This window comes from Vulpes lagopus, chromosome 1 (genome assembly GCF_018345385.1).
Source record: "Vulpes lagopus strain Blue_001 chromosome 1, ASM1834538v1, whole genome shotgun sequence".
Taxonomy (NCBI): domain Eukaryota; kingdom Metazoa; phylum Chordata; class Mammalia; order Carnivora; family Canidae; genus Vulpes; species Vulpes lagopus.
In genome coordinates, this window is record NC_054824.1 from 127,991,213 (window position 1) to 128,135,391 (window position 144,179).

General features: G+C 35.4%; 2 protein-coding genes across 7 annotated transcripts; both read left to right on the top strand.

The window, feature by feature from the left end:
- Positions 1-3,845: 3,845 nt before the first annotated feature.
- Positions 3,846-81,248, top strand: DSG1 (desmoglein 1). Of its 6 annotated transcripts, XM_041773975.1 has the most exons (18): positions 3,846-4,058; positions 19,797-19,955; positions 48,622-48,750; positions 49,135-49,474; positions 58,041-58,076; positions 58,343-58,474; positions 59,673-59,828; positions 61,648-61,792; positions 64,140-64,306; positions 66,053-66,187; positions 66,494-66,679; positions 68,793-69,052; positions 70,113-70,252; positions 71,896-72,237; positions 73,638-73,771; positions 74,102-74,174; positions 76,196-76,404; positions 78,858-81,248. In XM_041773975.1, exons 4-18 carry the CDS (start codon positions 49,427-49,429, stop codon positions 79,902-79,904), a joined length of 3,210 nt encoding a protein of 1,069 aa, XP_041629909.1. In that variant the 5' UTR covers positions 3,846-4,058; positions 19,797-19,955; positions 48,622-48,750; positions 49,135-49,426; the 3' UTR covers positions 79,905-81,248. The 6 variants fall into 6 exon arrangements, with proteins under 6 accessions (XP_041629909.1, XP_041629924.1, XP_041629928.1 ...); XM_041773990.1 differs by lacking the exon at positions 48,622-48,750; XM_041773994.1 differs by lacking the exon at positions 48,622-48,750 and having other exon boundaries at positions 49,281-49,474.
- A 23,511-nt stretch (positions 81,249-104,759) lies between these two features.
- DSG4 (desmoglein 4) lies at positions 104,760-139,690 on the top strand. Its single transcript, XM_041749212.1, has 16 exons — positions 104,760-104,867; positions 112,189-112,224; positions 113,609-113,740; positions 115,265-115,420; positions 115,731-115,875; positions 117,824-117,990; positions 118,240-118,374; positions 119,385-119,570; positions 125,253-125,524; positions 126,857-126,996; positions 129,361-129,588; positions 131,665-131,970; positions 134,440-134,579; positions 134,732-134,795; positions 136,089-136,297; positions 138,858-139,690. Exons 1-16 carry the CDS (start codon positions 104,760-104,762, stop codon positions 139,623-139,625), a joined length of 3,192 nt encoding a protein of 1,063 aa, XP_041605146.1. The 3' UTR covers positions 139,626-139,690.
- The last annotated feature ends 4,489 nt before the right edge of the window (positions 139,691-144,179 follow it).

The window sequence follows — 144,179 nt, forward strand, 5'->3', positions numbered from 1 at the left end:
TATAGTATTCACAGATAATGTACAAAACTATTTCCCTTCTTTACCCAGAGTTGTATAAATCATGAATATCTCCAAATACAGAGAGGAGGGGCACACAAGGCAGATTACCTGCCATGGATAGAAATCCTAAGAGACTGTGAACTGACATTGACCCTAGAGTATACTTTTCACCTTTTAATGGAGTTAGTAATCATGCTTATTTGGATTTGCTCACTCAGGTGTGAGGGAACATCTTCAGAGCTTGCACTTCAGATTCTGAGATTCCTCCAGGAGAAGAAAATAATTTATTTCATTAGTCATCCTGAGTTCTACTGCACAAAAGACCATTCTTTTAAAAAATATTTTATTTGTTCATTTGAGATAGAGAACAAGAGAAAGCAAGTATGAGCTGAGGGTGAAGAGCAGAGGAAAAGGGAGAGGCAGACTCCCTGTTGAGCAGAGAGCCCAATGTGGGCCTTGATCTCAGGACCCTGGAATCATGACCTCAGCTGAAGGCAGCTGCTTAACCAACTGAGCCACCCAAGTGCCCCCAAATGACTATTCTTTATTTGTGTGAAGCCCCCAAAGGTTTCAAAACAATTATTTTTATCAAAGATTTTAAGAGAAATCTCATCATTGATTTCATTTATTCATTCACTTATTCTCCCACAAGTTTCTGGAATATATTTACCAATAGACATTTGGTGAGAGGTTGAAGATACAATGGTCAACAAGATATTCTCTGCTTCCATGAAGCTTACCAGGCATGGACTTACTCATTCCATGGTTTTGGTTTTTGTTGTTGTTGTTGTTGTTGTTTTTGAGCACCTCCTACATGCCAGACAATGTTCTAACTTCTGGGAAACAGCAGAGAACCAGATAGAAAATAAACAATTTTTAAAATAGCATAAAATAAAATAAAAAGCATAATTTCAGAAATTGGTATTTCTGATGAAGAAAATAAACCAGAGGAAGTTAATTCACAGTGATGGTAGGTGCTATTTTTTGTAGACTGGTCAGAGACTGACGTTTCAGCAAAGACCTGCATGATTAGAACAATCAGCCAATCAAACATCTTAAGGATGACCAACTCAAGCAGAAAGAACTCAGAACATAAGGCCCAAGCAAAGGAAAACCATGGACTGTTTCCTTGAAAGCTTGACTACACTTTTATGCACATCTGAACAATTTCCAACTATCCTATGTTCAAATTTAAACCAACTTACCATTAGGTACATTATACACAGTGAACACTAATACATGTTTTGTACACTAAGTTTGAAGTTTCTGCCACTTGACACCTCATGTTTTGCTCTGCTTGCTTATTTGCCTGCCTAGATTTCTATGCACATATCATGCCCAAAGTCTCTAGGAAAAATGCAAATCTTTCAAATATATCAGCAGTCTATGATTCTTAGAGAAGAGTCTCCTAGAGTCTTTGTCCTCCTTCTGATCTGTATGGTTGCTCTCCAGGCTGGACTCAGTTATCATACTGGGTCTTCCTTTCCCCAGCATCCTGAGCATTTTCTTCTTTACTGTGTTGGATTTCCTGATTTCTGATCCATGTCATCCTCTTTCTTAGATTAGTTTTCATTTTCACAAATAATACCCTCTACTAGCTTACTATGAAAGGACATATTAGAGAAAAAGCTGGAGGTCGGATATGTGAATATTTCTATATTCTACTTTTATACTAAATAGACAATTTGGCTAGGAATAGGACTCCAAGTTTATATTTATTTTCCCTAAGAATTGAAAGGCTATTCTCTTCTGTTTTCTAGCTTTCGGGCTGGCTAAGTTTGATGCCATTCATATTTAAGAACAAGACAATGAAAATCTGAATAGAAGGTCGGTGTACATGGATAGATAGTACTTATCAATTTACAGACATTGTCACAGAGTAATCTATTTAGGAAATGAAGTTTGAATTCTGACTCTCAATGTCTGTAAGTCTTTAAAAAGGGGATAGGGCTGGTAAATTTTTTTTCCAGAAGGAATCTTCTTCCATTTTCCTACCTTGAAGAAATAATCCAGCCAGTCAACATCTCTGAGCTAAGGGAGGAAGGGGATTAGGGTCTTACCATTCAGAATGTAGAAGTTATTTAAGCCCCATTTAGGCATGGGTGTGGCTGTAAGTCCAGAGTCTCTCTACTTGACCTCTCCAGAGAGTAATCTTCTGGTCTTCTCAAGTAAAGGAGCGACATCCATCAGCTGTGCAGGATTTGGAAGAAGGAGTGTCAATTACTTCAAATATTGACTCATAATCTTGTTTTCCTCTCCATCTGCCTCTATCTCCAATCCTTGAGGCTTTTGGCATTGAGGCATCAATCCATCTAATTCTAGTTTCAACTCTCAAAGAACTACTGATTCAAATTCCACGTATCCATCTGCTGTCTGTTTTAAAAGCATAGTTGCAATTATCTACTTACTCTCTATCCTTATCCCCCTATACATTAATAGTTATTATAATTCCACTAGATTGATAAAACAGTTGTTTTAATCATTTGGGTTTGATTTTTGGTGTATTTAACCTACAGTATCTAACTAGAAACTCTCCTGAATCATTTTTCCCCACAATCCAAATACTTTTTCACAAAGGATGTGTTAAAAATAGAATTTTATTCATCTCATATCATTGTGCAAAGGTAAGTGAAAGTTATGAAAGGAAAAATGCTAATACTAGAGATAAGAAGGCTAGGTTTCATAAACTTAATACATTAAAGATGGAAATCACTAGGCCTACTAGAAGCTGTATCTCTTTAAGTTCAATCTGATACTTATTGGCTTTAAGCCAGTTGAACACATGACTAGGTATAAAGTATAAGGATAAACTTAAAAGATATGTCTTAAATGCCAAAAAGGTGTTTCTGAAAATGGTGTTTCATGGATAAAATGTAATTCAGGAATTTACAATGGAAATCTTTCTATAGTAATAAGTCTATCCCTAGGCTTTAGGGATTTTGAATTCTAGAAAAATCCAGTAACATAGGCACAAACCTATAGAAGTCTCCAAACAATTTTTGGGCCACCCTTTTAAATTTAAGAGCCATAAAGAAATAGCTATTTGATTAGAAAGGCTATAAAGTCTTTAGTAACCTCAGAGTTCTCTGATATTTTCTGGAACTCTTTTGGCCTATTCACTTTCTTTTCCAACTGTACTATGACTCCTTTTTATCAAAGCTTGTTTTTACTTAAAAAAAAATTATTATTCATGTCATATGACACTGAAAGCATGAATCAATGCTCTATCTCCTGCCCTTTCTGAAAAACAATCAGGTGTGCTTGAACAGAGAAAATATTTGAGGAAACAAGAAATCAATGTGGCATAAGAGAGTTAAATATCAGAGGTTGAAAATAATAATTCTCCTTGCCAAAATCCCACTAAATAACAAAACACAAATCACAGTGATCTTGGAAGCCAGAAGATGATGGAGCAATATATTTAAAATTCTAAGGGAAATTAATTTCTAACTTAGAATTCTATACCTAGTCATATAATCAATTAAGTGTGAGAGTTAAATAGAGGTATTTTCACATATATCAAGTCTCAGAATAGTTACTTCCAATGCACCCTTTCTCAGAAGTTGCTCTCTGAAAACAAGGGAATAAATCAGGAAAGCAGAAATCATGGAACATGAAAAAAAAATCCAAAAACAGAGAAAAGGAGCAGAAATTTCTAAGAATGAGAGGAGAGGGAAGTCCTAAAACTAATCTAACAAGGAGACAGGCAGATCAAATCAGAGCTAAGAAAGAGAACACTCCAGGAGGGAAGCTAAAAGACAAAGTCAAACAAACTAACAAATGAGCACGTTAAAAATCTGAGTGAATGATTATCGAAATTTTCAAAGTTCAGTGAAAGTGTTTGGAATGACTACATGAAAGGTGCATAGAAACCTAAGCAACAAAATAATTGTCGACTATCTCCAAGGGAAATGGAAAATTACGTTTTCATGTAATTTGAAGTATACATGAACTTTGAAAATGTCATTTCAAATGTAATTTGAAAATGAAAAAAAGAAATATGATCAGAGAGTACTATGCAGTTCAGCTGTGAATGATACATCCATCGTCAGGACAAGGTAAGCGCTGAATTTTCATCCTATCAAAAATTGTGTGAGAGCTGAATTGGGAGGAAGAGTTGAGAGAGAAATGTGTGAAAATGTGCGAGACAGGGTTTTTCCATTTGATGTTTTAAAGAGAAATAAAAGATAGTCTCATCTTCCACAAAAGAAACTTAATAGATTATGCTTCAATGTTTAAACTGAAGAGTACTTTATAAAATTTGGAAGACATCTCAGAAGAAACAGAATTGAAAGTGAGTTGCCCTGGTAGATAGGAACCAGGGACGAGGTAGCTAGCATTGGGCATGAGATCGCTAACTTCTCTCATATATGCTTTGTCATTTGATTTTACATTTTAAAGCACATTGCTGATATTTTTTCGATGAATAGGGACCAGGAGTTGAGACACCTAGATGTAAATCTTTGCCCTGGCCTGGTTATTCAGTAGCAGAAACAGGTTCCCTGGATCTCCTGAACTATACTCCTAAAATTCCAGGGCAGTTTTTAGAACAAAATAATCTCCAAATATTCCCTCCAATATACACTTTGGCACTGTGACAGGTCTTGAGCATATTTTCTGAACCCAGAAAACCCCCAAATTCTTGACAAGTCACAGCATGACTGCATCTTCTCCACATTCCAAGGACTCTAAAGATTTGTGCTTAGCTGGACTCCCACCCCGTAGGCCTTTAAATGGATTCTGCAGAGGCTGAGTAGTGCCTAAAGTATCCTATAACCTTTAGGAGATTTCCCAGATAAGAAGGGGGAATTTCCAAGGGAGCTATAGATTTCCTAGGATTTTAGAGACTCAAGTCTCAAGTTTCAGTATAAATGTCCTGTGACAATTCTGAGTGACTAAGAGAAGAGATGGCTGTACATGCCCAAACCCAGGAGGATGAGAGGTCACACTCCCTCCTGGCATAGTGTATCTATTGGAATAAGGACAGAAGAGTGTGATTTTCTTCTTAACCGGGGTTTATATCTATGTATCTAACGATTGTTTTTACAAAAAATTAAAACCTTTTTACACACTTTAAAAGATTGAATATATTTGTCTAATTATTTTTAAAGCTAACACTTTTGGAAATTTATATATAAATTAAATAGAAATAGAAGATTGTTTAAAGCAAATGGTGTCTGGCATTGTGTGTTAGCACATCTCTGTTTTTCTGTGTCTCATCACAGTTGCTATTTACAAAGCAAACTGCACCTCCTTAACATTTCTCACTCTGAAAGCCAGATCCACATTCTTTTCTTATCAGAGGCTAGTCCCCTGCACTCAACTTAATGTTCAACTAAAGTAACTCAGACTCATTTTACTTATTTAAAATGCTTTCCTTCTCTGAGAAAAGAATTTGTACATTGAGCTGTGCTGAAAACACATTTTATTTAGCTGTGTATAGATGTTTTATGTTTATAAACACACATAATTACAATCGCCAGCCTATTTGAGCTACTTACAAATGGATACAGCAACTACCTGCAAAACTACCTTCCAGTTTGAAAGTAAGTAATCTCCTATTAACTCAAATTACCAAAAGAGATGTGATCATATATATGTCAATTTATATCCATATATAATGAATCCTAGAATTTAAAAATATTAGTTGAATCTTAGGGCGAGATTTCAGATTAAGAGTTCATTCCTAGTTATTCCAATGGAGGTGATCATTTTCCCTCTTCAGCTATTTACTGGGTTTTTAATTATTTAGAATCTTAGTATAACCTTTTTAAAAAAAAAAAAATAAATAACCTTTAACCATAGCAGCCTACATGGAGTTTCGTGGTTTAGATTTTGGGCTGGTATTCCTGGTCCATCAAGGATAGAATCCTGAGCCAAAATGGAACTATGTGGAGGCTTCTGATATCATCTTTAGACATTAACTCCATTATTTCCCCACACCAAAATAAAATAAGATAAAATAAAATAAAAATAAGTAAAATAAAATAAAAATAAATATTTTTGTTTTGAGGCAGAATTTACATTGAAAACAATGTACAGGGGATCCCTGGGTGGCGCAGCGGTTTGGCGCCTGCCTTTGGCCCAGGGCGCGATCCTGGAGACCCGGGATCGAATCCCACGTCGGGCTCCTGGTGCATGGTGCCTGCTTCTCCCTCTGCCTGTGTCTCTGTCTCTCTCTGTGACTATCATAAATAAATAAAAATTAAAAAAAAAAACAATGTATAAATCTCAGTTGTATAGCCCAATGAATTTTTGACATATGTATATACCCCTGTAACCAGTATCTGTGTCAAGGTATAGAACATATCTATCCCACTAGAAAATTTCTCCATGCCCCTTTCCAAGCAATAGCCCTCTTTTACCCCAGAGTCAACTTTCCTGATTTCTATCACCATATATTAGTTTTGCATACTCTGTACATGAACTCCATACAAATAAAATTATAAAGTCCATACTCTTTGATGTCTGGCTTGTTTTGATCAATATAACATTTCTGAGAGAAACATAAGAAAGACCTGACACTTGGCAAAAGCGAAATAAAAATGGCCTTTCTTTAAAGATGGTATAATTCTGTGTGTAAAAATCTTGAGGCATCAGGTAAAAATGCCTATAACTATTATGAGGCTTGGCAAGTTCAAGGGATTCCAGGCCACTTTGTAAAAATCATTGTATCTTAAAAAAACAAACAAACAACAACAACAACAACAAAATCCCCAGCATTTCATTTTATTTTATTTTTAAAAGTAATCTCTCTTCCCCATATGGGGTTAGAACTCATGACTCCCAAGATCCAGTGTCACATGCTTACTGAGCCAGCCAGGGGCCCCCTAAAAATCATTGTATCTTAAATGCCTTTTGAATAACTTTATAGTTGATTAATTAAGAAATTATTTCTAGAATAGAAGTATCCTTGAGCAAATATAGGTCCAGAGATACCTCACTCCAAAATGGACATAATTAATGAGACCTAAAATATCCCTAAAACCTATCAACCAATCAAAACGTTTTTAAAAAAGAAACTACTAGGTAATACATAGGAGAAAACTGTTAACTCTGATATTTATCATTTGTCCTCCTCTTGAGAAATTTCTCACTTATATAAATCCTTATTTCTCTGTGAATATAATTTTTTGGGAAGATTTTATTTATTTAGTAAGTTAGACTGCGAGTGGGAGGAGGGGCAGAGAGAGGAGAGAAAATCCCTAGCAGACTTCACTCTCATCACAGAGGCCTACACGGGGCTTGATCTCATGACCTGAGTTGAAATCAAGAGTCAATCGGAAAAAAAAAAAAAAAAAGAGTCAATCGGAGAAGGACAAACATATGGTTTCATTCATTCGGGGAATATAAAAAATAGTGAAAGGGATTAAAGGGGAAAGGAGAGAAAATGAGTGGGAAAAATCAGAGAGGGAGACAGAACATGAGAGACTCCTAACTCTGGGAAACGATCAAGGGGTAGTGGAAGGGGAGGTGGGCAGAGGGGATGGGGTGACTGGGTAACAGGCACTGAGAGGGGCACTTGACAGGATGAGCACTGGGTGTTATACTATATGTTGGCAAACCGATCTTCAATAAAAAAATACACATAAAAAAAAAAGTCAGACATTTAAATGACTGAGCTACCTGGGTGCCCCTGTGAATATAAACTTTTAAAAATTTTCTTGCAAAGTATTTTATAAAGTATGAGCAATTGTAAATGGGACTTTGTGTTTCTATTCTGTGGTTATATATATATAAGGAAAGATTATTTATGAATAAAGAATTAAATAAAAACATTTAAGGGCACCTGACTAGCTCTGTCAGAAAAGCATGACTTTTGATATTTGGGTCATGAGTTAAAGCCCCAAGTTGATTGTAGAAATTGCATAAATAAATAAAAAGCTTTAAGGAAAATTTAAAAAAATAAATGAAAACATTTAAATTATCTTAAAAACTGAACTACCTCTGCATACTCAGCATGCGTGTGTGCATGCATATATGCAAATGTTCTACATCTTTAGAAAACAGTAACACTTACAGACAATAACTGGCCAAATAAAACAAAGACAAGCTTTAAACAGATGTAATCAATTAAGTAAAGTCGAAAGGCTGATTGTGAACTATGCACCAAACAAGGTTACCAGACAATTTGCTCATCTACACCTAATTGAATGAATGTAGAAGATGATTGTAGATATATTTGAGATTTCCATATTCTAGACACTATGCTAAAGACTTCACATTCCTTATCTCATTAAACTCCACAAAAACTGAAGTAGGTATATTGTCCCCATTTTATAGATGAGAAATCAAGGCTTAGAGAGTTTAGGTAACATCCCCAATGTTACACAATAAGTAAAAAAAAAAAAAAACAAGATTCAAACCAAGAGCTCAGGCTCATGCCCTGACACACCGACACCCCCGTGCTTCTTCCTACATATAAGCCAATATTTTCTACTTTCTTTTTGATCAACCCTTAAGTGCAGAGAAAAATTGTTATATATAAGAAAATTTCTTAAGTGTCTTAATAGCAATGAAATAAGTACTCAAACTATGTAAGAGCAATGTGATGTACAGATTAAATTCTCTCAAACAATGTATATGTGCATGTGTACATAGTGTGTGTGTGCATGAATGCACATGTGAGTAGCTGTGTATATTCTGTTTCTAAAGGTACCATTGTCCAGAAAAATACTTTAAAGAGAGGTGTTTAGCAGTAGAGTGGAAAACAATGATTAACTCTTTGTAACTATTGCATAATTTCAGTGAGTGCAGTAAACATTTGTTCTTCTTGTTTAAAAAAAATCTAATACGTTAATACCTCTTAACATAGGCATATATGTTTTGGAAGAATGTTATTTCTGTAGAAATACATAAATATTTAATTCTTTCTACACACAGAAAGATGTTTAAAGAAACGTCTTTTAATTATTATTCATCTGTGATTTTAGTCTTGAGGACATGATGACAATTGAGGAAATTTGAGGAGTTTAATTGCAGAGTTCTATAAATCCTTAGCTTTAGGTAGATTCACATTTCTAGTGAAATATGACCTGAGGTGAACTTCAAAATAATTAGTAATATTTCAACCCAATATTGAGTAAAAGATGATTTTTTAAATAAAAGCATACTTTTCTTCAGCATATTTTATAGAATCAATGAAGCATAGTTACATTAAAAGTCACACAATTAAAAGGCCTAAGAAACTAAGTAAATTGCTTTATCACTTAATCCCTTTTAAGTAGGAATGATATTTAGTTATTTATCCAATCAGTCATAGTGATGTATGTATTTTGTTAAGTCAGGGATAATATTTTAAAGTACATAAAATTCACATATCTTTATTAATAAAAATATTTTTTTTTCTGAATGGAACAACATAGCCCATTTTAAATGCTTTCCAAAACAGAACTTTAAAAATATCAACAGCACCAACTGTTATCAGGCAAGAGAAAATAATAATTTGAGTACAGGGAATTTTAATGCCCCTAAACAGAAATGAATTCTCCAATACAACAGATACAAATTATCATAAGTTAAAATTTCCTGAAGGTGGCAGCATGCTAAGCAAATCTGTCCTCAATCTTTGCAGCCGGTTGTACTTATTTGTGAATAATTACATTTGCTAGTTAAAATGGCTAGTAAAATTATAAACCATTATTAATTATGAAAACAACATAGTTATCATCATCATCATCATCATCATCATCATCATAATGACTTGATCTCTGAAGGATTCCTACTTAAAGTATAGCCTGTGCTTTCAAATATATTTTATCTCAATATAAAAATCTTCGTGAAGACTTTTTATATCCATGAAGATTTCTGTTTCCTGATTCATTATATTGAGTTTATTACTAATACATATCAGCAAAGTGATGAAGTGACAGAGATACATTTCAAAATTCTGATTTCCAACTTTGAGTCATTTTCTTATCAGAAAGTTTTAAATTATTTTTAATGCCAATTCTTTCTTCACATTTCTTGAAATTGGAGCAAAATAATCATGATGAATATTAAGACTGATTCTTGAAACATACATTGGACCCATAAATCAAGAGGGAAATTCTAATTTAAACATTGAATTTTAAAGTACTTATTCTATTCAATTTATTTTAAAATAAGAACCCATAAAGGTTTTTTACCTGCCAATAAAATACTATTCGTTGACATACTTTTGAAGCTATAATGCTCTCTCTATATACAGATGGTTATGGCTGTTATCATTATTTTTAAAAGGCAAGTTTCCTGACCTATACTTTGTGAGTAGGGACTCTTATAGGAAGAAAGAGTTCATTATCATGCCAATCATGCCATCGCTGATCAAATACTCCATCAAAGATCAAAGTCCCCTCAAGGGAAATGTTAGTCTGTAGGAATAACTGAAACATAGAGTTCATTAATAAGAATCACATAATCTCCAGATCTTTCCATTTATCCCCAGTCAGGTGTACCTAAATTCTTCCACACTCCTACAATTCCTGAAGAGGGAACAAACATATTCTCAGTAATAACAGTCATTAATCTTATACCATCTCATTCATCAACAGAGCCCCTCTAGGTGTAGGTATTTTTCTTTTAAAATGAGATGTGTTTTTCCATCCTTCAACATTTATTGGTTGATTTCTAGTCACTTGTTCGTTATTCCATATCTAAACACGTGGATAAATTCTTTTTTTTTAAGATTTTATTTATTCATGAGACACACACACACACAGAGAGAGAGAGAGAGAGAGAGAATGGCAGAGAGGGACAGAGGGAGAAGCAGGCCCCACACAGGGAGCCCTACACGGGACTCGATACCGGGACTCTAGGATCACGCCCCAGGTGAACGCAGGGGCTAAAACCACTGAGCCTCCCAGGGATCCCCTACATGTCTAAATTCTAAAGTGTTTGTCAGTAATCTCCTATCTAAAATTCAATATCAGCTTATTATGTTTACTAAATTAGATTGCCATGTAATCAAATGTTATTTTATAAAACCAATGACGCCTTTTGTGTCAAAGGCACAAAGTCCTGGTGTTTCTTTGCAGATGGTAATGTGCAAGCCAACTAATCCATATACAACCATGTGATTTAGCAAAGCGAAAGCCCCTGGAAGTCCCATCCAATGTCTGCAACTTTCTTTCTCTAGACTTTCCCCAACCAGAGTCTCCCCATCTCTATTGCATTTTTATATCTTCCTTCATTCTGTTTCTTTCCTTTACTCTTCTGCATATCATTTTTCTTTCTTCCACTTATTTATTTTTTCTTTCTTCACCTTTGTTCCTTCCCTTTTCAGTCTCTGAGTATTTGAGCCTACTGTATGTTAGGGATTTTCCTGGGGTGTTTTCCAAAGGCTGAGGAAAAGTACCAGGACTGGACTTGAAGTCACAGAAGCAACAACAGCAAGACCCTGGGTGGTGATGGGCAATGGCTGGAGTGATGATTTATCTAGATGTTATTGAGTATGGGCAAAATAGAACACAGGGACAAGGAAAGGTCTATGTAATCTACTGATAAATTGAAAACCAAAAATTTCCAACATATTCATCCCATACAGCTTGGGTTTTTTTGTATATTTGGGACCAGCAAGTTAAAAATTCCTAGAAGATTTGGTCTAAATTCTTCAGCTAGTATTGCAGACTAGCTATTACACCCAGCAAGCACATTACAGATATAGATGAAGAAGTATGTCTGTATACTGTATATCTGGGCTCCTTTATTTTACACTTTGCTAAATAGGGCTTGAAAAGAGAAAATTTATGAAAAAGAATGGGAAAGCTATTTTAACTGAAACTGGATCACTTAAGGATGAGTGATATAATAGAAAGAAGTATAAAAAAGAAAAAAGTGTGATTGTAGCATGGGGAACTTGAAAGAAATAAGATAGAAACAGAAGTTGAAATATAAGAAACAATGGAAATGTTCATATAAGCAATTAACAACTGCCTTGGAAAACAGAGGGCATAGGCAAGAAAAAATAATAATTGGGATTATAATGTTTGGGAATGACAAGAAGAAAGAGAAATGTGTAGAGGCCAAAAAAAAAAAAAAAAATCTTAGTGATCAAAGTCTTAAGGGGAAAATCAATTTGGAAAGTAACATGGAGGAAGAAGCAGTAAGATTTTGCCACCAATTAAAAAAAAAAAAAAAGGTCTGGTCACATCATCTGCCAAATGAATCCACATTTGGACATTTGAGGACAAAAGAAATTCAGTAACTGTCGAGCAAGGAGTCAGTTTTGCCATAAACCAAGTAGAGTGAAAAACACTGATTCTAATCAACAAGCTGATTTCACACCAAGCATAAAAGGGCAACAGATACGCAATTTAATGATCACTAAAAGCAGAGATGACACTAATTGTATTTTAAACTCTCCCTAATCTCATGGAATGTGACAATAAGTGAATTGTGGACAGCATCAAGCTCATTTCTGGTGTTCAACTGAAGTCACACAATAAAAAAACAAAGTTAGCAGGAAAGAATGTGTGTTATTATTCCATACTAGCTACCTAGAAATTTTAGGTGCTCTGCATTTGAGACATATTTGCTTCCTGATCCCTCCTGCAAAATAAAGTTATATATGCAATTCTTTGCCAAAGTGAACAGGGAAAGAGAGACAGGGCATAGTCACCCTCAGTGCGCCTCCCTCCTCCTTTGCCCCTGGCACAACATGGCTAGTCACACCAAAGACGCAGTGCCCAGAGTCTCCACCCACTATCAAATTTCCCATTAGAAACTGACTCTCCTCTATGGACTTCCAGTACAAGGAAATGAGGACACAAGAATGTAATGTAAACTCTTAGTTTCTACAATTGGTGAATAATAGTTGATGTTAATTATTACTTGTGCAGCCCATGATGCTTGACCTCTTCAGGTATAGCTGTGGCGTCAAAGGAATTCCATTCACATAAAGGCCTCCAGGTTTTTGGATAGGGTGGGTAAACATTGGAGCTTATTGCCAGGTTTCCCTGTGGCTGAGTCAGAAGACCAGAGATAGGGCTGGTTTTGTTTTTTTGTTTTGTTTTTCTTTTCCTTCAAATCTTATGAAAAGAGCCTTAAAATGATCTTTCTAGACAGAGAAGAGTAAGTATAGATGCCTTTGGACAACACAAAAACAGAAACTTGAGTGTAGGAGAAGGACTTCACAGTGTATTTTGCTCACCTGCTTCCTTTAGGCAGTTCTAAAGGGATTTAAATAGTTCTTTATAAAAGCAAAACTGTAAGAATCTCTGTTCAGACTCATAGGGAAAGTTTAATTACTTTTTAAATGAACATATAATATAAATATGGTGTAGCTATGATGCCTATGAAAAGTACACCTATCACAGGCATATGGCTTAATGAATTTTTATCAGGTATCTATATCTTGTGTAACTAGCTCTCTGATCATGATCTAGAACATCAGGGCCCTCCATCACTGACTTCAACTGTGACTACTAGGGACACCTGGAGAGCTCAGTGGTTGAGCACCTGCCTTTGGCTCAGGGCATGATCCGCCATCCAGAACCGAGTTCCGCATCAGGCTCCTTGCAGGGAACTTCTCCTCCTGCCTATGTCTCCTCCTCTCTCTCTCTGTGCCCCTCATGAATAAATAAAAATCTTAAAAAAAAAAAAAAAAAAACCTGACTACTAGCTTGAATTCTAACAGCATAGTTTTGTCTCCTTTTTGTTTTTAAGCTTTTGTCTATTTACTTTAAATAAATGAAATAATGCTGTATGTTCTTTTCTGTATCTGGCTCCTTCCACCCAATATTATGTTTCTATGATTCATTCATGTGTTTGGGGGTATTATTGATTAGTTATTCTCTTTGCTGTATAGTATTTCACTATATGAATACACTGTAATATATTATCCATTCTGTTATTGATGGACATTTGAGCCATTTCTATTTTGGGGATATTATGCATAGTAGTTCCTCCACAAACATTCCCATATTTCTTTCAGTGCATATATTCATTCATTTATGACAGATATATATCAAAGAGGTGGAATTCATAAACTATAGGGTAGGTACATGTTCATTTGTTTTAGTAGATAGCACCCAACAATTTTCCAAAGTGTTTCTACCAATTTACTTTCCAACTGTAATGTGTGAGAGTTCCAATTGCTCTACATTTTTGACAACTCTCATTATTTCCTGTCTTTTTATTTTATCCTTTCTGATGGATGACCATGGGGTTTAGAGCTGTACTCTAATGCTTGTTGAGGAGTCTTGGACACAGTTCTCACTAATTCTAGCTATAAATGATGTATTTGGGTCCCATATCCCACCTTGGTATATAGCATCTTCTTGGTAATTAAAAATAAATAGATTTTTAAAGGAATCTACCCAACAAACCAACTTTACCAATCAACGAAGTCTCTGAGAAATAATTGAGGGGTCAATTCTTCAATCACACTGAATAAAACTGCACTTTCAAGGACATATTTTTTTCAAGTGATTTTATTTTTCTACCTAATTGTTTTACTTTTAATCAGTCTAATTCTCTGTTCTTTTAGAGATTTATCCAGGATGCTTTGATGATTTCCAAAGCTGAAAAAGGACTCGTTAAGAAACTTGTTCTAATTAAAATACTATTCATTATTACTACCTGATATTTACCGTGATAATTATCAATGATGCAAAATTAATAAAATAGAGTCCTTTTTTCAGCAATTCACTAAAGAGAAAGATAGTGAAGATAATAATAGCTAACATCCTTTGAGTGTATGCATTTCCCACATATTGTCATTTAATCCTTACAGCAAACATTGGAGTAGATTCTCTTACTGTTGTAGATGAGGAACATGTAGCCAGCAATGTGAAGAAACTTTCTGAGTAGCAGTGACATAGAAATGGAGTCAAACCCAGGAAATCTGCTTCCAGAGTATGCTTTTTAATCCTTATACCATCTTATAACTGTAACAAAAGACAGAATAGGATATGTGCTTAAAAATAGGGCTAACAAAAGTTACAGGAGAGGTACAAGTGGGAGAGATCAATTCTGAAAAGTAGGGAATTTCATGAAAATGGCATCAAATGAGCTGGGTTTTTAAGATTAGGTAGTACTTTTATTTTATTTTTTTTTTAATTTTATTTATTTATGATAGTCATACAGAGAGAAAGAGAGAGAGGCAGAGACACAGGCAGAGGGAGAAGCAGGATCCATGCGCCAGGAGCCTGATGTGGGATTCGATCCCGGGTCTCCAGGATCACGCCCTGGGCCAAAGGCAGGCGCCAAACCGCTGCGCCACCCAGGGATCCCAGATTAGGTAGTACTTTTAAGGGAAAAAAATGAGAAAAAATAGGACTTTATGCAGTGAGAACAACACAGACTCTAAATTCCTTGGGGGAAGGCAATGTGTTTTGTTACTGTAAACCTAAGAGACTAGATAAAGGTCTGTAAGTTAGCTGATATTGAATGAGTGCTGAAATTTAGGGCATGCTGGGTCCTGGATACATCCCATAGACCCATTTAAGTGGTCAGTGGCCAGTGAATGAATAAATAAAGGGGTGAAGAGCATATTCAGGAAAGCAGTATTTGGGGTCAGTGTAACCAAAGTAGAGCAACTCAGCCTAAGATTTAAAATTTATCATTCCAGGGGCATCTAGGTAGCTTAGTAGATTAAGCATTGAACTCTTGGTTTTGGTTCAGGTCTTGATCTCAGCTGGTGGGATAGAGCCCCACATCAATGCTCATCCTCAGTGTGGAGTCTGCTATAGATTCTCTCTCGCTCTCTTTACCCCTCTCCCCACTCACACTTGCTGTCTTTCTCTCTCTCTCTCAATAAATAAATAAAATCTTTAAAAAATATGTATCATTCCTTATAATTTATTTTCTACTTTAAGGTCAGATCTTTAATTGAAGCAACTTGTTTCAAAATTCTGGGAGTAGCTTTGTTAAAGCATCATTAAACTTAATTGCATATAAACTAGATCAAATTTTAAATCCCTTTCAGTAGCGTAATTGTCACTATTTAGGAAAAGTTATTTTCCTAAAACTGATTAAGAAATCAGTGACCTAAAATATTACTTTAGGTTTAAGGAAAAGAAACAAATGTAACATATGCTTCAAAAATAAATATTGAATGGGTGTTAAATAAGATGAATAATTAAGCAAATAATGGCTAAGTAAAGATATTTTAAAATTAGTACTCCATAACTATTTGAAAAATATTTATCTTTGCTCACAAAGAATCATAACTTGTAACAAGCTTGAGATGACATGTTACATCCATAGGAATGCCAAAAATATTTTCAGTTATGGTGACAGCTATGTCATGGTGAAATGGGCGCAAGAAAACACTGTTAGTAGCTTTTTATAAATCATGCAATGCTTTGGGGAACAATGTATTTTAAGAATCATACAGAAATTCGTATCACAGTTACTCCATTTCTGAAAAGTTATTAATTTATTCCTTCAGCAAATTTTTATTGGATATCCATGCTAGGAGCCTAAAACATGGATATTATCAATATATATTCCCTTCCTTCAAAAAGCTAATATATCAACTAAGGGCAGACTTGGAAAAAACAATAAAGTATTACCTTTTAGTTTAATAATGGCTTCTATAAGGTATATTACAGGGGGAAAGAGAAAACTAAGAACAGATTATCCTAAGGAAGCCATTTGAAACAGCAAAGAGAAATTCAAGGAGCTGTTAATGAGATACTTGTAATAACAAAAAATTAAAGGGGGAAAAAAACGTCAAAAACCCGAAATATATTTGGTTTAATGAGATAGTTTAAAGAATTCTGATAAGGATAAACTATGACAATACCTTTAAAAATAAAATAAATAAATAAATAAATATCATATTTACTAAAAATATCACGTAAAAGATTTATACAATATGATTACGATATGTAAAAATACATAGATAAAGATAACGGATGAAAATTGATAAGTTCAACTAAGGAGCATTTTAATTAAGAAATAGCATTTGATATCACTGCTTTTCTCTCCAATAAAAGGAATACTACTTATTCGATAGTTTCTGGAAAATTGAAAAGAAAACCTAATCAGATTATAGAATTAAAGAGAGTCTGTCTAAATATTAAGGTAAAACTGATGTGTTAAATTGCAGAATGTCAAGGCAACTTAAAATTGTCTTTGTACCATATCTTCCAAATTCAAAATTCTTCTCAATTATTACCATTATAAACAAAGTACTCCTGTTAAATAAGTGAGTGTTGATTGGTAGCTATCTCCAAATTTTTCAGGTGAGAAAAAGGAAACCAATTACTTCAGTGATATATCATTTGCAGAATACAGGAGCAAAGGCCTCTTTATCTCAAGTCAATAATGATTTCCAGTGGGTTCACTCGTCTCAATCAAAACTGTTAAATGTAACTTTTTCTTTATCTGCTCAACTCTAAATATGAAGCACCGTGTTTTGTCTGCCAGTGATTATTTTTATAGCACTGTAAGTCACTCTGGAAGCCTAACTATGACTCTGCTTTGTATAAAGTGGAAAGACACAAAATTCCAAAACTAAATTTGAGCTGGTAAAACTTCTCAAGAAGATAATATTCCACGAGATTTTATTTTCTATCTATATGCACACAAACAACCCATTTTCACGATCAAAGCAAGGTAACTCTCAGAATTACAGTATAATCAGATCAACTTTTCACCAATGACCTCTGCTGTTATTAGCTGGAATAATACTGTAAGACTTCACAAAATTATGGCTGAAAATGCTTGTAACTAATTGCACTTGTGAATTAAATAATGATGTTTGGGTGGTGCCTTTTTTTTCTCCAAAGGTATTTGTAGTTGTACCAATACACCCAATGGGTAGAATTTGACCTCTTACTCATAACTTTGAAAACAAATGTCCCATGTACTTGTTAAGCAACTATAACAATTATTTTGGCCTCTGCTTTTAAGCAAATATTGTATAAAAGAAAGTTGTTACATACTTTAATGTTTCCATTAAAAAAACTCTTTAACTCTGTAAAAGTTAGAAAAGAAAGTTATATTTTCAAATAAAATTGATTTTTAATTTCTCAAAGAAAACTACCTTACATGGTTAATAATTTGACTTTGCATAGTCTAATCAGGAAACTGAAACAAACTTCTTTATTTAGAAAGAATTATGAATTCTAAGTTTTGAGATTATCCAATTTTCAAGTATTATATGTATCTATGCTATTATAAAGCCAAATTTGTGAGACAGAAATCATAACATTAATACTTTTCTTATTATTTAAAAATAATGACTACTAAGAAAAGTAATAATGATACTAATGTTATATTTCATATTAATGTTCATCCTTATGATCTCAGAATGTTTATATATCCAGTATCTCATGATTGTCTTTTTCTCTGTTAACTTGTGTACCCACTCCCAAGTCTATATTTTAATTAGTTTTAATTAGGGCAGATTAATAAATCCCAGCTTGTTCATGGGAACCAACTGATTCAGAATGAATCTTTCCTAATTGTTTTGTGTTCACATGGGTGTTCACCTTGGCTCCTCTCCAAGCTTCCAGCCAAGGGAAAAAAATTACCTTTCCACGCCCAACTAAAAACAGAGTCAAAGAATAATTCCTTTGGTGAGCAGCGTCACTGAATAAGCAGTTTTAGCGTGGTGTGTGTGTATTTTTTCAAATGAAGATCTGTGTGTAGATTAATTCGACAAAGTAATCTTCACCTAGAATACCAGATCCTGCTGTTGCTTTTTTTTTTTCTCACATTCTGAAATATATAATGTTTATTACCAAGTTCTTTAATATCCCAAAGGACATGTTTTTTTCCTGGATGAAACAGTTTTCTTAAAAAGCAAACTGGAATCGTTTCCCAGCCTGTGTTCTGCGTCATTCACCTCTAACCCTCCAAAATAACATCTTTTGATACCATCATCTTTGTTGCTGTTCTAAATGAGAGTGTTTTTGCGTCCTTTTTTTTTTTTTTCCAGAAGATAAATATTAGTGCTCCACTTAAAAAAAAAAAAAAAAAAAAATCCTGGGAAGCCTGGGTGGCTCAGCGGTTGAGCATCTGCCTTTGGCTCAGGGCGTGATCCAGGTCCCAGGATTGAGTCTCCCATAGGACTTCCTGCAGGGAGCCTGCTTTTCCCTCTGCCTCTGTCTCTGCTTCTCTCTCTCTGTTTCTTATGAATAAATAAAATATTTTTTAAAAAAAATATTGACTGCATTATGACACAGAACTTACATAATATCTTGCCTTTCTGATAATAAAAGTCCAGAATCTGTACTTGTTTGGTTTGACCTGGAGAAGTATCCAAGCCCTCCAGAGGGGATGGGTCCAAGCTTCCTATGCCCAAGATTGCTTTGCTTGCTTTAGGAAAGCAACATATATTGAGTGGCCACAGAAAAGAGAAAAATCTCTATGAGCTGAGTTGGTATGTTAGAGGGTGATGAAGCAGCTTTCATAGAATAATGAGGACTCGTTGGTGAGGTATTAGAGCCTCCTGTTTTTCTCGAAACCCACCTCCAGAAGTAACAACCCCTCCTTCTCTCCAATGTGATGAATCAGACAATACTCTCATCTCAGGAGTAGCTTCCAGAGTAGTGGCTGCCAAAGCACTCCACTTGAGGGCTGATAAACACTTCTTGAAAATGGTGATGATGACAGACTGGGTGGGTTTTTGTGATAGAGCTTTTGAGAGAAGGATTCCAGATGTAGGATTTGTGAAAAGAGCTGAAGAAAATAATATGCGTGGATACAGGAACACAAACAGAAATTTTAAAACAGTTCTGTCTTCCACAAAGCCGTAAAATTTAGTTTTGACCCAGAAAATAAATTATTTCCTCTCATGTTAAGGTATTCTGACTTAAGAGAAACATAAATAGCAAGTAACTATGCCATTTGTATTCTTTCAGAGTTTGGTGGAGCTGCATAATCTTGCAACAAAAATGTGGTGGTTTTTATCAACTAGTCTCCAGTTTCTGAGAATTTCCCCGTTTTATAATGTCTGCCAGCTAAGAAAACTAGGTCTCTTTAACTTTCTTTAGGCTACACCAAGATCTCAATCAAACTGGGTAAGCTTCTGTTTTATTTTTCACAGATACAGTAAGTGCAAGCTTGCATATGTAAGGTCACAAAATTCACACCCTATTATGAATGAATCTCAGGGAACATTTTAAAAAGCAGAGTACTTCTATCCATTTTCCTTAACCACATTTTTCTTCCCTTATTTAATGTCTTTTTACAGTAAATTCTTTATTAGAAAGAGAGACAGATAAATCTTCTAATACCCCACTTTAAGGGTATATAAATGATGCTTTCTAACTGCATTTCTTAATATAAAGTAAACTTTGTACCCAAACACCTGTTTCTTCCTTCCTTCCTTCCTTCCTTCCTTCCTTCCTTCCTTCCTTCCTTCCTTCCTTCTTTTCTTCCTTCCATGCTTTCTTTCTTTTACACACTGTTTTCCTTTATTTAGGAAAACAATCCACAAGTATTAATTAAGCACTTTCCATGCATTTATTCTCTGATAATAATTTCTTCCTTCTTTGAAAACATATTAAGTTACAACATGAAAAACTCTGTGAAAGACAAGTAAGCCCAATCTTTTTCTTCTAGGAGCTTTACATTTGAGTATGTGTATCTGTGTGCACACTGAACACACATGTTTAAGAGCTTGTGTAAGAGAGAGGTGAATACTTAGGGGGAAATATGTAAACAATCAATTGCAATTCAAGTCAGAATGAAAATAGCCATTGAGGTATCTCAGATGTGTTCCTTCTGATTGTAAGACATACCCAAAAGATCAATGAAGGGAGGCAGTCTCTGGGCCTGAAGATGGAAGCCAGATGCTAAAGTGATGGGCAGACAATGAGGTGGAGGCAGCAGCTCTAGGGAATGCTGGAGGATGGTGACGGCCCTGGGGAGGATGCAGAGTTGCCTCACAGTAATTTAGCACATTTCCATTTGCTTTTATCAATGGGAATTGAATGTCTCCAAGAGATGACCTTGATGACCACACATAATACCAAGTTAATCCAAGTGCACATTAGGCTTGAATGAGTTGGATTTCATTTCTCTCAGAAAGTAGCCTCTCATCTATGACTGGCTCCTTTTGTAGCTTAGAGTTTTGCATTTAGTTTAGACTTTGGGAAGATAATATTTTGGACGTGGTTTGAGCATTTAATTTTATGTACTTTTAAATCTTCATTAAGGGAAGCTTAGGTGGCTTAGTTGGTCAAGCACTTGCTTTTGGCTCAGGTCATGATCTCAGGGTCCTGGGATCAAGCCCTACATTGGGCTCCTTGCTCAGTGGGGAGTCTGCTTCTCCCTCTCCCTTAGCTTCTACTCTCTCTCTCAAATAAATAAATAAAATATTTTAAAAAATCAAAGCTAAAAATATTTAATCCAGAAATGTTTTTAAAGATGTTTATTTATTTTAGAAGGAGAGAGAATGTGCATGAGCTGGGGGAGGGCAGAAGGAGAAGGAGAGTCAGAGTGAGAAGCAGACTCATGGCTCAATGAAGAGCCAGACTTGGGACTGGATGCTAAGATCATCACTGGAGCTTAAAGCAAGAGTCAGAGGTTCAACCAACTAAACTACCCAGATGCTCCTCCAGAAATCTTCAAGTGGATTTCCCAGGATTGTTTTTTTGGGGCAGAATGTAAAAGAGATTTCCTTGAACTCTGTGGATTCTCAACATCACTTTCTCCATATTATCTTCCTTATTCTTTGATAACATTTTTTCTAAAAGGGCTAAAAATCATTTATTTCACTGATTCACTCACTTATACAGTACATATGATTGCATACTGTGTTCTGAACACTGTGTGAGAACTCAAGGAGTTTAAAGAATTTTGTTGTTTTGGTTTTTTGCTGTTGTTTTGTCTTGTCTTGCTTTTTAGGGAAAATTAATGCCTAAAACCTAAAAGGGACAAATGCTCTGTCAGAAGTCCAGAGCATTTCAGGAGCCTATAGAAAGAGTATTTACTGTCTGTCTAGAGAATCTGAAAGGATTCCAGAGTTCAGTCCAAGATGACTCTTTGAAGATACAAAGTAGTCAAGCAGAGGGAGGAAAATGTAAAAAGCATATGAACTTAAAAGAGAATATTAAAATCTGTGAGAAACTGAGTATGGTAGAAAAATGTAACCATTTTAAGATAATGTTTGCTGACTGAATAGATATGAAAATAACTATTCTTCCCAAGTTTCAACTTTCTAGATTGAATAATTAGATTTCATTATATTAAGCCTTCTTTCCCATATAAATAATCTTTATGATTCTATCTCTTTTTTCTCAATATTCTTAGAATATTTGTACATGTTATGTATTCAACAGAACTCAACACTGCAATAAAGCCCATACATAGTTTAAGAGTAGAATATTCACAATGAAATTCTCCAAATATTCTTCCATATTTATCATGGAGTTACTAATTGATTTCTGATGTTATTCTAAAAATTAGAAACAAATTTATCCTAGAAGAAACAATAAACCTGAGGTTCATTCAATGACTAATAAGCCTAATCTCTGATAACCATATGATCTGAATGGCAGATTATTTGCTCACTAGTATAACATTGTCCTGACCTGTCTATAGACTCTTTCCGCTATACTATGAAACCCTATGGTTTTATATACTATAAAACCTGAAGTAATTATCTACTGGCTTCATGTACCATTCCGTATTAGTAGAATCTATGGTTCAAAGAGGACAAGTGACTCTTTCTTTTGATCTTTTCTTGTAGCCAGCAATGGCTGGACTACTCGGGAAGATTCACAAGAATCTTATTTGTTATTTAAAGTAACTATAATCCAATGGTGTTAAGGAACTGAATGTGACCAAAGTTTAAGTTAATATGAACTAACAAAATAGAGTCTTGAATCTAGCATGACTTTTACCTTGATGTCATATTAATACCATTATCTATCAAAGTTTTTTAAAATATGTTTTTTTTATTTGGTGGACAGATGGGTAGAGTTGATGACAAGGTTTGTTTCTTATTTTGTTTTGGTGTTTATATATTATAGATCTTGGTGACTTAGCAACAGAAATTTGATGATAAATTCCTGTTTACCTGGTTTACGGTACATAGTAGTCTTCCCTGTCAAGATTTTACAAAAGATCTTTTCAGAGACAGCAGCTAGAGTACAACTTCTTTTACTCCATAGTCAGTTAGTTCTGTTCACACCCAAGCCTAGGACTCAATAGGTCATCCTGGAATCTACATGGGTTTTATAGTCATTTGGAATTTTATTTGAATACCATCTGCCTCATTTCATTCATTCAGCAAATATCTTGAGTATCCATTTTATGCCACTTCTCATTTGGATTCTGGATATAAATGGTTCAAAAAGAATACAAGTTTGTTGTTCTTATAGAGCTTAAGCCCTGCAATTTTAACCTCTTTGATTAAACTTCCTATAACTGTTATTAGGAGTTTAACTAAGATATGTTATGTAAAGTACTGAAACAACTTATGTCAAGTGTTCAGAAAGTACTTCAGTTTCTAGGGAGAATGGTATCCTCCCAAACATGGTGATGCCTAACCATGGTTACACAAAGCATTTCCAATCTGGTGTTCCACTCCTTGAGTCTCATCAAAGGCTAAGTTGATCAAATAAAGTATTGATCTTTATGACATCAGCTTCAAAGATTAGGGGCTTACACATGAGCTGGTTTGCCTATAAGATCCCTCATTATTAATTTGTCATTAATGAATTCATTTATTTATTTTTTTTAACAAGCTAGATGTCTAGCCACACATCAGCTCTTGGAGGTAATTTCCTTTTGAAGTGTTCTATTGTATAATGGATCACTCAGAAAAAGTAAGTCTGGCACTATCTCAAATTTGGGGGGAGAAAATGGGCTATTTTTGTCAATTGTCTGGGTCTGCTTCACAGAGAGGATGAGAGAGTAAGACTCTGATCTAACGACATTGAAGTTCCCTTATACTTTTTTGGTTCTATTTCCTTTAACTGCCTAACACATACTCTTTAAGTTGCAAAGAATATCCCTCATGTGGAATGCTGTGTTCATTCACGTTTGATAATTTTATAATATATTTTTTAAATTGACTGCTTCTAAATAAATGAACAAAAATGTACAAGGTTCTTTACTTTGGTTTCCCCTTGTCATAATTTCTCCCGTTTCTTTTATCTGTGCACATACACGTCAGTGTGTGTATAAATGTGTGGCAGTAAGTAATGGGCCAGTTGAAACATTTTAAAGAAAATTTATGTGGGAAAGGCACAAGTGATAAGAGCAAACTACCACTGTTCTTCTTTCTTGCTCTGTGTGTTGAGGAAAATTTCCATCTCTTCCTATAATGGCTATCAGGTTACAGACTAAGATTTATGGCTCTAATCTCAACCTTGAACACTTAAAACTAATAGGCAGGAAAATTTTGGTTATGATATTAGCTCAAATACAACTCAAATTACTTAAGGCAAATTTATTGGCTCATATAATACTAAAAAAATATAGAGGTTGATTTGTCTTGGATCCAGGGAATCCAGTGACCTGATCAGTAAGTATTCTGTCAACTTTTCTCTTTTCCTTTCCCTTCCGCTTCTTACCTTTCTTATCTCCTGCTCCCTACATACACCCCACCTTCTCCCACCACTCATTTTCTGTGCTGTCTTTGCTCTTAGCATTATTGTCTGAGCAGACACTCCCCATGTAGGCCTACACTGAACCAGGAAGAGTAGCCCCATCTGAACAACATGTTCAACAACTCAGAACTAGCGGATGTCTAGAAGAAAAAAAAAAAGGAGCTATTCATTATTCTAATTCCCTAAACCATTCACTCATAATCCATTTTTAGATGCATTTGATAAGACAAAGTAAAAAGTTAACTGAAGAGTCATGTCCTACTCTCTTAAGTGATAAATGTACCATTTCAGAAAAAAAAAAAATTAAGCATTTGGCCAAGAATCTATTTTCAATAGGCTGTTTCTCAAAGGTTCAGAATTACAAAGCAGAGAAGAAATCTTTTTCTTTAAAAAACAAAAATTACCATTTGAAATGAAAATGCCTAATCAGATTTTCCTGTCAAATCATCTCAGTCTTAAAATGAAATGTTATGAAAACAAAACAACAACAACAAACAGGCAGGATTTGAAGAATACAGAGCTTTAAATTATTTGTTATATTTCCTATTTCAGTTGATCAATCAGTCATTGAATATTCATGAGCCCTATTAACCTTTTCTCTGCTAGGCGTTTAGGAAATGTATGTGAATAGAACACAGACTTTACCTTTATGACTTAACAGTTTAACTTGGAAACAGGTTAAGAGGTAATCATGTAACAGAATGTGTTAGGTATTATAATAGATATGAATATTGGAACATTAGCTCTTCCTAGGAAGTTAGGAAAGCCTGCAAAGAGAAGCCATTTGAGACACATTTTATTTTATTTTTAATTAATTTATTTAATTCAATTTAATTAATATATTGTGTATTATTGGTTTCAGAGGTAGAAGTTAGTGATTCATCACTTGCATATAACATCCAGTGCCCATTCCATCAAGTGCCCTCCTTAATGCCCATCCTCATTTATGTCCCCCTGCCCACAGCAACCTTCAGTTTGTTTCCCAGAGTTAAGAGTCTCCTTCGGTTTGCCTCCCTCTCTGTTTTCATCTTATTTTTCCTTCCCTTCCCCTATATTCATCTGTTTTGTTTCTTAAATTCCACCTATGAGTGAAATCATATAATTGTTTTTCTCTGACTGACTTATTTCACTTAGAATAATATCCTCTACTTCCATGCATATCATCACAAATGGCAAAATTTCATTCTTTTTGATGGCTGAGAAATATTCCATCATATAGATAGATAGATAGATAGATGATAGATAGATAGATAGATAGATATAGATATATATCACATCTTTAACCATTCATCTGTTGATAGGCATCTGGGCTCTTTTCGTACTTTGGCTATTGTAGACATTGCAGCTATAAACATTGGGGTGCATGTGCCCCTTCAATCACTATGTTTGTATCCTTTGGCTAAATCCCAGTAGTACAATTGCTGGGTCATAGGGTAGGGTAGCTCTATTTTTAACTTTTTGAGGAACCTCTATACTATCTTCCAGAATGGCTGCACCAGTTTGCATTCCTACCAACAGTGTAAGAGGGTTCCCCATTCTCCACATCCTCACCAACATTTGTGGTTTCCTGAGTTGTTAATTTTAGTCATTCTGACAGGTATGAGGTGGTATCTCATTGTGGTTTTGACTTGTATTTCCCTGATGCTGAGTGATGTTGAGAATTTCTTCATGTCTTTGTTGGCCATTTGTATGTCTTTGAGATGCATTTTAAAGAATAAGAAAGAATTTGTCAAGCTAAGAAAGGAGACAGAGGCTAAGGGAAGACATCCCAAGAAGATAATACCATGAGAGCAAATTAACATGAGTGAAAGGGTTTTCTGGAGCATTTGGAGACAGGATAAGTAGTTCAGAGGAGTACATGCTGGATATTGGGCTAAAAGGAAAGTTTCAGTCAGATCTACAGACTTTTATTTTGAATTTTTAGTTTAATTCCAGTTAGTTAACATACAGCGTGATATTAGTTTCAGGTGTACAATATAGCAATTCAACACTTCCAGACAATACCCGGTGCTCATCACAACTGTCCTCCTTAATCTCTATTCCTGATTTCACCTCTGGTAACCAGCAGCTTGTTCTCTTTCAATAACAGTCTGATTCTTGCAGATCTGAACACTTTAGGCAGCAAGTAAAGAACAATATTCTTCTAGCTAGCAATCTTTCTCTGGTCACTAGTTTATAGAAATACAATCTCACTTAAGTATGCATATGGGCAGCACACTGGGCCACTATACATATGATTAAGATCCACAGTTGTCACTTTCATCTCATTTTTCTCAGGGCATAAGAGCAGGACAACATAGAAGGGGTTTGGTGCAGATTCAGTCACTAGCTCTGTTACATAGGGACCCTGTCTGTTTTCATAAAAGCCGCACTTCTAAGCCATCCTATATATTCTCTCTAAAAGATATTCTCTCTAAAAGTTTTAATTGGCCGAGAAAACATTCAAACTCCGTTTCAGCTAATCAACACCTTGAAATAACTATCTAGTGGGTACATGGCCTGAGCATCCCTCAACATGAATCTTTGTTATATTTGTTTTGTTGGTTCTTGTTTCCCAGCTGTTATGAGAGAACCTCTTGTCCCTACAAAATTTATCCTGTATGCCAGCTGTCTAGAACAATTATGTTCTAGTTAGAAACTACAGAATGCCTCTTGCATGCTCATGAACATGTTCACTCAAACATTCCATGACATCTACCATTTTCTTCCTCTCCACCCTTCTGGTGATATTTGTTCCAATGGGCACGGTGCTCAGAGATGAATGCTTATACAGAGTTATCATCATCTGCCACACACTACCATCTCCTCCTGGAATCCTCAAACTGTAGATGCTCTAATGGGTTCCACAAGAAGGGTTATCAGACCTTTTATTTTCAACTGGGAACCATGTATTGGTACTGCTGGTAGTCAGTGTTTGTAGGCTTTCATGAAAATATCATTTCTGTTTTACAAGAGCACTTCCTTTTCCATTGGAACCAGGCACACACTGAAGTCAAGAGACAAATCGATATGATGAACAACATAGTGTATTTATGATCATGCCTTCCCCTCTGACAACCAATGTTTTGTTTCCTGGATAAAGTTATCCTCCTGATTCTCAGTGACATTCTCTCCCAAGTCGTTCACCAATCCCTCATGCATACCTCAGTTTCTGGTAGGCTCATCTCATATATACCAAACTCAGAGGCACACAGGTGAGGAAGAGATGGAAGACTTTCCTGACCTTCAAGCCATGCTTTCTGCATGTTGTCAGCCGTTACCTTTTGGGAAGACCCACAGAAACAGAGGACACATTTTTAAAGACTTTATTTATTTATTTATTTATTTATTTATTTATTTATTTAAGAGAGAGAGAGAGAGCACGCGCACAAGAGAAAAAAGAGACAGCATGAGCAGGGGGGAGGGGGAGAGGGAGAGGGAAAAGCATTGTTTGATGTAGGGCTCAATCCTAAGACCCTGGGATCATGACTTGAGCCAAAGGCACACATTTAACCAACTGAGTCACCCAGGTGCCCATGAGGACACATTTTATGTACCTATGTATTTATTCACTGCAATTACCAAATGCTGTATGAAAAAAAAAATGCTCTAGAAGCTCTAAAATATTTCCCTTTATTATCCTGTGAAACTTAAAAAAATAATGGAGCAAAGTTATTTATAAAAGGTTACAATGATAATCATTATGTGGTGAGGAGGAGAGAGGTACAAACTTCATGTACAGGAGAGAGAAGCAGAAAGAAAAGAAGAAAGAAAGAAAGAAAGAAAGAAAGAAAGAAAGAAAGAAAGAAAGAAAGAAAGAAAGAAAGAAAGAGAAAGAAAGAAAGAAAGAAAGAAAGAAAGAAAGAAAAAGAAAAAAAGAAGAAAGAAAGAAAGAAAGAAAGAAAGAAAGAAAGAAAGAAAGAAAGAAAGAAAGAATGGAGATAAGAATAGTTTGGCCCAGGAACAAAGCCTTGGTTCTGGGAGAGTGAAACATGCACAACTGAGAACAGTATGGTGTGTGTCACTCAGAATTTGTCCTGGTTGCCTGTGCCTGAGATTTAGGAAGACAGTGATACAAAAATCTTCACCTTTGAAAGATACAATGCATAGTTAGTTTGATACACCTCCAAAGTAAAAGAGAATGACATTCTCTTTTCTTCTCCCTAGATAGCCATTTTGTGGGATCCAACTCTTTCCAGTGGGAGAGTGGGGGTTTTCTGTGGAAGGGCAGTGGCATACATGGCATCATCCAAACTGTTTATGGACACTTTGATGAAATCCTCCAAGAAATCTCAGAAACACTTGGAAGGGTGGTCTTTTTTGTGACCTAGGGGATTGAATTATGCAGTAGATTAATCACCATTAAAAACAACAACAACAACAACAACAAAAAAACAACAACAACAACAACAACAACAACTATTTATCCACCCTCTATTCCCCTAAACTGTCCTTCATTGCTTCTCTATAGTTTGTTTACCGATTTGGGTGCATAACTATAACCTCTGGCTCATTTCTTGGGTGGTTCACTACTTCCTTAGAAAAGCTTCTAAGTAGATCACACTGAGAACCAACCCATTACTCTTTGTGCATGTTCAATTTATTATGAACTCAACAATTAGACAAAAGCTCCTCATTGGCTGCAGAAACCAAACTTTGGACTTCACTAATGCAGCAACAGCTTTTTATTCTCACACACTGCATCCCTACAAACTTCGATTTCCCACTGTTGGATTTAGCTCTTAATTGGCCTAAGAGCACTAAGCCGCCACCTTGAGTCATAAGAAGTCAAGCATGTTGAGATTCTCACTGGACTGACTCCATCCTTACCTTACCCCTTCCCCTCAACTTCTTTCACCACCTTACCCCTCGCCCCATCTATTCCTCTATCTTTCTCCTGCCCAGTTTCCAACCATGTTGTTCTCAGAACAGCATCTCATGCCATGCAGCTGCGAGCATATTTAAACATCTTCTCTCTCTTCTCCCAACCTGCATTCTGTCCTTTCTAGGACCAACGTGTCTCATCTCAACGGAGCTCTCCACCCCTCTCAGCCCAACCCAGAGTCTGAGCACAGGTTGCTGCATGCTCTGGGGCTTCTCCACCTCCACCCTGTTTTACCTCTCCACCCACCACCCCTGTTCCCCCCTCCCAGTCTACACCTGGAGGCAATAGCCAGCTCTCCCAAACTACTTAGACCTTTATCTTCACTCTGCATCCAGAGAGCCAGTTTTACTGCTTATTGTTCACTGGAGGGGAAACAAAACAAAACAAAACTGAGGCAGCACTCACATAGCTTTTAGGAGGCAGTGACAGAGGAATTCAGATGCTCCAGAAGAGTGACTTTCAATTTCCCCCCTTTTTAAACCATAACCCATCATGAGAAATGCATTTTACACTCTGATCCAGTGCATACACATATCAACTGAAGAAAAAGCATTCAATTCATACAACACACTAGAGGAAAGAACAGGATGTACCCAACTGTGTAACACAGAGAATTAACTCAAGTGAACAAGTACATATTCACAAAAACTGTAAACTTTATGGCATGCATCAACTCTTTATTATGTACATTTCTATGTTGTAGTGATACTGTTATACTGACACTGATGCAGCACGTGCTCTGTACTTAGCACATATATTAAATCACTTAATTCCCCTAACACTGTAAGTAGGTCCTGTATCCTTATTTTATCAATAGTGAAACTGAGGCCTGGAGAGGTAAACTAACTTTTCCAAGGTCACATGGATAGGAAATGCCTGGACCGGAATTTAAATCCAGGCTGCCACACTCTGGGACAACTACTCTCCCCTGCTACATTTAGACATGTAACTTACATCACCACATAGGGTTCACAAATTAAAGTATATTCTGACTTAAGGGTCTTTATAGGTTATCATCATCAATGTGATTCTGCTTCCATTCACTTACTTTATAATCTTACTCCCTGTAAAATGAAATTGACAGACACATTTTTTTCAAGTTTTGAAGATGGCTATCTTAATGCAATAAATTAATGTCAAGAATTAATATAATATGTCTAGTTAAATATAAAACACTTTTAATAAGTTACATTTCTAGATTTCAGGACAGTCTGATATCATGAGCAGAATACAAAACATTCTCAGTAGTAATTTACTCATACATCTTTTCATTTTTCTTTTAAACTAAAAGGGGAAGATGTATACATTAATGCTATTACTAAGAATTAAATAAAAACTAGAAAATCTACTCCTACAAGACCATAACCATGTGCTAGTGACCAAGCAATCTTAAAATCACAAACACTGGAAAACTTAACACAAACTGATTTCTTTTACTTAAAAGAAAAAAATACCAAAATTTGGGACCTATATTTTAATTATTGATCCTATTTTTCAATTATTGGCTTAAGTTTCCATTCTTTTTATAATTGTGAAGACTATACAACTCTTTTTGGTCCGTTTAATTCTAGAAATGCTTGAATAATGTATATATCTACTATCCTGATTGTCATGTTAGTGTAGAGTAATTTCAATCTTATATATGAATGCTTTTTTTTTGTCAATTAAAATGGCTGTGTTTATGAAATCTCACATTGAGAAGCTAAGCCAATGTGGAAGAAAGCTCTACAGGAGGCAGAAGACCTGAGCTAACCTTAGACAAGTCTTTTTTTTTTTGCCAGATTTGATTATTCTAAAACATATTGAGTACATACTCCATGGTAAATTCTGGGGTATAAAAAGTAGTAATCTGCAATCATATTGCATAGAAAGGTTTACTACACAAAAGTCATCTGGGAATGAACTGACAAAAACTAATTCTGCAGCTTTATTTAATGCAATTCTAAAGTTTTCTTTCTTTTAAGTTTATAACAAAATGTATTTATTACAAAATACTTATTTCCCAGAATCACAAACTAGTAGAAGTAGGAGCATTATCTACCTACCAGAACATTTCTACTTTGTGGAGAAAAGCTTTGAGACCCAAAGATATGGCAACTTAGCTCAATGTAAAATTTATTTCAAAAGGTTTGGTAGGAAGGCTTTAAAAACATTAACTGCAACTTTCCTTGAATATTGCCAAGAAAAAAAAACATTTTTCATGTTACAAATTTTAAAATGGCACTTAAGAAAATCAGTTGATCTTCTAAATGTTTCCATGTCTTTGAAGTATTCAAAGTGCTTTGTCTTCAAACTAAGTTCTGTGTTAGACAGTACAGAGAAATAACAGGGCCACTGTAAAGTTACACTAATGGGTCACGCCTACTTTCTCTCTCTCTCTCTCTCTCTCTCACACACACACACACACACACACACACAAAACAAGTTTAACCAGTTCTTGCTGAGAACATACATTTACTAGACCTATTAATTTAGGAAAATAATAGTAATATTGTTATAAAGCAACTGTAGTAGGTGGTAAGATAATGAAATAGCAATGGACATGGGACAATGGTCAAATCTCTCCTGAATTTCATAAGTTATATTCCAACACAACATGTCCATGAGTGTGAGGTAGCATTTATGGTTTTGTTTCTATCTGGGAGGTATCTCTAAAAGAACAGATATGCCATTAGGCAGTAAAAGTCCATTGAGCTTCTAGGAGTGACTCGAATTTCAAATCCTTCTGAAATTAAGGGTTTACCATTTAAATCAAATATTCACGTCATCTTAGAGAATGTGGCAACCATATATCACCACTGATCCCACTGCTGCTTTCAGGTGGGGATCTGGGAAACTGCAGCATATATCAACCTCACAATTTATCAACTGTCAGAGTTCAGAAAGGTCATTACCTGGCTAGACTCTGCAAATTCTCTCTTGATGTGTTAATGGCCCCTAGTAAGCAATAGTCCCTTAATTAAGTCTATGTGAAGTTACTTTGAGAAGATGGATAAACCATCACAATCTACTCATCTGTTCATTGCTGGCAAATATTGGCTGGTTCAAGACATAACCCCAGACCACAGAAACATCCACTTATCTTTTAGCAAGTTTTGATAATCTTTAGTTTTAAGTGCTAAAATTTCCTGAAATTCAAGGACAATAAACTATATACAAGGTTCTTAAATACAAAAATGTTTCAAAAGATGGTGAATGATGCATTTTATAATGTCTGCAAAATGAATGTTTCATTTAAAATACACTAAATTTAGGAGTGAGGGAGGTTTTCAAGTACTTTCATTAACTTTGACATTCTCTGGTCTTCTACCTCTGCATATAGGGCAGATAACCACAGTAGCAGAATTTCTGATTTTATATTTGTTTTTATTTTTCAGTATTTGCTCTGTTACTAATCTTGAATATAAAACAATACTATTAGGTATTATTTCAATACATTTATCAATTTTTGAACTTTGGGAAGTTTAAAAGTATTTAACAATATCACATCAAACATCTGACGTAAAAGGGTAATTTAAGCATCAAGTCGAAGAGTCAATTAAAGGAAAGATCTTTCCAATTTTTGTAGTAAAAACATTTTTGCTACACCCATTTTTTTCCTGCATTCATACTTGAAGACCATATTATCTGTTGGAGCCAATAACATTTTATTTGAAGCATTAACAACTTTATGTAAAAATTAATGAGAAAGTAGTTTAATTGCACAGAAATATATTATCCATATATTTTATTAAATGATTGCTCTCACAAATATTTATCAGGTTTTAGTGCAATATTCTGTGGAATACACAGCATCTAGTTGTAGGTACTCAACATATACTAGTGGAATAAATGAAAAAATAATTTTAAATCTCAAAACTCTTTGAAAATTCCTTGTGGTTAAAAAAACCTAATATTAATGAATTACTTATGATTTGTTTCAAGATAAATATGTCAGGCTCATTCATGTTAATAGTTTAAATGGTCAGTGGTTCTCAGGTGATCTCTATTTTTAAAGCATTGGCTGTTCCTTTTAAATATTTAGGTGGTTTGTATTTATATAAAAACTTTTTATTAGATTATACTACTAGCTTATACTATTAATATCTGTCAAGAAAATACTCAATGATTAAAGTAACAAATAATTTAATTTATATTTTATTACTTTTATTTTACAAATAGAAGCATTTTTATAAATATCTGATAATTTGAATAAATATTACTAATTATTTAGTAAATAGATAATATATAAATTTGGATCTACCAATTAGTTTACAGACTATGATGGGTAATATAAGATATCAGAGGCTCCTTGCAATAATTTCAATTTGCCAAGTTCCTGGCTTACAGGTTGAGCTGCGCTGATCAGAGGAAAATAAATAATATAAATACAAATACAAAATAGTACTGTCATTTTCTCTACAAGGGCATCATGCTCTCTGAACTGTGACTTCCGTACAAATATCTTGGATCTCCAACCCCTAACATGGCACTTGACACATAATAAAAATTCAATCTGCATTTATTGCATGAAAAAAGAAGTTACTGAATTTCACTCTCAGGTTTCTATAAATTCATTATCCATCACTCTCTCAAAGTACACCACTGACAGGATCTTTTTATTTTAATAAATGATGGGTATTCTTAAACCAAATGAGGGTTTGCTAGGGTCTGAGTGTGGGTGGAGGAGGGGGCATTTTGAGGAATCCCTGATTCCTCAAGTGGAATCCCTGATGCAGCATGAATCATACCATGGGTCATACTGTGGATCATACTATGCTGGTACTGTACATCCTGCCTCAGAACAAAGCAGGTTTCTGGAAAATGTTTTCTTTAAAGAGTCATGAACTGCTAAAAGTGAAAATGCTTTTCACAAAGAACTTGGCTTGGAGGAACCCTGGCCCAAGCAGGGTTTTACATATAATGTCTTACTCAAAACCAAAGAGCCCTTATTTCTAGAATTAGTGAGAAAGGCTCCTAGACATTTTACACTGGGATATCTAGGTCCAATTCCAAAAGTCTTCATGGCAAGCAAAAGGCAATGAGAGGAAAATCTTTAGTATACTGTGAAGGGTCTGCAGAAAAGACATACACCGCAATACATACACATGAACCAACATGTGCACACACACACACACACACACACAGAGGGAATGAGGTCATCCTCTGGAAAGAAGATAAGCAACAAGAATAAATTGTTAGACAAATGTTTGGAAAGGAATACCTAGCATTTAAGACAGTTGTTTTGGATTCCATTACATACATAAAATGAACACGAAACTTTCCCATCAGAAGCCTCATTTTCAACTTGTGCTGAGGAGGAACAGCTTATTATGGGGCATCCTACAATGCTTTGCACATGAGTAATGTAAACTGACTGTTGAACAAATAGCAGGGAAGTAGCACTTGGCCTTCAGAAAAATACTTCTGATGAGGGCTGATCTAAACAAGCAAGTGATGGCTGCAAAGGCACCTGCTAGGGTGTGTCTTGAGGACGAAATGGTGGAGGAAAGAGAGAATGATAACCCTGCAGTATGACATCCTTGTAAGGCCCTTTGCAACCTACTCAACAGCAGGAAAAGGAAGTTCACCTGAATTTGCCCTTGGATTTAAATAAAACATGGTCGGTCACAGTAGAGCTATCTCCAAGAACAATCCTGCCAGATCCTACCTCTTTCAACTCTACAGGTTTAGGCTTATTGTGACTTTGGTACAAATTCCCTCTAGAACAATGACTTCCCTTGCCCACATCTTTCTGCATCTCCAGATATCCTCCATATCCCATTAAGATTCATCTCTATGAAGATTTTTCTCACTCTTTTTTTTAAGACGTATTTATCTTACAGAGAGAGAGAGTAAGAGCATGGAGGGGGAGGAGCAGAAGGAGAACAGAGAGTCTCAAGCAGACTCCACACTGAGCACAGGGCCTGATCCAGGGCTCCATCCCAACACCCTAAGATCCCGAAAACCAAGAGTTGGACACTCAACCTATGTAACACCCAGGAGCCCCAAGACTCCTCTCACTCTTTAAAGCAGATTAGTGTTTTCTCTCTAGAATTTTTTCTTTTTTTTAAACTTAAATTCAGTTAATTAACATATAGTGTATTATTAGTTTCAGAGGTAGAGTTCAGTGATTCATCAGTCTCATATAATACCCAGTGCTCATTATACAAACTGTAATCACAGAAGTTGTGGTACAAAATTTTAATTTATTTTTTTTACCTGCATATATAAAAAAAACACTGAGTGTTAGTTAACAGCACACATATCTCACTTATATTCATATCCTCAAATCCTAGCCCAATGGGCGCTCAATAATTCTTGTTAATGCTTCACTGCCCATGAGTGTAACTCTCCCTGAATTCCTGGAAGACTCCTCTGAGGGTGCCCAAGTTGTGACTGATCACCCTTCTTGCTGGTCAGGAGGTTACCACTATCTCTTTCTCCTCCATGTTCTCAAGGAATCTTGAAACAACATCCTTATCATCTTCTTTAGAATTCTTAGACAGTGAGGCTTGGGTTGAATGAGGCAGAAATTGTTCAGGGAGAGAGAAGAAGAGTTACTTAGGTATTTCTAATAAAATAAAGCCCATGAGACCATATGCTAGGATTTGCAAAACTATTATCACAGGCTCAAATGACTCCCTGAGGCTCAAAGGGACTCAGATGAGACCATTCATAACGTGGCTCCTGCTGATCCCCCTGGTTTTGTCTCTTAGACTTCCTTCCTTATACTTCATTGCTATCAAACTACTTGAAGACCCACCAATACATCATGATTTCTCATACCCTATTTTAATTCCCACAAACCCTTGCCTATTAAACAGACTTCGTTATCTTCATTTTTCAAATGAGGAAACTGAAACTCATAGGCATTGACTAATCTAGCCAAGGTCACACAATGGAAGGTCAGAATTTGATCTAAGTTTGTCCTTTAAGTCAAGCAATTTCTCTTATTTAACAGAAGCATTCGGCTGGTTCTTCATTGTGGATAATGTCAGAAACTGGCACTAACAGTTTAAGTAATAGGATACTTCCTAGATCTTTGTGTCTCTGTAATTTGTGATTCACACATCAAGACAACCTAGGAATAAAATCTTTCTTAGTAAGTTTCTATGTCTAAGGTTCTCAAACTTTAAGAGACATCCAATCTACTTTGGGTACTAACTAAATATATAGTTTTCTGGGCCACATAAAAAATATGGATTTAGTAAATGTAAGATAAGACCTAAGAATTAACATTAAGATACCTTTTGAAAAACAATTTTCCACCTATTTTTTATTGTGCAGGGCACTTATTACCATGAAATTTAATACCTCTGAATGCAAGTAAATATGTTTGATTGCAAAAACTTGCATTAAGAATCTGTAGTTACTCGATATTAGTCTGAGAGGAGTTGATAATATAATATTGACACAAGAATCCTGATAGAATTGGGTGTTTCTCTTATCTTTACTTCTTTATCAATATCTCTGAATATATTGCAGAGTTTTCTGCTCCCTGACTCTAAATCCACAATTCTGTGACTCACGATATACAAGTCTGACTGCTTGGATGTGCGTTTCCAGAGGTTAGTCATCAGCATTTCATAGTACTTACTAGATTATATCACAGAATTCTGATGATGTTTGCAATTGCTCGAGCTGAAAAACCCTCCCAAGAACCAGAAACATGTTTTAAAAACCTGTTCCTAAGTTTCTTGTGGTAACTCTGGCATAATTGCCAAAAAATATGCATTGCTCATGGACTGTAACTGAAAACTTATTCTTGAAATGCCCAACAGTAGAACATTTTTTTTAAATCACTGCTTGATTTTAAGTGATGAGGAAGTAGATACAACAAATACTGATTATTTTTCAAGAAGTTGCCACGAAGTCAAATTTACATAGAAGTAACTGTAAGACATCAAGTCTAAAAAATGCTGTAAAAATTAAGGTGTGGCAGGGCAGCCCGGGTGGCTCAGCGCTGGGTTTAGCACCGTCTTCTGCCCAGGGCGTGATCCTGGAGACCTGGAATCGAGTCCCACGTTGGGCTCCCTGCATGGAGCCTGCTTCTCCCTCTGCTTGTGTCTCTGCCTCTCTCTCTCTCTTTTCTTCTTCTTCTTCTTCTTCTTCTTCTTCTTCTTCTTCTTCTTCTTCTTCTTCTTCTTCTTCTCTCTCTCATGAATAAATAAATAAAATCTTTAAAAAAAATTAAGGTGGCAGAATTTCTAAAAAAAATGGGGCTTTAATTCAATTTAACTTAAAACATATATTAGGCATATATGGGTTCTCAGGAATCTCTAGGAGAGCAGAGGGCAGGCATGATCCCTAATTTTAAAGAGCTTTTTCTCAGGAAGCATGTACGTAATATCTGGAGTACAATTCATACCTTCCTAAGCACCAGTTTCTATGGTGACATCTAAGTTGCTATGGTCTCACTCTTTTGCTTCTAATACATATATCTTTGACCTTAATAGGATCCCTAGACTCCTATACCCTGCCTTTCTTCAGAACTAATCACTCAGGGGATCTGTTCCTCATTTCCCAGGACATACTCCATAGTCTATCTCTTTGGATAGTCTTGACAATATTCACCTTCATGTTATTCATAAATTCACCAGCAATAACCTGTTTCATCAAACCATCAAATTTGTCTACTTTTTACTATTTACCATCATCCTTTTAAATCTCTTAACAAAGTTTAAGACACACACTCTTTCTTCTTTTTTTTTTTTTCAAGATTTTATCTATTCATGAGAATACACAGTGAGGAGAGAGAGAGAAAGACAGAGAGAGAGAGAGAGAGAGGCAGAGACACAGGCAGAGGGAGAAGCAGGCTCCATGTAGGGAGCCTGATGTGGGACTCGATCTCGGGTCTCCAGAATCATGCCCTGGACGGAAGGCAGCACTTAACCCACTGAGCCACCCAGGCCGCCCTTGAAACTCCTTTGTGTTTTCATTCATTTATTAACTAAAAATATTTATTGATCACTATCATGTATTAGATTCCAGTAATATAATTTTGATGAAAAAACAGCATGGTTCCTACTCTCATGAACCTAACAGTAGAGTGGTGAGGACAGAGAGTAACAATCACACAAACACATAAACTTGTAACTATGATAGCTGCAAAGGAGATGTACAAGGTCCTCACTTTTGTTCCCCTTTACTCTAAAAGCCATTAAAAGCTTCTATAAGAGATTGATATGTTTAGGTTTGCTCATGGAAATATCTTTTTTCCAGCAATAGTGTAGTAGACATATTAGAGGCTAGCCAGAATGGGATACAGAGCTGTTAGGAAGTTACAACAGCCATCTCAGATAAAAGGCACCGTAATCACTTGGCTAAGACGGTGGTAGAGTCAAGATGGAGAGAAAGGAATTAATTTGAGAGATACTTTAGATGTAAAATCAGTAAAACTTGGTGATAAATTAGAAATGGAAGAATAAGAAGAAAAAGTTATTGATAATATCTCTTAGGCTTCTGTTTTGCACAACTAGATAGATGCTGGTCTTATGGCCTGGTCAAAGGGAAGGAACCCTGCAAACTGCTGTACCCACCGTGGAAAACACTGAGATCCCTCAAAAAAAATTTAAAATAGAACTACCGTATGATGCAGTAATTGCACTACTGGTATTTCAACCCTGCCCCTCCAAAATAGAAAAATACTAATTCAAAAGGATATATGCACCCTTATGTTCATTCAGCATTATTTATAATAGCCAAATATGGAAGCAAACCCAAGTGTCCATCGATAGATGAATGGATAAAGAGGTGGTATATATATATATGTATATATACACATACATATACATGTATATATATACATATATATATATATACATACACACAATGGAATGTTATTCAGCCATAAAAAGTCATGAAATCTTGCTATTTACAACAACATGGATGGATCTAGAGTATAAAGCTAAGTGAAATAAGACAGTCAGAGAAAGATAAATGCTAGATGATTTCACTCACATGTGGAATTTAGGAAATAAAACAAAAGAACAAAGGGGATAAAAAAGAGACAAACCAAAAATCAAACTCTTAACTACAGAAAACAGAGGGTTACCAGAGGGGAAGTAGGTGGTGGGATCAGTGAAATAGGTGAAGGGGATTAAGACTACACTTAATGAACTGAGTAATATATCAAATTGTTGAATCACTATATTGTACATCTGAAACTAATATAATAATTATGTTAACAATTGGGATGAAAATAAGTCAAAACAAAAGCAAAGTGAAAGGACCATTTCTGAGAAGGAGAACATGAGTTTTCAACACTTTGATCTATATTTGAAATTTCTAAGAGGAAATGCCAAGTAGGCATTTGGATATACAGGTCTAGAGTTGAATAATAAAGGCCTGGCCTGAATAAATCCATCTGCAGAGTGTTAGTTCATGAAACCAATCTAGGGGACGAGGATACAAAACCAAGCTTCATGAAACAATGCATCAAATGGACGGTTGAAGAATATACCTGCAAACAGAAAAGTAAGAGCCAGAGAGTTGGGAAATCAATCAAGAGACTGTTTGTGCTCTATTTTTCTCTTATCTTCAGGACTGTTCTGGAAATTACTCACTTTGAAATTCTTCCTCTGATTTCAATTACATGGGATTGAACCGGTTTGGCCACATCTTTAAAGCACCTTTTTGTATCTCTTTTGCAAACTCTTCTTCTTCCCCTTTACCAAGCAAACATAAACATGTAAGTTTTCTCTTCAGATATTTTCATGTCTTTCTCCTCACGTTCTAAGTGATTCTACCACTTACACAGTTTCATTGTTATCTTGAAACTGACAACTTTCACGTATATATCTCTAATCCTTGTTTCTCCATCTGTTTTTAAATGGACATTTAAGATTACCTCTCCTATTTCTAAAAGGTCAATTACAAAGCTTCAAATACCTTCACCTTTTATTATAAAATAAAAGGCTGCTAACAATAAAATATGGAAATGGATCAGAGGAATACAAAACTAAGCATACAATTTCTTTTCCAATAAGCAGATTTTTGTGAACAATCCCAGAAAATTTCCATGCAGGTATAAAAATGTGTATATACAACATATATTTTTGCATAGTGTTCTACATCTTGGTTTTTCAATTTACTGTAATTTAGATCTCTTTTCATATTAGAATATTTAGATTTGTCTCATTTTTTAAAACTTCCGCTTATAAATGTACCCTAATTCACTAAACAAATCATGCTCTGAGATATTTGAATTGTTACCAATTTTTCACTATTACAATAATGCAATGAATGTCCTTGTATGTGTATGTTTTATCAGTGTATCTGGGGCTAAATTCTGAGAATAACAATTGCTGCATAAAAGTGTATGTATAACTTTTTGTCAGTTATTTTCAAATTACTTTCCCAAAACATTCTACCAACTTGCCCTTTCACTTTCAGTCAAGAAGATGATTTCCTATTTTTCTACTTCACTCTCAACAATGGACATTAGATAATATTTTAGAAAATATGTTTTGGGATCCCTGGGTGGCGCAGCGGTTTAGCGCCTGCCTGTGGCCCAAAGCGCGATCCTGGAGACCCGGGATCGAATCCCACGTCGGGCTCCCGGTGCATGGAGCCTGCTTCTCCCTCTGCCTATGTCTCTGCCTCTCTCTCTCTGACTTTCATAAATAAATAAAATCTTTTAAAAAATTAGAAATAAAATATTTAAAACGATGAATTAAATAAAGCTTTGTAAAGCATCTGTGGAAGTTATTTTTTTAATTTGAGCTATTACAATGGTAAGACATTGATCTACCTAACATTCCTAGACTGACTTCAACGAGTCATAATGATTTTAATGTTCTCCCCATCCATACGTCAACACACTATTTCAAATTTTAGCAATTATATTAATTAATGAGATTGTTCCCTTTGGTTGTGTAATTGCTCCTTTTTGTTTCTGTTGTCTTTGTCTATTTTATTTTCAGAATCATATTTTTATGATCTGTCAATGAATAAACTTATAAATGAAAATCTCTTATTCCTATTTCCCTTGAACTTTTTGACTTGTAGCATGTTATTTTTTTTTGTTTTTTTTTTACTTCATGAAAAAACATATGCATGACAATTATTGAATATTCATGACAAATATTCCATGTGACATTTATTATTATTTTTTAAAATATTGCTTCAATTAAACTATATTTTACCAACAATTTATAATGCTATTCCTACTTTTGTTTTGTATACACTAGTGGTAAAAATATGTAGAAAAAATAGATATTAAAAACATGATATTTCCTAGAGCTAAAATGCCCCAAATCAAAAAAATTTAATTGTTTTATAGAAAGTTCTTTATTTCTGATTTTCACTGCCATTGAATGTTCGTTCTGTGATTTAAAACAAAGAATCAAACGTGATATCTAGTTTTAATGTCTCCTTAGTCTCCTTTAATCTGGTACAAACTGCCATTTTATTTTCTATATCATAACTGATATTTTTTAAGGATGCAGGACATTTTATTATAGGACATTCCCAAATTGATATTTTTCTAATTGTTTTCTCATTTAATGATTCAGGTTAAACATTCTGGGCAGGAACACTATATGGTTGACAACATATAGTTTTATAGCATCATGCAAGGAGGTATACATTGTCAGTTTGTCCCAATGCTTAGTTTGATCAGTTGGTGGGATGATATATTTTGAGATCATGTAAACACCTGCTATCACAACAAATCTTTGTTCAATAGTATTAAGACCCTTTGATGATCTTTACCTGAACCAGTTATTATTTTGGGGAGTTCACTGTAAAAATTATCTATTTTTTTTCCTTATATTTATTAGCTGGCAATCTTTCGTAAAGAAGAGCTTACTCTTCATCCCATTGCTATTGTGAGGAATGCTATGGGCTCATGTATTCTTTTTTATTCAGTGTGTCAGAGCTCATTTGCATCATTATTCTTTTTGATGACTTATGCATCAAAGACACAAATTATGCTTATATAGCAGAAGTCTTGGTTATTAGGAGATATACACTATCATGATATATGCAACTTCTAAATTATTCAATATATATGAATACACAAATTATACATGTATTTGTAACATGAAGAGAGAGCTAATGTGGAAAAACATTAGCAAATTGTAAATTTGAATGAAGGTTTGAATTTTTTTAAGCAGAAGAGGAACAAAACAATACAAACAGATAAAATGTAAAAAACTTCTTAGTTCTTACACCAAAACCTCAGATTTCTTTTTATTCCATTACACCTAATGTGAGAAGGAAGGAAGCATTTCCCTTTAGTCCCCAGCACCTTATTCGTCCAGCCTCCATCCAATTGGCCAGCTGGTACTGTTTATTTTACTTTTGTCACACTTCTATCTCCTTTTCCCTTTCCCACTGAAACTACATTATTTCAAGGTCATCACTTAAACTATTATGGAGGCCTCCAAATTCATCTTTCTCCTTCTGGTGTCTCTTCTCTATCCATTCTAAAGGTTTCAGGACAAATTCCCAAAGCACATTGATTAGGTTCATACCTTGCTCAAAGCCCACAATGGTTCTTTGTCTACCATAGCATATCATCCAGATTCCTCAGCAGGGCACTTAAGGTCCTCTACATTCTGTTAACACATCAACTCTGCTACCTCTCACAAATGGTACATGTAGGTCTAGTTTGATTTTCCTTTCTATCCTGATAAATTCAAATTCATTTCTGCCTTCTTTCTCATCTACATCTCTATTTGTTGAGTCTGTAGTCAACCTGAAAATTTCAAATTCTACCTCTTCCATGAAGAGTTCTCCAATTCCCTTAATATAGAAATTATTTCTCTTTTGTGGGGCTCATAAAACTCTATTAAGGCCTTCCTTATAGCACATACATCAATATAGCTTATCACAGAGACAAGCCTTATAATTCTTTTAGATCCAGTCAAGGTTACAGCCTTCTTAAAAACAGAAACTTTTATTACCTGTTTTTCTCTCTCCTGACAACTAGTACAGTCCCTATGAGGCCTCAAGGAACATTAGTGGAATTGAATTTTTAAAACTGTAGTCACCAATACTTTCTGAAAATGACAAACTGCTCATAGACTATATCCACACCCCTAAATGGAAAATATCCTAGACAAATATCAATCAATATTTCAATTCTGAATTTCAATTCTGAAACCTATTAGTATCATCATTATCAAAAGCAGGATCTTCAAAAATGAAAAGCAATGGTAGAAAATCTTAAGAAGGTGGAGAGTGACTGCATTGTGCTTTCACCAGAGACAATAAATAATCTGAAGACATAAATTTGCTGCTGACATTCCAATATAAAGACATGGAAATATGAAGTTACTGTATTTTTTTTTTAAAAAAGTATGACATAAGGAGAGCAATGTTTCAGAAACATTATCCTGGAAAATGAATCCAAAATGGATTAAAAGGGCAAGTGCTGAGGTACAATTAGAAGTGTGGCATAGCAATGCTGGGTGAAGAGAGCCTGGAAGGATCTATAGCAGAAGGAATGAACACAGAAAGGCAATAAAAAAAGAAGATAAAAATTTGAAAGCATAGAAGTTGATTTAGGTAAACTACAAGGAAAAAAAGAAGCAATTCAGCATTTTAGAAATCAATTTTATTATATCATATAGGTGTAGTCTTTAATAATATAAGATTTCTCCAACATCACCTCCAACAAAACAGAGCTAAGGGTTCCCAACATACTGCATGATTACTTCTATTTAGCATGTTGAGGGAAAATCTGTTGTCTTTCCCATCCAGCTAGCCTGGAGCTACATGAAGGCAAGGACCATGGTAAGTTCATCTTTACTACCTCAGTGCCTAGTATAGTCAAGGTATATAGTAGGCAAAAAAATAAAAATAAAAAATGTTCTGGAACTGAACTGATGGCAATTTACTATAAGTAAAAGGAAGGACTAAATTTGCACATGAAATCCAAACAGTACATAGAGGTGGGAGCTAATATACATAGGTGTGTGAGTAAAAAACGTCTTCCAGAAGGGAGTAGTATAATTCTTCTTTTACAGTATGTTTGCAGCTACAGAATAACCTCTGTAAGGGCAAAGTTTGAAATTATTCTGAATGTTCCACAACACCTAGCACAGCAATGAAAATGCAGTGGATGCTCATTTAGAATTATTTTTAATTTTTTTAAAGAAATAACAATAGTTTCTTTGACCACTCTTATTTAATCACAAAATATTTAAGCATTAAGATAGAGCCTGAGGTTCACAAAATAATTTGCTATTTTTCCCTGTTCATGAATAGTCTTTCTATAGAGAGGAAAGTACATTAAGATTTTGTGCTATTGGGCAGCCCAGGTGGCTTTGCGGTTTAGCGCTGCCTTCAGCCCAGGGCGTGATCCTGGCGACCTGGGATCGAGTCCCGTCCGGCTTCTTGCATGGAGCCTGCTTCTCCCTCTGCCTGTGTCTCTGCCTCTCTCTCTCTCTCTGTGTCTCTCATGAATAAATAAATAAAAATTTAAAAAAAAAGATTTTGTGCTATCAAATTCTTATTTTAGAACTGACTAGAGAAAAATAAAATTAAGATTTTCCTTAATCTGGTTTAAAAGGAAAGCAGAAGAGTTGGACCATAGATTATTCTAGTCAATTAAACAGTCTTTCTGAAAATATAAAACTAAAAATATATTTTGATTATAAAGTTGTATCTTTTCCTCAGTGGTTAATTGCTTTAATTTAAGTGGTTACTTTAAGTCATCATGATTTCTGTTCATAGAGTTTCAATCAATTTTGTGGATTCTCCTAAAGTCAACTAATTTCCTAATGAATCATATTTTGTATTATGAATTATAATCTATTCACCTAGTGCAGACGTCAGCAAACTTCTATAAAGAGCCAGGTAAGTAGTTATGTTAGGCTTTGCAGGCCACTTTGTCATAACTATTCAGCTCAGCTGTTGTAGAGGAAAAGTAGCCATAGATAATACATATGCAAACAGGCACAGTTATTTTTCAATAAAATAATGAAAGGGCAGTGGGCCAAAGTTGGCTCATGGCTATAATTTGCTAACCCCTACTTAGACCATTATTTTAAATTTTATTATGAAAATTCTCAAAAATGCAGAAAAGATAAAGATTATCCAGAAATGGATAAAGAAGATGTGGTCTATGTATACAATAGAATATTACTCAGCCATTAGAAATGACGAATACCCACTATTTGCTCCGATGTGGATGGAACTGGAGGGTACTATGCTGAGTGAAGTAAGTCAGAGGAGGACAATCATTATATGGTTTCATTCATACAGAGAATATAAAAAATAGTGAAAGGGATTATAGGGGAAAGGAGGGAAAAATGGGAAAAATCAGAGAGGGTGACAAAACATGAGAGACTCCTAACTCTGGGAAATGAACAAGGGGTAGTAGAAGGGGCGGTGGGCAGAGGGATGGGGTGACTGGTGACGAGCACTGAGGGGACAGCACTTGACGGGATGCACACTGGGTGTTATACTGTGTGTTGGCAAATCAAACTTCAATAAATATATATATATATATATATATATATATATATATATTTAAAAAAGAAAAGCAAAGAGAAAACCATATACTATCATTTAGATTTGGCAATTAACATTTTGACATATTTACTTTATGTTATTGCTAAATTACCATAAAGAAAATTTCTGTTACCCGTTTTGCCTCTGCATAATTTAGTGTACATCTTTAAAGATACAATGCTACATAACCTAATAAAATTTCAAATAATTCCCTAATAGTCCATATTTAAATTTCACCAAATATCTACAAAATAATTTCTATAGTTGCTTTGTTCAAATCAAGAATCCAATTAAGGATCAGACATTGTATTTGGTTGCTACATATTAAAAGAAAAGTATCCTTTAATCTAAAGCAGCAGCCTCCATCTCCCAGACTTTGTTGTGACTCACTGAAAAACAGCCTGATTTTAAACAATGTGAACAAGATCTGGAATCAATATATATCATAGGAACATTAATATAGAGACAAGCACAAACATTTTTCCTTATATTATCCTCAACATACTTCCCTTAATTTTTCTATTTTTATGATTCCTTTTCATCTCTCACCTATATTTTAAACAATTTATAGAGCTGATTGGGTAATTTGATACACACCTGAAAGTAGACCTTCACATATGACATAAAAGCTTATTTACCGGGTTTGACTAAAATACATGAATCCATGCTCTGTATATGAAGAGCGTAGAATTATCAGGAATTTTAACCAGGCTTAAGAAATTTTAATTGGTAGAATCCATCACCTTTAGTGAAAGATGCCAATTATTTTCTGTTGTAAGAAAGTATTACACTGTGAGCAAATATAGAAGTGTAGGCACTTGAGATGACCTTCTAGAGTTTGCAAGTGCCTTATAAGAGAGAGGAAAATCCCTTCCCAGGAGAGTTTTGATTCCTGTGAGAAAATGTTAGCTTATCAAGGGAATTCCAAAAAGAAAAAAATCACCCCAAATTCCATAAAATCTCTATGAAATTAGAACTGTTGGTATGTAGGTGGAGATATGCATGCCAACCGATGTTCAGATAGAAATGGGGTCCAGGGAGACCAGAAGCCAACTTGTGTAGCACAATTCTGTGACAGTGTGATATGAAATTACAGGTAAGATGGCTGGAGGAAATAATTGAGAAAATGTGAATACGCAAATGAGAGGGGATTGTTGTTGCCTGTGTTTTAAAGTATCTTAACTCGTTGGCATTGGGAATTAGGATCAGTAAGGAGTCAGGAAAAAGGAGCAGGCCAACTCACATAACAAGAGTACACAAAGAAAAGGGAATCAAAAGGCATTGACTGGAAACTCTGAAAGATAGAGTTCCCTCATTTGAGAAAAGGAATAGAGTAGATTTAACTAAAGGGAGTTGAATTTACAAGGAACAAAAAGAGTTACAGCTTAGAACAAGATAGAAGATAATAAAAATAATGATGCTCTCACCTCTCTGTACTATGCGATACGTTAACCACTGGCCACATGTGGTTGTTTAAATTTAAATGGACTAAAATTAAATGAAGCTAAAAATTCAGTTCCTTGGTCATATAAAGCCACAGTTCATTTGCTCAGTAGCCATAGATGGTTAGTGGCTACTGGATAACACAGAGAACATTTCCATGTCTCAGGAAGTTCTCTTGGACAATGCTACTCTGAAGAGATTAAAATAGTAGGAAAGAGGAAAAGGCAGGGAAAGAAGTGAAAGAAAAGGAATGATGATCCGTAAACTCCCTTTCCCACTTGTGCTCCATATCACTAGTCCTCATGTGACAATTAAGATAGTCGCCGCTCTTCTACAGCAAGGTTCTGACACACCTCCTCTCCAGAGAGCTGCCTGACAAATGCAAGAGTCTAGGTGTTGGGACTCTTGGAGCAGGGCATTGAGTTAAGGGTGGAGCCAGGGTTGGGCTTGGGGAAGTACTATCCAATGCATGAAGCGGGCCTGTGCACAACCTAGTACCATGCCCAGAATTCCAGGTGGATAGAACACTCATGCCATGCAAAGCTGCAAGAGTAGATCCTTTCATCTCTGGTGCTGAGTCTTCAGCCATTCACAGTCATACAATCCTCATACTAATATATTGCTCAGACTAAGTCATAGGTCGATACTCACATTCTATCTTACTCTACTAAGAGAATTTGAGCCTGACCCTCTCCTTTCATTTCATTTACTCATATCAACCAATTCTTATAAGCATTCTTATTCACCAATACTACAAATGGACATCATAGCACCTTCTCTCTAAGCCCCATGAGGAAGAGCATATTATTTCAAATCACTGTTGAGTAACTTCTTTGCCACACATCTGTTGTGAAATGACAGCAGTTTGTAGAGGTTCTGACCCTCAGAGACACCCTCCCTTTCTGGGACATGGTTAGCATCTTTTTGACCATAATCTACATCTTATCAGATGGGTCTCTTGTTCCACACTGCCATCTCAAGACTTCCTGCCACTCACAATATTTATACTCGACATAGCTGAGTAAAGAGAGGATAACCCAAGAACATTTGCAAATGCTGCCTTGTGAGAGTCACTCTTCGGAAAGCTCAGGGCTGCGTTCAATCTCCCATTTGTGTGTGTGGGCAGCCATTTCTTCAGTGCATTACCCATGTTCTAATTGGCTCACTATCCAGATTCTTGGCTCTGTGCTTGGGACTCGTCATTGCCTTTTCACCCACCTCACCTGCACAGCAGCTTTCCGTGCTTCCATTAGCATTTCAGGCACTGATCTTCATTCGTAAAATGGCCAACAAGATTTTAATTGGTGGCTCTGACTTTTTCTATTAATCTGGCTTAGATACTTTAAATTTTGTTTTACTACATTTGAAAAGGGTGAAGCCTTAAAGAGAGAAAAATAATAATTGGGGAGAGAAGATACTCAGAGAAAAAAACAGAGGCTTCTCTGGATTCAGGCTGTCCACTTAAAGAAAACTGTGACTTATGCAGGGGACCTTATCATTGTAAGTAGCATAGTTTTGCTTGTTTGGATTAATTCTTTTTTTAAAAAAAGAACCCTCACTCTTAACATCGGCAAATTTTCTGGTTCTTTGATAATATCTTAAAAAAAGTGACTGAATATTTTCTAACATCCACTGAAATGGAAAGCTTTTGATTTTTGATTAAGACCTGAGCGTCTGGTTAGGAGTATGAACCGGATAATCCATTTTGAATATCAGCCTCCAGACTATACTTGGCTTTTTAAGAATGAAGAAGCTTAAACTACCTGTAAATAGAGCATAGGGGGCAAAGTCCCTATCAATTGTATCACTCTCCATCCCTCAGATCATTTTAAATGCCTGGCACTGAAAACCTTCATTAAAGGAGTGAATCTTCCAACCCCACAGAGAGCTGCCTTTCAGCTGGAAGAAGGGTGTGTCCTGAGCTTTTACCGGGAGCAGTGATGATCTTGTCAAGCATTTCACGGAGACCAGCCCAAGTTTTAAGGGTGGGGATCTAGACTGGTTATACGTACCTTGTGCTCTTCTCCCAGAGAAGGCAGAAACACCTCAAAGCCTGCATGTAAGAACATCTACTGAGAAATTATTTTAATCAGACACCAGTTGATTGGGGGAAAGAAAAAAGAACAGAGAACAAACAAAACTCTCTTGGTCTTGGATGTAAGAGAACCCAGCTGCAATGGACTGGCACTTTTTAAGAACAGCCACAGTGCTGCTCATTTTTCTGGTAAGTGGATTCTGTTAAAAACCCTCATAATCATGCTCATTGTAAACAAGGGAGAACTTTTTAGAAAGTGTTATTTAGTATTATTTCTAACCTAAACCCATTAAAAGTTTATGTTAATGACATGGTGATTTTACGAACTAGATTTTTAAGTAGGGTTTCTCTCTTTAATTGAAGACTCGAGCATATTAACGCATCAGTGTTAACTCATCATATCACATCTCTGACACTGAAGTCAGTGCTAAGTCATGCTGGGAAAATACTAAATGTGGAAAAGTCTTATCACCACTTGATAGCATTTTGTTGTTCAAATTATTTTTTGCAGGTGGGCTCGTAAACTAACATCGCGGCTGTGTCCTGATCTTTACCCTAAACATTTTCTCATTCTCTGGGTATCTTTACTGGCAGATTCACTATAATTTTAAAGCATAAATATAGGATACATATAAATTTAAATCATAGAAGTTTGTGACTGGCCTCACAATCCAAATAATCTCATCAGTTCTATATGTGGTTGGTATCCATATCACTGATAGCAAAAGCCCCACACTGCTAAACTATGATTTTATTTAAAACAACATTTTTTAATCTCAAAAAACATGGCAGTGTGGGAGATTTATAAATGATATAATGATATAATAAGTGAAGGAATAGCTGTAATTAAGGAGTAAGTATAATTATTATGATACTGGTTCTTACTACTGGAAAGTAATGATCGTGATATAAAAGTTGTATATTTGATGTTTAGACAAATGTAATGTGATGCTTTATCACTGTCTCCCTTATACGCTATTAATTTTCTCTTTTTAGAGATAACTAAGATAACAGTAGGTGTCATATCAAATTTCATACAGGTTGGAGAATTTTAAATCATAGTCTTTCTCACAGGAAAGTTAATGTAATCCAAAGAGGCAAGTGCCAGATAAATCACCCTCCAATTTGGCAGGATGTAGTGCTGTGGTTCATATTTGTTTCTACTTGCTTAATTTTTGAACTGGATTGTTGGGTTTCTATAATAACAAGTTAGACCTTTGAATCAAAGTATGCTGGTTAGTTTGAATTCAGTTTATTAAGTAAGAGAGGTCATACCAGTGGATTTGTTACAGATAAGCATCAATAAGCTGGTAGTTTTTCTTCCAAACTGCCTTCAAAGACTAGCCCTGTATCATGAACTTTTTAAATGGATCTTTAGGATCAGTTAATATCATAATTTGGGATGTGGTAGGGATTAACAAGCACTACTGTACCCTATGTTATTTGAGCATAGGGACAGCTATATATTGCAAGGTAATGAAATACTTTTATTTTTAATTTCATATAAAGCAGATCCATTAAGGCCTATTCTAGTTTCAGTTGATTAGAGTTTATTCATATGCTTCGTGCTTTCATTAAATGTATAAAATATCTCATTTCTTTATTTTTATGATTATTTCTAATTAATTACATCTATGAAATTCCTTTAAACACTGTCAAATTAGTCATTCTTCATAAAATGTATCATTTTATCAAAATCATGTATTCTCATTGACCTTTCTTTGTAGAAAAGCTTTCTGGACATTTACACTTTATTTTCTAAGTTTGGATAGTTTTGGTTTTTTGGTTTGTGGATTGTTTGCTTATTGCCATATTTTACTTTGGAATCAATCATAAGTTTCTCCTCCATCTTATGAAAATTATCTCTCTCAAATAAATAAATAAAACCTTTTAAAAAATAAAATAAAATATTTTCCCCTGAAAATTAACTACCACTATAGTGGTAAACTCTTCCACTAACCTTTCTGCTAGCCTCACCATGAAGATTTGCTTTTACCAAAAAAAAAAAAAAAAAAAAAGTCTTTATTCTTCTCTGCTGAAAGTCTATAATAAGTGAAAATCTACATTAGGGAGCATACTTGGACATACTTGGACAATTTTTAAAACCTTTAAGACATTTAAACTGGTCGTATCTTTAATGCAAATCCATTTGAGAGCTGAACAGCCATCTATTTACATGTACGTCGTGTAATCCGTTTAATATACCTGAAAGTTTAGGCTTTGTTCAGATTAGTGAGTTAGATCAAGGAGAATAACGCTGAAAGATCTGTTCTTAAAACAAGCAAGCTGGTCACAGGACTACTCCGTTATTTAGACAAGCCTCCTAGAAAGACAAGAGCTTACACCTGTTATAACACTGCAAGCCAAAGAAATGTTACTGGACCCTCATTTATTTTTCTTTCTTTTTCTGTAGCTGCTAAATTAGTGTATTAAAAAGGGAGGGTGTGGAATGCATTCGAGACCACAGAACAATGACACCGAGGTAGCATACCCAAGAAATCTCTGTGAACGGTTGTTACAATGAGATAATGTATGGCAGGGCCCCACTGTAGGAAAGCAAAATAGATGAAGTATAATTTCTTTTTTTTTTATGCAGTAGAATTTCTATAGTTCTAATGATTTCTGAAAATTATTCGCAACTTTGCCAGATTCAATTAGTCACCAACATCAGCACAAACTCAAGATGTCTTTTTATAGAAAGGCAAACTTCTGCAGCTTATACCCAAAGAACAAATAAATCTATCTTACTGATTTCCAAGAATATCATGCTCTTGCATGGTTAAAACTTGCCTTCAAAAGAAAACCTCTAAACAAAAAGAAAGAAAGAACACCTCTGGCCAGCTGATAAAACCATCTCCACAATTTGACTTAACTGAAATAAATTAGGATAGAAGAAGGAGTTTCCAAAGTATTTCTCAACGTGCAGGTTAAAATACACAGAAAAAAATACATACTTCGTTACATAGTTCATCAACTTACTTGAACCAGACATTTTAAATTTCCATAATTGTGTTTATTGATGCTTAAAGCAAGAGAAGGGCTAACAAACTAGTACAGACCAAACAGAAAAAGGGAGGATTCTTTATGTTTTCTTGTGCACATAGTATAGTGATGCTAATTATAGATAACAGTATGTCAGTAAAATATTTTATAGAAAATGAAGATATTTTTGTTTACCTGTTCGATAAAATTTACAACTTGTGTTTTTTTAGCTTTATTTATTTATTCATGAGAGACACACACAGAGAGAGAGAGGCAGAGACATAGGCAGAGGGAGAAGCAGTCTCCTTGCAGGGAGCCTGAGGTGGGATGTGATCCCAGATCCCGGGATCACAACCTGAGTCTAAGGCAGGCACCCAACCACTGAGCCATCCAGGCGTCCCAAAATTTATAATTTGTATTTCAGGAAAACCATTTCCATTTCATAGTGTTCTTAAAAGCTTTATTATTTTCACTGTAGATATAGGATCAGCATCTTCTTGCACCTTTGTAAAAACAGGAACTACAAATTTCCCATCATTTAATTGGTTGCCACAGAGTAAAACATTTTGCCATGCCCAACTTAGGTAACAGAAAAACCAAAAGCATTGAGAGATGCTGTCTCAATAAATTTGAAGGCCTGGCCCCTAAGGGACAAGGTTCACCTTTTTAACAAGGCTGATGAATGTAGAAAAGAAAACACTCTTGTCTATACCCAGAGCACATAATTTCTGGTAACTCTTTCTCCACTATACATTCACCAAGGACATCGGTGCGGAGTATCCCATTTCCTAACAGGTATTGCCTAAGGAAAAGGCAGAAAGCATGCTCGGCATTGCAGTTACTTATTATGCTTCTGTCAATGAGGGAACGCCCTACAGAGTGCTGGGACATGCCACTCTTGGTGGTTTGCTTGCCCTGCGAATTCCTTTAAAGGACTTAGGCAGGTCGAAGTAGTTTAAATGCCATTGGCTACTGATCTATATTTTCAATTGGTCCATGAGAATAGGGTGCAGCCTTTTACACTTGGCTAATGAAAAACTGCATCTCTACAAATTAATGGCTGCCAGTGGCTCATAAAACTACTTGACTGTAAGTTATTTGAGGGCAGATTCTGTGTCTGATTCATTTTTGTATCCTTTGTAATGCCTCGCACCAGGGCAAGACTGCTCACTAGATATTTAATCACACAAAGTAGGGGCATCAGAAGGCAATTTGGGGATAGTTTATATTTCTCTCCCCCTACACATTCCAAAAAGTGATCAAGAAATTAAACATAGAAATAATAAGGTTGAATTTCCCTTACACTTATTTTTATGGTGTTTTATTACATTTACTTTACATTTCATCTAAGGTTTGCCACAGTATTTTTTAGGGCTTAAGCCCTTTCATCCAGCCTTGAAGCCACTTAATATACATTCAATACATATTTTTGTCAAATAAATAAATAAACCAATAGCAAATAAGAAAACTCAACTTATCAAGGTATATCAACTCCAAACTGATAGTAATACAAAGACAAAACAGGAGTTTTTTAAAAAGAAGCAAATTATTATATTTTGGTTCTGTCCCAAGTTCATCCTTATGATGTAAAATACAGTTATCAAATATGTCAGCATTGGATGCTTAACAACTGGCAAGTGGCTATGGAAGACCATCTCCCAATTATTATATACAAGAGGTTTGCCTCATAGAAATTACTTATTACTTTCAAGACCATTTTATTGTTTGCAAAGAAATGTAAACCTCAGTATCAAAAGAGAAAAAATGACCTAAAAATGAGTATAATTAAAGAACCATTGAAATTAGCATGCAATTTAGTGTCCTGTGGATTTTTTTTTTAATATATGTGGATTGGCTCTTTAAATAGAAATGAAGGAAGGACTCATTGAGGATGCACTTCAAGTGAATTATATTCACTACTTTCTTAGAATGTTTGAATTAGAAAGGGCTTTAGTCTCCTAAGTAGCCAATGAAACAGAGGCACAGAGGGACACACCCAGTAGACAAGAGAGATGAGATATACTCAGCTTAATAATGCCTGTATTCATTTTTAAGTGAATCTCCATCATAAGCCTCCATAGTACCTATTTCCAACTCATTTAGGAATCCAAACTGCTCCCCTGATTATACTTACTCTATAGATAAGGTCTAGATCAATCAGATGATGTCCTTCAACTACCTCTTACAGTCTACTGATTTTAACCTCCATCCTTCCTCTCTTCCTTACCTTCTCTTCTTTCTTTCTGTCAATTCTCTCCTGCTCTGTTACACTTCTACCAAGTACTTTCTTTTTGAACCTCTCTTTCAAATAAAAATCTCCTACTTTTTTCTTTCTTCACCTTCAAAAATCCACATCTCCCTCTCCCAGAGTATTTCCTTGGACGCCATATCTCATTTTACCATCCCATCTTTGTTTCCTTTTGTAGTCCAATTTCCTGGAAAAGAAGCCATCTTAATGTCCCCTTCCCCTCCCATTTATTCCTCAATCCCTTTCAGTCAAGAAGGACCCATTCCATCAAACTGAAAGGATTCTTCTGAAGGTCACACAAAACCTCAGGATTCATTCCACTCCAGGATTTTAAGTCATCTGACACATGTTCACATCCCATATCTCTTTCAGTTCTCCCTTCCTTTGACATCTGTGACATTGCATTATATTTTCTTCCCACTTTGGCCACTTCTTTTCTCTTTTTCTTTGTTGCTTGTTTCTGTTGCTGTTCCCTATTCTATAAATGTAGGAATTCCCCTTGTTTCATGCTTGGCCAGAGGCTGTTTCTTTGTTGTATTCCCTACTTTAGGGTCTTCAAATTCTCCCATGATTTAAACTGTCCAACCTGAGCAGATCATATGAGATCTGAACATTGTTCATGATGCTGATACATATTTCAAATTGCTAAGCACCTTCACCTGGCCATTTCTCTAGCATCTCAAAGTCCATGTGTTCTAATCTGCTACATTCTGCTACTGCCTTGCGCCTCACCTCTTAGTTTGAAACTGCCATCACTTGAGATTCTTCTTTCTCCTGACTCCCATGTCCTATTTGTTCTCAAGTCCCATCCATTTCAATTGTGTGGATTTTCTGCCTTGATCTTCCCTGTTACCACTGTCACAGTCAACAGCTTCTGTTCCTCCCTGCTTCATCTCTGGTCTGTTTTGATGTGGAACACTCAACTACTTGTGGCCTATAATCCTGCCTCTTTCTACCACCTGTGGACAGAATAATCTTTTAAACCCACAAGTTTACCATGCCTTTTCCATGATCAAATAACTGATATTTTCCTACTGCACACAGGGATTAGGTATTAGAATTGGAAAGTAGCTTTATATAATTTATTCTCCCTCTCATTTTACAAATGAGAAAACTAAGGCTTAGAGAACTTAAGAAGTACATTGAAAGCTTTCTGACTCTACCAAGCACTCTTTTTATCTCATTATTTTGCCTTTGAAAGTCCAAGAGTGACTTTGTTTCATCGCTTATTCTAGACTCTGAGCAAAACAATAAGGCTATGTCAACACAACATATTTTTAAGCAGACTTGGCAGTTTTTTAATTACTAATTCAATTGGGAGCCTGATATTATGGTGAAACTTATTTGGTCTTCTGCCTAAATTGCCTCTCATGGGAAAAAGAATGACCCAGCTTCATAAAGTTGGAAGGTTTATTAGTCATCTGGCATAGTTCTCCAAAACAAACAGTAGGCTCTGACACTTCAGTGTGGAAGGGAAGTGCAAGACAGAGAACACATGCCTACATAACTCTGTAGCTATGAAGAAATGGCTTCCAAATAGACAAATAAGGTATCCCTACACCCCCGTTCCACATCCACAAATGGGAGAGAGATAGAGTTCTCATGAGTCCACAGGTAGCATGAAGTAACATCATCTTAATTCTGTACCTGAGAGGGACTCAACAATAACATTTGAGTTACTTATCTAAACCATTTGAACCATCTACTTCTTTTCCCCCTGGAATCACTATTATTGTTGTTGTTGTTGTTGTTATATATGGACATTCCTGTTAGGCTAACATGAGATGAGATTAAAATCAGAATGTTTTGAATTCTCAAAGTTGTATTGTCAATTTTCCATCGTATAGCTTATTTAATAATTTAGTTGGAATAGGCTATCTTGCATTTTATTGTAAAACCCATATCACAAGCACAAATTTAGGCTGAATTGTATTGGATGATATTTAGCCATAAATTTGTATCCCAAACTCAATTTCCTCATCTGTAAAATGGAGATAATGACCACCTGTATTTGTGAAGATCGAAGGCACGGATTTCTCTAAACACATTATCTAGTAATTAGTCACTATTCAGTGAATTGTAACAGTGATAATAATAATCAATATTAAATATATACCATAAGAATATAATTCCTATAAAAAAATCTCTTCACACTACTCTCATTAACCAAAAAATAGGTATTTTCCTGAATTATCAATTATAACAATTTTTGAAAAATATGCACTTGGAAACCAAAATTTTATTTTTATCTAATGGTGAGATTGAAATTATAAAAAGTAACTTACTCTATCTTGAAGTTTCTATTATTAGTATTTTTTAAATGCAAGCTTCAATTTCTTTTATCAGTGATGCAGATAAAGTCTAATTGTGATAATAAATTTCATACGTTGCAGTTCTGAAAAAATTCAACTAGAAGTTGAAAATTTCTTAATTAGAGAGAAATAAAAACCAAGGATTTACATTATCTTTAATGACTTGAAGTGCAAGTTAAAACTTAATAAATGCAAATTAACCTTCACATCTACACCTAATTTTTAGATAGGTATTTTACTCTGTCTTAAGTATACTGACAATTTAAACTTAATATATAAAATCCATCTTTTTAGAAATGCTTTCGGGTTTTAGAGAAAAGTAATTTAAATTATCCTGATCTTTCACTACAAATCATATGTAAAGATCAAGATCAAGCTGAAATAAGGCAGAGCTCTACTTGAGTAGTAGCTCATTTGTTGAACAGGGAAAGTGTTTAATGCTGGAGAAGATTGCTAGAAGTTGCTTACCCACTAATTTGTCCGTACATGCCTACAATTTCTTCTCCTTGCTATGGAAGGATGCATTTATATCTTTTTTTTTTGGGGGGGGGGCTAGCATAAAACATCAAACAGGAACTCATTTTTATAAAAGAAATTATTTGCGTGTTAGAACTTTTTATTCTCATATTTCAAAGCAAATCTATCATCTTAAGATTTTCAAAATACTAGAAAATCTCCCATTTAGAATTAGAATATGAAGGAGCAAATACTCTGAAACTTGTCAGATACTTTCAGTTCTATATGCTTTCTTTACTCCACTTTTTTTTTCTATTTTCCATCTATGGCTAGTAAGATCCTGAAACTATAGTCAAAGCTTAAGTATCTTAACTTACTGTTGAATATTACAGAATAGCATCAGAATAGCTCTTAAGTGCAAGATTTATGAAGAAAGCCTAAATTTCCAACCCTCACTCCTCTTGCGTTCAATATTTTAGGTCATATGATAACACATATCTGTGTAGGCGAAGAATGAAAGAGGTTAAAAAATAAAAGTCATTAAAAAGACGGGCATAACTGAAAAGTAAAGACAAAAAGAAAAGGAATCTATAACATCATCATTATACCTGGGAGATAAGCTAGATCCATCTCTATCTGGACGGATAAAATAATTCTAATGACTCACAAGATTTATTTGATTTTTAAATGATTGGATAACATGAATTGTAAAGCACTTAATGAAAATTAACTGTTGCGATTATTTTGTATTTTACAGGTGGTGGTGGAAATTAACAGTGAATTTCGAATCCAGGTAATACACAGCAAATCTATTTTTTTCCAAATTAGAAATAAGGAAAATAGTTTGGAAGTAACAACACATTTTCAAAGAAAATTCATCCTTATAAGTAAAAAATGAAGGTTATGCTAAAATTAATAGATTATCAAAATTACCAATTTTCCTAATTGAACATCCTCTCTTTCTAATATTACAATTACCCTCTCCTCCAAAAACTTCAGTGGCATGTGAATTATGAATAAAAGTTAATAGATACTACTACTTTATCATGCCTATTCAAGGTAAGAGATTACAACACTAAAAATGGCACCATCAAGTGGCATTCAATCAGGAGGCAAAAACGTGAATGGATCAAGTTCGCTGCAGCCTGTCGTGAAGGTGAAGACAATTCAAAGAGGAACCCAATCGCCAAAGTAAGTATCAACACCAAAGCATAAAATCAAAAATCAGAATGGATGGGGTTAAATTTCAAAACAGCCTATCTTTTAAATATTTTATAAATATAAACTCACTTAGAATTTATCATACAAAACAGAAGTATAGTCACTCATATTATGAAAACTGAAGCCATTAAAAAGATAAATTAAGAAATTTAGGCACTGGGTTAAACAGTTAAACATTGACGTGCCTCATTGGTAAAATAGGTATACATGATCATAATTTATCCCCAATTCTAAGTAGAAAAATACAGTGATTTAAATAATGAATTTATCACTTAGCACACTCAGAGGGAGTATTTTAATGTTCTTTCTGCCTGGATCTATTAGAATTGAATTTCTACTTTTGGCTTTTTTTAAGTAAGAATTCACAATGTACCCTATTTCATACTCTTCCTTTCATTTCCCTTTGTTTTCCTTTGTATAAATACACACACACACACACACACTCACAAATATATCCCCACACACAGATTCACACACAGATACGTATACATACATAGACACATATACAATATACGCACACATTCAGACATATATACACTCTCCAGTTAGATTTGCTTGGAGTCATACAACATTGCATTTCAAAGAATGCAATGAACCCAGCTTCAATAAGCCATTTATTTGGGGGAAATTTCCTTATTTTCTGATAATACATCTTCCCCCATTTTCAGAATTAAGGGCTTCTACACAGTCAGATAAGTCTTGTCACCTACATAAAACTACTTAAAATTTTCTTCTAAAACTACATTTTTAAAATTTTTTGGATCAAGAGATCAAAGTTATATAAAGACAACACTGGTAAACTGGAATTACCTACTCTAGTGCCAGTGCTAGCACAGAGCCTGAAAATAATATGATCAATTATAAATGTGGAAAGAAAGAATGGATAAATGAATGAATGGATGGATGATGACTACATTGTCCTGGGTTTATTAAAGTGGTATGTTATTTTTTTTCTTATTTGGTATAAATAGAAATTGAGTTTCTTTTATTAGATTGCTTGCTATTATGGAAAATACTAGAGTTGAAACTAGAAAAATAACTATTTCCAGCATTTCCCAAAAGGTAACAGGTACTGACATTCTACAGTTCTTGAGAAAGATAGCTGTTTATCAAACCTAGCACTTTTTATTTGTTCTCTGTAATATTTTCACCTGTGCTTTCTCTGCAGATTCATTCAGATTGTGCTGCAAACCAGCAAGTTACATACCGCATCTCTGGAGTAGGAATTGATCAGCCACCTTATGGAATCTTCATCATCAATCAAAAAACTGGTGAAATTAATATTACATCCATAGTTGATCGAGAGGTCACCCCTTTTTTCATTGTAAGTTGGCTCCACACCAATATATGTGTTAAGCCTTAAATTATTTTTAGAATATCTTAAGCTCAGATCATATTTGATTTGATTTCAGGAATCCCAATATAATTTTTGGTTGTCTCAATTTATGAGCATCTTATGACCCAACAGAAACAAATAGATTAAGAGAAATGTCTTGCTGAAATGCCTTAGCAAAAAGTGTTAACTTCTGGTCTGTCCCCAGTGGCAAACTAGAATATTTTTTTTGGAAGGGCAGGGACCTAACTCTTACACTTCTTTTTCTTTAATTCAGCTGAGAATATTGGTTCTCTTTAACTCCGTTGTCAAATGATGATTTTTGAGCTACTATGGGAGGCTCTTCTGAGTAAACATACTTTATAATAAATTAACATTGCTCCAGCTCACCTGAGCTAGAAGGTGCTTTGGAAAAACTCCCATTCATCCTTAATTTAATCACACATCCATTCTTGACAGTGGCTGTGACTTAGCTGCGAACCCACAACCTCATTAGCATTTAAAGCAGCTGACCTCAACTTCATTAAAAGTCTGAGGCCTTCCATTACACACTTCCACAATTTTCTCTCCCCCGGTTCAGAAATATTCTGCATTAAATCCAAAAACAGGATTAATTGCCTACTTCTTCCCACAGTTTATCTTCATGAAATTTCCATTGTTCCATAATTACCTGTTTCTTCAAGAACTTTATTCTACCAATTTTATTTTTTCGTCTCTCTTATGCTTGTTCCTTGGCTGCTTCCATTTCCATTTATCATCATGGTCGACACTTGTTAATATTTAGAAAAAAAGGAAATACAGAAAACCCTTCTTGATCTTGTAGGCTCTTCAATGAAAACCTCACCCACCCATCTCCCCCAGACGCCTTCAAATAGTAAGGGATGCTTGTGCTTTGTGTCATTACTGCTTACTGTGTATTCCTTAGGCTGCTTTAATTCCTTAGTCTTCTATTCCAAACCTATATTCCTGTCTTATTTCTGACAATGTTTGCCCACAAACTCTCTAGGTCAGCATGTCAACCTATTAGCTTTTCTTGAAGCACAAGGCATTTCTATAGTACAAGTAAAACAGCATACATTATACTTACATACCCTTCATATAGAAGTAATAATAACAACAGCAATAATAATACGAACACCCACAAAGTTACCACCTAGCTAATGAATACTACCTTTCTTTGAACCCCCCCCATGTGACTCTCCTTTACCCCATGCTCAAAGCCAATAGCCGCTACTCCTAATTTCAACAATGCATTTTCACTACTCTGCTTCTTTCCTCACATAAATCCCTTTTCTTGGAACATCTTGTCAAATCCCAGCTCCACTTTTTGGAATTCTCTCTCAAGATCTTTCTCATTCATTACATCCTCCTATTCTTTAAGTAACTTATCATGTTACCTTTTCTCAAATGGTATTTTGAGTTTGTATTTGCCTCCCCTTATTGATCATAGGTACTGCTTGTACCTACAGTCTAGTAGGAAATAATATGTCTTACTTTTTTTGGTTACCCTCTGTGCCTAGTATAGTATCCAAACAAAGTAAGAACTTAATAAATATCTGTTGCAGGATGCCTGGGCGACTCAGTGGTTGAGTGTCTGCCTTTGGCTCAGGGTATGATCCTGGGGTCCTGATATCGAATCCCACATCAGGCTCCCCACAGGGAGCCTGTTTCTCCCTCTGCCTGTCATCTCTGCCTCTCTCTCTCTCTGTGTTTCTCATGAATAAATAAAATCTTAAAAAAATAAAAAATAATAAAAATAAATAAATAAACATCTGTTGCAGCAAATAATTATTCTTATCTTCTCTCCTAGATCTATTGCCGGGCTCTGAATTCACTGGGTCAAGATTTAGAGAGGCCTCTTGAGCTCAGAGTCAGGGTTCTGGATATAAATGACAATCCTCCAGTATTTTCTATGTCTACTTTCGTAGGACAAATAGAAGAAAATTCTAATGCAAGTAAGTAATCCATTTTATTAAGTAAACAAGAATACATTGACTTCCAGATCACTCTTCACAGCCAGGCAATGAGATACCAAACTAAGAAGGTACTACTTCATCATGAATGTAAGAGACTAAGTACAGAAAACCATCCAGAACAGAAAGTCATTCTCAGTCTCCATAACAGCTTTCCCTTCAACTGTGGCAGCAGCTCCAGTTTGGCATACTCAAGGAGCAACTACAAAGAAATAAGAAGGGTTTTTTCATGTAACTCATACATCAGCTTTTTTTTAGATTCCTAAGAAGAAATCCCAAAATACTTTGTACAGTGGTGGCAGGGGCACTGGGAGGAGATTTAGCCTCCTAATCTGGCTGCTCTGAAGGGCAATTTCAACCATTTCTGTTCATATTGCCTGTTTTATTATTATTATTCATTTGAGAGAGAGAGAGAAAGAGCACGAGAGCACGAGTGACAGTGAGAAGAGAGGCAAAGGCAGAGAATTTTCAAGCAGACTCCCACTGAGAGTAGAGCCCTATATGTGGCTCGATCCCAGAACCCAAGAGATCATGACCTGGCAAAAATCAAGAGCCAGACCAGATGCCCAACTGACTGAGCCACCCAGGCACCCCCCCAACCTTTTTATTTTTTAACCTATTTAAAGTCATTAGTAGAAGTCATTTCCAGAAGATCTAGCTTTTGACCAAAATCTTCAAGATAAACACTTAACAAGCATCATTTTCCCTTTTTATATAAGATGAAATAAATACAGGTCTTGCTTACTTTTTACTCAAGTTACTGATTTTATGTATTTGAAATAGACTATAAACTTAATCCTGTTCGGCCCACCATGCATATTGAAAACTATTGTTTGAAGTGGGGTTAATTGAGGGGTACCAGAAAACCTATAAACTAGATAGAGCATTTACCTGAACAAGCTTTGGTGATCTAAAGGTACAATGTCCTCCTTATGGATTACTGTAAATGGCAACATCTTAACTGTAAATATTCAGCCACTTGAGAAAATCAATTGCCTAGCATACCAGTAAAGATTGTCCTAAATATATTAAAAATAGCAGAGATGATTCTCATATGAATTCAAAACTTCAAGTTATCATAGTTACTTTTAACCTGAGTGGTATATTTCTTATAAATTCCCAAAATCCTGACATTTTACTTTTATTCATTAAAATACTATACCTATTTTTGAATAGGTATCCATTCTAAAATATCATCCTAAAAGTGTTGTAAAAATTTACACAATATGGTAAGTAAAAAATTGAATAGAAATCAATTCATTGTTTTCCATGGTACCATTCTTGAGGCAAGCACTATCATTAGTTACTTAGATATATATGTTTTATGCTTATATAAACATGCTTTTGGAAACAACTGGGAACATATTTTACATATTAATACATAATGTAAATTTTTGTTTAAAAATATTTCTAACATTTTTCCATATTAGGAAATGAAGATGTCTTCATTACTTTTAATAGCTGCATTGGATTTTACTGTATGGATGTATCATAATTAATTGCTTACTGAAAATATTTTAAAAGAATGCTGAAATGAATTAACATAAACACACACAGAGATTGAGAAAGAGAATGAGAGGGAGAAAGTTCAACTCTTTCATGAATTCAGTGAGGACAATACTATTATCATCCCCATTTATAGAGTGGAAACTGAAGCCAAAATCATAGAGAAACATTTTAAAAGACTCTTGAGAGTCTTTAGTTGAGAGAGTTGGTCTGACTTTAATATCACCATTAGATTGTAGTGAAATAAAATGATATTATACTCGATAAATCACTGAACGCTGATAAATCATTGAACACTACATCTGTAACTAACTGTGTACTTTATGTTGACTAATTGAATTTAAATTAAAAAGAAAAGGATTACACTAAAATGAGAGAAGGAAAAGCAGAGTAAAACATTTCTTTATTTTCTAACTATCAATAATGTGTAAATTCCTGGTAAAATGTGATCTTTTTGTCAAGGCAAAGGTATAGAAAGGAGTTAAATTAATGATATGTTGGAGAAGTAGAAAGGAAAATGGTAGTGCAGGACACCTGGGTGGCTCAGCAGTTAAGCGTCTGCCTTCAGCTCAGGTCATGATCCCGGAGTCCTGGAATCGAGTCCCACATTGGGCTCCCTGCATAGAGCCTACTTCTCCCTCTGCCTGTGTCACTGCCTCTCTCTGTGTGTCTCTCATGAATAAATAAATAAAATCTTTAAAAAAATGGTAGTGCATACGTTGTACAGACCAACCAACCCTAACACCTTGTTAAAAAAGCAATGTACTATATTATAATGAAAATGCAAACTGTCCATTTACAACCAATTTTCCTTGATTTCTAGATACTCTGGTGATGAGACTCAATGCTACTGATGCAGATGAACCAAATAACTTGAACTCAAAAATAGCCTTCAAGATCATAAGACAAGAACCTTCTGATTCACCAATGTTTATTATCAACAGAAACACTGGAGAAATTCGTACAATGAATAGTTTTCTAGACAGAGAGGTAATATTGTTTTTCTTTGAATGGTCAGTTTCAAAGGAAGTAATTCTAAAAGCAAGAGTACCTAAGAAAGAAAAAGAAGACAATATGTTTAATTTTGAATTATATAACCTTTTTCATATAATGGTAATGATATAAGAAATATCTTCAAAATGAAATACATTAATGTATTTCATAGTGAAATACTTAAATACATTTTAAACTGTTATTTCTCATTCAATCCTACTTGATATTTCTCTCAATTTAAGAAAACTATATTCTGAGAGTACACAAGAATATACATAAGGCAGAGGCACAGCTGTACTCTTCTTTTAAAAGTGTGATCTATAATGAAATACATTTAAGAAACAATTGCTATTATGTCCCCCATCTTGGTAGGTCACAATGCATGAACATGGTAGAAGCTCCAAGAATTCTTACAGGCTAAGAAATTTATTTATCTTTCTTTAACCCAGAATATCGTAAGCTCATCTGAATATGAGACAACAGAACTCTTCTTTTTCCTTCCTATATCTCACCTACTGACAGCCCAGATTATTTTTGGAAATTAATCAAAATGATGGATAGCAATTGAGTAACATTCAGACAAATCTTTTCACTTACAAATAATATAATTAGTGATAGTTAGCAAGTTAGAATCAGCATGGTTTCTATTAATACCACATGGTCCCATTATTTAATATAAAAGTATCAATTTTTTCATCATTTTTAAAATACTGATAGGATTTACCTGATCTGTATTTTAGAGATATAAGTGAAGTTTTATTTTTTAATTGATAATTAAAATTTATTTTAATTATTATAGTTATTTTGAATGAGATCTGTTCAATCTCATGAACAGACTGTTAATGACTGTGAACACTGTTAATGACCCCTAGGTTTATAATAAATCAGATGATTTTCACATTTCTTAATGATCCAAATCCTATCAGTTTCTAAGTTACCTATATCTCCTTTTTCACTTGTTCGAAAATAACCACTAGAAGAAATTTACTATTTACTTTTTCTCTCTCAAACTTTCTTAAAGGGGCCAGTGGGATTCCTTTCATATCAAGAGTTTTAGTAGTGAAGAGCTCTAAAAATGAAAGGAACTCTGTAGTCACTAGCAAGCCACCAAAGCAGATATTTTGAACCTGGAGTCCATGGAGAGACCTCAAGATGTCCCTAACAAAGAATCTTCTAAAATTATATCCACAATTTTGAATAAGGATGTATGTATATACGTGTGTAGGAAAGGCTTCTCTGCTTTTGCTGAATTCTAAAAACTTAAGCACCATTGAGTAGAATCAAGAAGATAGAATTATCAATGACTCCACTGCTTCTGCCCACCATCCTGCCTCCCAGAAATGCAAACCATTTGTTATCTCTTTATTTTCTCGTACATTTCAGGGCTGATTATTTACAGCATGGAATTTTCATGTCATAAATTCTTGATAAACCTAATCTCTCTCCTCCTAAGCATTTTGGTCCACTTTACCCTTTATAAACTTTTTTCAACCTCTGGACATGAGGCTTTTAAATGTGTTTTCTTTTAAATGATGCTGGATAAGCATTACTGGAAATAGAAGTGGCAACGGTTTGTGAGATTTGATTCATGTGAGATATGTGGATTTTCAACATTCTGTGTTACCCCTATCTCAACATAAATTTATGTAAATGGTGAGCCAACATTTTAAAAGAATTTTGCATGAGACAAAATATGGACTGTCTGGATCAACTATGACATTTTTTTGTAATGTGTGCTTTTAGCAATATAGCCAGTATTCCCTTGCTGTGAGAGGCTCAGACCGAGATGGTGGGGCAGATGGTATGTCAGCAGAGTGTGAGTGCAACATTAAAATCCTCGACGTTAATGATAACATCCCATACATGGAACTGTCTTCTGTAAGTATTTGTCCTTGAAATTAATAACTTTAATTCATTACATTCTAAAATTTGTTCAAACAATTCTATTTACAGAGGTACATGTTATTTTTAGTGACATACAACCCAAATGTAGACATGTGTTTTGTCTTATGTTTGTTTATATATTACATAGGAAAAATATATGTATTTGGACAATGAAGCATGAGCCTATAAACACAGATCTCATTTCTAAGTAATGAATGACTGTAAACTTTCTTAGTAAGTCCAGAATAGTTCTTCTCTCACTCACACAGTTGTTAAGATTTTTTTTACTTCTTGTTTCAGCATATGGTTAGAATTGAAGAAAATTCTCTATCTCAAAATTTGCTCGAGATGAGAGTAATTGATTTGGATGAGGAGTTCTCAGCTAATTGGATGGCAGTAATTTTCTTTATCTCCGGAAATGAAGGAGGTTGGTTTGACATAGAAATGAATGAAAGGACAAATGTGGGAATTTTAAAGGTTATTAAGGTATGGTATAATTATCCTAAATATTTTGTTTTCTTGATCTTTTTCAAAATGCTAGTCTTAAAGTAAAATGTTAACATGTCACAAAATTGAGGGGGTGAAAGAATAAAAATTACAGTTTTAAAATGATATATGATTATAGAGCTTTTTTAGCAGTTTTTCCGTTTATATCACTTTATAAAAACTGGTATTAAATTTGAACTTGAAACTCTCTTCTATTAGTATACTACTCCTTCAAAGATCATATAAACTTAGAGCATTTCTAAAAATGAATCTTATTTTATGCTTACAACAAAGTATAATCAATCCTTAAGATTTTGTTTTAGATGTTTAAATAATACTTTTTAAGCAGATTTCACATGACCTTAAAAAATATGTCTTTGTCAGCATTGTACATTAGTTATCATGCACTGAGAATATTTGTCATGTAAATTAAAAGTTGTTTAGTTCTCTAAATGTTAAATGAGGTGTTTATATAAAATTAAAATTAAATTACTGTAATAGTAGGATTATCACATTCCATTCTTCCTGTAGCTCCTAATCAGGGCTTATTATGTATATAAATATACTAGAGATTTGGTCTAAGTGACAAAGATTTGGTCCAAGTCAACAGAATTCTCCTATGTTCCCCCTACATTAATGATCCACCTCATGAGTGGATCATTGAATTTCCTCTAAGAGTTGCGGGCGGCGGGGGGATGTGACTTCTACAGAGCTAATAGTGAAAGTTTCAGCCTGTGCTACAAGACTTGTGGAGTCTATTTTTTAAATCTGCAATAGCTATGCATGGATTGTGTATGATACAGGCAATATGTATTCTTTATGGTAAAATGTATTCCTTTCTAAACTATTTCCTTCCTTCATAATAGTCCTGGGAAATAGACTTCAAAGGGATTTTGTTCCCAGAAGAATGTGTGATCATTTATCTTATGTCTTCATAAAGTGTCATCATGCCTATAGCTTCCATTTACTGAGACAGGGTGCGGATGCCTTAGTTTTTTCCTCACAGCATCCCTGCAAATTAGGATATGCCCATATTGCAGATAAATACACTGAAGTTGAGAGAGAGTATGTAACCCACTCAAGTTCTGATAGCTAGTAAAGTGGTACAGTTGACATTCAAACGTAGATTTCTCTAGTTATTAAGTTCATATTTTCCCTACTACTCTATGATTCCATGCTGGAAAAACAGTCCTAATCTATTTCACTCTGAACTACTATATTACTTTAGAAAATTAGTCTAGTTATCCTCAATATCTCTATCTGTAAAATGGGAATAATGTTGATTTTTCTCCCAGGCATGACATTATATATTAATTCCTTTGTTATATGTACGTATGTAACGTATATGTGAACATGATTTTATAGTCAACGTTAAAGATTGAAAATTTTACTAAGTACGGAGTTTGATTGTGAATTGACAGTCATCTAAATTACTCTCAAGTGAAATTTAGAAAAAATATATTTGGGGCTTACAGGCATAATGCATAGTTGTCTGTGAATTTCATAAGTAGTGGATATTGACACCGACTTTCATAATGAAAATGGCTACTTGAAATATTTTTTTCCAGAATATGTTGAAGAAAATAAGTATTTTTATTATATTTATACTTTGTTCTATTATTACTGGGCTTATTGAGAGACTCACACTTACAAAAGTAAAATTTCTTCTAAATACTTCTTTATGGAGAAAACCAGTCATGTGATTGAACCTACTAGATATTTGGCCCATACTTTGTAATAAATTGAGCTACTTTGTGAGAAAAAATGAAATGACAGAAGCTAACTTAAACTGTCTTTGTGCTACAAAATGCATGGATTTGACCATCTATATTATTTTGAGTTTTTAAATTTGTTTGATGGATAATTATAACTCATGTCATATACTTTCAACTTATTTGACAAAAGATCTAGGGCAGTTGGATTTTTTCTTCCTATATTTTCATGTGTTTATATTGCATTAAAGATAAAGACAGAATAGAGTGTATATTTGTATGTATTTATATTTAATTAAACAAAGGGACGTAAAAGTTTTCTGGCCGGTTATCAAAGGATTTGTCTTTCTTCCAGAATGTTTTTTTCTTATAGTGAAACTATCTCACTCTGTATTTTCTAGCCCCTAGATTATGAAGCTGTGCAGAATCTGCAACTTAGTCTCGGTGTCAGAAATAAAGCTGACTTTCACCATTCAATTATGTCTCAATATAAAGTCACAGCAACTGCAATCTCTGTGACTGTGTTAAATGTAATTGAAGGTTCAGTGTTTCGTCCAGGTTCAAAGACATATGTAGTAAGGAGTGACATGGGACAGAATTATAAAGTGGGAGACTTTGTAGCTACTGATCTGGACACAGGTCTAGCTTCAACAACTGTTAGGTAAGACCAACATTTTCCAAATAATTTTTAACATATATTGAACTTAAGTATGGATGTTCTTTTTAGAAATTTTAAGTATCTGAATTAAAATATTTTTCATTATCTTTGAAACCATCATTCAATCATAAAAAGTACTAACTAGTGAACTATTATTTAATTCACAGCTTTTACCTTAGGAAAACATAAAAATTGTGCAAAAAGTAAAATGCAAAAAATGTAAAGATGCAAAATGTGGAAAATATTGGATCTTGAAAGTTTGACATTTCTGTATTTATGTATTTTATTGGTCATTTAGCTGATTACCATATATCATGGTTATTCCCCTAGAAGATTTTATGGACTGATTTTCCTATTGCAAATGGGTCCAGATTGAAATCAATTAGATTTAGTTAGCTCATTTCAGTTACTCTCTTCACTTTAGTGGCATTTAATATTGATAAACTATCTTGTACTCCACAGATGTGAGTTCACTGAGGGTAGATCATCCTACCTTCCCCACCCCACTCTGATCCTCCCAAAGTTCTATCTAGTCTTTGAGTTTAGCACAGTGCTTAAGACAGAGTTATTTAACCAATGTTTAACAAATATGCAAATGAGGAAATTCAAAAGAAGTCCTATAAAGTCATCATATATATGGGAAGGGTGAGTGAAAATAGAGAGATAATGAAGCACAAGCTGATGGAGAAGTAACTTTTTTGGTAAAAGAGTTAGAAGGAGCCCAAGAGGTCCCAGGATCTGGGTCTTCCAGGATAGTTCTAATGCTACCAAAACCAAATGAAAATAAGACTGTAAGAAGCAAAGATTATTCTGACATCCAAATGGGCATGAGGTAATTCCATCAGAAATGACTGCTAACAATTCATTTTTCTTAAATTTAAACCTTTTCTATTTCTAAATGTCTTCAAACAGAAGGCACTACCCTGAAAAAAAAAATAAAGTCTCTAATAATTGCAAATGTTATGCAGAGGTTATAACCACAGACTTGAAACATGACATTTATAATCAAAATCTGCCTCTTTTAGAAAGCTGACATTAATTCATACTGTTTCTTCAAATACAGATATGTAATGGGAAATAATCCAGCTAACCTACTAAATGTTGACTCAAAAACAGGCATAATTACTTTGAGAAATAAAGTTACCATGGAACAATATAAAATGCTTAATGGAAAATACCAAGGAACAATTCTATCTATAGATGGTAAGAAATCAATTTAACTTTATTCCTGTCTAGAGGAAATTATATATACATTCAGAAATTAAAGTTTTAATTGTTGTATTTTGAAATAACCCTTTCCCAACAACAACAACAACACAACAAATCATACTGGGTATTATATAATCAAATTTTTAATGATATGAGAGACAACATAACTCAGTGGCCAAGTTCATGAGCTCTAGAGTGAGACTGGATTGGTATCTTGTACCATCACTTAGTAACTATGGGATTTTGGAGAAGTCATTTAACCCATTTATTCTTCAGTCTTTTCTTCTGTAAAATGGGACACTAACATGGATTTAGAGATCCCAAATAAGCTATTACATGTAAAGCACTTAGAAGAATGCTAGTATTCAATGTTAGTTCTTACTAATGTCAATAAATGATTTTTAAAAACTGTATTCTTAAATTACTTGCAAATAATTAGTCCAGAAGCAAAGTTAACTTTACATTATTTTTGGAAAGTTGATGTAAAACTTCATGCAAAGTAGGATGTTTGTATTATGTTTCCAAACCAACAAAATTAAAATTAAGCTGGTCACCAAAGGGATGGGAAAGGGGAGAGATGTTGGTCAAAAAGTACAAACTTCCAGTTACAAGACGAATAAGTTCTATGGATCTAATGCAGAGCCTTGCCTTGTGATCATTAATGACCATGCAATTGCTATATACTTAAAAGTTCCTAAAATAATAGATCTTAAATGTTCTCACCACAAAAAAGAAATAGTTGTCATGTGAGGTGATGGAGATGTTAGCTAATACTATGGTGGAAATCATACTGCAATGTATAAGTATATATCAGAATGACACACTGTATACCTTAAGTTTATACAATGTTACATCCAATTTATAAAGTTAAAGAAGATAGCAGGAAAAAAAGGCTTATCATGGAATTTTTAAAAATTGCTTAAGACATAACTACATATAAATAATTGTAAGTGGGTTATAGAAAAGGATAATGTTCCATCAGCATCATTCCTACACTGTAGTAAGAATTATTATAATCACCAATGTCCAGCCAGAACCTCAGAGTTATGAAAGATTTCTAACCTAATAGGACGTGTTGGGGAAGAAGCTTTCCTGTACAGTGGATGCTAGACTTTGAAAATCTTATCACTGAAGGAGAAAAAAAATCACACCTTGAACTATCAGTATTGTGGGTTTTCTGCACTGAGCAATTCCTAATCAGAGATTATCACATATTCAAATCCTATGGAAAGCAGATAGTGCCAATGTGATGAATAAATCTCTGCCAAGGTAATTTAGGAGAGAATAAAGCAATTAACTACTGCACGTAAAATACAAATACAAGTGGCTTCCATTCATTTAAGTAGTATGTGGACTATGACTGATTTATTTATCTAAGGTGAATGACAGCACATACATGACATGGCATTTACTGTTTATATTTCTCAACATATGGGACAGTCTTTCAGGAGCACTAATATTCATCATGGTTTGATTTAAAAACTGAGTCACAAGTAAGGGATGATTTGTGAAGTTACTGAATTCATGAGAATAAAGATGCTGAAATAAGTTATTGACTCAAAAAATGGTTTTATCTTATTCAATGATTATTATACTAAGCGTATTAAATATTTCTTCCATTTTGAATCTTGTTGCAGATGCTCTTCAAAGAACTTGTACTGGAACAATTAATATTGATCTTCAAGGTTCTGGGTGGGAAGAAGATTTTGAAAAAGTTACCAGTTCTGAAAACAGTGGAAGTTCTACTGGAGAGAGCAGTGGAGGTACAGGTGGAGGTGGCAGAGAAAATCCTAGCGAAGGTGATACCACTACAAACACAGGTGGCAAAACTTCCACTGACTATGAAGGCAGTGAAACCCAGACACAGGGCAACAACGACTATCAGGGATCAGGTGGTAATAACTTAAATCTGTCAGATAATGTCCATTTTGGTCCTGCTGGCATCGGACTACTCATCATGGGATTTTTGGTCCTAGGATGTAAGTACTTTTAACAATCCTATTCATATGTGTCCCTCTCCCTGAAATTACGGGGAGGAGATAAGCTTTCTGATCCTATGATAAAGAATACTTTATAAATTCTTATTTTGTGCACTTATTAAGAAATGCCTATTTGCTGGTGGGTCTGTAAGATGAAAAAAATCAAACTGCTTGACCCCTTATAGTGCAGTGGAGGATAAAAACTTCTTTGCATTCAATCTCAGTGCAATGGGAAAGTGCTATCACAGGCAGGGTTCAGATTGCTATTTAGGTAAAGAAGACAATCATAAATGATCCAAACAATCAGAAAAGGCTACATACTTGCAGAATGTAACATAAAATACACAAGAAGAGATAATTACCCAATTTCAATTTTTTGGCCCTATTAACTATTAAGCAGCATTTTAAAATTTTAAAATTAAGTACTTTATAAAAGTAATTTAATTACCCAGGTGTTGATTATCTCTACTGCAAGTAATATAGGACTTTCACTTTGAGTTTATTGTTGATTGCCTTTGGGTAGCATAGTTTAAAAAATATTTAAAAATTAAATATTTAGGGTCAAATACCTCTAGATTCAAAGCTTTCTCTAGCCCTAGCAAATTTTCAAGAAAGCAAAATATAGGATTCTCTTCCTCCTTTCTTTCCTTTTTCCCTCTCTTACAATCCGTTCCTTATTGCTATCTTTTCTATGTTCTTTCCTCTATACCTCACTTCCTTCTTGTTTCTTTCCTTCCTTTGTCGTATTTTCTATGTACACATCCTTTCCTTCATCTGTCCATTCATTCCAAATCATTTATCAAGATTCTATCATATAAAAGGCTCTGTGCTAGACATATATTTAGATGAACAAGAAAATCCAACTAGGTTAACAGAAAGACATCATTTGGCAGTGTAATATTCTCTATTTGTGCAAGCATGCTTTCAAGAAAAAAAAGCCATGTAGAGGAAAATAATAGAGGGAATAATTACTTGAAGCATGAGTAAGATTTTACTGCTGAAATTACAAAGGCAGGCATGGATGAAAGAAAAATAAAGTGAAGACATGGAAGAGGAAACGTAAAGACTCAAACATACTGCCTGTTTTGTGCAGCTCTCTTTTTTGACTCTAACATTTTCCTGAGTAATGACAGCAAAAAGTCTCGTCTGTTTTAATAGTATAATACTATTTGTGAGTTGAATACTATATAACAAATGAAAATTGATTGTAGTCTAATATACTGAAGCTTACAATGATTCTGGTATCTGACCATGATTCAGTTTGCTTATCGAAACTTTCATAATAATTTTAAAGTCAAATGCAGTTATATTAGGGTTTCAAATTTAATCATACAAAAGCAAGTTATTTTTTTAATGTGGTTCTGTTCCTAATTCCAATATTCCTATCCTTTCACCAACAGTGGTCCCATTTTTGTTGATGTGCTGTGACTGTGGAGGTGCTCCTGGTGCAGGAGCTGGCTTTGAGCCTGTCCCTGAATGTTCAGATGGAGCAATTCACTCATGGGCAGTAGAAGGACCACAGCCACTTCCCACAGTAAGTGCTAATTTGTAAGAAATGGCTTTGGTGGTCCCCAAAACTCAGCTTCATGTACATGAACCAAGATGTTGGCGATTGCTCATAGTCTATCTTATTCTTCATTCTGGGATAGCCAATGTGAAAAATGAAGAGAAGTCAAAGGTCCATCTGAATTAGATGGAAGTAACCAGGAAAGACTTTCTAAATGAGGTGCAGGTTTTAAATGGATTTCAGAAGTTTTATAAATAGTGTTATTTTAGAATCTGGGGTATTTTGAGAACAAACCCAATATATAAGGATAGAAAGAAAAGAATGACTACAAGTGGGGATATGTTTCTTGTCTTTTAGGATGCGACCACGGTCTGTGTACCACCAATACCATCTGATAATGCAAATCTAATTGAATGCATTGACACATCCGGTAAGAAGTTTGCTTTTTGTTTGTTTTTTGTTTAACAGCTCAAATGATGAAGGAATTCCGTTCTGTCTTTACCTTACTATTTCTCAATTATCTTATTTGTCTTTTAAATTGTTTCTATCATTCATTTTTAAATGACTAAGTTACAAATTAAATGGTAAGGAAAAACCTACAGTAATTATTATTCTTATATGTTGAATTTTTAAAATCTTCCTCAGTCATCAGAGAGTACTCAGGAGATGACTCTAGTAGGACCTATATAAATAGGAGAGAAGAATTACAAGTCAATTTTGGTCCAGGTTTTCTGTCTAATAGAGCAAACATTATTTACCAAAAAAAATACAGTTGACTCTTGAACAGCACAGGTGTTAGGGATGCCTATCCCTGTGCAGTCAAAAACACAAGTATTAACTTTTGATTTCCCCAAAACTTAACTATTACTTAACTACCAGAAGTTTTACTGTTAACATAAACAGTTGATTAACACACATTTTCTATGTTTTATATGTATTATATACTGTATTCTTACAATAAAGTAAGCCAGAAAAAATAAATTGTTATTAAGAAAATCATAAGGAAGAGAAAAACATTTACATTACTAAATTGTATTCATTTAAAAAAAATCTGCATTCAAACACACTCTGACCTCAGCTGCTATCATGACAAAGAAAAAAACTGCATCCATTCTCAGCATGTGCATAAAGTTGACATAAAACGATTTGTCTGGTTTCTTAAATTGAAAGTAAGTGTATGAAACACTATCAGAATCTTTCCAAGTTCTCAGTTGAGGCTGTGTGCAGGTGCTGGAGTCTCTCCTTGCACACAGTTAACCAAGACTTTTAAATACAAAAGGCCTTAAAACAGGGGTCTAGACCAGTTTGCAGGCAGAAATGAGGGAATGATTAGAATGTCACAGCAAGAGGACAGCTACCATGCTAATAAAAAAATTCTTTTAAACTTTTTATTATCTTTGAAAACTGTTGTACCATCTTGCCTTTTATCAGAGTAAACAAAATTAGATATTCTCTTCCTTTTCTCTGGGTCTTTTTAAAACTTGTCATCATTACTTTCCTACTTGCAACTCTTTAAAATAGAAGAGGTGTAGGAATGCCCAGAGCTTGTAGAATTGCACTTTATTCAAAGACTAGACACAGTGGCCTCTAAACCTATTTCTCCTCCTGATGTCTCCATTTTTGGTAATGACATCAGCTCCTCTTACCTCAGAAGCAGCAGCCAGTTGACTTTTCTATCTTCCTATTCTTTAACATCCAATCCTTTGTCAAGACTTGTCAAATCATCGTATCCATCAGGATTTATTTATGCATTTATCCCTTCATTACATCTAAAAGCCTTTACACAAATCTGGAACAAAGCACAGTTAGAGGCACCAGAGTCATAAAAGGATGAAAAATACACCGTCCCTAAAATTCAAGATTTTTAACATATTAAAGCCATGGGGCACATACCCCAGTCTCAACATTTTCCCTATCTATGGCTCTTCCATAGTCTGAGCCATCATTTTGACTAACTTAGCTTGAACATGGTAACAGGTTTCTATTCACCCATCACATCTAAGTGAAGACCCAAGATTCTCCATGCAAACCTTCCCCTCACCACAGCCATGACTACTCCTCTGAAAGCCAGTGGTTCTTGGGTCTTCTTCTGGATGCCCTGTACTTCTAATGTGTTGGGGTATTCTTATACTATTCAGCTTTTAGAATTTGGGTATTTCCCCACCAAACTCCCTCAATTTGAAATCAAACTCTGTAAAGCATAAGTTCTTATAACCTCTATGCAGCCCTCCCTCTTCCAGCATGACATATAATTAGCAACAAATAATTAACATCAAACAATTAACAAATTAACAAACTGATTAATAATATTATTTTGAACTCAATATTGCATTTATAGCCCTTTACTTATTGTCTAGATTTTACTTCAATGAGGAAACTTACATTATAGAAAGTTATTTTTGGTCTATAATATACCAGAAAAAGAAAACTTAATTTTATCAACACTTTTAGGGGTTTACACAAATGAGTATGGTGGCAGAGAAATGCAAGATCTGGGAGGAGGAGAAAGAACAACAGGATTTGAACTAACAGAAGGAGTTAAAACGTCAGGAGTACCTGAAATATGTCAAGAATATTCTGGAACATTAAGAAGAAATTCTATGAGAGAATGTAGAGAAGGAGGTCTGAATATGAACTTCATGGAAAGCTACTTCTGTCAGGTAAGGTTTCTTTTTTTTTTTTTTTTCCAGGTAAGGTTTCTAACACTGTGTCTTCCTTTCCATCCTGTGCCCCCGGCTCTACTCTAGGCTACCATTATTCCCCAACAGGGCTTTCGCAGGTTCCCAGCCTCTAGTCTCTGCCTGACAGTCATACATCTGCTGGATAAAATTTCTATAATTCTGAACTCATCACTTTAATCCTCTACTTAAAAATACCCAATGGCACCTAGCTCTATTTGCCCAAGGCATGAGGTCCAAACTCCTTAACATGACAAGATTATTCATAAAATGACCCCTTCTCTCACCTCCAATTCCTCCTCACCACCAACTCCACATACCAAGTGTCCTTGCCTTATTCACACTGGTCTATTCCCCTTCATGCCTTTGCCTATGCTGTGCCTCTCCTGCAATGCTTTTAACCATCACCTACTCGTAAACTCCTACTCATCTTTTAAGGCTCAATCAAATATTACTGCCTCTCTGGAGTTTTACTGTTAACCCTCACATTCAAAATAGAATAGATGTTTCTTTATCTGTATTTCTGTAGTGCTCTGTGTATAGTCTTTATAGAACTTTATCATTGCTAAAATATGTTTCTATGTCTATCATGGTTTTTAGCATCTTGTCCTTATGTTCTCTGCATGTCGCCAGTACCTAGCTCAGCTCCAGGCACATAGTAAACATTCAGTAAGCATGGGTTCAAGAGCCATAGCACACTTCCAGAATATTCTAAGAAGCAGCAAGAATTAATTTTGCCACCCTCAGGAGACAGAATTGTCTGTGGATATGCACTATCTGATACTTAAGCTTTCAGGAATTTTCTATCCCTGAAACAGTCTCTGATAGATTTACATTCTTCTACATCCAAGTCTAAAATATCTTCTTTAACTCTCCCATTGGTTTAAAGGGAGGCTGTTTATCTTGAAATAAAACACTAATGAAAGCCTTTCAAATAATGGGAGATAATAATAGGAGACTTGTTGCTGAAATCCACAGGAATACTTCCTATCCATGTCCCTACAAGTGAATGTTATTTTCATGAAAAGTACAATTCTTCCTCAAAACTTTTGCACCTTGCAACTCCTTCTGCCCAGGACACTCATCTGCTTTATTCCACCCACTGCTTTATTCCAACCGCTACTCAAACATCACTTTACGAAATGCTGCCCTTGGCCACTCTGTCACCCTATCTCTTCACTCTGTGCGTACCGCCTCCTAACAAATATGTTTATGTATTGTCTGTCTCATCCTACTAAAATATGAGCCCTTTGGAGAGAGAGACTTCAAATGTATTTCTTCACCCCTACATTGCCAATTTCCTAATAAAGTGTCTGGCATACAGTACAGATTCAAAAATATTTTTGAATGAAATAATGAAATGACTTGGTTTGCTAATAAAGATATTTCTGATACTTAACCTGAAAGTTTGCAATCCAATATTATGAAGGACAGAAATGAGATAAAAGTGCACATGTTTGGGACACCTCGGTGGCGCAGCTTGTTGAGCATCCAACTCTTGGTTTCAGGTCAGGTCATGATCTCCAGGTTGAGATGGAGCCCCAAGTCAGGCTCTGTGCTCGGTGGAGAATCTGCTTAAGATTCTCTCTCTCTCTCTCTCTCTCTCTCTCTGTCTCTCTCTCTCTCTCTCTCTCAAATTCATAAATAAATCTTACAGAAAAAAAGTGCATGTCTCTGGGATTTAGCTTTGAATTGAAGAAGATCCTATTTTAAAAAATCTTCAGTTTTGAATCCCAAAATGGCAAAGACATGTTCTGTTGTTTTGCTGGAAAAGCCATCTTGAAGTAAATCTTCACAGAACCACCAAATTCACTCCGCTGGAGAAAGGAGAGTGCAATCCTGAATGAGCCCGAATCAACAATGAGCTACCTTTTATATACAAACAAAAAAAGAAAGAGAAAGAAGAAAGAAAGAAAGAAAGAAAGAAAGAAAGAAAGAAAGAAAGAAAGAAAGAAAGAAAGAAAGAAAGAAAGAAAGAAAGAGAAAGAAAGAAAGAAAGAGAAAGAAAGAAAGAAAGAAAGAAAGAAAGAAAGAAAGAAAGAAAGAAAAGAATAGAACCTCCCATACACACACACAATTGAGTGTACTTAATGTTCAGTGCTTCTAGGTATCTCCTTCCAGTTTGGTTACAAAATAATTCATGTGATTTTTTTTGCATGTACTTTTGTATCCAAAGTGCACTCTGATGAGGGAAGTCCATTTAAATAAATTTTAAAAATCAAAATGTATTAACAGGATTACAGTTAAAATAATATCCAACCAAATTCTTTCAAGAAATTATATGATGATTTTAATATATCTCTAGTAGAGGTTAGAATTTTGTTTTATATGTTCTTCTTTGATAATGCCCCAGAAGCAAAAAGAATGATAAAGACTTCTATTATTGTTAAATATGTATCCATAATTTCATTTTTCTCTTTCCTCTACAAATCTAGAAAGCATATGCTTATGCAGATGAAGATGAAGGACGTCCATCCAATGACTGTTTGCTCATTTATGATATTGAAGGTGTAGGTTCTCCTGCTGGCTCCGTGGGTTGTTGTAGCTTCATTGGAGAAGACTTGGATGACAGCTTTTTGGACACACTGGGGCCTAAATTTAAGAAGTTGGCAGATATCAGCCTGGGAAAAGAAGTTGAACCTTATCCAGACCCTGATCCCTCTTGGCCACCTGAGAGCACTGAACCAATTTGCCCTCAGCAGGGAACAGAGCCCATCATTGGTGGACACCCATCCATCTCCCCACATTTCGGTACTACCACAGTCATTTCTGAGAATACCTACCCCTCAGGACCTGGTGTACAGCATCCAATGCCTATTCCTGATCCTCTGGGCTATGGTAATGTCACTGTGACCGAGTCTTACACCACCTCTGGCACTCTGAAGCCCACTGTCCATGTTCATGATAATCGACATGCATCAAACGTAGTGGTGACAGAGAGGGTTGTTGGCCCAATCTCTGGCACCGATTTGCATGGAATGTTAGAGATGCCTGACTTGAGAGATGGGTCAAATGTTATAGTGACAGAAAGGGTAATAGCACCAAGCTCAAGTCTACCCACCTCTTTGACTATGCCTGATCCCAGAGAATCATCAAATGTGGTAGTGACAGAAAGAGTAATCCGACCAGCTTCTGGCATGATGGGCAATCTAAGTATACACCCTGAGTTATCAAATGCCCAAAATGTGATTGTGACAGAGAGGGTTGTTTCTGGCTCTGGCATAAGTGGTATTAGTGGCCCAGCTGGGATAAGTGGAGGCAGTGGCCTAGTTGGCAGTGCAATGGGAGTAAGTGGTGGTGGCATTGGGCTGAACAGCCTGGGAGGAGGTGGTGGCCTGAGTAGCAGCATGGGGGGCACAGCCACCATCGGTCATGTGAGGAGCTCCTCTGACCATCACTTTAGCCAGACCCTTGGATCTGCCTCCCCTAGTACTGCCCGAAGCCGAATCACAAAGTACAGTACAGTACAATATACTAAGTAGCCAGGATCCCAGTACATTTGTTCTCAGTAATGGTGATTTAGATTCCATTCCCACCACCAAAAAACTAATGATGTGTTTGATGATGTGCAGGTAGGTGCTAAAAAACTGTGGAACAAGGTCAGAAACCACAATGAGAAAGACAGATGGAAACAGTGCTATTGGGCAAGAGCTCTCCTAGCATTTGTAAACTTTTTTCTTATATTAATACTAATGGAATCATGACAGTGAAGTAAAACTTGAGACAGGGTCTTCTTTGCTTCTGTGTGGCCTGTCTTATATCTCCAGCACAGGGAATAAATTAAACTCAGTCATGCAAAATCACTGGCCTTAAGATGGCTATCTGCACAACTCTCCTTACTCTGTTTTGATTTGCCATGTAGCTCAGGCAATATTAAAAAAGGACTAAACATGTAACATGAGCTCACATATGTAGGAAGAATTTGAAATATGTGCTAAGCGCCTGGTCAATTTCACAGATAATAGGAATAAAAATCCAACCATGTATTCAGACCATGATGAACCATTAAAGAAAACAAAATCTGGCTACACAATCCAGTTCACAAGCCATCAAGCACTCCTACCTTAATAACTGCACTAGATAAAATAAACCTCAAATGAGGAACAATTTCCTGGGAGGAAATTTCCACAAGGGAATGGCAATAGGGGAGATTCATTGGGGGGAAACTGGAAATGTCTGAACCTGATCTTGAGATGGGGCCTCAGCTAAAATTCCCATGGAGTCCAGGAGTTTTCTGATTCTAGTTTGTGTTTTGTGGTAGATGTGAAGTTGCAGAATATCACACTCCTTCTTCTCCTTATCACTGTGGCTCTTACCTAAAGGCAGAAAGCTTGCCAAGTATACTTCTCTGACTGAAGCAAGTAACACCTGACATGGTTGTCGTCCCTAATGCTAAATTACCTTCCAAGGAAGCAGATGGATACCACTTTGTATTTTCAGATGTGTGTTTAGTAAGTGTTATTCACCTACATCCAGCTCTCTATTATACATCTCTTAAGTTAAAATAATTTACTTAAGCTGAGCTGTGAAAAAACTCTGCAGTATGGTTAAGCTTTGGGGGGATTTTTTTAAGGGGATCTAAAAAAAGTTTTTAGAACATGTAAAATGTTTAATGGGAAAAGTTAGTTCTGTAAAGTAATGCTGTACTATTAGTTTTAATTGAGTTTAGTACTTTTAAAAACAACACTCTGCTGCTATTTTAAAGAGGTCAACCAAAACCTTTTAACAGAGTTGATGATATTGTGTTAACTTATGTGAAATTGTACTAGACAATCCCATATCCTTACTCTATCTCACTCCCTACTAAATTTTCTCACTAGAATAAATCTTATACTCCTTATTTAATTTGTTGATAAAACTCTTGGCTTATATAATATTCCAATTTATAGATAGTTCCCAAATTATATAGTATGATATATTTTTCTAGCTTCAAAATTTAGCAATATACTATTTATGATAAGCCATTTCTGTGTGTTTGCTATATAGTAATACCTGGTTTAAAAAAATCTCTAAATAGAACCAAAGCATTCTTAGACAGGGATAAACTTGCTATGGCAAGATAGAGAAATTTTTTTCTCATTTCTAAATTCAGTGTTGATATGAGCTCACTAAAGTGAAACTATATATGACAAAATTGTTCAAGGACTATTCCCTGTTGATTACTCAAATTTCCCAAGGTATTACAAAATCCAAGAATAGTCAACTTCCAACACTTTTCAAAGGGAGCTAAGGAGTGAACTATTTTATCAGAGCTATTTTGCTCTATGTTATAGTAGATGATGTCAATATTTTCAGAGCCACAATATACATCTTATTTTACATCTGTAGTCTATGTGAAATTTTGATAGCCTGTAGCATGTCAAAATGCAGAGGTGTAAATAAAGTCATTTACAGGGACTCTTTTATTTCTTTCTCCCATTTGGGGGGGGGGGAGCTTCCATTAATGATGGATAATCTTTCCAGAAATAAAGTCAAAATGTATTTATTGAAATATACTTGATTATGCTGGATCCAGGAGTTTGAAGTAATAAAAATAATTACTAGTTAATTAATTCAAGGGAATGGTATCTGACCAAAAGTAGCTTCTGTGTCACTTTGATTTCTCATCAGAAGTGTTTTTTAAAGACTCTGGATATCTTCCAAAAAAGTTTTTTAGATTGTCTAACAAATGCCAGAGTGACCATCTTTAATAACTGTTGTTATGAAGATCCATTAGTAAAAAACCATGGAAGATATAAAAAATGACAGTATTAGTTGTCAATTTTTCTAGGAAGATACTTTCAAATAAATTTTTTGTCAGGATTACACACTGATGTTCTAACTCTTTATTCTTAAATTTTAAATTATCTTTTTAAGATACAGTTCTAACAATCCTTTAAAGGCATGTCATTTTTTCAATAAACAACCTTTGGGCAGAAATCAATTCTCCTCTGTAGATCCTTTACTCCAACTCACAGACCTTAGGTCATTCTACAGACCTAAGATATGGAAATTATTTTACAAGTAAATGTTATAATTTAAATCTATATTGGAGGCTGAATCTCAGATCAACATGCTCTTAACAAAAGGGAGAGGAAAAAATAGTAGTTTAAATGTTCTGTGTATAGAGTTTGAAATAAAGTGATGGTCCTTAGGGTCTGACTATCTAAAGATATGGTCCTTAGGGTCAAAAATTAGTGTGTCATAAATATTTCATAATTTAATATCAACCAAATTACCATCCTGAGCTAATTTTAACATTTAGTTCCAGAGTTGTCTGCTACATATTATTAGTCTGTATGTATATTGCCAAATGTAACTGTATGCACTACAAATTTACAGAAAAGTTATCGCCTGGGGATATATTTAGGGCTTCATCTGGACATCTGTTCTACACTGCCACATAGTTTTACCCTTATAATCTCCATTCAATGTAATTTCCTGACAATTTTAATCATATAGCTTCAAAAATTACATAGTTGCTCTAACTGGATGTTTTTAATTATATACACAATTTGTTTCTGAATTTATACCAACATCTGAATGTTGGTATAAATTGGTATAAATCAACCAGGGTGTAACACATATGATACCCTCTGGCTAGAATAGGAATTTAAAGGTTTTATCATCATTGGCTAGAAGAGCCAGTTTAGGAAAGACATTCAAACCCCAAAATGAACTTTTAAAAGTATTTGCCACATTCTCCCATGCCTATTTAAATAAATTCCAACCTTTTGTAGGATTTCTGGTATTTTTAAGACTTACTTCACTTTGCACTGCAATACACCAGTCTACACAGATTACTAGTCCCCATGAAATGGAATCTGCATTCCGGTTCTAGATTGTTCAATTTATATTAGGACAACAGCACGAATGGATCAACCTATTAGCCATCAAAGAATTTTAAAACAAGGAATAATCTATTGTTTAACTGTCTGTATTCCTTCCATTTAGTTATATTTGAATTACTAAACACTTTATCATCAAGCAGTACCTAGTCTTATTTTTTTCTTTTGCTATTTTACAAGTATTTTTAAATTCTAATATTCATCTTTGGTGATGTTTAAAACAGGTGCTTTCTTTTAGGTTTCAATATAAAAGTTCTTGGCTCATTTGGGCAATAGTTCCTTGCTTGGTCCTCCGTTTGCTATTTTAAGTCAGTCTGTAATTTCCAAAGACTTATGTTTACGGCAATAAAATGATTGGTATGCTTCCATTATCTTTTCTGAATTTTAAAGGTGGGGCGGTTTAGACTGTAAGGAATAATTAGAGGTTATCAAATCAAATGATTATTTTCAGCCCATATGAGGGAAGAAATACTTTATTTTCACATTGTTAAAATTTATTTACATTTCCCATTTTCTAGCTCTTTTTTTTCCCAGTGTTTACTGAGGAGCCTTCTCTGCAGAGTACTTGTCAGCAGTGTCCAAGCACAAATAAATAAATGACAAAAAGCTGGATTTTAAAATTCTGTTTGAAATTTTTAGCATCTTTATATTTTCATCTTTCTCTCTTTCATACTCTCATTTATATTTTTGTTTACACTAGTATTGTATTTCTTTTAAAATGGATTTTCTTATTAGTTGCTTTTAAAATCACCCCCTTTCATCTTTATTGGGAATGCATCTCTTTTTTGCTCTCCAATGCCACTTTCAGAACATGATCACGTTCATCTTACACAAAACCTTATCTTTCCAGACTCATGTGATCTGCTTGTATTCCTCTCTCTCTCTCTCCTGCTTGTGTCATTCATTGACCTCCCAGCAATGTCCTCACTTTTACTAAAGACTCATATTCTGACACACAGTCCATTGCGATCTTTCCAACTCCTGAAAGCATTCACAGTAACTTAAGTAACTACAGGGGTGAGGCACCTGACCCCCATTTTTCTCCATCCCACCTCAGCAGGGCAGTACTCTGGGTGCCTATTTCAGTCTTCACATCCTCTGATCACTTCCTCCTTATCCTTTCAGCTCACTTGCTGAAGTATTCTGATTGCACAATTCCTCCACTTAATCAAAACTTCTTTGCTTTCACTCTCCCTGCTTTCTATCTGCCACCCCACTTCCCTTTGTGTCTAATCAAGCGTCATGAGCTTAAATATGCTGCCTCTTGGTGAATGCCTTCAAACTCCTTGCCCTGCTCTCCCCTTTCATATCCCAAATCTTTCACTCTCCATCTCTGTCCTCACACAAACAGCTCAGGTGTGACTGACTTTTTTTTTTTTTCATTTTGAATACTTAATCTCAAATCTCAGATTAATATAAAATGCTTCCCCACAATCCTACCTCCATCTCTGATAGACTTCCCATCTCATTATACTAGGTCACTATTCCATACCTTCTCTGTCCTCAAAACTCCTGCACCTCTTCTTTCCTCCTCATTCTTAGTTGATGACCCAATCTTATTGTTCACCTGACCTACACATCTTCCTGTACTTGTACTCTCCCCCCCCCCTTATTACAATGGAGTTGGTGTTCTACTTTTATAAAAAGACAATCTCCAATTTGTGCTCAAGAACTTTGTTCTTTCCCTAATAATCCTTTTTGGAAACCATCTCTCTCTCTCTCTCTCTCTTTCTATTTCTTTCAGAGCATGTTCATCAGCACCCCTCCATAGAATCACTGCCTCATTTTTTGTTGGTTTCACAAACTTTTTAAGACTTATAAACACATGACTTTTCTTTCCCATGTCCTATCAAACTTCAACCCCGTCCCATCGATCCATTAAAATGGCCCTTGTCAAGTTTGTTTAAGACCTACAGATTGCCAAACACAAGGTCCTCTTTTCTATCCTCATCTTTATTAACCTTTGGAAAGAATCTGAAAAAAATAACTATTCTCTCTTCCTTGCAACAGTTTTCATTCTTGGCTTTTATACCATCCTTTCAAAATATAGCTTACATTTCACTGCATGAATGAATAAATTGAATGAATTCTCTCTTATTTTCCTGTTTCTTTGCCATCTACCCAATTATCAAATGATGATGTTCCCCTTAAAGTTTGATCCTATGCCCTCCCCTTTCTACACTCTACACTGTCTCTATGAGACCTCATCAAAGCCTCTTTTAAAATGTTCAAAACTAAGCACACTTGTGCTCCCCAGTACTCCCTCCCAATAAATAGAGCCCACTGCTCAAGACAGAGACTAAGTACTCCTCCTTGATTTCATCCCTTCCCTCACATCCCTTTCCTTCATCTGATCCATCAGTATGTGCTAATGACTTTGACTGAATCTATAACCAAAACATAGCTCAGGCCATCCAATAGCTTCCATCCCCATATGGCCACCCCCTCCTAGAACTGTATCTTATCTTGTCTATTTCCATAGTGGCCTTCTTCAAACAATTTTCTGCAGATAAGCTTATGTGGCCTTCTTAAATGTAAATCAGATTAAGCCAATCCTCTATTTCAAGAATTTTAATACATTTCCATTGTATAGAATCCTAGAATAGCCTATAGGGATCCATAGGTACTAGAATAGACTATAGGGACCCATCTGATCTGGTATGAAAGATGATAGTGGAAAGATAATGGTGATTTGGACTAGAATAGTTGTAACGGAGAAGGCGGAAAGAAATGGACTGAGGAAATGTTTTGACCTCTGCCATGAGAATTCACTGTGTGGCACATTTTCCTCCTTGTTTTCATGTGGTTACGTTGTTTTCATCTTTTAGGTAGCAATCTAAGTATCATTCCCTCAGAAAGCCATTCACTCATTCATTCATTTGTTCATTCATCCATTCATTCTGCAGATACTTAGTGAATGCCTAACAGTGTTGATATGACAGGAACAAAACAGATAAAGTCCTTCTGAGTTTACATTCAGGATAAGGAGTAGGGTAGGGGGTAGGTCTGACAATACACAGGAAAATAAAGTGTGCTAGATGGCAGTAACATGTCTATTGAGCAGACAACTGAAGAACATTAGGAAACAAATCATGTGGCTATCTGGGTACAAGACATTTCAGGTAAAGGAAACTACAAACCACAAACAGTAATGAGGTAGAGAGAGAGAAGGAAAGCAACAAGAAATGAAATCTGAGACATAACAGGGATGAGACTGAGTTTGAGCTTTCAGGCCATTGTAAGAATTCTGACTTATCCTAAGTGAAATAGAAAGCCACTGGAAAGCTTGGGCAGAGGAGTGCTCTGCTCAGATTTAGATTTTTGAAAGATCACTTACAGCTCTCTCTTAATGAGGGACTCCTACTACCTGGTTTGACCATATAATTTAATAGCAAAACAAGCAACAAAAATAAAAAGAAAAACCTTAAGCAGCTTAATAAAGAGAAATTCAAAAGAAATTGGAAAAAGGGCCTTGAGAACTAGCTTAAATTCAAATTTCATTATAAAGTTTCTTGAAAAAACTCGAGCATAATAAACACAGATGGAACATATTAAATTGGTCCAAAAGATTGAAAAGGAGCCAATTTCTGGGCATGTACTTAGTGACTGAGTTCATATAAGACAAACACTAGCTGACCTTTATTTTTCTTAATTTTACAAATAAAACTTTAGGAAAAACTTGGTATATCCCTATTTGTTCTGTGCCTATGTGCTAGTCATCCCTTCTCAGATAAAACTCAGGTGGAAAAGCACACTACCTGAAAAAATCTATAAATTTAATGTAATCCCTATCAAAACACCAACAGTATTTTTCACAGAATTAGAATAATCCTAAAATTTTGTATAGAATCACAAAAGACCCCAAATGCCCAAAGCAATCTTGAGAAAGACAAAACCAGAGTTATCACAATCCCAGATTTCTTTTTCTTTTCTTTTTTTTTTTTTTTTTAAGATTTTATTTGAGAGAGATAGTGAGAAGAGCATGAGCAGGGGAAAGAAGGAGAAGCAGGCTCCCTGCTGAACAGGGAGCCCAATGTGGAGCTTGATCCCAGGACCCTGAGATCATGACCAGAGTCAAAGGCAGACAGACACTTAGCCAACTGAGCCACCCAGGCACCTAACAATCAGAGAGAGACAGATACCACATATGGAATTTAAGAAACAAAACAAACAAAGAAAAAAAGAGACAAACAAGAAAACAGACTCTCAAATATAAAGAACAAGTTGGTGGTTGCCAGAGGGGAAGGAGGGAATGAGTGAAATAGGTGAAGAGGTTAAGAGTACGTTTATCATGATGAGCACTGAATAATGTATAAAATCGTTGAATCACTATATGGGATGCCTGAAACTAACATAACACACTGTATGTTAGTTATACTGAGATTAAAATAATAAATAAATTAATTAATTAATTAAACAAACCTAGAGGGAAGAGCCTTGCCTCAAGAACTTTCCTACAACTGCTCAACATGTCAGGCTCTATTTCTCGTTGAAGGTCGTATCTCGGGGAACCTCGGTGACTCAGTCGGTTAAGTATCCAACTCTTGATTTCTGCAGGTTATGATCTAAGGGTCATGAGATTGAGCCCCAGACTGGGTTCCTGTGAGTGGAGAATCTGCTTCTCTCCTTCTCCCCCTATATTTCCCCTCACTTGTATACACATGCATGGGTCTCTCTCTCAAATAAATAAATACATAAATGTGGTTTTTTGTTTTTGTTTTGTTTTGTTTTGTTTTTCATAAATGTGGTTTTTAAAGAAGACTATATCTGGTTGGACCGAGAATGTTAATTTGTCACATTTTCACTGGAAAATAATTTGCTGTGTTCAAATTAATAGCTATCTTTTTCAAAATGTATGCCAGTTCCTCCTTGCTCAATTACTGACTTGGGCTTCTCAGTTTGTTTTGATCACATCTGAGACTGGATTTACCCACAATTAGACCCTGAGAAATAGGATTTCTGGGCAGTCTGAGGAAGAAGGGGATGGATGTGAAGAAATCCTGGTAAGTAACTGTGAAATGAAATAGAGAAGGGGAAACAGCCAATAGAGGCCAATTATCCCCACGGATAACCAAAGCTCAGCTCTCCTGGGGAAAATGTTGGAAGTCAGTGTAGTGCATGCAGTGCAGAGTTAAACTAGGCCAGAAATGAGAGAGATCGCGTACTTAGACAATATCCATCAGTTCACAGTTGAGGGGCAAAGTGGCTATAGCATTAATGAAGTGAAGAAACAGAATAGCTGGCAGTCAGAAATTGGATTTGTGGGTACTGAAATATAAGGGCAAAATATATGGAAAGGACACCAACGGGTCTGTTACAACCACTGGTCTACTCGGCAGCACTCTGGCGAAATATGCTACAAGCAAGAAATAAAATTTTCAGATTTCACGGCCCTTTCTTAAACATTCCATTGTAAATAAGAATGGACCATAAGTTAATATATTGATAAACTGGATAACAAAACCCATTGGTATAAAATAGGAAAGTTTGCAAGTCCCCTTTATCATTAAATTGTACCGGGATCCCTGCGTGGCGCAGCGGTTTGGCGCCGGCCTTTGGTCCAGGGCGCGATCCTGGAGACCCCGGATCGAATCCCACATCAGGTTCCTGGTGCATGGAGCCTGCCTTCTCCCTCTGCCTGTGTCTCTGCCTCTCTCTCTCTCTCTCTCTGTGACTATCATAAATAAATAAAAATTTAAATAAAAAATTGTACCTTTATGATATTATATGATTCATGTTAATTAGATGCCTGTCCCTGTAAAGTGTTTAGACATATAATCATTCTCCTATAAGAGATGACTTAGCTTTACTGTTACAAATTTAGGAGTGAGCTTGATAGATAATTGGTTTTGATATCTATTTACTGCTAGAAAGAAGGGTCATGAATCTATTAAAGTTATCATTTTTTGTATACACAGCCCAACATTTTAATAGCTTATTTCCAATAACATCATGTTAACTTACTCAGTATCTAAAACATGTCCTTGCATCTAGCTTATTTAAAAAGGTACACCAAAAATTGTATTGTCATTATTTGGATATAGAAGTAATTAAATAACACATTTTGAATTAATGTGTGATACAGAGGTCAGCACAGCAACAAACAGAAACTTAATAATTATGTATTGAATACATACATAGATACAATCAATCCACTACTCAACTTATCTAAAACCCATCCTTGTACTGACCATCTACATGAGAACTGAGCCCCCAGATTATACTATATTGCTTGTCAAATTCCACCATTCCCAATAGAACTTCTCCTTCCTAATTATTATTTGGCTTGATGATTCCTCTTTAAAATGTGGAACAATATAACTTAATTTTGTTATATTGTAAAATATATTTTGACTAATTGTTTTAAATATGCTTTGGGGAAAGATTAGATATATAAAATTTTAGATCTTGCTAGGATATAGTTAGAATTAAAGAATTATTTTTAGATTAAATAACCTAAAAAGTAGTTTATTTTCAAATATAACTACACATTTTTCAAGTGGAAAAATTTAGAAAATAGAGTACAAAAAAATTGGGATGAAAATGTGACTTTCTTCATATGACAAAGGTCATAGTGGCAGTAGAAAAGTGCTCCCAGGCTCTGTGAGGTTGATATATCAAAATGCAGAAACTCAATAATTATTTGTTGTATACATAAATAAATGCAATCCATTCACTACTCGATTTTTCTAAAATATGTCACCTGATAGATGAAATCAAACATATGCAAAAGCTCAGGCCTTTCTACATACTGGTTCTCTGGGAGAATAAATGAAGGTATTTCCTATCTCAGAGAAAGAACATTTTACCCCTGCAGCTTAGATGAAAGGTATATCAAAATAACCACCCATCTCTGCTTTTCCTTTCTTAACCAATAAATAATTTTTGAGCTAGTATCTTGATTGCTAGGGTAAGTGGAGGGCATTTAGAGAATATGAACTTTATAGTTACCGTGCAATGGAAAAATCTCCCCATTATAAAATAATAAATTAATATTTTATTTCATAAATCATCTTCTATAAACATGATTATTGAACACCAATTACTGGGAAAACTAATTTACTTTCAATATAAAGATGAAAATAATTTGAGGCTATGGGTTGACTGGGTGGCTCAGTTGGTTAAGCATCTGCCTTCAGCTCAGGTCATGATCTGAGGGTCCTAGGATGGAGCCCACATCAGGCTCTCCACTCAGCAAGGAGTCTGCTTCTCCCTCTCCCTCTGCGCTCCCTCAACTCTTACATTCATGCTCTTGCTCCCTCTCTCAAATGAATAAATAAAATCTTTTTTTAAAAAAATAAAAGAAAATCTGAGGCTACAAAACTTAGATGTAAAGCTTGCAATGGGGAACTCAATCCAAGTTAAACAATGAATGGGCCAAATATGGGTACCTATCTGACTGGATTTCTCTTTGCTCTTATCATTGACAACCTAAAAGCACTCCTTTTAAAACATTATTTATGGGCAGCCCAGGTGGCTCAGCAGTTTAGCTCCGCCTTTGGCCAAGAGCATGATCCTGGAGACCCACATCTGTTCCATGCATGGAGCCTGCTTCTCCCTCTGCCTGTGTCTCTGCCTCTCTCTCTCTCTCTCTGTGTATGTGTGTGTGTGTGTGTGTGTCTCATGAATAAATATATAAAATCTTTAAAAAGAAATAAAATAAATAAAACATTATTTAACATTATTTATGAAGTAAGGATAATGAGCCAGATTTTTTAAAAGATACATATGTATTTTAAAAATCATTAAATCCAAAATGAAGATTAAAAACCAATTAAATAAAATAAAATTTCAATCACACGTACAAAACTGTCAAATTAATGTGCTATAAACTAGAGGAGCAAGCAATAAGAAAAACCTATTTATTGACTGTCACTAAAAATCAAATATTAGCACATAGAAAAAATAGCATATATATATATACCTAATACCATAGGCTTTAATAAATGGCAAGTCTATTATAGACATACACAATCTAGAAATTATGAAGAAAGAATACCAGTCAAAGAGAGTGTACTATGTGCTAGTTTCTCTAAATGTATTTAATTTAACTTCCAAAATCTGCCTAGGAAGGAGATAGATGAGATAATTGCAATTTACAGAGACAAATTAACTCACTCATAGAAACAAACCAAGCTAGTGAAATTTCTGGAATTTGAACCAGATCTACATCTTTAACGTTTTAATATGCAACACTAGCATTCCAAATTTACATTAACTATAAATAGCTAATTCTATGAGCATGACAAACTAGAAGCTATAATTAGGGATCAACTACATAAATAAAATAAACTACATAAATAAAATTAAATTCTACACAACAAAAGCTAACAAGTGACAAGGACACATTCTTTCGAGATCTAGTGATGTAAGCAAGCCATAGAATTACCAGAAAAAATTCTTCTAGGAACCAGTTCTCCCTCACTGGTCACTAGGGGAGCTGAAGCTGAAAGGCAGACTCCTTAAAAGATGTCCCCTGTATTTTCTGTAACTAAGCTTCCTCCCCTATTGAGATCTTTGGATATGTGGCAGGATGGAGAGGCACAAAGACAGCATTTTCAGGGTAACTCGGGAACCAATCTCAACTAGATTTCATAAGTAAAACCCAGCAGAAACAAGGGAAAGCAGAAAAATACCTAAAAAGACTTCAGATACTAAAATCTTCAGGCACATCCTATCAAACAAATAGAAATCTGGGATGCCTGGGTAGCTCATTGGTTGAGCATCTGCCTTTGGCACGGGGCATGATCCCAGGTCCAGGGATTGCTCCCTGCGAGAAGCCTGCTTCTCTCTCTGTCTATGTCTCTGCCTCTCTCTCTCCTTTATAAATAAATAAAATCTTAAAAAAATAACAACAAATAGAAATCTAATGAAATTTATATACCTAGTAAGGCTGATAAGAACAAAAAGAGAACACACAAATAAAAAAAAATCAAGAGTTCTTTAAAATAGGACATGATTATAGATTCCACAGACACTAATGAAATGAAGACATTATGAATACCTCGTTGCCAATCAATTAAAATATTTAAATTAAGTGGACAAATTCAGAGTGAAAAGTACAGTTTATCCAAACTTTCAAGAGTCAAACACTCAAGGAAGAAATAATTCCAATCTTAGACAACTTTTCTACATAAGAGAATAAGGCCTTCCAACCCTCAATTCATTTTATAAAACTAGCATAACTTTTTGACAAATTCATCAAGATCAGTATAAGAAAGGGAAATTATATGTTAATTTCACACAAGAACATGGACAGAATATTCTGTTTAGGGGAGTGGGAGATACAGGCTTCCAGTTAAGGAATGAATAAGTTTCCGGGATGAAATGTACAACACAAGAGAATGTAGTCAATGGTATTGTTACTGCATTGTATGGTGACAGATAGTAGGTACACTTGCAGTGAGCACAGCACAGCATATAGAGTTGTTGAATCACTGTATTATATTTGAAACTAATGTAACATTGTGTGTCAACTATATAGAAAGAAAGAAAGAAAGAAAGAAAGAAAGAAAGAAAGAAAGAAAGAAAGAAAGAAAGAAAGAAAGAAAGAAAAAGAAAGAGAAAGGGAAAGAAGAAAGAAACAAAGAAACAAAGAAACAAAGAAAAAGTTTAGCAAACTTGCTAGATAGAAAAATCAAAAGGCCAAAATCCATTGTACTTCTTTTATTTTTGTAAAGATTTTTTTTTATTTATTTGAGAGAGAGACAAAGAGAGCACAAGTGGGGAGAGGGGCAGAGGGAAAGGGACCAGCAAACTCCCTGCTGAGCAGAGAACCCTAGCAGGGCTTGCTCCACATGGGGCTCCATCCCCAGACTCTGAAATCATGACCTGAGCCAAAGTCAGACACTTAACTGACTGAGCCACCCAGGCACTCCAATTATATTTCTGTGTATATGAAAATAAATGCTAGAAACTATAACTAAAGAAAATATGTCATTTATACTAGTAAGATAATGCATTTTTGTTGTTTTTAGTCACTAAGTTTGTGATAATTTATTACAACAGCAACAGACATAGATAGTAGCACTGTTTATGACAGCCTACTCCAAGGAAAAACATAATCATTTTCAAATGCAAAAAAAAAAAAAAAAGAAAGAAAGGAAAAAGAATAAAAGAAAAATCAAAACAAACTCAAAAGAGAAAAAAAAGCAAAAAACAGTGTTAATGTTTTTTACAAAAGTTGATTTCCCTTATATATGAAAAGTATTTACAAATCTGTAATAAAGGCATCAGTAACACAGTGGGAGAAAATAAAGAAGTAAAGTCTTCACATAAAAAGAAACACAAATAACCAATACCAACCCCTTCATGAAGAGATGCTAACCTTACCATATTTTGAAAAATATGTTTACCTGCTGCCATTTCTGCTTATGTAGGCCTAGGTTAATTATCCTCACTCAATAGTTCTTAAAACTTCAGCCTGAACCCCCAGAATTACATGAAGAGCATGTTAAGAAAAAATAATTTTGGTCCCATCTCCAGACATTCTGATTCAGTAAGTCTGAGGCCAATAAATCTGCATTTCCGACATATTGGACCATATGATTTTTGGCCCATGTGGCCCAAGAAATACATTTCAAAAAGCACTGCTTAGCTTGTGACCTTCCTCCTCTTGAATTTCTTCCTAAACAGCCTAAGCCCACATCCCACTTCAGAGTCTGCCAGATGCATAACTAACAGCATAAAGGCTAAACAATATACACAATACAACTTTGCCAAGGAGGGGGCACTGCCAGTATCACTGAGGTAGCCAGCATGATATTTATGTAATTTTCATAGTGCAGAAGTGCTGTCACTGTCATCATGATCCAGAGTCAGGGAGCAGACCATGATGAAATTTTTGTGGGATAAGTATGCAGCAAGTATGTAATAAGTATGTAAGTGTGCACTTTAATTAATACACAGTGAGAAGCCACACTATTCTTTCTGCACTTACTTAGAAGACATCCCACACCAAGGACATGACATCACAGAGAGAATCAACAAGGCACCTCTGTCAGGGTGTAAGTATGATTTTAGGGTGCAAACTAACATCATCCTTATGGTATTAATATAACTCTTTAGGAAACTGACATTTAATCTCTATGATTTCCAACACCCACTAAATAACCTGGTTTGCAGGCACCATGGTTGCCATACATAAATTGGCTTTAACAAGGAGATAGGTTGTTTATCTCCAGTGCCATTAACTCAGGATGGACTGTCAGAGGTGTAGTCACAGCACAGCTTGAGGTCAAAACTAAGACAAGTGTTGTTTACATTTTGTTTATCCACCCAGGCCCATGCTAATGAAAACTCTTTTGCTTGGGTCAACTCTAGAACCTACTTGCCTACTGCATTTGATAAACATAGTTTAGGACCATAAATATGTTTTAAATTTCCTTTCCTCTAACACCTGCTATCAAGAAATAGAATTGCCTATGGATACTTAAACATTATCCACCAGTAATCCTACACTGATAACCTTATGGCAAACGCTGCCTTAACATCATGTTCACACAATTTGGCCTAAATAGATTATGTTTCTTTTTTTCAAAAAGAATCTGTACTGGCATGGATTTAATTACCTATCTTTGAGGGCTTACTTTTAAAAACTGTAAGTGTTAAAATAACTAACTTTTAGGTGGACATGATATATGGAATGAAAATGTCTCACTACTTTAAAATGTCCCAGTATGAGACAATATTACTGAAGCACAGAACAATACTTAACTATGAAGAGCATCCCTGAAATTCTACATACACTTTCATTTGAGCAAATAAAATGCTACTGGTTTGATATCAAACATTAATAATAAAACAAACTTACTCTTAGAATTCTGCTTGCAGAGCCAGCTATTAAACTTAATAGTCTGGTAACCTATAAACTATGTAAAGAGTTTTTGTAAAAGGTAATAGCATTCAGCCATCAACTCTTTTTTTAGTTGGCTTTCACATATCCAGCCAACACTGAATAGTGGCATGGTATTTATATAAATTGACTATAGTCGAGTAGAATTCTTGTTCTACTTTGTCACTAATAAACTCTACAGACACAAGGCTATACCTATAACATGCATTGGGGAGAAGGAAGAGTGAAGAGGTTGCATTAGAGCATTCTAGGTTATTTTTAAACATTAATATTTTTGTACTCTGATTTTATGATGGCTAGTACCCCGCAAGAGAAACAAAGTAGCTGTTCTTTATCAATCTAAGCTCAAAGTTTAGCCCAGAAAACTAGTAACTAGTCACTAACTGAAATCCTTTCAGGATTCTACTTTGAGATAGCCTCCACAACTCTCCCAAGGAGAGTAAATACAAATGAGGTGTTGGGCATCAAGTGTCCATTCCTCAGTTACTATAAAATATTTTTTAAATAATAAATTTATTTTTATTGGTGTTCAATTTGCCAACATACAGAATAACACCCAGTGCTCATCCCATCAAGTGCCCCCCTCAGTGCCCGCCAACCAGTCACGCCCACCCCCCGCCCTCTTCCCCTTCCACCACCCCTAGTTTGTTTCCCAGAGTTAGGAGTCTTCCATGTTCTGTCTCCCTTTCTGATATTTCCTACCTGTTTCTTCTCCCTTCCCCTCTATTCCCTTTCACTATTATTTATATTCCCCAAATGAATGAGACCATATAATGTTTGTCCTTCTCCAATTGACTTATTTCACTATAAAATATTTTAAATCTGTGTATAATCATAGTCACCAGATTCAATTCTGAATCACTGAGTACAGGAGTTACAAATGGGGAAATCTGGAGGAATTACCTAAAAAATCTACAAGCTATTTCTATTGTTTGCCATTTCTTTTGTTTCTTTTTCTTTTATTTCCTTTCCTTTTGTTTTCTTTGAAACTCACCCTATGAATAGCAAATCAGGTAAACAAAAACTTTTATTTTTCAGAAGAAATCAACTAATCATGATAAAACAAAAAGTGGAAACCTGTGCAAATACCTCCATCAAACAGAGCCAGGAAAGAGTATAATTTTCCTCTTGTGACAAACAGTGACACATAGATCTAGATCTGTTTCACTAATTCTCTTAGACAAATTAAATTATTCTAATTCAATATTAACTGAAATAAAACAAAAATGAATTTCTTTAGTTAGCTAAACAACAGTCAACTTGCCCTATGATGCATATTATTGTAATGCACCATTACGTTGACTCAAAGCCTGTTTGGAAGTAGTGGTGAAAATAAAACCATCACGACAGCCACTGACTTCTTGAACTTTTAGTTCCTTCTTAAGCTCTGACTGACCTATTGTTTATAACCATAAGTCTGCTAACAAATCCTTACTGGCTTTTCTCATTCTCTACTATTCTCTAGTGACTCCCATTGCAATAAAAGGTCTCCCAGATTCATTTCTGCTTGATGGCCCAGAGCATCGTACTGAAAGCACTGAAGCTATAGATCCTCTTCTATCACTCCTCCTTTGGATACAGACACCAAAAAAATTTACGTACATGGGCCATGGTAAATGGGGTGGCACACAGAAAAAGGATGTCAGCTATATATTCTTTAAATATTTGAGACACTTTACATTCTCCTCTCGTGTTTCTATACTTCAAATCTGAAGCAGCATGGCACACTGAATTTCCACAAGTCACAAACCATCTTCTTAGCTGTTTGTGGTGCATTTCTAGGGCTAAATATGTACACAGTTAGCCAAAGAGTATTCCTCACTGATATAGTGCAAATTCTCATTGTCCTTCCTTCTTTATTCCAAAATAATTCAAATGTTTTGTACAAAAATAAAAGCAAAGCCACAACACAGTTATACACAATAAAAAAGTCTTTGGTAGCTTGTATTGGAAAGAACCACTTCACACCAACTTATCCCTTGGAAATCATTTCAAGCAACAGTGTCCTTTATACTTCTGACATATAGAGAAACACAGGGAAAATACCACTGTGTCTCCAAAGCCCAAAGCTCACTAGCACTATTGATAGAGGATATATTTTGAGAGTAAAAGTATTTAATTTAATGCTGTTCTATCCTAGCTATAAAAGAAAAATTTTCCAAGGTAGATATAATTGTCCCATTTCAAACCCTCTGAACAATTCATGAAAACAAAAGATGAAAGCTCTGCTGTGTGTACAACAGTGACAAAATAATTTTTTACAGCTTATTTACCCAAGCATAGTTTTCCATAACTCTTGGCTTAAAGACGTATCTAACATACAATGAAATAGTAAATTAATATCCGGAGGATAATCTGATATACTTTAAACCTGATACACATACTTAATCAGGTCAGCCTATATATTTTTGAATGAGCCAGATATCCTCAAATATTAGATTTGGCTTGGGCAGGTGTATCCAAATACTGCCTTTTTGTAACAATTCACTTTTTCCATTGCTTAACTATAATTTCCTGCTCTTTCTTATAAATATTTTCAACATATAATTCATTCATTTTCATTTTAGGATACTATGCCACCCCTCTAATGCTCTCTCCTATGCTCCTCAAAATGTCAAACTAAGATTCTCAAAAACTAAGTGTTATTTAGAATACTTTCCATTAACAGCAATAGAGCCCGTCTTGTTTCTGAATTACAGCAGTGAGGTAGTAAAGACAAGATGCAATCTCCAATCAATATGTATTAGCAGTAGAGAACTCTATCAAATTCTCCAACAAACTTGTATCAGCAGTTAGAGGACATTCAACTACATTTTCTTTTTATGTTTGTTGATGATGCTTGCCAACCTGCAATTTTTTCACAGGAAACTATACCTCCTCCAAATCCACACTAACAAAGGGTAAGAGAGAAATGAAAACAAGTAATGATTTTCAGAGACATCCCTGTTGCTCTGGTCTTTTCCTCTTAAATTCTCAGGCTTATAATTCCATTTTTTTATTAATCAATATTTATCAGGGTTTCAAACGTGTTCCTTACCCATGTTATGTGTTTTTTTTTAATCAGGGGAAATGCTATGAAGAATGAGGAAACTCTATCGTAGTTTCTTTAAGACATTAGTGTTATACCGTATCTAACAGTTCAACTGTATATTGAGGAAAGAAGGTGCTAAAATGTGGGAACAAACATCCTAGTGAAATTAGAGTCTCTTTGTTCTAGCCTTATTTTTTCAGAACATCTTTAGGGTTGAGTAATGCAGTTTGACCATAGTACTTCTTAAGGAGGAAAGCAGGAATTAAGAGATGAGAGTCTCATTATTCTATCTTTCTCCCTACACCATCTTTTGGGCCTGATACCTTTTCACAAAATCCTCTGCTCAAAGTGTGAGTCCTTGAAGTTGGTTCTGTAGTGGACATGTGTATGTGTGTTGTCAGTATATATAATTTTACTTTTACGATGTTGGCAGAAGAAGAAGCCTACTAATTTTATTCAGCATGATGATAGGCCCTAACATTTTAATTATTTTTCATGTTGTGAGTAATTTATTATTCATTGGGTATCTTCCCTGTAAATCTTGTCCTCACTCTGTAAGATTTTTCTTTGGTGTCCAACAAAGGGTTTCATTGCAATAAGAATCAAGGTGTGTCTGTGTTCTTACCCAGAGCTCAAACAATGCCAGCCTTCCAGACCAGCCCAAGAGTTTGGGGTGGGGAAACACAGTCATTATAGAACATCTTCATTCCTCTGCTCAGAAAGCACCAGAGTTATCACCCATGCCCTCCTAAAAGGGCATCTTGAAGCACATCTTGCTGCAGAGCTGAATTCAGAACCTGGAGGACTAGGACTAAAATCGCATCTCACTGGGGTTCGTGTGCAAGAGAGACTCGAAGGAATGGATTGGCTCCTTTTCAGGAACATTTGCCTTTTGATCATTTTAACGGTAAGTAGAATTTAAAGGCCTGGCAAGGAAATGCAGCCTTAAGGCCTATCTATTCTGTTGGTTGTCAGGTTTTCTACATGGGATTTATTCCTTTTTAAACCTTTCCTGTGAGTTCAGCTGCTAGTGACTTGAAATGATTCTCCATGCTTGAGGGACCTAATGCCATAGAAAAGCAGAGTGAGGATCTAAGTGAATTATACTTCAGTGGCATCATAGACATAATCTAATTCAGATTGAATGTCTGGACAATTCTAAAATTTCTAATCAGAAACAAAAGTATTTTTCTGTTTTCTTTTATTTATACTTAAACCAAACAGATTACTGTCAAAATTCCCAGTATAAATGGATTCCACATATTTAGGGAAGTAAAGTTGGTCAAGCTCATTTATTTTAAACAGTTATGTTCCTGTGAGTTTGTTTTAAGGTGAAGGAATGGTGGCTATGTCAAAATTACATTGTGAATAACTGAAATATTTCAGCCATGTGAGAAAATTTTTCCTGTCAGAAATGGCTAAAGAAAATGAAGAAAACCAAGCCATCAAGACAGACCCTTTCTGGGATAATTAGGGCATTTCTACAGTCCAGGAAGGAATCATTTAGATGATATAGTTCTTTAAAATAAACATGGCATTCTGGATATTATACTACTTTCCTCCAACCCATGGGTGCTGAAGTGCTTTCCAGATAGGTATCATCCACAACGAGTGCCCTATTCTTGAAAAAGCTAAGGAAGTTCCTAATGCCAGATCCCTAGAGGAACAAAGATCAGGTTGGTCAATTCACTAATTTTCAATCAGAAAAATCTGTTTTAAAAAATCAGTTAAGGGGCACCTGGGTGGCTCATTCCATTGAGCATCTGACTCTTGATTTCAGTTCAGGTCATGATCTCAAGATCTTGGAATCAAACTCTGTGTGGTTCTGCACTCAGCAGGGAGTCTGCCTATGATTCTCTCTTTCTCCTCCTTCCCCTCCCCACCCCCACTCATACTCTCCCTCCCTCTCAAATAAATAAATAAATAAATCTTGGGGGGAAAATCATTAAATTGGATTAGATTACATTAGACATAAATCTATTTATGGTTAAATGACAGAACAATTCAGCCAAAACAGTTAAGAGAAATGAAAGGGATAGATAAGAGAAGGAGATTATTAGGAAATTGTACATATGTTTTTTTCAAAGCAAACAAAGGCTAATACTCTATTGTTGGCCTCACCTCAGTCTCCAAGGAATGTCCATAGTGATGTCATGACATTTGCTTAGAAAATGATTTGTAAGTGTTATTCTCTGGGACTCATCTGAGCATCAATTCTAAAAGGCAGAGGGCAGCCAAGGGTAGGGAGATAAGGGAGCACATTGCCATCCAGTTGGCCCAGCAGATGCCATTCTTCTGGACTTCACAGTTTCCATGAGCTTCAAAAGCAGTGCAGGAGTCTAACGCTGCCAAAGGGCACACAGCCCAACCTTGGAAGGGAACAGTGGAGGAACATTCCATTCTCTAAGTTTGGGAGACAGATTATTAAACAAGACTATTTGGGGGGCTTCTGAGTGGCTCAGTCAGTTAAGCATCTGCCGTCAGCTTAGGTCATGATCTCAGAATCCTGGGATCAAGCCCCACAATGGGCTCCCTGCTCAGGGGGCATCTGCTTCTCCTTCTCCCTTTCCCTCTCCCCCTTCTCCCCTGCTTGTGCTTATAAATCTTTTGTTTTTGTAAGGAAACTGATTGCATGCATCCAGATTGTAAAGGCTACTTCTGAGCACAAAATTTTGCCTCCTGTTCTCTGCACAGGCATGTTTTATGACAATATTACTTAATTGAAGAGTTAATGTTTCTTCTCCTTGATCTTGAGAAAGTATTATATTTCAGATTCTCAGCATCTTTTTTAGTAGTATACATTTATTATCCTTATTAATTTTCATGTTTTTGATGCTTAATTTCTCCCTACTCCCCACTGATAACTAAAGTATCTGTGCTTTAAATTTCTTAGTAGTTGTGAGAAATTTAAGGTCTTTCCTAAAAGATTTCTAATAGATCTTTTAACATATCAATTAGTAACTTTTGTAATTAGGAAGTAGAAATTGCTGGCATATACCAAGATTGGAATAAGTTAAGGAAAATCAATATAATATTATGGATGTTGTGGAAAACAAGCACACCTACTTGTCTTTCATTTCTTGAACTTGAACTCTGCCCTTTTTACATTAACTAAATCAAAGGCTATCTGGGCATCATTGCAGCTTATACTAATGAGGGTGTGGCAGCTTCTCAGAGATGGTACTTTGTGTCATCTATATCTCAACCACAGAGAGTGCTTTAAACAAGATTTTGACGTGATCTATAAATGTACCCAAAACTCAAAGCTACAAGAGGGTGTCTCATTTTATCACGTGAGCCCTTTGGCATCTTCCTAATGTTCATCATGTTCTACTCTGAAATGGGTTGGGGTGGTCAGATACAGTCAAACTGGACTAGGATTCAGAAGCTTCAGGGGTGAGTCACAGCTCCCCCTCAAAGGAACTGGGTAACTTTGGCCAAGGCACCCAATCTTTCAGGGCTGCATTTGTGCTCCATGTCAGGATACACTGTTAGACATGATGTCACTAAGCTTCTGCCAATGCAGAAACTCTGAGATTCTTTAATTACCTCTATCAAAGAGTCATGCAGTAGAAGTTCATATCTGGCTCCCAAGAATTATTTTCATAACTTTAGTTGAAGAATCTAAAGATTTAGGTCATGCTGTGGATCGTATAAGTCTTATTAGTAAGGAATCAAGACAAACTAGTTATTAGCTGTGAGAGACATGTATTTTATCAAGTTGCTATCATTAAAAAAACAGCCACGTAGCTTTTATCGGAAAAGAATTTTTGCACATATGGTGATCATTCATGATCATGTATACATATGAAATGTATACATTCCAACTAAGTCTTCTCCTTCTTGGAAAGTAAAGAAGGTAGAGGCCAAGCATATGAACATTATCTCACTGTAAGTTGAAAACGGGTATCAAAATTTAAAAACATATTTAGAACTAACCAAGCCACTTATCAATTTAGTTCTTACACAAAACAATGTGATTTTGCCATGTAGAACAGAAATTTGTGTTTTATTTTATTTTCAGACAAATCTCTAGGAGTATAGACTTATGGGAACACCATTAATAACAACAATAAAAATATTTATCTGATTTTGTTTTTGACTTGTGCTAAACAGAATATCCTAGATAACATTATATGACTGGTTTTAGTACTGCTTGTTACAGATACATGGATGTCCCAATTGGGCCAATGCTGTATCCTTTCTATGCTTCCTTTATATTGTCTATTATATTCCAATATCCTTTCACACTTACTGGCTTTCCTCCCTCTTTCAATACCTAACACCAAAAGTTACATGGAAATAAATCTCACCTCTATTATTTTTGCTGTTGTTGATATAAGCAGCTAAGAAATTATAATATATATTTTAACCTGAGAGTGTAAATTTAGATTTTTGCTTTCTGATTCCTGCAGACTTTATGTTGGATTTAAAATAATATATAATATAATTTAATATATAATATAAATAATATAATAATATATATTATCATAACATGACCAATAATTTTAATACAGTCTTCTCATGAATATCTACCTGTAGATTTGTAAGATAAAAATCTTGCTCTAAAAAATATTTCATGGCTCTTGAGACTCTATGATGTTTTCCTTTTTTCAAAGATATTTATCTTTTTAAGAAAACATCACAATCCTGAGTACATAGCCTTCTGACTCCTTGTTAGTCCCTAACTATCTAGGCAGGGATTCCTTACAAAGCAATGAAACTGTTGTTTGAGCTGCTGGGACATTTCCTTCCTTTTCCCAAGTGGCAGCGCTATTGGAATATTTCACCCACAAGGAGCACCTCTGATGAGAGGGTTTGTGGGAAGAGTGACTGGAGTGAAACCTTCAGATATTACCGCATGAGAACTCTTTGCCTTTCCTTTCTACATGGAAAATTACATGGCTTGCAAACTAAAATGCCACTACTTGATATACCTTCAATTATAAACAAAAGTAGTATAATTAGGCTTGAACTTGGCATCTCTAACATACCCCTATAAGGATACCAATTGCTTTACTCAATTATTTTTATAAGTATTATTCAGGAGAGAACTGCTTATTAATAAGTTAGTCCTAGATGTGTAAATGGATTCAGAAACTGACTTCAGGGACGCCTGGGTGGCTCAGTGGTTGAGCATCTGCCTTTGGCTCAGGGTATGATCCTGGGGTCCTGGGATCGAGTGCTGCATCAGACTTCCTGCAGGGAGCCTGCTTCTCCTTCTGCCTGTGTCTCTGCCTCTCTCTCTTTCTCTCTCTCTCTCTCTCTCTGTCTTTCATAAATAAATAAATAAAATATTTTTTTTAAAAAGGTAAAGGTAAGGCACAAAAATGAAAAATAGCCTTGTTCAGTAGCAATGACTTAAATCACTCAGTATGTAAAAGAACAATGTGTAGACTAATTTGCAGTAAGCACGCATAATGTGCTTCCAATATCTTTGCAAAATCATCATATTCTCTCTGGGAGAAAGCACTGACAAAGAAAAATAGGCCCAGAAAAACTAACAATTCACCAAAAGTTAGATGGCTATCGAATATTGTATATCCTATTATTCTCCCCAGACTGGGTACATCATTACAGGTTGGAACTCCAACACAAAGAACAGTACCTGTCACATAATATTTTATCAAAGAAAATTTTAAATAATGAATGGATATCATTTCTAATTTATCTTTCTCACCAAGTCACTTCACCATATTTTCCACCTATATGTTAATAGGTCACTTTAATGTGGCTAGTGAACTTCAGAGTAAGCTTGTGGGTTTAAAATTGAGACAACCATGGGAGGTGGATCTTGGGGATTTAGTCTGTCACTGCATTCTCATCTAACTAAGCACTAACAAAGCATTTTATAGTTAACGAAATCATTTCACACACATAACAGGAGTCCTAAGAGATAAATAGAAGTATCCTTGTTTTACAAATAAAGAAGGGTATAAATGTACCATAAGTGGCACAGTTATAAATTGAACTACATGTCCAGAATTTTATCCAGTTTCAGAATTGATTCTTTCCCTTAACTGGGCCAATGCTATATCCAACCCATGCTTCTTTTATGATGTCTATAATAGTCCAATATCTTTTTACATTTATTTGCTTTCCTCCTTTGAATGTGGGAGCCCCTTTTGGGCAGATACTCCATCTCAGTCTTAAACACATACTTGGAGAGTAAGTAGCACAGGCGTATACGTTTTAGTTTCAGAGGCATTTTATACTGCCAGAATAAGTCCTATTAATGTTACTTCAGTTAATGCAATTTATTGTAAAGACATCCAAAGGAAAAAAAGAAGATGGGAAACCCTCTCATCAGACTAGCCCACAGAGAGCACAGCACACTCAGGATACCAGACACTCTCTGGGTTATTTCTGTTCCTTCAACTGCACGTGCCCTTAACTTCTCTACTCCATTATCATGCAACTGGTTCAACCCTCTCCATTTTGTGTGATGTCTTTTAGCCAGCCTTTCAGGCAAAACTATACCTTAGAATAATGCATGACCTACATAGGCTCCCAAAAGGTGACTTTTATAGGCAAGGAATTTCTTCAATTATCCAGGAACCCATAACTACTCTGCACAGTGTAATTGAGGTTTAGGCAGTTATGGTACTATGTGCAATTTAGAAAGATGTCATTTCATGTTTCTTCCAAAACACCCATTCGCAGGTATTTCTTGGAAAGTGAGGAGCCTCCTGATTTTGTACAGCTTGAGAACAGAACCTACAGAGTTCGTTCAGTAACACCTGCACATAAAGGGATGGGACTTGCAGAGCATGGCTATTGGGACCGTCATCAGTAGAGCCAGCTGAGCAGAAAACAGAAATATCAGAAGTGCACCATCCCCATCAGGCACAATATAAGTTATCCTAGGAAGGACCCTAGGATCTAATATTACAACTTCCTTAAACAAAAAACAAAAAACAAAAACAAAACAAAAAACGGACATTTACACTTATACTCACAAATTCACAGGGCAACCATGGATTGTTGCTATTCAATTGAGTTGGGTTCTGTAGAGAGGACAAGAGGAAATTAAATAAATTCAGAACACTCCCTTTATCACTTAAACTGAGAACTAATCAGGTTGATGTAGCTAAGTCTTTAAAAATGAATGACTAGTACTTTTAGATGACAGGGTGTGCTGTGAACATATCCTCTAAAGCACAGAAGGAAACTCTTCTTTCACTGTTCTTCCTTTGTATAAATATACTGAGCATATAGGGTGCCTATTACTTTCACAAATTTTATTCTTTTTAGATGAGAATCTGAATCAGAGAGAAGCTAGGAAATTTATCCAAGATCACACAGCTGGTAAACAAAATTAAGACCCATACCCAGTTCTTCTGCATTTAGAAGGATGCATTGCTAATCATTATTATCAATGTCTAAACCACATTGCTTTTTATGAAGCTAACTATAATTCAGGGCTACATATTCACTCTGAGACAGAAATTATTTGACTTAGAGATACATACAGACTGAAAAACCTTAATACCATCTTACTTGCTGCTATAACAATAATCTTCATTTGGGGCAGAGATATCCCTGAGATACATGATCATTTCAGAGGGTACAAGTCCACAGATAGTTTTAAATGAATCATTTACTAGATCTCAGCTTCCATATATATATTTTTTTCCTTAAGTCAATCTTAATCTTTTTTTTAAGATTTCATTTATTTATTCATGAGAGACAGAGAGAGAGAGAGAGAGAGAGAGAGAGGGAGAGGCAGAGACACAGGCAGAGGGAGAAGCAAGCTCCATGTAGGGAGCCCGACATGGGACTTAATCTTGGGTCTCCAGGATCAGGCCCTGGGCTGAAGGCAGTGCTAAACCACTGAGCTACCTGGGCTGCCCATTTTAGAACATTTAAAAAAAATATTTATTTATTTATTTATTCATGATAGATATAGAGAGAGAAAGAGAGAGGCAGAGACACAGGGGAAGGAGAAGCAGGCTCCATGCCGGAAGCCTGACACGGGACTCGATCCCGGGACTCCAGGATTGCGCCCTGGGCCAACGGCAGGAGCCAAACCGCTGAGCCACTCAGGGATCACCCCATTTTAAAACATTTTTAGACACTAAATGCCTCTGGGAGATTAATTATTCTCAATAATTTCCAAATAGTCAATTGGCAAAAATAAAACACCTATTTGGTCCTACTTGTAGATCAGAACAAGACTTTCATTTGCAACACGTATCTCCATGTATACTTTCCTTAACTGCACAATTTGAAGCACATTAACCCTCATAATGTTATATTTTCATCTAAAATCTGTCTATGTAGCAGAACTAATTTTATGAACACCAAACAGTTGGATGAGAGGCAGGGGAAGAACAGCACTAAATTACAAATATTATTTTGTCTTCCTTATTTTTAAATCCCCACTTTTTCTGAAAGGCCTACATCTCACCCAACTAATTTACAAAGTAAATACAGACTATAAACAAAGCCAACTTCTAGATTTCAAACCAAGTTTATATATTTCATTTTTCTTAAATAATTTTCAGCAAAGATCAAGTCTAATAAGATTTTAATCATCCCAAAGAGCCATCCCATGGCCCTGCAGAAGGCAGCTCCCACAAGCTATTTTACTGCAATGCCCATGTATTTGCAAGGACTGGAGTTTGATTCACTGCTACCCACCTGGTTTTCTAATCTATCATCTATTTGTACAAAACCATCATTTAATCACATCGATACTAAAAATCCTATGGTACAAAGGCCTGATACATGACTTTAGTCATTCCTTTGATGGCTCCTAATCAAATGGTTTTCTCATGTGAGTTTATCATACTTAAAATTAGACTAATGTTTTACAGATAAGGTAAAAGGTTGAAAAGAAATATCATAAAATTACCATTTAAGCTATGTAGAAAGTCTAAGAAGTCATTTAAATTTGGAGAGAGAAAACTCCACAAGATGGAAGCATGTCTGAGTAAACATGGAAGGCAGCCCACTCATTCAAAGGCTGCTCCAAATTAAATGCTTAACCAAGAGCAGAGATAATGAGTGATCATAGGCATATCATGAACCAACAGAAAAAGATATCAAAAGCCACCATAAAACAATTTCTTTCAAAGAATTACATGGACTATTTAATACATCTATGTATCTGCCTATTTTTCCTTTTGTATCTTCTACATTTTTGAATAATGTCACACTCTATTTTTGCAAGGCTTAATATCTTTATCATTTTTATAGTGATTGTCCATTGGTTTCTACAGCAAATATTTACTGTATGTCTAGGCACTGGGCATTCTGATAGGGGAGAGAGGGTAAGAACATGATCCCCAAAGTCCCAATTTTCTTGGAACTCATATAGTAATGGACAGGTATAGACAATAGATATCTTTTCAAAATAACATCAGACACTGAAAAGTGCTAGGAAGACTCCTATTGAGGAAGATGTAAAAATGATGGATTTGACAACCATTGACAAAGGGTGGTCATGGATGCTGATTGAGCTTGGAGATTGGGAAGTCAGGGATGTCTCACTGAGAAAGGGACTGAGCCAGTGTTTTGAAAATCAGAAGTTTGAGTTTTCCTGACAGTGACTCAATAGCCTGAGACAAGTGAGTACTTGGGTCCTGGAAGAACAGATAGCTCAGGGACAGAGATAAGGGATAGAGTTAGAAGATGGGCAGACCAAATCAGATAGAGCTTCTTGCTATGAAGGTAGCCTAAATTCCATTCTAAGGGCCACAGGAAGTTGCCTTGAGGGTTTTAAGCAAGGGAGTGACTTAATCCAATATGTGCTTCAAAAAGACTGTCCTAGCTATTAAATTGTTTTTATTTGGCCCTTGCAAAAGATCCATGATATAGCCCCCTAAGATATTTTGCCTTATGTATATGAGACTGAAATAAGGATTTTGTATTTGGTAACTTTTTCAATCTTAAAAGAAGTGGGGATAACTAGTTAGGAAAGAATCTTAATGAGAAAAGATTTGGTACTCCTAAGGAACATATATAAAAGCTATACATTCTACTCCACAATAAACATGTTTGTACAATAGTTTTCAATGGAGGTGTAATTCATCAGTAAAAATAAACAAGCTTCTATGCAAGCAAGAAAGCTTTTCCAACTTTCTTTTAAAAATCAACCCAAAAACAATGACATGATTGTCTATGTAGAAAATCAAAAAGAATTGACAAAACAAGTCCTGGAAATAATAAGAAATTATAACAAGGTTTCAGGATACAAGATTAATATACAAACATCAAATGCTTTTCAATATACCAGCAATGAACAAGTGGGATTTGAAATTTAGAACACAATATCATTTAACCCCCCCTCAAATTAATTATAAGCATTAATTAAGCATTAATTAATTAAGTATAAGCAAAAAATTATGCTTAGGTATAAATCTAACAAAATATATACAAGGTGTACATGAGAAAATCTACCAAATTCTGATGAAGGAAATGAAAAAAAGAATTAAATAGTTATTCCATGCATGAGAAAGAGAGAAGAGAGTGCAGGAGAAACAGAAAATAGAGACTGGTGGGAAGCTGAAGATGGGGAACAGTAGGCTCAGATGACAAGTTCATCAACCTTCTGGCATCCATTAAGGCAGTGCTTCCAGTTCACCTCCCACTGGGGGGACAGTGCCTGACAATCACATATCACAGTTTAGTCTCAGCATTAACTAGTCAGTTCTCTGTTATCCTAATATCTCAATGGTCTGAATGGAAGATACCTATTAGAGTGATACATAAGGCAACCTTCACAATGTAGGATGTCCCTATGTATTCACTGGAACTTTACCAAAATAATCACTGAGCGCAAAAACCAAATTACCAAATGGCACATTATAACTCTTTTGGGTTAAGAAAAAAAAAATTACAACTTGTACATGTATATATGTTTTGGGAAGAAGAAAATTAAAAAAAAAAAAAAAAAAGCCTGAAAGAATTTCTCCAAACACTAAAAGTGATAAATCTCCAAGTAGCAGGATTTAGTGTGATTTTTACTTTTACTTATACCTTCCTGAACCATCTAATTTTCTAACAACAACAAAAAAAAAAAACCTCACCCCCAAAAAAGTGTTATTTATTATTAAATAAAACATCCTTTGTAATCAAATAAAATGATCTCCTATTAAATACTGAACTTCTTTCCCAAGTCTAGATATTTTGCTAATGTCCAATTAAAAGTGCACGTGAGGGACAAAGTGAATTAAGAGGAAACACTATTGGGGTGATTGGGTGGCTTAGTGTTTGAGCTCCTGCCTTCGGCTCAGTTTGTGATCCCAGGGTCCTAGGATCAAGTTCTGCATCAGGGTCCCTATAGGGAGCCTGCTTCTCCTCTGCCTGTGTCTCTGCCTCTCTCTCTCTGTCTCTGTCTCTCATGAATGAATAAAATCTTAAAAAAAAGAAAAAAAAAGAGAAAACCCCATTCCCCACTGCCAAATTTCTAATCTGTATTTTTCCCCTTTCTGGACTCAGGTGACATTCCAAATCCCCATCACATTCCCACTCCTCCTACACCCCCCTTCACACCTGCAGATCCTCTCTGCACCCTCTCCCTCTGTCCCAGTCTCTTTCTAGTCTCTCCCTGGTTTAGCTCTGCTCCCTGACTCACTGGAGTTCACAATAGTATCTTATCACAACCCTGAATCTTCAGTCTGCCTTGGTAACAATCCCCAACTAAGGAAGCCCTCATATTCCTTCTCATCCAGCTCCCAGGCTGCCAAGTTCTATTAGAAAAGGCACAAAACACTTCCTGTCACTTTCCTACACCCCTCCTCATTCTTGCTCACTCCAACTCCACAAAACGGTGCTATAATTTTCCTCCAATTATACCTCAAAATGATTTTCTCTCTTCATTCTTATGTTTCAAAGGAAGAAATAGTCTACCTCATTACCAAGGCTCTTTTACTCAGCTTTGAAGCAGTCATTCCTATTCTCTTTTAATCCCAATTATAACAGCTCCTTGATTTTTTCCTCCTGCTCCTCTTTCTTTTCTCCTTTTCCTCGTATCACTTTTCCCACACACACCCCTTTATCTCTCCCTTTATCCTCCCAGAAAATCTGGGGGATGCCTGGGGTGGCTCAGCAGTTGGGTGTCTGCCTTCAGTCCAGGGCGTGATCCTAGAGTCCCGGGATCGAGTCCCACATCCTGCTCCCTTCATGGAGCTTGCTTCTTTCTCTGCCTGTGGCTGTGCCTCACTCTGTGTCTCTCATGAATAAATAAATAAAATATTTTTTTAAAAATTGTATATTTGGTCATGATTTCCTGACATAAAAAATATGTCTTGATCTAATTGACTCCTCAAACTGCATCTAACTTCCCACATTTATTTTATTTTACTTTTTTTAAAAAAAGATTTTATTTATTTATGAGAGACAGAGAGAGGCAGAGACATAGGTAGAGGGAAAAGCAGGTTCCATGCAGAGAGCCTGATGTGGGACTCTATCCCGGGTCTCCAGGATCAGGCCCTGGGCTGAAGGCAGCACTAAACCGCTGAGCCACTGGGCTGCCCTCCCACATTTCTTTTAACTCCTTACTTTCATGTAATCTATGATTGCTATTTCCACTTTCTCAATAACTCATCCCTTGACTCCTATTATTTGACTTATGCCACCAGCAAACGTTAGCAATGACTCCATGCTACTTACACAGATGTAAAGGAGAGACCCCGTGACCTTCTCCATTCCCATTCACCTCAACCTTGCTATGTACATAAATCATTAAATATTCCCTCTTTTGTCTAGCTTCTTATCACTGCACTCCACTCATTCTGCCTCCTTTCTTGCTACTTTTCCACCTATTTATCCAATCTCTCCTTTCTGAGTCACCTTCCTCACCAGCCCACCACAACCACCATGATCATCTCCACTTTTTAGCATTCTGACACTGACAGAATGTGCTGTGTGCCCACAACCTTGATCCCTCGGTCCCTCTATTCCCTTACTTTCTCTGAGCCCTCTGCTTTTAGATTTCTTCCTTCTGTCCACTGCACAAATGTAAGCATTTCCCATAAGAGCCCATTCCCTGACCTATTTCATTGACTTTGAACCATTCCGTGTAATAACCTCAATTCCTTTAACTTTTAGTAGCTCTCATGTTTGGATAAGTTCCACTTTTTTTTTAGTTTTGATATCTACCCCAAATTTTAGAATCACATTAAAAATAAATAAAACAAACATCCATCATCCTCTCACCACAGGGACACACTTCTGCTGAATTTTCTGTTTCTATGACTACTACTCCAGTTGTTCCTGAAAGCCAAGCTTCCTCCACCAGCACCATCTGACCCTCCTTCCCTGGCAACACATGGTCCATAAGTCCTGTCAGTCCTTTGAGAATGTCTCTCTCCTCTCTTCTTTCCAGGGCCACTCAGCACCAATGTTGATGTGCTAACTCTGTCCTTCCTAAGCAATTGCTAATTCCCAAGTCTCTCAACTTCCAGTGTTTTTCTTTGAAATCTACCTTCTGTATCAATGCTGTATTTTACACACACTGCTTTTGTCACTCCTTATCTCTTACCCAATGAAGTCTAAAACTCCTTAATCTGGTATAAGAAGTGCTTCATGATCTGTCTCCAAATTGACATCCCAAATCTTATTTCCCATGTGTCCTTCATACTTCCTCTAACTTCCTGCTAATATTATTTATCATTTCTGGAACTTCCTTTACATCTGTGTACATGTTTTACTCTGGCTGAAATTTTTCTCTTCATCAACTCCTCTTATCAAAGCACCTTCATCCTGCAGAACCCTTTCAATCCCTAGTCTCCTATAAGGCCTTACCAAAATTCACTTTGATCCCTTGAGTTATCTGCTATATCTTTCCATTGAGCCCATGGGTGCCTCTGTTGCAACATGTGTCCTAATCTGCCTTGCTATAATTATACTTTTTCCTTCCTAAAAGTTTAAAAGCCTTTGGAGGGCAAAAAGTCTATTATTTATTTTGTATTACCCATGTTTGTTCCAAATTATGAACAAAATGTATATTTAAGAAATGAATTAATAAAAGAACATTGTCAATGGTTTTATGACATTGTTTCCTTTATTTATGCAAATTTTTGCTAATTTTGTACCTTCTATAACAGGTGGTGCTGGAAGTAAACAGCGAATTTATTGTTGAGGTAATGTATAATAAAACTATTTTCTCAATTTAAAATTGAAAGAAAAATAGAATTTTGCAATGCATCATATAACAAATATCAGAATATTTGAAATCATAATCATCTAGATAAAAGGCAAGAGAAAGAATCTCTGCCAAACTGAAATAGCAATGGTAAAACCCATACTTCCAAATATCCATGTTTTCAGGCATGGTTTGTGACAGTTCAATGTCATAGTAACTGCTACTTTTCTCAAACTATATTAGTAGTTTATCCATACATTTCCCAAATTAAACAAAACAAAAGAAGCACAGTAACATGTTAAGATGGGAAGAGGATTTTTAGATAGTTACACCATTAGGAAAGATAACTGATCATCAGTCAATGAGGGAAAAATATAAAAGTAAAAAAATATTTATCATAACTAAGTAGAACAACAGGGAATCTGGTGCCATTTAGAGTGGGACTCAGGAAATAAAGCTACTGTCCTTAATCTCTGGGAGAATTTTATTTTTTTTACAGTAGTTAAACTTTCATTATGATAATCTCAAATCATTGAAAAAAATTACTTTTCTAATCTCTGTTGACAAAGTAGGGAATACATGGTACATTTCAGGAAGTTGTATCAAAATGGAAGGAAATGTACATTATACACAAATATATGCATACATTTATACATGTATAAAAATGTCTATGCATGTACTAAGTTTCTAAACTCTTGAATACTATAAAATTCCTGGACATCTTCCAACAATAGCAACATAAACCTACAAAGAGAAAAACATATAGCAAGCAGAGATACAAATGGACAACTTTGAGAAGGCACAGAGTTGTTCACAGGATTATTGTAAGTACCATCAATTTACTTAAAATATTCTCCTAATCCTACAATAATATATTTAGGTGCTTAGCTAGAGTGGTGTCCTTACCAACAGAAAAGAAAAATCCCTTCCATCTTTTAGGTGAGCATACTCACCAGAACAACTTTCCTTTTGCATAGGTCGTACTCAGTGGAACACTAACAGTCTTTTAGAATCTGGAGACAAAAAAGCCTGGTCAGAGGTCAATGAAGGGTGAGGTAGGCAAGCCCTCCACATGGTGAGGACAGATTGAAAAAAGAAAAATCATAACATATTATCCAATGTAACACATTGTGAGCACCACACATAGCTAATGAAATCTGTTTCACTGGAATCATATAGTTAGAAGTGAGATGATTCCAAAAGAAGTAGGCAGGCAGGTGACAGAGCTCTAACTATCTAGAGTCATGAATTAGTAAACACCCTTTGTTCCTCAAATTCAACACTATTGCTTCTTCCGGGTATACTTCACAATGTTGAATGCATGTCCTTCCTAAGTAAAACTGTACTAACACTGTACAAAATGTGAACTATTTTTGCATAAGGTGAAAGAATTAGACATTGAAAAAGGCACTACAAAATGGCAGACCGTCAGAAGACAAAAGCGGGAGTGGATCAAGTTTGCTGCTGCCTGCCGAGAAGGAGAGGACAACTCCAAGAGGAATCCAATTGCCAGAGTAAGTGATGAAATAAACAGGAGCACGCTGTGCTGATAACAAATGATTTTGCAGGGCAGGAAAGCCTCAGCCATTTCAGGGATTTGCAGCCTTTACTACTCAATAGTAATTAAGGAAGATGGGTGACATGTACTCCTCTGCTCATGTTGCTGAGGCACTGTTTTGAGTATCACCTTTGCAGAGCCGACACAGAGCAGAGAGTCTCTGAAGTGATCCTAGTAGAGAGACCTGGATCTCCAGCACAACTGGGCTTTATCTTCTCATTTGTGTTCTGTTTATCTGTCGTATGTACATGTTATAGGAAATTTACATGTGTAGTAATAATCTCCGACTATCCCACTCCCAAATCAAAGGTTTATAGTACTTATTCTTTTTAAGAAAGAAAAGAGAGTATCAAAAGTTCCCACTAGATTCCTAAGTCCAGAAATTAGGAGAGACTTAAAAAGTATTCCAAATAATGGTATTCCAATTAATAAGGAAGGAGAATTAGGAAAGAAAGGCATCCCTCTTCTTTTCATTCGCATTTGGAAGAATTCTTGGATTTTCATCTATATAAATAAGATCTCTGGATTACAGTGAAGCTAATCCAAGTTGTATTTACAGTTGTCTTTATTTAATTGTGGATATTTGGGTCACAAATCTTAGTATTTTATTGAATGTTTTCATCTTTAGTATACAGGTGAGATTTCAAAATGTAAACTATCTTTATTTAAATTTATGAGCAATAGGTATAAAGCTATTAAAACAGGGACACCTGGGTGGCTCAACAGTTGAACGTCTGCCTTCGGCTCAGGGAGTGATCCTGGGATTCTAGGAACGAGTCCCACGTCGGCTTCCTGCATGGAGCCTACTTCTCCCTCTGCCTTTGTCTCTGCCTATCTCTCTCTCTCTCTGTGTCTCTCCTGAATAAAAAAATAAAATCTTTTTTAGAAACTATTAAAATAAAACTTATATAGCAGAATATTTGCCACAAAATCTATTTGGCAGGTGAATGAATGATATGGTAGGTTTCAATTAAAAAAATGATTGCCAATATCTCTAAATACTGTGCTTCTCTTGTGATGTTCTTAAATTATCTATAATTTTGATTAAATCTCCAACTAAAGTATAGTCAAGTACATATCAATATGACACAATCTTTTAACAAATACTAAAGATGGTGATTTCTTCTGTCAAATTCTTTATATGCAAAGAAAATCAGATAATTAAACAATGTATTGTTAATAATAACAAATCTAGCATCAAGCATGTATGTGCCTTATGCCAGGCTTTGGGGTGGGTGTATATATGTTACCTCATACCATCCCCACTACAAACCTAGGATGTAGGTGGTATTATCCCATTATAAGCTGATACTTGGCAAAGTTAAGTGAATTTTCCAAGGTCACTCCAGGCCTAAATCATGGTCCCAGGTTTCAACCCAAAGCCCATCTGGCTACAAAGCTATCCCTTCTCATTCTATTATACTCTGCAGTTCAGAAACTGCTTTCAGTAAGATCACAGACCTAGCCATTTTCTTCACAGATTCGATCAGACTGTGAAGCAAACCAGAAGATTACATACCGCATTTCTGGGGTAGGAATTGATCGACCACCTTACGGAGTATTCACCATTAATCCTCGAACTGGGGAAATTAATATCACTTCAGTGGTGGACAGGGAGATAACTCCACTTTTCTTGGTAAGTCACATCAGTGTGTTTTAATTTGTGCATTTTTTCTTCCCTTTTTAAAACACAGCAAAGCTGAGATGAAAAAAAGACTCAAGAGACGAAAAAAGTGTGAAAACATAAGTTTATAGTTCAAGAGTGTCTGGTGTGTTGCATTGGTATGCCATCAAATGTCTTGATAATGTTTAAATTAATAAATTGTAATGTAGTCTGAATTCACTAAGTAAATTGTTTCTTTGCATATTTCCTGAAATATTTCTAAGCATATTACTTAATTATCTTCGATTGAAAAAGACAGTTTTTTTTCCACAACTCTCCACAGATCTATTGCCGGGCTCTGAATTCACGGGGTGAAGATTTAGAAAGACCTCTTGAGCTTCGAGTCAAGGTTATGGACATAAATGATAACCCTCCAGTTTTTACACAAAATGTGTACACAGCCAGCATTGAAGAAAACAGTGATGCAAGTAAGTAGATGACACTCATCTCTGCATTGTATCACATCAATTTTTTCTTGGTCAAAAGGTGTGTAGGAAATTGACATACAGGTAGAATGTAAAGATGAGAAAAAGTCAAACTTGTATTTTGAATAAACCCCACAAATTCTAACTTAAAACTGATCTAGATAAAAACATGCTGTCTAAAACACTAAATATCCTCTTGTTTGTGGAGGACTCTCATAGATGCGATTTAGTAGGTGCTTAGTGCCTTCCTTAAAGATTGTTACTGGCTCTTGATTAACTTAATACTAATGAGTAAACTGAAGAAGAAACCATGATATGGAAAAGGGCTCTGTACTGGTCTATTCCTCAAATTCTGGGCTAAAGCACACTAGAGAGTGATGGAGGGTACATCCCAAACAGCACCCATCAGGTTAGTCCTATAGGGTAATCACTGACTCTTCACAGTCTATACAGCAAGCTACCTTACATTCTCTCTCTCTTTTTTTTTTTTTTTTCATTTTTTCCATCTTGCTTAATTTCATCTCCAGGTCGAATATTCTTTTCTCCCTCTTTCTATCACTTCTCCTGAACATCCTTCCGCCCTATGCTTTACCTGTGTTGGTCTTTTCCTCTGCTCTCCTTCCTTGCCCTCCACCTCTTTCTTTCCCCAATATTCCAATATTCCTTTTCCTCCCATGTCTATGTCTGCATGTGTACCTCTAAATTAGATTTGGAAAAAAGAAGAAAGAAATTTCAGAAGGCACATAGAAAGCAAACTAAAGATACCGATGAAGAGTCAAAGAAAGAAAAATGGAGAAGTCTAGGGGAAAAGAGAAAGGAGACAAGAAATGTGGGAGCAGAAAAGGAGGAGGTAAAAAGGCAGGAGTCAAGAGGGGTGTCTGGAGAACTCCTTCTGCAGAGGCTCTAAAAACAGTGATGCTGAAAAGAAGAAACAAAATTTTTATAACATAAAACATAACAGAATGGGAGGACATAACAGAAGTAAAATAAAAGTTTGCTCAAAGGAAGCCAAACAGAGAGAGGGTTTCCAAAGCCCATCATTGTTTCCTCACTAACATCCTTCCACAACCTGGTGAATGGAGAGAAGGTAAAACCCGCATCCAAATGCACACCCGAGTCCACCTACCCTTGGTTGCTGATTAGCAGTCTTGTTCACACTCCCTCATGCGAGGAGAGTCAACCACAGGGCCAGGGCGTATTTTCATAAACTATGAACTCCATGAGAACTGTTTTTTCTATTGAAAGCATCTCTGGTTCTCTGTGTTAGGGTTTTTCACTTTGAAACCTGGCTAGAAAGCAGAAAAACATCAGGGATCATCCAGCTCTGGAAAATCTGTCCTTTGGGCTGATGTCCTTGAGGACTGCCTGGATAAGCATCTTTGATCCTATGAATAATTAAGAACTTTTCCTATTCCTGTGGACAAATCTTTTCAGTAGGTATATGTTTTTGACTATTCAGTAACGGACTACCATCCTCCAAGGCAACAAATAGTAATTCTCTACTTTCTGGGTAAATGAAAATAAAGAATATAGGTGCTCAATAAATAACCTTAACACTGAATTTAATTAAGTTATACTATTTCTTCCTTAAGCATTTTAAAATAATGTCACACGACCACACAAAAACAAATTGATAAATTCTGTTTTTCAGCTTTATGATTAAGGCCATGGAACTTTTCATACATCAGTGATTAGTTTGCCCCTAATTTACCATTTAATCACTTAAGGACTGGAAGTACTTGAGAAACTGTAAATGATTTTATAGAAGCAAACCACTATTATTTTTGCAGTCAGCGGTGTAGCTGAAAGTTATGATACTATATTCTCATGGAAACTAAAGCAAAAGAAAATTCAGGGGAAGGCCAACCAGTCTTTCTTCCTATGCCTGATGATTTGCTGAACTGATTCTAACAGAATCCCAAACATTCTCCATCTCCATCTTCATTTCTAGACACATTGGTTGTAAAGTTAAGTGCTACAGATGCAGATGAAGACAATCATCTGAATTCTAAAATAGCCTATAAGATCATCTCTCAGGAGCCAGCAGGTGCACCAATGTTCATCCTGAACAGGTATACTGGAGAAGTCCGCACGATGTCCAGTTTCCTTGACAGAGAGGTAAAGCCTTCTACGAATGAATGATAATAAATAAAGAATTCAATTTTCAAAAGACAAAGATAAAGGAGGGGAGAAAAAATAATCCAACCATGACTTTTCAATGAAAATTATAAAAAGAAAAAATTATATTAAAATATTACATAAAATTATAAAAGGAAATTGGAAGAACAACATTGGGATGTGTTGGATTTCATTAAAAATGAGACTTAAGTCTTACAGTTTTTGGTTTTTTTTTTTTTTTATCTTAAGCAACACAGTATGTATAACCTCCTCGTGAGGGGCTCAGATCGAGATGGAGCTATAGATGGACTGTCCTCTGAGTGCGACTGTAGAATCAAGGTTTTAGATGTCAATGATAATTTTCCCACCTTGGAGAAAACTTCTGTAAGTTGTTACCCTATAACCCTTTTTTTCCTAAGTGTCAGTAATTGATTTGATATGTATGGATGGACTCAGCTTTGCCGTGTAAACCTTGGAACTTCTTATGTATACTAATAATATATCTCATTAATCAATAATATTGTACTAACTTTGTATGGTGACAGATGGCAACTAGGCCTACTCTGGTGATCATTTCACACTCCATATAAATATCAAATTTCTACATTGTATGTAAAACTAAAAATTATATTTTAATTGTATTTCATTAAAAAAATAATAATATAACTTACTAGTGCATGTTTGCCTTTGAGGCGCTATTCTGTGCAACTCGCACAGACCATCAAAGCAGCAAACCATCTCCTCCATACTCTCTACTTATAGAAATCTGGGATTTTATTAATCTAAGTCTGGGAATCATGTAACATTACTGATGTATCTTTATAGGCCTAATAATTTACTGAATTAATTCTACAAGAGTCCCAAACATTTTCAACTTCCATCTTCATCTTTAGGCATAAAGAAGCATAGAATTGAAAATAGCAAGGCCAAATCTGACTCACCACCTATTTTGGTTAAAAAAAAAAAAAGTTTTATTGGACCACAACTTGACTCATTCCTCTATATGTTGTCTGCAGGTGCTTTGATCCTACAGCAGCAGAGGTAACTAGTTGTAGCATGAACTCCCTGGATCACAAAGCCTAAGATATTACTATTTGACCCTTCAGAGTAAAAGGAGGGAGTAACTTAAGAAAAATGAAAAAAAAAAAAAAATAAGCAAGAAGAATGAAACAAAGTGCCTGTTTGACCTTGATTTCACACACAGAACAAAAAATCAGTTTTATTATCTTATAATCATTTTATTCTTAGATTTATGATCAGAATGTATGTTATTTAATAATGGTGCAAAAATTATTGATAGTTTGTTGTTAGTATCTTAAATGACAGTTATATATTAATTAACATCTTTCCCCTTTTGAAACTTTATTGATTATAAAATTGATCTGTCATTTCAGTATTCAGCAAGTATTGAAGAGAACTGTCTAAGCTCAGAACTGATAAGATTACAAGCAATTGATCTTGATGAAGAAGGCACTGATAATTGGTTGGCAAAATATTTAATTCTCTCCGGAAATGATGGGAATTGGTTTGATATTCAAACAGACCCACGAACCAATGAGGGCATTTTGAAAGTCGTCAAGGTACCGTATGGGATCTGCAGCACTTCCTTCTAAAATTTTCAAATACTCTTACAGCCAGAATCTGCCTACAAAAAAACCACACTAGAACCGTGAATACTATTTATGTGGACAAGTGCCATAAATTAGCTCACTATGTCAGTGTGAAACTTGCAGCTCAGCAACATGCTCTTTATTACCAAGAGCAATAAGAAGTAAGGAGGGTGTTTTGTTCTCACGGTGCTCAGTATCTAGCTGAGAAGACAAGGCATGCACTCCTGAATTCGATAATGAGTTCAAAACAAAGAAATAGTTGTATAGATGTTCTAATGTTAAACATAATTAATGGCCAAATGGGTGATATATGAAATAATTACTAAGAGGTGAGATCTTTCTGAGCTGGATCTGTCTGAAAAAGTTTCATGCAGAGAAGACAGTTTAGTTTAAGTAAGACTTTACAACTGAGACTGCTAATGTCAAAACTGAAATGAACAAAGACACTGAGGTGAGTAAATGTAAAGCATGTTCTGGGTACCATGAGCAATTTTGGGGGCTGCAGCAGAGTGTTCATGGAAGGGAGAAAATGGGATATAAGAACAAAGTTGCTGAATTAGAGTCGGTCTACTGAGAACCTTGATTACTGGAGTAGAGGGTTTGACTTTTTCCTATAACTAATTTTCTTAAACTACTTTATGATTTTAAATTATGGACACCAATAAAATCTAAAAATACAAATTAGAAACAACTAAAACTATAGAACAGTAAGACTCAAATTAACAGTAATGTCTTAAGGGAAATTTTTTCCTCAAAATTACTACTAACAACATAGGCAAAACTTATAGTTATGAAAATATAAACTATGAGACAAATGCACACATTCAATTAGGTACACAGTGTGAGCTGTAATTATTTCATTCTGTTACCACTTTTCTTTATCCCAATTACTATATATCAGGAAGTCATTTGGCCCTCATCTAATGCAAACACACCATTTCTATATAGAGCCTTTCTCCGTTTTTTTTTTTTTTTTTTTTTTTTTTTTGCAATTGTCTGGAGCAATTAAAGTATTATTTATTTACCTCAAAACCCAACCACCAGCACTGAAATCATGTACTGTATTAATTTAGGAAGTAGTCACCAAAATTATGGAAAATATCTATGTATACTTTATAAGATTGCCATTCAAAATTTCAAAATTCCTGAAGAGAACACAAGGACTCTAAGAACACACCAGAGCCTTCCTGTTTGAGAAATATTGCTTTAGGCCATAGGTCAGCAAACTATAGCCCACAGGACAAATATGACCTGCCATCTTTTTGTACGTAACATTTTATTAAAACACAGCCATCATCATTCATTATTTTCTATGGCTGTTTCCAACCTCCAGTGGCTGAACTGAATGTTGAAGACAAAAACTGTGTATGACCTCCAAAGCCTAAAACATTTACTATCTGCTCTTTTTTTTTCTTTTTCTTTTTTTTTTTTTTAGATTTTATTTATTTATTCATGAGAGACACAGAGAGGAAGAGAGGCAGAGACACAGGCAAAGGGAGAAGCAGGCTCCATGCTGGGAGCCTGACAGGGGACTGGATCCTGGGATTCCAGGATCAGGCCCTGGGCTGAAGGCAGCCCTAAACCGCTGAGCCACCTGGGCTGCCCTTCTATTTGCTCTGAACCAAAAATTTTTACTAATCCCTACTTCTAGACCAAGAGGACATATTTTTTTTAAAAAAACAAATTATTAGCTCAACTCTGGAAAGATTAAAGTTAAGAAAATTATTGTATTAGTCAAGTCCTGAGGTGCTAAGAATCTGATCTAAGGCAATAGCAATAAAAATGGAAATGAGGGAACAAGAATAATAGCCATTGCCAAATTAACATAGATAAGGAAGAGAAAGACAAGAAGTCACCTGCCATCCTATCAAATTCTGAATAGTCAAGTTTGTTTCAGGAATCAGAATTTGTTTAACCTTGCATTTCAGTTAAAAAAAATCAAGATCTAGACATGTCGCATAATTCTTACCATCGTGATCATTGACTTAACTTGTTATCTTATAACATATAACTGTTCTTTGCTTTTGGTCTGCCTCCAAATCTACTGAAATAACATAGTAATAACTTTGCATATACACAACTTGATCTAACACTGGACCACTCCTAGCACGTGGTCCAGTGTCCAGAAGATAGTAGAAACTCACAAAAGTTTGAGGATGGTGTGGTTTTCACCCAAATGGAGTTGAGCTTGATTGCATATTGCATAATTTCTAAAAAAGTATAAAAATTAAAAAGAAAACATGTTCATAATGTAGGCAATTATACTATAACTTACATGATGTGTCTTCTGTAAGAGCTAAAAAGTGGAGGTTTTTTAATATACTTAGTTCATCACAAAGAAAAACTATGGGAAATTCAATTTCATGAAAAATTGGTCCAGGTATGTTAGATGTTATATAGACAAAGCATCTCTCTTCCTGGATGATAACTTCTCAAGTCTATTAAACAAATCAGGAAAAATATGTTTAAAAACATCAAAATAATATGGAAAGGCTAATTAAAATGAAATTTAAAACCTTAGTATGCATGTCAGGACACAGCCAGAAGAACTATGTATTTAGAGAACATATGTGTAATATCCAGAATTTGGCATTTGGAATGAGGTCACTAATGCCCTCCTGCATCCTCTCCATTTTCACTCAAGCTGCTATTTAACCTTGTGGAAACTAGCCCCTCAGTCATGGGCTTTGACTAAGCTTTCCATAACCCTTTTCTTAGTCTAAGGATATTATAAATGACTCAATTCACCTCAAATGTATTAAGAACTGCTAGGTGTTAGGGATATGAAAGTGAATGAGACATGGTCCTTGCTCTAATTAAATTTGTAGTGTAACAAGAGAAAATATTTAAGAAGATTTTAAAAACTGTCAATAATAACTTTAATAACTTTTTTTGGTATTTATCAACAAATGTGTGTGGAAATACTAACCAACAATATAAATGTCTGTGTGTGTGTGTGTGTGTATGCATGCGTGTGTACACACATTTGTTTCAGCATTAAGAAAAAAAGCAAAATATTATCCAGTTGGAATTCTAACAAAAAAATATTGATTCTCTGTTTTTATAATAATTCAAATTAACATTTATTAAGCAGTCAGTAAACACCAGCTAATCAGTTATATTGCATTATAGAGGTTTTACACATATTATCTAATCATCACAACTCTGAGAAGAAAATATTCTGATTCCTTTTTTACAGAAAGTGAAACAAATCAAAGAGGAAAACTAACCTGTCTTAAGTCCACCCATGTGGCAAATAACAAAGAAAAGATCCAATCAGAGCTTTTTTTTTTAAAGGTTTTATTTATTTATTCATGAGAAACACAGAGAGAGAGAGAGACAGACAGACAGACAGAGACACAGGCAGAGGGAGAAACAGGCTCCATGCAGGGAACTAGATCCCGGCATTCCAGGATCATGCCCTGGGTCAAAGGCAGGCCCTAAACCACTGAGCCACTCAGGGATCTCCCAACCAGAGCTTTCTGATTCCAAAGGCATAATTAACTGCCACCTCTGTGCTTCACCATGGAATCTGGGGCCAGTGAAACAAGTCTGAAGCAAGAACTAGAGTCCTGAGACACTTCCATCTGTTTATTTCTATAAGCCCAATCATATGTGTCCTGCTAGTCTCTTCCAGACACATTTACACCAGAAAATGTCAGTTCCTGAAAAGCAGAACGTACACACCATGGTAGATAATTAACCATTTCCTCAATCCCCTGGCATAGAAAACTTCCTGTTTTGTACACAGACTGCTAATCTCCTCCTCTTGTTCATACTTAATTTTAAAATGAACTGGCATCCCCCTAAGAATTAGCAGGGTCCTATTAACCTAGAATAAGCAAAAACAAACAAACAAAGCCAGATCTATTTCTAGAGGGGTCTTCTTTACCCTGAGCCTCTTGTAGACTCTCTAACACTAGCTCCACCCTTTCTGGCACAGATCTGCATATCCTTTGTGATTATTCTTGTCAGGCCTTAAACTGCAGAAACTGAGGTGTTCTAGCCTCTCCGTTCTAACTCCAGACAGGGACTCATGGTTGTTTTTATTGCCTTTTGTTTGTTTGCTTTTACTGCTTTTTGCACAATCCTGATCTCTATACACAATTGCAAAACTCTTGTTAAAAGTTCCCATTGGCAAAGGATGTAAGAGGCTTTCCGCCTTTCCTCTGCTTTTTTTCTTCCCTATTGGAGGAAGATCAGCCCCCAATTTCCTGTCACTATATTCTATGAACATCTATAATTCACATGATGTTATATACACATTAATATATTTTTCACCACACTCCATTCAAAAAGGTAGAGAACTATTCTGACAAACAAGAAGCATATGCACAAAAGAGCCCCAGGAGATCTCTGTACCAGAAGAGAAGATCTTAGATTTTTCAGTTGTTTAAAAACAGCAATGGAGTTCTAAAAAATAAAAACTGAGTTATAAGAGAGGGGTTTCTTCTGATTAAAAATCTATTTTTGAGTACATCATTCATAGTCAGCTCTGTGCAAGGCATTGTGTGGACCAGGAGGAGGACAGATAAAAAAAACCAAAACCCAAACCTGAAGGATTTGAGCTGAAATCTAAGGAAATCATGTTGAGTTGGCCCTAAATAAGGATGCAATTGAATTCCTGTGAATACTTGTATCTTATTAGCTCTTACAAAGAAATTAACAAAAATTGACTGGGAAAATATTTATGATGTCACAGAATTTCCTTGGGAAGCAGAGATTTACCCCAGGGTCTTGCTGATGGCACTGCTATCCTGACTTCTGTTGTTGGTAAATGTGATCCAAGTGGTGCTTACATTAGCTTCCAGAACACTTCTAACCAGACTTTGTCCAGGACTCCTTTTTTCCACAACTACTTTTTCATGTGTTGTACAAGAGGGAACTCTCTTCCAATTGAAAATCCATTTTTTAGTACACTGTTCACAGTCAGCTCTGTGCTGAATTTTTGGTGGTGACCTTTCAAGTCACCACATCAATCATTCTGGATCAAAAGATTTCATTCACCTTTTATCCAAAGAACCCATTTCAAAGGTGACTTTTCTCCAGGAGACGTATTTACTTATTTGAATGAGGCCTGTGAAAAAAATCTTTTAATCCACTAGACCCAACACAACTAAATTATAGTTTCTAACTATGTATAATAATCATGAATTTTCCTTTAGAAGTTGTTTGCATCATTTTTTAATAAAATTACACCTTCAATTACATCACACATATTGGCTCCTTTATTCTGCTGATTTTAAGAGATTCTCAGATGTGGATTCTACAAAGAAAACCTGAGTCCTATTTATTCATTCACCAGTTGTAAACCCCTTTTTATTTCATTCTAAATTTATTTTTTATTTTTCTCATTTGGAAAGAGATCATTTTTGACTTCACAGTTATTATATAAGAAGTTTGAAACTCCAGGATTGGAGTCCAACTTAAGTCACAGGCCTAAATGACTTATATACCTGATTAGGCCATGAGATAAAGGGAACAACATGTCCGAGGTATCTGATGCAGTAATAAAAGTTTTATCAATTCAAAATCTGAATTACATAGCTCCATGACTTTACTATAGTGTGTTGATTTCCTATCATGGCTACTTAGTCTATCAAAAGAGAGTCCTTTCGCTGTTTTAGAGTTTTTTACTTTCTATCATTTCAGATGCTGGATTATGAACAAATGCCTAATATTCATCTTGGTATCGGAGTTAAAAACCAAGCTGAATTTCACCACTCAGTTGCCTCTCGATTCCAAATGCACTCAACCCCTGTGAGAATTCAGGTTGTTAATGTGAAAGAAGGACCTGCATTTCATCCAAATTCTATGATTTTCAGTATACGGGAAGGGATAAGAGGAAATTCCTTATTGAATTATGTGCTTGGCACATATACGGCAATAGACTTGGACACGGGAAATCCTGCCACAAATGTCAGGTACCACAAATACTATGCTCATGTCAAAGTGATAAAATGCAGTTTGGTCCAGTGTTAGCTCATATAGAATCTGCTAGACTATGTGAGTTGAAATGCTTTTTGAGTTTTGCTTTGCTTCTCTTGTTCATTTGCTTGTTTTAAAACATTTTTGTAGCACTGACATTTTTCCAAGATTTTAATAGTAGTTTAGAGGCAATATGGCCTCCAACTGGTTACAAAGGTCATTGTGTCCAGAGAGAAAGAATAAGGTCAAAGGGCTACCTAAGAGACTCTATGAGTCTCTCTAATCTTTTGTGGCCATTTGTTACCACCCTGACCCCAGGCTGACTAAGCTGTTTTGTAAACTATGAGACATAAAAGATGAATCACTGCTTGTTTCCTTAACACCTGTGTTATCTAATGACTTTGGAGCTAATTTCAACCACCAGCTTAATTTTAAGAGGAAGAAAAAAGATAACAGAAGAAGCCAAAACACAGGTGTTCCAGAAATTTGAGTATAAAGGAAGTCAGAATTGGAGAAATAGAAAGGTAGGCATTAGGGGCACTAGGTAGACAGATTATACATGAATTACATTTAATTACAATATACTCTAGAAATTTACTCTAGTGAAATATGTAAGCATTCTCTACATCCTTTGCTTATCTCTCTTCCTCCTCCTAATATTTTTGGAGTGAACAGTCTATTGACTTGCAAATTACTTTAATAGCAACAGTTTTGATTACTTAATAGGCTAACAAATTGACAACAAAAATCATGAAGACTATCAGTATGGGATAGAGGAAAAGGATGTGTCAGATAAGTGCTTTGGACACTTGAAATTGCGCATGCTACAGAGGCTAGATCTTCTTCCACTAAGGTCAAGCACTTTGAATCAATTGTATTATTATATTATATTATATTATATTATATTATATTATATTATATTAATATAATACCATAACCCTAACAGTCTACCAGTGAAGTACCCTAAAACTAATATGCCTTAAAATCTAGGAAAAACAAAGTACATCACATGTGAAAATGAATAAAGGATATTCCCTCAGTAGGTATTGCTATAATAAATAAACCTTAAAGAGACTCATACATTTTACTAACAATTAGAGTAAGAACTAGAAGAGTAAGAATTATGAAATTTTAAAACACTGTTGTGAACCTGTGTTTACTATGTTCAACACTAAAATTTTATTGATATATATACATTTTATAAATCAAGGCAATTATCACTTGGTTTTTTACATACAAGCACCATATTTATGTTTAATACATTGTATGTAACTTAAAATTATAAACTTTCATATGAGCAAATGATGACCTTATTTATTTCACAACAGGTATGTCATAGGACATGATGCAGGCAGCTGGTTAAAAGTAGATTCAAGGACTGGTGAGATAAAATTTTCTAGGGAATTTGATAAGAAGTCAAAATATATTACCAATGGGATATACACAGCAGAGATCCTGGCTGTAGATGGTAAGAAAATTTCTTTACAATATTTTAATAAAATTATTGTTTCATTAAATATAAATATGATTTTAATATAGATATTAGATTGACTCAAAATATATCATGTAGTGTATCTGTATGCAAAACTTATAGAGAGTTCTAAATACCCTAGATTAAGAACTGAATTCAGTACACTCATAACCATAATTTACATTTAAATCATAATTTATTTTACCTACTTCCAAAAAAGAACTTTATGTGATATACAGCAGAAAGCATAAAAGGTTATGTCTATAAGTAAAACTCAGTTTCTGCTTATGGCCTCATTTCTTGAGATGATTAATCCAACTTTCAGAGTGTGTTAGAAATGTTTATGTAAAGGAAGTGCTAACGAGGTATACACAAAGTTCATCTGGAGATGACCTATGGGAAAGCAGTGTCTCCCAAAGACAAGGGCTAGTTTAAGGATTTTTTAAAAAACATTATTTATTTATTTATGAGAGAGAGAGGGGAGCACACGTGTAAGCCCGTGGGGGTGGGGGACGAGCCAACAGAGAGGGACAAGCAGTCTCCGCGCTGAGCTTGGAGTCCCAGGTAGGGCTCCATCTCAGGACTCTGAGATCATGACCTGAGCCAAAACCAAGAGTCAGATGCTTAATGGACTGAGCCACCCAAGAGTATAGTTATTTTACAACCACTAACACTGAGCTACAATGAGAGGCCTATGTAAGTGCAGCTTAAGTGGACATGTTGTCCAAAGTATAAAGCACAAGATAGAAAGAGCAAATTAAAGATATAAGATCCAAATTAAAAGCCCAAAGTGCAGATGCACTGAACTTGTAACTGAGCTGCTTCTCATGTGGGAAAATCCATTAAGGATTCTTCTTGGTGAGTGCAACAGGAAGTTATTTATCAATAGTTAACCATTCTCTGAACAGTATCTAGGAAACCAGCTACTACAGGAAAAAAAAAAAAAATATAGCAAAAGGTCAGGATCCAGGAAAGAAGAGAAAAAAACAGGTGTTCCAGATGTATACCGAATAGCAGATAGATACTATAGGTTTATATTATTTATAACTGGGCCTTACAGTAGCCAAAGAAAAAGATAAAGTGGCAGTATAAGATTTAAAAAGAAACCATGATAATACCCAAGTAATTATGGTCCATACATTCTGTTCTTCATCCTGGGAGTGTCACTTTTAACAGCTGGGTCTGTTATAAAAATACTATAGTCTTATTTATTATCAGTATTCTAGAAAACCTTTTCCTATAATGGATTCTAATCCTATTGATCAATGCCTATGTTTGCACACTGTTCATATGTGAATATCTTCAGAAACTAGAATAAAGGGCAATGCTCTTGGGACCCCTCTCACTCCTGAGAGCTTTTTCCATGTCTCTGCTTAATAAACTCCTATCACTTTGAAAAAAAAGAAAGAAAGAAGAAAGAAGAAAGAAAGAAAGAAAGAAGAAAGAAAGAAAGAAAGAAAGAAAGAAAGAAGAAAGAAAGAAAGAAAGAAAGAAAGAAAGAAAGAAAGAAAGAAAGAAAGAAAGAAAGAAAGAAAAAAGAAACTAGAATAAAAATTAGTCATCAAGTGAATAAAGAGGGAGGAAAAAACTACCAAAATGTTTAACAGCAAACTAAAAACAAGGGCTATTGTTTATGTACCTATGCAGAGTATCTGCACAGGTATAAGCCATCTAGATGGAAAAGTGAACTAAAAGCCCAGATTCCTATTTCTTGGTCCTCTGCCCATTCTCATAAACTATATTAAGCCAAAATTTGTTTCAAGTGGGTTAGGAAAAAATTTAATAGATTTCTGTTTGTTTTCAGAAGTGCCGTTTCACAGAGAAATAGCATCCAAGGGATGGCATTTAAATTAAAAAAAAAAAACATAGCAAAACGGAAAGAAAAAATATACAAATAATCATTTCATTTCAACTGTGGCTATTTTCCTACAAGCACAGAGCTCAATAAGCATCCAAATGGAAGGCTATAGGCTGGCGGGGAGTCTCTCGTTCATGGGGACAGGAGAGGAACAGAAAGCTGTGAGGCTTCTCTGAATGACATTTACTTTTGCATACTGGGATGTGTAGGAGTTGGCTGAATGAAATTGAGATGAAAAACATTTTGGGAAGGATGAATAGTGTGCACAAGAGTCCTGGGTTAGGAAGAAACTTGTTCCAAGAACTAAAAAGAAGCCAGTGTGGCTGGAAGGTAGTGAGCAAAGGCAAGAGTGGCTTTGGGTCACTGAAATAAGCAGGAACCCATCATGCACCACCTCAGGAGTTACTCATGCTATTCCTCTATGTTGTGGCATCATTATGGAATATAAGAATTTTTTGCCTCACACCATGTACCCCAATACCTATGATGCTCTGCTGTTTCAGATGGCTCTGGGAAAACAGCAACAGGAACCATATGTATCGAAGTCCCTGATGTCAATGATTATTGTCCAGTTGTTTTTGCCGAAAGTGAATACATATGCATTGACTCTCCATCGATCCTTATCTCTGCAAGAGACATTAGTGATCATAATTATGGGTCTCCCTATACCTTCTGTGTTGTTGATCAGCCACCAGGGACAGCAGACTTATGGGATATCAAACCAAAAAATGGTAAGTGAAATGCAAACTTGTTCATCTTCAAGGCCAAAAGCAAAAGCAATTACTAAATACTTAGGCAAGACATGTAACAATACTTTCTATCTCTGTTTCTGTGATTCTACACCATATTCATAGTAAATGAGAAAAATCTCTCATATTAACACTTAGGATATTTGGAAAATTCTTAAACTGAAATAAAATTTAAAAAGTTTTATCGGTAATTTTTTATACACAATTACAAATAGTAATATGTAAATATCAGTTTACCATTTTATATACATGGGGTACTAAACCAATATTTGGTCAGTTTGAAATAAACAGAATCCTTGACTAACTCACCATATGTCATAATTCCCCTATTCTGAATTATTTCAGGCAAATCACTTAAAAATTTCTGAAACTCAAGTATCCCATATCTACATATTTTCTGCTCGGGTACACATAAGATCAATGAAATTCTTTTTAGAAAGAGTGATAAGTTTAAACTTTTCCTAAAGGTAAAAATTTAAATCCAAATTGCTCAAAATGAAAAGAATGGTTAAGCAAACAGTAGTACACATTATTAAGATGTAGTACATACAGCATTAAAATTAGAATTATGTGAAGCTTTTAGATACAAAGAAACACATAAGCCATAGTATTTAAAGAGTAAGATCTCCAGGTAGTATATGCGCTTGTGCTAACCACTGCTTTGTAAAAATGAATGCCTGAAAGTACTGAGAGTAAATATCAGACTACATAATGTTTTACATACTTAGGTTCTACTTCCCAGAGATGTTAAATGTGTAATAGAAAATAAAATGCTATAAGAGGACCTGATTTGGGTTACAATAGCTCTCTAATTTCATATTCACTTGAGGCAACAATAAAAGATTTTTAGAGGGTGATGGGATGGAGATCCAACCTCAGAGCCCAAGGTGAGAGGAAATACTTGCCATCTCTCTGAGACCACTGAGGTTCTCCACTCACAGAATGAAGATATGCTAAAATGATGCCAAAAAGAAAAAAAAAAAGAGCCACACTTAAGCACTTAATAAAAAGAGGAAATTAGGCAACTTGTTTTCATAATAAAACTTTTGGCTCTTTTCCACAAAACCACTTTAATATTTTAAAACGCTAAGCACATTAAAGTAACTCCATTAAAATCAAAACAACTTTGAATTCACACTTCTTATAAAGCCTAATATCCCATTCTTAAATAACAACTGCCAATGACCTTTCCTCATTAAGATCCTAGATATTATGAGTAAAAACATTTTTAAAAAGGTTCAATGTGGAGGTTCATAAAGGTATTCAAATTATAGATTTGCCAATAAAAATATAATCACACTGGAAAAAATATTCCTAGGGTCCTGTTTCAATGTTGGTGTTAAAGAACAGAATAAACTTTCACCTAATGTGCTATGGCATCACACATGTTATTCAACTCTTGCCTTGTGCACAGGTGCATTTTATTAGACACAGTTGGCTTATTACATAGTTAAATGAAATTAATAAACCATAATATTTATAATTATGGCACGTTATAGATTAATCAATTAATATTCATGATTTAGGTATAAACTTAATAATCTCTAAATCCTAGGGTCTGTAAATAAATTTCAAGCTATGTATTAAGCTATAGTTTCTATGCAAATCAATAGGCAATGGTAGCACAAAGAATTAGGAAAATAATAGTTATTCGAATAATTTAAATTTAAATGATACAACAGCAACTTTGAATAAGAGATAATCAAGTGTCTTAAGGAGGTATTTGCAAACTGTAATCCTAAATAGAAGATTTCTAGTATTTCCTTGCAGCTCGATAATTCTTCATTCATTGGACAAATAGTTATTGACTGCCTATAACATGCCAAATATTGTTGGTCCAGAAAATAGCAACAGGGTCCCAGCCTGCTTCAGAAAAATAACAATTCAGCAGGAAGAAGTATTGGGCAATTCATTATAAACATTAAAAAAAAAAAAGTGTAGAGTGCTGTATGACTAGGGGAACATGGAAAAACCAAGCCCTAGGTTAGTCTTGGGTATTAAGAAGGGTCACCAAAAAGGAAATTCAATTTATTTTTTCTTTCCTCTCTTCTTTTTCAGCTACCTTCGCAATCCTGACAGCTAAGCAGCGTTTAAGTCCCATGCTCTACCAAATCCCAATCATCGTGAAGGACAGCTATAACCGAGCATGTGAATTGCCACAGATTGTGGTGTTAGAAGCCTGTGATTGTGACAACGACCACATATGCTTGTACTTTAGTACCACGGGCATCAACACAGGGGGCGGCAGCTCAGTTACCAGCGATATATACGGGTCTGTCACTGATGACCAACTTGGGAGTTCAAATGTTGGTCTCGGACCAACAGGGATTGGCATGATCGCTCTGGGACTCCTACTACTACTTTGTAAGTACTGGATTGAATCCCTCTTTTCAGCCATTCTTCAAAATAAGAATGTAACTAGGCTCACTGGTGTGACTAAATTTGGCCATTTCCTTTTGGTAGCTATAGCAATTCTTGCAGGAATTTGGGGAAAAAAACAGTGGAACCAATTAGAGCATATACTTGTTCAATAATGATAACTAGAGTTAGGGAGGGTCATAAAAATGAAAAACACAAGCAAATGTCTAAGTATAATGTAGCAAAACATAGAGTAAATCCCATCATGAGAATTTCAGCAAAGTGCTGGAAAGAAAGGTAGAAGCAATTCAAGTCCAAGTGGGAAGGTTGGTAGTCTTCATATAGAAACTGGCTTCGGCCCAGGCCCTAAAAGCTAAAGATTTTCTTAGAAGGAGGATGGTATCTGGGGAAATCTGAAAGGAATAACACAAACATAAACAAGGAGAGGGATGGAAAGGCATTGGACACTCAGGAAGTAGATAAGCTAAAAGGTAAGCTAGGAGCCATAAAGCAGGAAAGTTCATGATAAGCCAAACATTCTGGGCTTCAGTCCACAGTTGAGAAATCAGTGAGGATGTATAGGATCAGGTGACCTCTTCACTCTAGTATAATAGGAAGTGGGGAGAAAGCCTAGAAGAGAAAATTTGCCTCTAGACTCTTGATAGAAGTGTTTGCAACTAAAACCATGGTCATAGGAATGGTGAGGTCCCTAAGCAAACACTGCAAAAAGAATCCTCCTCTCCCCATACCATTTTTTAAAGCATGTAGATCCTCAGAAGACTAATACATTTTAGGCTTCCCCTGCAATACTTAGAGTTTGTGGAAATCAAAAATTGAATTCTAAAATTAAAGATGACTAAATCCTTCAAAATATAATATTAATATGTTTCAATGGATAAGTACACACTGAAACATTATCACTTTGAGGAATGAAAAAATAACAAATGAGTTTGGGGCAGACTTTCCTTCTTAAAACAATATGAATTTTTAGGATTATATCAATATCAAGAGTGATTATCATAATGATACTAGAGATATTTTCCCAGAACATGACAATAGCAAATGAGTCAAGGTGTCAGCTTGCCTTTAAGCCAGCGGTTCTCAATCCTACCTGCACATTGGAATCACTGAAGACCTTTAAAATTAATCATGTTCAAGCAGAAGTACTCAAGATGACACCAAGTTGTGGCAAGTCTGGTGAAGCTAATGTGCAGTTCATGTATAAAAAAATAAAAAAATAAACAGAATCAGCTGCATTCTCAGTGGACTAGCACTCAGAATTTCATGACTCTTCCTTAACCAGGCCAAGAAAGCAGAAGAGTTGTTAAGTTGATTGTAGAATAGAAAGGGTATACCCTTTTAGTCGATTATTTGTTTTCACTGGAGAAAACCATGCTGTGTTATGGAGGAGGAGAAGCAGTGTAATGGTGAGAGGAGGGGTCCCTGCCCAAAACATTTTCTCAAAGGGCCTTCATTTAAGACTTCTGATGTTTGCTCTGAGTGAGATTAACTACTTCAATGAAATCAATAAAAGTCCTATTTAGCAGGTTTGTTATTTTCTTCCATACCTCTAATTAACTCAGTGGAATGCATGTTACACTAGGGAAGTAGAAGAGTATAAAAAAAATCAACTAGAGTGGACCCAAAGAACTAAACTGAGTGTATTCTAGAATCTTAGAAAACTTAAGAAATGTCTATATTTATGGATTAAAGTGTAGAATTGAGGTAAATTTTTCATTATAGTTTATAGACAAAATCTTAAAATAAATATAAATGGCTCAATTAAATTTAGTGGGTGATATCTAGTTGATTTTAAGTGTAAATATAAGAGTAGAAGAGACCTATTTCTAGGTCCTATAGCTGAAATTTGTATTCAATCTTTTTGATAACATACATTGATTATGCACTTAACTTATAAATATATACGTGATGTTTGGTTACATGGGTTTGTATATATTGGTTTTTATATGGATACGCAAATGTATACACACACACACACACACACACACACACACACACATACACAGAGACAGTCTATGTGTATGTATATACCATATCCAGGTACCTACAAATACACATACTCTTGAGGATAAGAATATATTTATTCATATGTATATATAGGCTAGCAAACACATATACATACAAAGACAATTATATGTGTGTACATGGGGGACTAGGAATCAGAAAACTGGATTTGAATCCTGGATCTGCATCTTATTTTCCTGATCTATCAGTAAAGAACCCTGATTATGTGATCTCAAATTCCTTTCAGCCCAGCATTCAAAGTCTGTGATTTGGTGATTTTATATTCATAAACATGGATGTGTATATTCAATCCTTTAGGAAATACTTTCTTACATTTATATTTATCCCTTTGGTTCTAAATAGAATGCCGCATTTTTCAAAAAAGGATACTTTTAATGACTTCCTAAATTGAGCAATATGTGTTAACTCTCTTTCTACTTTCTTGGGTAGTGTCACCACTCTTGCTGCTCATGTGTTGCTGCAAACGAAGACAGCCTGAAGGCCTGGGGACGAGGTTTGCTCCTGTGCCAGAGGGAGGTGATGGAGTGATGCAGTCTTGGAGAATCGAAGGGGCCCATCCTGAGGACAGGGTGAGTGGACTGTCATGTTCCAGAGAAGTGTGGGGTTTCAATGGGATTATGCATGTCTTGACAATTATATGAGACATAAAAATAAAAGTATGTCAATTTTTATATGTTTAACATAAAGCGTTTATTTAAAAAATATTTTTCTTTCTTTTCAGGATGTGTCAAATATATGTGTACCAATGACAGCCTCTAATACCCAGGATCGTATAGATTCTTCTGGTCAGTGGACACCAAAATCTGTTTTTCTTTTTGAAATTTGCAAAATTATCCAACCAGATAAATTTCATGTAAAAGTAATTTTTTTAAATAAACAGTATACCTGCCAAACTTTTTGGAGGAGATTATAATGAGAGGAAAAGTTACGTTTGAAATCAGCATTCTCTTTTTCTTAAACTATAGGCAGTGCAGTATGGTGCAGCAATTAAAAAGGCAAACTCTAGAACCAGAATATTTGAGTTTGATTCCCAGTTATGTCCTTGGGCCAGCACTTAAACTCCCTGGGCCTCAATTTCCTTATCTTTGAAAATGAGGTTATGATAGTACCTACTTCAAAGTGTCATTGTGAAGAGTGACACACACAAATATAGACATATTATGTATGCTATATAATGTATTATATATTATATAATTTATGTTTTATATGTGTATGTGTGGTATGTGAATAAATATATCACAAAATATACATGCATACAAATACATATAAAATATGTATCACAAAATATACTTTAGAATAGTATATTCTAAGACTATAAGAATAGCTTTACACAGAGTGCTACTGTAGCTATTATTTGTAACACAAGCTTTTCAAAAAAAATAATAATAAGAGAAAAGAAAAAGCAGCAAATATATTCTTCTAATATACACTGAAGAATTTTCTTAAATCCACACATGCATTTGCCTCACCAGCCTTATATTCTCCTAGTTTATCAGTTCTATGTACATCTAGGAATACTATAAAAAATACCCAGCTAGTGAGCAATGACTGAACAATATAGAGAGGTTGCCCAGTTCTAGAGCAGACATGAGATTTCTCAGCAGTGGCTCCTTAGTGTCCCAAACTGGACCCTGGATGCAAAGAGCCTAAGGTGGCTGGCCACTCCTCTAAAAGCCAGCTGTCCCTCTAGTGTTGGGATGAATGAGGACTGTGCCTGTTTCTGCTGGCCTTGCAGTGGAGGGTTCCTGGATGGGTGCAAGTCCTCTCTGACCTGCCCAAGCAGCAGAGGCAGAGGTCCTGCTCCTCTTGGCTAGTTCTCCACCTGAGTCTAGGGGAGAAGCTTGTGCAAATGTGGGGCCACGTGCGAAAAGCTGGCTCCCTCTGTACTGCTTACTTACTTTTATTGGCAAGCCTGAGACTGGGTAGAATTTGGATGGCTCCCAGCCTTGCTTTCCAGAACCTACTCATGTTGTGTGGTGGTGGTGGTGTGACACAGCAGACAGTGGCTGGCAGTGTTTTACATGAATGATCTGTGCAGACCCCTCAAGCACTGTTTCCCAAACACTCTCTCCTTTCAGAAATCTACACTAACACCTACGCCGGTGGAGGAACAGTTGAAGGGGGTGTGTCAGGAGTGGAACTCAACACGGGGCTGGGGACAGCTGCTGGTCTGGCCATCGAAGATGCAGCAGGAGCGCGGCGGAGGAGGAGTTCCACTATAGGAACTCAGTGGGAATATGCAGATATGGGCCTGAACATGGCTTTCTTGGACAGTTATTTCTCTGAGGTAATCCCCCTGCACATGGCCCCACAAAATAGTCTTGGACTGAATGATAACATTCAGCAGATTCTTTTTTTTTTTTTTTAAGATTTTACTTTTTTATTCATGAGAGATACGAAAAGAGGCAAAGACATAAACAGAGGGAGAAGCAGGCTCCCTGCGGTGGGGGGGGGGGGGGGGGGGGGCTGATGCAGAACTTGATCCTGGAACTCCAGGATCACACCCTGAGCCAAAGGCAGATGCTCAACTGCTAAGCCACCCAGGCGTCCCAACAGGTTCTTCTGAAATATATTCAGTTATTCTCAAGTCTATCTCCATCCTGAATAAGTATTTCATTTCTCCTTAAAATACAGAAAGGCAATGCAGCCAAAAACATTTCGTATTCAACTGACATACTCTATTTTAATATTGTGGAAAAGGCTAGCATCCCTCATTGTTCCCTACTTCTCTTTTCCTATTTTTCTGTCTTCTGTTTCCTTCTGGTTTTCCCACTTTGTTTCCCATAGCAGCAGCAAAACAGGAGGATTCTGATCAAGAAGAAAAAAAAAAATGTGTATCCATGTCCTCTCCTTATGGTGTCCTTCCTGCCTTGCAAGTACCTCCAATAGAAAAGAGAAAAAAAAGAAATTAAAGCCAGGACTGGGGAAGGAAGAGAATGGTAACTCAGGAACAGAGCACTGCCATGATTTGCTGATAGATCAAGATCCAGAACCCCTGTCTCCTATTCTCCCATCACCAAGGATATGTGTCCCCCAGTTAGAGAAGGGATCATGGGTCTATGAGTATTCCAAAGAAAGCTCCAGAGGCATTGGATTGGCCTAACCGAGTAGCACAAAGAGTAAATAAATCCCCTGTGAATCTCTATTTAGTATGTTTATTTGATTTAACTAGAAATCCATTTCATCTTAGAGTTCAACTAGCCCATTTTACTCCCTATATGGTAATACATGAATTTTACCATAGCTCTTAACAAAACAAAACAAAACAAAAATGCTAAGGATGTTGTTGTAATTCTAAGCTATTTCTTAAAATTGGTGATTACAAATACTACTGCAGACTATCCATGAATAGCATCGATTATTTAAATGAGTGACTACTATCACTGAGTACACTCGATATATGGGCACAAATTATATATGTATCATAGAAATGTCACAGAAATTTTATTTAACAAATCATTCATAAAAATCACACTAATAATAAAAGAGCTTTACCATTAATGTCAAAATTGCACTGGGCATTCTTTCCTTTGGTTACAATTGGTGCCTGATAGGTCAAATAAATTCAAAACGTGTTCTCCTTTCTCTGTGAGCACTGAGGCTCATCCTTCCCCAAACATATCAGCTCTACACTTTAAAAATGGCCCTAGATTTCAGAGGTCATGAGATGCAGCCTCTCCCTCTACTAGGTGAAACCTGCAGAAGAGTACAGTGCTTCTTTTTTTCTGTTTTACACCACCAACACCACCACCCCTACAGCCAACTTGTGCCCCAGGCAAGAGGGGATTATTCTCTTACTAAGGTGTCGACTTAAAAATATTAAACAGCAAAGTTCTAAGGTAATACCAAACTCATGAAGAATTGATTTCAAGACTTAAAATCATTTCTTTCTAATGCTAGAATTTAGAGTCTAGTACAGACCAGAGGGTAAGGAGCATGATGTAGTATAAAAAGGATAGTTGAATTTCAGGTAGCCTTCTACAAGTATTTGAGTCTCGGGCATTCCATTCACTCTCTCTGGGCCTTCGGCTACCTTATTTATAACATAGAAAGGAGCTAATATTATACCAGGTCCTGTGGGATTTCATGGAACCCAACAAGGGCCATGGCAGCTGAGGGAAATTGGGGAGAAAACTGGCAGCCACCTCACCTCTTCAGAGAAGTTCTCTTTCATCTCTTCTACATAGAGGGCTCCTACCTAAGATTTCATTTAAAGGGGCTGTCATTAAAAATAATTTGAAAATCATAGTAGGTATCATCCTAGTGTTTTTTTGCTGTCAGCCTAACTCCAAAGTCAGCTTGGCTCTCTTCGCCTAGTTCACATAAAACCACTGAACATTCGAACATAAGTCTCTGGAGCTTAAAGATACTGACATCTTCATACATGCTTTTATTCTAAGTTGATAAAATTTCTCTCCTTAAGTAAATAACGTGTTGAACATAACTAAATATATTTTGTTATTTCTAGACCATGTCAGAGAAACAAAAGACTATAAATCCAAAAGACTAAAACCTCGTCTTTGATAAATCCAGATTGTCAAAATCTGAATAAAATGTAGAAATTATTATGTTAGCTTTCAAATAAGAGCAGTTCACATTTATTCAAGTTCTATTCACTATTAATGAATACTGATCTCCTTTAAAAATTCCAATTATTGAAAAAATAAAAATAAATAAAAATAAAATCCTGATTATTTAGAAATAGAGCAAAAAAAAATCATCAGTTTTTCTTCAGTTCATTCCATTAAAGTCTTCTCAAATCTGACATCTCTAAAGCATTATTATTATTCTTTGGTTATCTTAAGGGAAAAGAGGCTTCTAATTTCATATTTTTCTTCTAATTTTAGAAAGCATATGTTTATGCAGATGAAGATGAAGGTCGGCCAGCAAATGACTGCTTACTCATCTATGACCACGAGGGAGTAGGGTCTCCTGTTGGCTCCATTGGTTGCTGCAGCTGGATTGTGGATGATTTGGATGAAAGCTGCATGGAAACTTTAGATCCAAAATTCAGGACTTTGGCTGAAATCTGCTTAGACACAGAAATTGAGCCATTTCCTTCACAGCAGGCCTGTATACCTATCAGTACCGACCTGCCTTTGCTGGGGCCTAATTATTTTGTTAATGATTCTTCAGGAATGACCCTCTCAGAGGCTGAATTCCAGGCAGAAATGGCAATACCTGAGCCCATAATCCATGGGGATATCGTAGTGACCGAGACATACTCAACTGCTGACCAATGTATGCAACCCACTACAATTGTTATTGATCCTCAGCTTGCACCCAATGTTGTAGTGACTGAAACAGTGATGGCACCTGTTTATGATGTCCAAGGGAATATCTGTGTACCTGCTGAGCTAGCCAACGCACACAATGTAATCTACACTGAGAGAGTGCTATCTAGTCCTGGTATGCCTGACATGAACAGCAGTACCATGACTGATGGCTGTATGGGACCCGTAATGAGTGGAGGTATTTTGGTAGGGCCAGAAATTCAAGTGACACAAATGGTGAGTCCCAACGTTCATATAAGCCAAACCACTGGTTCCACATCCCCAATGACATCTCGACACAGAGTAACACGGTATAGTAACATACATTACTCCCAACAATAGTGCTTTTGGTCAATACTCTATACGGAGACCTTGTACTTTGTAATAACCCACATATCCATTAAAGGTATAAATGTATTATATTTAACATTTTAATAGCCAACAAATATTCAGATATTCTAAGATCAATGCTACTCTTTGAATATGTCTTTTGCGGGGGGTGGTGAATATGGCTAAGCACTTTAGATAAGCCTTTTATAATTCTTTCTGGTTTTAAATAATGTGCCAAAAACTTAAAATCTTTTATTTCCTTTGATACCGTCTAATAAATAGCACATAACTCATAAGGTGAATCTTAGAGATCTTCAGGTCTGTAGGACTAGTCATACAAGCCAAGATGCCCTTGCTCTTGGAGGTTGCAAAAGAAGTCATGACTACAATTACCAGTCATATTTATCTTTTGAGAAATATTTCTGTTAAAAAATTTTAATTGAAAAACTGAATGAAGTGTACATTTCTGAAAGAAGGTTGGAAAGGACAATAGAGCATCTATCATTAGCAGCCTGAAATCATTTGTCTCTTCAATAGTTTCTCAAGATATGCAATATTTAGGGCATAACTAATATAATACAGGGAAAGAGTTTGACAGCTGAGTGCATTACTGAAAATAGTTCACTGAAAAGAATTACATATATATAGATATGCATATATACATTAATCAATATGGATGAATTTTTATTGCACTTTATTGATTTATATCAGTAACTGTAAATTAATTTATGATAGTAAAAAGAATTATGACAACAATAGAGTACAAACAGTTCTTAGGGAAAGCATTAAAGTATTTCCTTCTTAGAACGTTTTCTCTATTCTTCCTAATTATGTCAGAAAACCGTATTAAATATGGTTTACTCCATTTTGTTGACCCAAGTCATAGAGCTTTCATTTAGCGATCAGGTATTCTCCAAAGTACCTCTCTGGTTATGCATATATTCAACAATATTTACTCAGAAGCTACTATGTGTTGAGTGCTGGTCTTGTCTCTGTGAATAAATACGTGAAGAAGACAAACATGATTTACCCGTCTTCTAGAACTTCTAACTCATCTGTACCCTTAAAACTCTGGGGATACAGCTTTGAGTTCCTGCCAAGAATAATTAACAAAATATTTAAGTCCATTACCAAGTTGTGTTTCTCTTTTTAACACTGCTATATTATGTTGAATGAATAAAACAGAAACACATACACAGATTGCTTGCTTTTAGTAGGTATAAAGTGGGCTTAAGAGAAAGAAGTTCTAGCTAGATAATTTTATTTAATTCTGTAAAATATGTAAACTATATAGTAGCAACTATAATGTGACTCATAAAATAATGTAAATGAAATAAACTTATTTTCAGGGCTTATTCCTTTTGGAAGGAAATAACTGTAGTGCTTCTTGTTTAATTTGTTCCTTTATAAATAAAACTAGTCTAGAATTTGGAGCATCTCCCATAATCTCTTGCCCAATTCTCTCATTTTACAGAAAAGGAATCTAGAACCAGAGAGGTAAAGTGACTACAACTTGCTAGTTGTGGAACAAAATCTTATAGCCATTTTTCAGGTACTCTGGCCCATGTTTCAATATTATAACTACATCAGACATGGAGATCAAGTTTGGCCCATTGCATAGTCTTTGTTATTTCCTAATTGGAAGAAAAAGTATCTCTCAAAAGAAAAAAAGAAAAAAAGGTTTTGTGACTTTTTTTTTTTTTTTTTATGATAGTCACAGAGAGAGAGAGAGGCAGAGTCATAGGCAGAGGGAGAAGCAGGCTCCATGCACCGGGAGCCCGACGTGGGATTCGATCCCGGGTCTCCAGGATCGCACCCTGGGCCAAAGGCAGGCGCTAAACCACTGCGCCACCCAGGGATCCCGGTTTTGTGACGTTTAAGTGCAGAACAGCTGAAACGGTATGACGCCAGAAGATTATTTACATGTTTTCTCATCTTTTCCAAGCTACATGTATTACCAGTTATTATAGTCATTCCTTACTGTGGTTATTCACAACCAAGATTCTGCTACATTTCATAACTCTATAATTTGATGAATTCATAGGGTAGCTAAGGAGCATATTAATACCATGGTCATTTTAATAGTCAACAAACCAGCCATGTAACACCTTGCATGCATTCAGTGCCATGGCATTTCCTGATGTGGATATTTCTCTCTTGAATTCTGCATTCTATGGCGCTAATAATTTTTCAAATTATGAAAAAACTGGTGAATAATTAAATGTAAGGTGCTAATGAATTTAAAACTGAAAACAATACGAGATTTGAGAAATGATGAAGAAAATAGTACTAAAAGTTTAACTGATACCACTTGTGAGAAGGCTATGAAAATTTCTCTATAAACTTTTCTATCAATACACAAAGATTTAATGGTGCTTCCAAAAGAGGAAATCTATCTCTGGTAGCTGTTTTCCCTTATACTGTCCATGGAAACAAGACCAGAACCATTTCATTTTCTCTCTCAATATTATCAGTGAGAAGGAACTCCTCCATCATTCCAAGATGGTCTGTATCATTCACATATGACATAAGGCTCCAAAATTGGTGTATTATTAAAATATTATCCCAAATAAAATAGAAAACATAATAAGATCTCCCTTGCCCTGCTGAAGAGTTAGGGTATTGATTTATCTAGGATATAAAGATGATACAGCATTGATGTTAAAATTTGAAAATGAACCCATAAGTTCAAGAAATGATATTTAATTAATAAGTATAATAACATATAGTTTGAATCATATATCTTGCTGCTTGCAATTACCTGAAGGGAAGTCATTATCAAATGTAAAAATAGGTTCTATTAGAACTGCCTGATTAGGTAAAGGGAAAGGAAGACAAGAACACAGAGTATTTACAGGGGCACCTGGGTGGCTCAGTTGGCTAAGTATCTGCCTTTGGCTCAGGTCCTGATCCAGGCTCCTGGGAATGGAGCCCAGAGTCAGGCTACCTGCTCAGCGAGGAATCTGCTTTTCCCTCTCTCTCTGCCCCTACCCCTGCTCATGCTCTCTCCTTCATATGAATGAAATATTTAAAAAAAAAAAAACATTATTTACAAACTTGTTTCAGAAAAAAATTATTGGAAAAAATTTCCTTTTGGATTAGATATTTCTGATGGCAATATATTACCAAATGTAATAATGTTTTATATGTTTCTCCAATAAAAATATGATAAAAGAAATAAATGTTTCATTTTCTCTTTGGTGTGTGTATTGTTCTACACACAAACACACACCCAGAAAACCTCTTCCCATCATGTTCCTGGGTGATTATTGTCTCTATCATGTGGGTATAATACAGGAGCATGGATTCACTTGTAAATTGGAATTCAGAATAATTCATTTACTCACCAATGGTAAAATTTCTCAATAAAATCATTATTTTCTTAGTAAATGCTCACTATAAACTAACAAATCTCCTGAATAAATTCCAAAAATTATTCCAGACATTGTATAAATTACAGAATTAAATATCCTCTTTCTCCCACTGGATTTAAATTCAATAAAATTATCATTATTGTTCCCCTACCAGAGGCATCAATTTCTGTTGAAATAAGAAAAGAATAGTGAATTTCAATAAGGGGAATTGAGGAAGACTTCTTGAAGGGTGAGATCTGAGCTAGACCAAGCAGAATTGTGTCTGACAGGGATTCCAAAGGTATAAAAACTGAAAACATAGGATATATTCAAAGAATATTAAGTGGTCAAATTAAATATAATAAGAAATGTCTGAAACAAAATAGGCATTATAAACTTATTACATAGTCAGCCATTTTATATGACGCTTACTGTTCTAATTTCTTAGAATATATTATCCTATTGAGTTCATAAAACAACACTGGGTATGACTGATATCCAAGTCACACATGAAGATACTAAAGCGTTGTTATTTTTGTATTAGAGCTTAAGTGAGTAGCAGAGTTAAAATTCAAACCCAGGATGGCCTATTCTTATTCTTAATCTTCAAATGCTTTTGATTTCATTCAAAAGATTAGGGAGAAAGGCAAATGGTAGAGAATCTTGAATCCCATTAGGGGTTTGGTCTTAACTTGTTATAAAATGAGGAACAAGTGAAATTTTGTGTGCTGCTAAATGGCCAGGTCTTATTTTATGAGATGCAACGGAGGCAGCCATTAGGAGTCTTCATGACAGTTGGTGTGCTATTGAACACAGAGACACTCTTGAGGCCAGAGAGCCAAGGATCTTCCAAAAAGACAATATTCCAAGGTAAGCTTGTTGACCCCAAAGTCTCAGAGATCTTAGATCACCACTGTGATGAGCAGGTATATGTTGGGTGGTCTAAGGTGACTCCAATAAGTCAATCAAAGTTTTTCTACATTTTGAATGCCTTTGACCTTCTTCTTCTTTTTTTTCACTTTAAGTCACATGTATGGACTATTTGCAGTTCCTAGAATAGGGCATGCTTTCTCATACCTCCATCACTCTGCCCCTCCCTGGTTCCTTAACCTGGAACACTCTTTGCTCTTCTCATCTACTTAGCTTTTTCCTACTTACCCTTCAACACTCACTTCAAGCATTGCCACTTCTTGAGAGCATTTCCTGATATCTC

Bases quoted from the DNA above. Each gene is read 5' to 3' on its own strand.
- DSG1 (XM_041773975.1), top strand. From the start codon at position 49,427: ATGGACTGGCACTTTTTAAGAACAGCCACAGTGCTGCTCATTTTTCTG. The intron at 49,475-58,040 runs GTAAGTGGATTC...TGTATTTTACAG, and splicing joins CAGTGCTGCTCATTTTTCTG to GTGGTGGTGGAAATTAACAG. The intron at 58,475-59,672 runs GTAAGTATCAAC...CTTTCTCTGCAG, and splicing joins AGAGGAACCCAATCGCCAAA to ATTCATTCAGATTGTGCTGC.
- DSG4 (XM_041749212.1), top strand. From the start codon at position 104,760: ATGTCATTTCATGTTTCTTCCAAAACACCCATTCGCAGGTATTTCTTG. The intron at 112,225-113,608 runs GTAATGTATAAT...TTTTTGCATAAG, and splicing joins ACAGCGAATTTATTGTTGAG to GTGAAAGAATTAGACATTGA. The intron at 136,298-138,857 runs GTAATCCCCCTG...TTCTAATTTTAG, and splicing joins TGGACAGTTATTTCTCTGAG to AAAGCATATGTTTATGCAGA.